Source organism: Hippoglossus stenolepis, chromosome 15 (genome assembly GCF_022539355.2).
Source record: "Hippoglossus stenolepis isolate QCI-W04-F060 chromosome 15, HSTE1.2, whole genome shotgun sequence".
Taxonomy (NCBI): Eukaryota; Metazoa; Chordata; class Actinopteri; order Pleuronectiformes; family Pleuronectidae; genus Hippoglossus; species Hippoglossus stenolepis.
The window spans coordinates 2203875-2329242 of record NC_061497.1 but is presented as its reverse complement, the minus strand read 5'-3'; the positions used below and the strand labels follow the sequence as shown (position 1 = coordinate 2329242).

At 40.7% G+C, this 125368-nt stretch overlaps 2 protein-coding genes across 9 annotated transcripts; one reads left to right on the top strand and one right to left on the bottom strand.

The window, feature by feature from the left end:
* Window positions 1-3827: 3827 nt before the first annotated feature.
* On the bottom strand, window positions 3828-11835 carry tmem218 (transmembrane protein 218). The gene is made up of 3 exons (XM_035177705.2): window positions 11148-11835; window positions 10144-10246; window positions 3828-4511 (listed from the first exon to the last, which is right to left on the bottom strand). The coding sequence occupies exons 1-3, from the start codon at window positions 11255-11257 to the stop codon at window positions 4377-4379; spliced, it is 348 nt and encodes a 115-aa protein (XP_035033596.1). The 5' UTR covers window positions 11258-11835; the 3' UTR covers window positions 3828-4376.
* pknox2 (pbx/knotted 1 homeobox 2) lies at window positions 11139-108058 on the top strand. 8 transcript variants are annotated; one of them, XM_035177699.2, is made up of 19 exons: window positions 11139-11246; window positions 14437-14623; window positions 36014-36095; window positions 64294-64400; window positions 68176-68312; window positions 69103-69114; window positions 85269-85440; window positions 87930-88115; window positions 88292-88427; window positions 90372-90469; window positions 95225-95344; window positions 95460-95536; window positions 96120-96298; window positions 97066-97333; window positions 100023-100056; window positions 102085-102277; window positions 105068-105210; window positions 105539-105753; window positions 106298-108000. In XM_035177699.2, exons 4-19 carry the CDS (start codon window positions 64314-64316, stop codon window positions 107136-107138), a joined length of 2898 nt encoding a protein of 965 aa, XP_035033590.2. In that variant the 5' UTR covers window positions 11139-11246; window positions 14437-14623; window positions 36014-36095; window positions 64294-64313; the 3' UTR covers window positions 107139-108000. The 8 variants fall into 8 exon arrangements, with proteins under 8 accessions (XP_035033590.2, XP_035033594.1, XP_035033591.1 ...); XM_035177703.1 differs by lacking the exons at window positions 100023-100056; window positions 102085-102277; window positions 105068-105210; window positions 105539-105753; window positions 106298-108000 and having other exon boundaries at window positions 11148-11246; window positions 64294-64544; window positions 97066-98967; XM_035177700.2 differs by lacking the exons at window positions 69103-69114; window positions 100023-100056; window positions 102085-102277; ... (1 more) ...; window positions 105539-105753; window positions 106298-108000 and having other exon boundaries at window positions 11150-11246; window positions 97066-98967.
* Window positions 108059-125368: the final 17310 nt, after the last annotated feature.

Sequence of the window (125368 nt, the reverse complement as noted above, 5' to 3'; positions counted from 1 at the left end):
AAAGGTCTATTAGTGAGCAACCTGACCTCTAATCTGGGTCTTCATCGTCCCCCCGAGAGCCTGAGCTTTAGGCTAATTCCTCCCTGAGAGAGAGAGGTAAAAGGCCAATACAACACCGGCAACTCAGTTTGAGGATTTTGCCCCCCTAGGGTGTGTTGCCATGATAGCATCCCCTGGCATTATGCAAAAGTGCATAATAGAGAACAGCCAGACAGGGCTGAGAAAAAAAAAAACTTTTTGGCCCCAAAACTGCATAGTTTGTTACTCGACTGACAAGGCCCCCCATTTCATTACCACATTGTATCACCATCTCTTTCACAGCTTAGCGAAAAATACCCAGTAAACCAAACATCCGCTTGCTGCCTAATAAACCCTCAAAACTCAAGGCTGTGTAGGGATTTTAAATTACCTTGTTCATTTTAGGTTTGCCCAACAGAGCACTCATCAAGTTTTATTTACCAAACTTTTTGAAAGGATAGCAAACATTGCCATCTGCTTGATTTAACACGAACTGAATCACATTCTTTCGGGATAAGTGCACCAACCTTTCCCTGAAATCTTTAGTGGATTTTCAGTGATGTGGGAGCCGTGTGGGGCGGTGACGGTATCCATATCACAAACAGAGGGCGAGGTGGCTGAGGATGTGAATGGAAGGCCAGAAGTTCTGCTTGAGTGCATCTGAATACAGGATCTACCAGAGAGGAGCACACCCCGTCCCCTCCGCAGTTTCAAAACCGAGCACCCTGAGCTTTCCGCTCACACCTCTTTGCCCTCACATTGCTCTCTCTTTCTCTATCTCACCCGCCCCCATCTCTTTATATGTCCAGCTGGCTGTGCTACAAAGACTCCAGCTCTCGGTTCCAAATGATCCTCAAACCCCCACATGCTTTGTTCTGCTCATTTTCCCACTCCCCAGAGACGGAGTTAAGGAGCGAAAGATAAAATGAGGAAAGGATAGAGGGAGTGAGAAAGATGGGGGAGAGAGAGATTACAAAGGTGAGGTAGTGTGAGAGTGTGTGTGAGAACGAGGGAGTGAGCCAGGGAATACTGTCAGATCTTCTGGACCCAGACTTCAGGGACTGCAAAGACCTTGAGTTTGCTGACTTAAAGACAGCAAGGAGACAGAGAACCTGAAATATAAACATTGGCGGATTTTTTTTTACGTCAAAGTAAAAGAACTCGTAAGAAAATATCTTGGCCAGGGTAACCTTCAGTCTCAGGGCCCTTACAGCCACTTGGTTCTCAGTGCCACTTTCAGCGGGGGCTAAGATCATGTTTTGCGGTAATCATTCGGTCAATTACAGGCAACAAGTCGCTCCAGGTTGAAAGGTTTCAGATCCCCTGTCCCACTCTGTTGAAATCCCCCAGTTCCCCTGCTTGTGTGAAATCATGCGGTGGATTGTGGTGCAGAAAAGGGCCACAGTATGGAGATGTGGGCCGGAACTAATAGGATTGGTTTTGATTCATTAGATTCTCTTTCATCATCCTGGTTGGAATTCCACTCCACGTCTCCTCGGGCTTCACACTTTTAAAATGGGAGTGGGAGGGGGGGCAAGTGTTTATAATTGGGCCTCTAGACTGCAAAAGCTCATTACTCTCTATGGAATCATCTGCTTAGTTATACCCCGTGGAATCGGCATCAGAACATGTGAATGCAGCACTGTGTTTGTCAGAAATAATGAAAACACAGTGCAGAGTATGACTCAAAAGTGGAAGTGCAAAATGTGGGAGCAAAATATAGAATAAAGATGCAAAATCAAAACACAATGATGCAAATACCTTTTCTCTGAGATCCCCACAAGTGTTGGTTATGTATATAACGTCTGTTCTATGAAGGACATGGAGACAGATGCTGTACCTTAGGCCGAGCATACACCGGTGCTGAGCTGGTCCGAAAGAGCCGACTCAACGTACAGTGTGAGCACTTAAATTGTTGTCTTTTGGATTTCCGACGATTTAATCGTAAAGTGTGAGGTAGAATTGAAAAACACACAGTGTATGCTCAGCTTTAAAAGACGTTACTTGTTTGCATTTTCTCAAATTTCATGTACAATTCTCACCGACACTTCTGATTCCACACATACGAACCATATATCTTCCTTCCTGCAGTCGGCTAACTTACCATAAAGACCGTTGACGGTGGAAACAGCAGCTCTAACACTCAAATAACCCCTTGAGAATAATGCAAATTGTCAAAGTTTTACATTTAATCTTTGTATGGATTTAACAAAGAAGCTGTAGCTGTAGAGGTACAAATATGCTTACAAGTACCTCTATACTCTTTACTACTGAGGGTCAGTTAGGTTTGAGGATGCTGAAAGTCTATATGATGCTCTCATATAAAATACAGTGCAACATATGTGATTTTTTTAATTTAATTTGAATGGCCAACAAGATTTCATACTAGTTTTACAATTTTTTCTCAACATTAGACATTAGGTTGGTTTTTGGACTATTAAGGAATCAGAGATGCATATCAAACCCCATATTACCACTAAAATCTGTGATCCTTTCAGTTCTCTCTTTGTCACCTTCTATATTTGTGCATTGGACACACAAAAGACACTGAACATTCTAAAAATGAAATCAAATATCAGGAAAACATGTTATAAAATCTGGATGTTAAGCTTTCTACTAATATGGTCTCTAAATGTTAGAATTGAAAATGAAAATAAAATCAAAGTTGTTATTTGATCAGTTAGCTTGTTTGCCTTGCTTTGAAAGCCTCTCACCAGTAGGGATGCTGCAGCCCCCTCAGCACCTGTGTTTCTAGCATCCAGCTGGACAGAGCCTGGCCCATCCTTTTCTCCTGTTTATGCTAAGCTATGGTAGCTTCATGGTTTACTGACACTGAGTGCACAGATCTTAATAGATGTAGGTTTACCTAAGAAGTGGTTTTCCTCTGGCAGTGGTTTCAGATACTTAATGGCACTATCAGACACCATGATCAACCTGCTTCATGAGAAAAACAAAACCGCATAGTGTGAAAAGACTGAATAATACAAACTCTTCAGCAGCAATCTGCTTTAATATCCAGAGGCAGCAAAATGATGAATGGGACAAACTCTCCTCACCAAGGGAATGGTAATGAACCAAACTAATCTTAATGGTAGCACAATATACTTTTATATTACAGTCATTATTAGAAATCAGCTAATAATTGATCAGAATAAAAAGACCAATCAAAATACTAATATTCACATAACGTGCTGGTCGTTTAAACTAACTGCAAAGCTTGAGCCCCGACATGTCATCACAAATAAATCCAATAAAAAGTGTTCTTCCTCTCACCCAGAATGTTATTTATCCAAATAAATGATTTGTTATACAACTTGTTTTATAGCAGCTGGAGGCAGAAGCTTCCCAGAGTTCAATTAGTAGTTTATTTTTGTTTAGTGGAGCCTTGCACTTGTCCATTAGACATTTAATGACTTCATGATATCAAATGAATGTGTCTGGCCAACCCATTCAACATGTGTGCAACATAAAAGTCATGTTGCACAAGGCTAGAGGTTAGAAGACACAAGATCAAAGTGAGGAGTGATTAAAGTGCCTCTGAAGTGTCTGTTGACACCCAGCACAAATCAGTCTGTTTTAGCACTTCAGCACAATGTGGAGAACCGTAAAAATAAAATGGGAAGCACAACCTCCCATTCATAACCGGTTTGGTATATTGATTTATTAATGCATTAATATGGATATTAATAAAAAACTGTATTATAGCTGTTCTAATGTGTCTGAATATAGTATGTCATGTTTTTCTACAAGAGATGATGCTAAACAATAATAAGTGAAATTATAAAGTTACACGAGTCATTCACAATAGCCAAAGTTTAAAAAAATGTCTTTATTAAACACTGTTTATCAGTCTGTCTAGTTGAAGAAAACACGTATGCAATCTGCAGGCTTCAGACAGGTGTAAATGGGACATCACATTCAGAGTTTTAATGTTTTATCACTTAGTGCAATGGGTCATTTTGTGTTAAATGTGTCACATGTACTGTCACTCACACAGGATTAAAGGAACCAACATAAATAATATATGTAAATATTTAACATCTTTCTAAAATGATGGGGTATTTCAGTGTTGGTTGACACAAAATTACTTTAGTGCAAAAATGATGTATAAAATGATGTATAAAATGATGCAAAATATCAAACACCGTTACTGTTGGTTGTGCATAAACAGCCAGCAACCAGCCAACACTGGGCCCTGTAGAAGACACTGGCTCTCCTGGTGTTTCTGTTTGGGATGCATTCTATGGTCCGTCTCCACATGAAGGGGTGGGGGGTGGGGGCTCTCACCAGGCCCTGTTTGTCTTAAGTTGTATACAATCAGTGATGTGATCCCGCTGCCAACTCTGACCCTGACGGCTCTAATGTGTTCTCAAGGCCTTGGCATAGACCGGCTCCAGGAAATGAAAGGGGAGCAGCATGAAGAGCATCACCAGAAAGACTACGCTCACCACTGCCAGCAGCACGTAGCGGCCGATGAACAAAGTGTCCACTATCTGTAGAGTGAAGAAAGACAGGATCACTTCAGTATTTTCAGTTCATCATAACATGAGAGCATATCTAGTAAACAGTATCTATTGCACTGGAAACACGTCTGTTAATAAATTCAGCATTTCCTCTATGAGCCACAAGATGTCATAAGAGAGCTTTCATAAAGCCATTGTGTAGAAACAGAGATTTTGTGGGATTATGTGAAGGAATGAACCAGCACTCAATACAAAGACAGACAGACAGACAGATACACACACAAAAAAACTAAACAATTACTTGTTGCCTTGAAAAGCTAATCTACTTTAATTGTGTTTCGCTTCCTGCTGCTTCAGTTGGATGTTTGAGCTTCACTTTGCAGAATGATGTCATGTGAGAGTTTCAGCATAAAACGCTGAGTTCACATTAACAACAAAACTAATCACATGCATCTGCTGAAAGGGAAAGCTTCTCCACGCTCACATTAACACAGATTTGGATTTAACACAACTGCGTCAACTGTGTTTGTTTCATTTGCACTTTTCAGTGAAGTAGAGGACCACTCGTGTCTATGTGTCGATTATGGGTTTTTCTATAAGGGAGAGTAGATGTCGTTTCCAGATTTTTAAAAACTGATTGAGTTTATATGTGGAAAAAACATATTAGTTTTAACCCATTAGTGAAGAAAATCTGATTTAAAACAATTACAAATTGAATTAATACCTAATTTTCTGCTGTCTACATTTGACCTAGGCATAATATCTGTTCCTCACCACCAGGTGAGCTAAATATAAAAGAGTACACACTAGCAGCATAAAGGGATCATCATATGCTCTGTTCAATAGCAAGCAGCAGCCTTGAATGTATGCGTGTGACCAGCCTATCTGCAGCCCCAGTGGTTGGGACATACAGCACCACTGATGGACAACTTTGCTTAAGGTTCCGCTTTAGCTGGCGTCTTTCTAAGAGAAGAGCTTGTGCACATGTAGGCACAGCTAGATTTCATTTGAGATCACCTGGAAATAATAAATCCCCAACTGCTGTGCTGCTTTCATCCGACCTGCAGTTTAGAACATTTCATTTGCTCTGAAAGTGACAGAAACCCTAACCTTCCATGATCATTGTGTTATATTATGGGTTCTACCAGGCAGAAAAATGTGCATATCCACAGTAACCTCATCAGTAAGTACCCTCACTCAATATTTGTATCTAACATTAGAGTTTAATATTTACTACTAGTTTACCATTTGAGCGAAACTAATGTTTACACTCTGTCAGAGTAGATCAGGATCTTGAGCCAAAAATGACATTTTTAACAGATTGCCTATCAACCAAATCCATATTAAATACTGTTTTTAATCTGTTGCTAATGTTATAACCATTGACTTTGTAATTCGATTCCCAAAAGTCTATTAATGAAGTTGGAGTATGAACACCACCACTTCAAGTTAAGAGGTAATGGTGAAGAGCCTCTTGTTATCTTACGCAGAAAAATGAACCCAGCTAACTTCCAGAGAGAGAAAAATGAGCACTGGTATTTGCTACTTTGTGCCGACCAATAATCTGAGTTTAATTATTAATCATTAATAATAAGTTATTGGAAGCAGTATGATGAGAGAAGTGTGGAGTTGGTGCATCCTTAAAGGGGTAGTTCACCCAAAAATGAAAATTCATTCATTATCTACTCACCACTATGCCGATGGAGGGGTGGATGAAGTGTTTGAGTTCAGGGGTAAACAGCGTTGCAGCTGAATCCAATACAATTCAAGTAAATGTTGACCGATTCTTCACACGTAAAAAATCAACATAAAAAAACTAAAAAGTGTCTGTAAGCCCAGGCATTCAAAGTGTCATTTACATCATATTTTTAGCCTAAATGTCCACTGTGATCCACACGTGAACGCAGCTCCAGAGGAGGATATCAGAGGATTCTGTTTTTTCTGTTGTTTTTACTTCAATTGTATTGGATTTGGCTGCAACACTGTTTACCCCTGAAACTAAAGTGTTTTGTGGACACTTCACCCACCCCTCCATCGGCATAGTGGTGAGCAGATAATGAGTGAATTTCCATTTTTGGGTGAACTATCCTTTTAAGTCAGTACTGCCATTCAATCATGGCTAAAAGCTACAACATGAAGCCAAGTGGTGCTTATTAATTCGTGTTGGAATATTTTCAGTGAACAACTTAATGTACAACAATGTATTTAAAGATATGGCAAGTTTGTTATTTCACTGTTCTCTCATTAGTGCAGAAAGAAAATTCGGATTTCCGGCTTCTCTTTATTTTCGGATGCTGCAGTTTTTTATCTAGAAGCCTGATCAGTGTGGGCACTGCACTGCAGCTCACCTGAGTATTACATAAATTAACAGATCTAAAGGAAACGAGGCACGGGACTTTGAAAGAAAACAGCTCCTCTACGTTGGCACTGTCGTCCCTTAGGTTAGCAGAGATGTGGGGTTTATGGTGTTTCCACTGATAGGTTTCAGCAACACTTCACTGATAGCTCTCGGTCTGTGTTAATATTTAGATCATGAGCCACCCATGAATTTGCGAATACAAACTGCGAAAACGCCCTTAAGCCAGATAACACCAGAAGAGCAGCAGCCCAACTGCCGACTAAAGAGAGATTTCACAGGGACTGTTGTGGAATGAGAGGTGTGTGTGTGTGTGTGTGTGTGTGTGTGTGTGTGTGTGTGTGTGTGTGTGTGTGTGTGTGTGTATATAAATCCACTGGTGTGAGGTGGGGATGATGTATGCCGTCTCTTATGGATGCATTTAACAGATCTCACTTTTTAATTTGCCAATTACGCAGTATGCAGGAACCCAAAGTGAGGGCCATGTTTTATTAATGTGCCATTGAGCACACGGGTGGGAGCAGGCAGGCAGGCGGGGGGGCGGAGGAATGGAAGAAGGGGTGGGGGGTGGGTGGTCTGGTACAAACCACCCCCACTCCGAGTCTGGGACTGGTTTAATTGGCTCTATGATATTTTACTTTTGTTAAACAGCAAGAGGTTAGACATTGCTTCAGTTTGCACACACACACACACACACACACACACACACACACACACACACACACACACACACACACCACTTGCAAGCAGGTTTTCTGTTTGCTCACTAATAAAATGAGTCCACACCAAAACATGCTATGAATACAAAATGTCATTGACTGTCTTCAGTGAAGCAGCTTTTCCGACTTCACATGCACCTTTGTTTAAAAGAATAGTTCACCCAAAAATGATAATTCACTCATTATCTACTCACCCCTTTGCCGATGGAGGGGTAAAACACGGTGGAAATGACCTTGTTTCAAGTCAAATATGAATGTCGGGACTTGCAGATACTTGGATGACACCATACAAGCCTAAAAATCCACCAGAAGTGGCTAAACTGGTGGACTTTTGCATTTCTGACGGTCCCTGAATGCACCTCGTAAGAAGATATCAGCAGACATTTAGGCTTTAAAACTTGGTGTACATGACCTCGTTTCGAGTCGAATATGAATGCTGGGGTTTGTGGACACTTGGATGACACCACAGGAGCAGCATGGAGGCATGTTGTGTTTTTTTTCTGTTGTTTTTTCACATCTGAAGATAAGTCCCTAATATCTCTAGTTGTATTGGTTTCTGTTTGCTACCTGGCTGCTACACTGTTTACCCCTGAAACTCCAGCAGTGTTTTGTGGACTCAAACACTTCACCCACCCCTCCATCGGCATAGGGGTGAGTAGATAATGAGGGAATTATCACTTCTGGGTGAACTATTCCTTTAAATACTGTTTATGACCACACAGATGAAGATTTATAGGGTATTTTCAGTTTTTCTAGCCCTGCATGAAAACATCTATTGTAACTGATTTATTTCAGTGTAACATATCAAAGATGAGTCACATGGGAGGCCTCACATCATCTGGTTTACAGATTCAAGAAGCTCCGGGCCTCTGGCTGCCTCTGGCTGGTCATTTATCCTACAGTCAACTGACTTGCTCAGTTTCCTCTGACTGTATTTTACCACGTGGACGATTCATAATGTCAGCATTGTTGTTAAGCTGTGTGTGTTAATAGTTTTTGTCGTTTAACTGAATTCCTGGATCAGCCAAAGACTGTTCTTCACATTTGTGGACAGTCAAAGTTAAATTCTATTCAGCAATTACCTGTTTAAATAATCTTTGTTAAATGCATGTATACATCTTTAACCACTGTGCAAAGGGATCTTATAATTATTACAATCTACCAACATATGGGCCACTCCCTAAATTTAGAAAACAGTAGTCCTGTTGACATTTAATAAAGGTGGAAAACTCTATATAAAGCAAATCAATGGGTGAAAAATCTTTTTTTTCTTGCATCATGAGGTGTTGCTACTTTAAGGAATTTTATATGTAACCTCTGTCAAACTTTAGAATCAATCTCTGGAGTAGGAAAAGGTTCATTTTACTTGTAAGCCTTGTACAGAAATCCAAGAAGTCACATTTCGCCGCCTCTCTCTGTTGCTGGTCTGGTATCTGCCTTTGCACAAAGGCTATAAAACATGAGCTGGCCAGGACGGGGCTCTGCTCTGCTATTTCTATGGGGTGGCAGCTTGCTTGGCAGATCTGGCTGGCTTATTGGCACGACCCCGAGGCAACATGGGGGAGTGTTTGTTCTGTGTTGCTGTTGGACTAAGATAAAGCAGAGCAGGCCTTTACGACAGGCACATACACAAGTGCACACACAATGATACGTGCGATGTATAAGCATACAGTACGGTTAATGCTGGTTTAATATCAGAGTTAAGGTTGTATTAAGGAAAGGTTGTTTATGTGCACTTAACTTAAACTTAAAACAGAACTTAGACTCTAAATAACTCTGCTCCCACACACACACACACACACACACACACACACACACACACACACACACACACACACACACACACACACACACACACGTGTTACCCTTTTTGAACTATACATAAGTGATAAAGATAAATGTTTGTTTTACTGTAATCATTGATAAGCATGAAATATGAAACTAATTGTATTGCTATTCTTTAATTTGTCATATATTGTATATGTGATTAAATATAGTTTTGGAACACAGAAAATGAGCAACAGATATCCATTCAGCTACATTTAGCTGTCTGTTCATGTGCTCTGAAACCTTGTTTTTCACTCAGTGGCCTCTGCACCCAAAACATTTGGTGGTAATCAGAGTCAAATGTCCTCAAAACAAGACTAAAAACATCCCAGGCCTGCTTTTATTTCCAACTGAAGCACATTATGAACTCACCATGCACTGGCCACAATAGCAGATACAAAAAACCACAAGCCATGTGTGTTTTTAATGCTGTGAATGGTGTGATATAATCATGATGGAATATTTCATTATCGCAGCCCTGGCAGCGGTTTACATTTAAATAGATGCTTCATGTAGTAAAATGTCAGTTCATTGTGTTAACACCTTTTGAACCAAGTTGTTTTCATTTCCAAAACTGTCTACTACAACTATTTGCATTTTAATATAGTACAACATACTCATTCATACAGTAGGCAGGAAAAGAGACACACATTTAATGTGCTGACAATGTCAACTCAGAGCAGATCAACATGAATAAACCCACACATGAGTTGGCAGTATTTGAATTTGTGAGAGTGTGAGATTAGTGAGCAGAGTTCACCTGGACTTCTTTGAAAGGGGGAGTTGTCTCTGGGCTGCGAGGGAAAAACACCAGAGCCAGAGTGATGGTGAGAGCCAGGAGAAAAACAGGGATCACTCCTAACCTGGCGAGACAAAACACACACACACACACACACACACACACACACACACACACACACACACACACACACACACACACACACACACACACACACACACACACACACACACACACACACACACACACACACACACACACACACACACACACACAAATAAGTAACTTACTGACCAAGCACCAAGTTTCCACCCATTTAAACTTTACTGTAACTGCATCTAACAGAGGTGCACAGTGTTCGCCGTCACTGCAATCCACACAAACAACATTGACTTTTGTAGTATGAAGCGTTTATGTGAAATTTTTATTTTTTATTGTATTATAATTTTATTTTCGTATTAATACACAGGGACTTGGTATATGGTTCCAGCAATCAATTTCTATATTTATTATTATTATTATTATTAATAATAATAATAATAAATATAATAATAATAATAATTTAAGAATCAGTCAAATACATTATGTTGCTGGTCTCTCTTGGGTAGACATAATGTTTAGGTGCCAAGAAATGATATGACAGTTGCAATCTTTCTGTGAGAGATTTTCTCTCTTGTATTCAAACAATGGTTTACACAATGTTTAACGAATTTGCCTCCAGTCTTATTCCATAGTTTCTTGACATTCATGCACATGTTCCTCCCTCAAATACTGTATGTGAGCCAGTTTATGTTCTTTATTGTAATAAAATGCTACTTTTTGAACCTGAACACACCGAATTTACCAGAAAACCTTAATGCAGTTGAAGTGTCTCATGTTCCAGAAGCTGTGTATTAAGGATGACAAGCAAACCAACATTCATTTGAAGGAAATGTTGTTTGTGCCTACGTGTGTTTGTGGCGTGTGTGTGGCTGTGTGTGCCTGTGTGTGCCACGGTGTGTGTGTGTGTGTGTCCTCTCACTCACTTGGCTGATCCGGATGCTCTCAGCAGCATCATCCCAAACACAAGAGCCGCAATCCAAATCAACGCGACGACGAAAACTCCCGTCCCGACCTCCAGCACGGTACTCGACATTTTGTTTTATCAGCAGGTTGAGTCACAGGCTGGTTTATCTGTTTGTAAAAGATCACATTACGACTGATGTGCGAGCCAAAGTAGAGCCGCGCTGTAGTACAGCTGCAGCCTCGGAGGCTAACGGTGAGAGTAACTTGGTTGTTCCTTCCAGGAAGACGCTCGGTTAAAATGTCTTATTGTTTAAGGTTCGCAGTTTTCTAAGCTGTCCATTTTATCAAAGGGACTTCAGTTGGTAAATCAAGCTTCTCCCAGCGCGTCTTCTGCTTCCTGGTAACAGCAAACAGGAGCGTGATTGGATGAAGGAACTCGGGAATAGCCAATCAAACGCGTCGTTGCTAAAAACCGTAGGGCGCGGGGGAGTAGGTAGCCAATACTGGGCTCGGATCTTTTTTTTTGACCATCATCGTGTTTCCCCTCTGTTGTAGTTTTAAAACCACCGCGGTGTGTTTCTGACAAAGTGTCCCGAGGAGCGGGTGTTATTTTCCGTAAATCTCTGCAACACCCCCGGTCCTCCGGTCGGTTCTGTCCAGGGCCGTGCTCAGCTCCGGGGCGGACTGAGGGGCTGAACTCTGGGTGGACTGTCCGCCTGCAACAAGGCAGCGAGACACACACAGGCTTCTCTTAAACAGTAGAGGGACGTACTCAACAAGACTTACACTATATTGGGCCACTGCTTGCAGTGCAATTTTAAATAGGCCTATTAAACTTAATTCTTAACCTGTCTAGTATCCCACACTATGGTGGCAGAGAGTGCTCAACACAGTGCAAATTAAGAAAACACGTGCAAATAGAAAAACATGTGCAAATTAAGAAAACTTCATCAATTTGACGACACATGCGCTGCAAAAAGTCACAACAAATGCAAATACAGAAACGCACTGCAAATTGCAAGAACGACAACATAAATGTTTCCAGGGGACCCGAAAAAGTGATGAACCTGGCTGTAGTTCAATGCTTTGTGAATTTCCATCACCACTGACGAGTAGCAGACTTCCATAACGTCACAAAGCATTGAACTACAGCCAGGTTCCTCACTTCTTTGGGTCTCCTGGAAACACTTTCGATACTGGCGGTGCGTTTCTGTATTTGCATGTGTTGTAACATTTTGCAGCTCGTTGCTGTATTTGCATGTGTTGTGACTTTTTGCAGCGCATGTGTCGTCAAATTGATGAGGTTGTTTTCTTGATTTGCTCGTGTTTTTTTTATTTGCATGTGTTTTCTTTCATTTGCAGTGCGTTGAACTCTCTCGGTCCCCGTTCACTTCTCAGTGGGAATTGTAACTACTTTTTACTCACTACATTTTTTTCTGTTACTTGGTTAGGTTCTGTAATACCCTCTAGAGTGCTTTGAACAAAATAAGCTAATAAAGTTCATCATGTTTTTTTGGGAGTCCTTTTTCAGATTTAGTTGTTTGTAACTTCACTTAAACACGGTTTCCCCTCTAACCCTCTCACATGGCTTCATTTGAATAATCATTCTCGGCCCAAATTATTTTATGGATGTCCCAATATAGACATTTCCTTTTATAAAAGAACATAATGTATCAGAATTATTACTTTGTTTTTAGTTCTTTCTGGTCTGGAGTGCAAACAGTAAACGGCTACTTACACATTGATCCATTTTTAGATATCAGTCTATTATAATGCACCGACTCATGCTCACATGAGATTTTTCCATATATTTAAATTTCTTTTACTTTCAATATATCTTGCTGAGGATGGATCTTACTATCCAAAGCTTACTTTTATTTAGGCTGCGCATAAGAAACTTCTACTTTTCCCAACTCTGTGGCTGAAACTCACTCGGACCAAATCTCCCTCCATCCATGCTCCTTATGCGTATATGTGAACAAGTGGGTTTTGTTGTAGGCTCCTGCAAAGTTCTGCTCTATTGATAGGCTATATAGTCACTTCATGTTTCAGTTTTTCCAATCTGGAAATATCAGGTTGAAGTGGGGCTTTTCCAGCCTCATCAGAGTCTCTTTGGCATCTACTCACTGCATCATCCCAGTCGTCTTTTTGAGTCATGCGATTACTAATGCGCACCGACAGGGGGCTGGCCAGATCCGCGTGTGTGCGCCGCGGTTCTACTGGAAGTGGGGGGGTCTCAGTGAGTTTACTGGAAGAAGACATGTTGCCTTTAAGTGATCCTCGTAAGATTCATGAATCCAGCGGTTATGGTTGATTTGGATATAGTGTAAATTGCAGCTTTGCTTAATTAAAAAGCCAGATGGTCCTATTTAGAGGGGTGAATGCTGAGAGTGAAGAGAAACACAGGACACATTCACAGCCAACTGTGCAGAGTGGTGCTGTCACTGTCTCAAAATTGTCAACCAGATTAAAGGGAGTAACAGAGATTGTTAGTATATGAAGCGATAAAAGGCGTTTGAGTGGCAACCTGTCCAGACCTGACCTCACTGAAGCTGTTTAGCAGCAAATGACTGACGGAAGTGCAGCAATTAGATTAAATAATCAATCAAATGTTACTTGTATAGCCGATATTCACAAATTACACTTTGCCTCACAAGTCTCTGTGACATCCTCTGCTCTTAAGTGAAAAATAAACCCAATTTAACAGGTGAATTATTTACCATATAGGCTACCATACTCGTGTGTCCTGCAGCATTTTTTTGCTCAGGTGATTGCACTGAATTCAGTGATGTAAAATATAGTCCAGAATGACTAAGGCTATTTGCCTGCATGGTTGGAAAATTACGAAATCAACAAGGTCTTCATTGTTGTTCTGGCATCAAGCAAGACAAAACCTGAAAGTGTCATTGAAGGTTGTGCACATCTTATATATATATATTTATCATATTCTGCTCTTTTCTCATCAGAGCTGTTGTTGCTTCACTGTCATAAAAATAGACGAAAATCGATTCATCAAACAACACAACGAGGTGTTTTCTTTGTTGTTGACATCTTTTGTTCATCTGTCTTCGAGCCGAATTAGAAAACATTACTTGTGCATTTGTGGTCGACATTGACACTTTTGCTTCTCAATCCTTACAAATCTTCGTCCCTCAAAGGAACACGCAGACACATTTGTTCCTTGTTATTTTCTATCACCTCCAAGTCGCTGCAGTGAACCAACACGATTCGCCATCGACCCTGAACACGACACATGTGAATTCTCCTCTTTGCCCGTGGTTGATGTGCTCCCCTCTCGCATTTACGCAGGCCCACGCGTGATTGCCGTATTTCCCACGGACACTGGAAGGCATCAGCGGGCCGGCGCTGGGAAAACGGGGGGTGAGAGCGGAGATGGAGGTGGGAGGGGCCTGGCGCGGGTGACGTCAGCGGCTGTGTGGAGGAGTATAGGCTGTGCTGTCAGCCCAGTGTCAGTCTGATGAAGATTGGCATGCAGGTAAGCTGTCATTCATTTTCAATGTCAGTGCATGGGAGCAGGGCTTTTCCACTTCAGCCTCCCCCCCTTTTCCCCCTTTTCTCCCCCCTCTCCCTCCCCCTCTCCCTCCCTCCCTCACTTCATTACAAAAAGCAGGACATTATTCATACAGTCAGACAGCCGGGCCAGTGAGGGAGAGAGAGAGAGAGAGAGAGAGAGAGAGAGAGAGAGGGAGAGAGGGAGAGAGAGAGAGAGAGAAAGAGAGAGAGAGTGAGTGAGGGAGGGAGGGAAGGGGAAGTATAGAGGAGGGGGAGAAAAAAGAGAGAGGGAAAAGCGAGGAGATGCATTTTTGTGCTGGACTGAAAGACCAGTGGATTTTTTTTTTTTGTTACGTTTTAATTCTTGATGCGGGCGTTTTTTGGGATTTCCACAATAACGTGTCGGTGATGTTTGTGATGCGCGTGTCTGCGGGATGTGTTGTGTTCGGCGGCGGATGCTTTTGCGCAGAAGCTCGTAATTGTGGCGATAACAATAATAGAGAGGGATTGGGCAGAAGGAGCGCGTGGCTGCAGGAAGCACCTTTATTCCTGCGGCTGTGACACTTAGCGGCGGAATAACACATGATTTATACATGAACGATGAGTGCGTGATGTGCGAGTCTCTCCCGCGTTGTGTTGTGTCTTCACGGCCACTGCGTGTTTCTTCATGTTCAACTTAACCTGCTGTGTTTTATCCGAAAGGCTTTTATCGCTGAGTGTTGGTTGGCCTACATTAAAAAAAAAATATTGTTTCAGTAATAAATTACTTACACTCAAGTTCATTCAGCATTTTTATGTTTTCCCTAATTTTTTCGATTTATTCTAGATTGTAGCGTCCGTTTGTGTGTGTGTCGGTGTGTGTCGGTGTCGGTGTGTGTGTGCTGTAAGTGTGTGTGTGTTTGTGACTAAATAAAAAAACCCCAGCATATAAATGTCAAACTGAAAAGGAAAAAAAATAGCACATTGGGTGAAGGTAGTTTTTAAAATGTTATTTCAAATTCTGCATTTGCACTTAATGACCAGCAGTTTTTTTTCCAAAGTAAAACAACATCTTACAAAACTAACGTCTGGCATTTATTCCAGAGTGATGTAAAGCAAAAGATCAAAGCGTTTTAAAGGTCAAAAAGGGAGTTTCATGCTGTCTGCATCTCGGTATGAGTCCCTCTCGTCTTTAATTTGGAGTGTGTCTCAGTAAAACTACCTGCATCTCACCGGGGTCTGATGTTTACTCTCAGCCGTCCCTGCCCTGCAAAAGCCTCTCCACACCGAACACTGGCCTTCTTTGTGTGCCGCCTGCCGCTGTCTTTTTCAGCTGACCGGTTTATTCCACAATCGCCCAAATGACTTAAACTCAGAGGAGACTTTTCAGTGACACGTCAGGTAGCTTGTCTCAGGTAGCTAGTTAGAAAAGCACAGGTTTGCAGGTCTTTTGCTGTATTTTGGTATGTGTTGTATGATATATTTACACATGTAGATCAAATATCAAATCACCGTGCGAACACATGCCCATATCCAGCAAACACAGCAAAAAAGTTGACGTTCAGGAAAATCACTGTTATTTTTCTATCACAGATTCGTTGTCATCTGACAATAGTGAAATGTTACAACTATGTACTACAAAGTCAGGGCCCCTGACTGCAAGGACTGAGCACTGGGAGTACATTAGCCTAATTAAATATGCCTGAACCATTTGTTTACTAATCATCTGCTTCCCTGAGAAATCACAATGGCGATTTAGACCACTTTAGCTCCTTCAGTCACACGCACCAGGCAGGTGCAGAGTGCTGAGCATGAAATCCCACGAGGAGCCAAACTCGCACCCCCTGTGAAAGTAAATGCTTTGAAAGACACTCTCGTTGTTGCAGCGAGTCGCTGTTGGAGGACCTCAAAGAAGCACTGCTACCTTTTACACCATTTAAATCACTGGGTACCTTTGTCATTGTCTCAAAGTGGAGGATTCTGATGGGAATACATTTTTGAGACACGCACACACACACACACACACACATACATGCAAACACGTGAGCTGAAACGCACCACCACCAGTCACCCTCAGTGATGTTTGTTCTTTGTTGTCATGTACCCCACATGGCTCTCCATATTGTCTGATAGGGATAATGCCAATTTAGTTTATCCGCAAACCCTGCTGAGATCTTAATTGATGATTTGTGTCATTGGACAAGCAGCCCAGGGGCATATTTGGTGCTGCAAAATACTCTGACACTATTTGCATATTCCCATTCCTACTACATGGGTAAATTACACGAAGAGGTGTGATGCTGTGCATTCCTGCAGCTTTTGAGGGGATAATCACTAATAAAGTGTTTCAGTCACACTAAATGAAGGAAGTAAACAGAGCGAGGAGAGCATATGTTACAAACCAATTTAAGCATTTATGTATGACCATAAAGCAATTCAGGAAATTAAACCACACGCAAATGTCTTGTCATTTCCTTCTCCTTTGCCTCTATTTCCACTCTGCATGGTGTCGCAGAGAGCCGTACATCATTTTTGAGAAGATCTAAGGGTTTTTTAGTCTTGAAAGACCAGGTCTTACTTTGCGTTATTTCTTTCCGTGGCGATCAGATTTTGAGGTGTCTCATTGTTTTTGAGGGCCTCATTTTCTTAAACCAGGCTGAGAAAAGGCAGGGGATGTTGAGAATTATTCATAAGGCTTAAATCTTTTGGGAATCCTTGGGCCTGTGAGCAAAGTGACGCCGGCCACTTTTCTCCTGTTCAATAGTGCAGCAATCCTAAGACAATTGTGTTGTGTTGCATGTTTTGGGCCTGTCTGGGTCCTCACAGGTCATGCCCACTAAGCCCGCTTGATCCCTATTGCTCTCAAGACGAGGCATAGGCCTGTTTATACCGTCAGACAGCGCAGCTTAAGCGCAGCCCTTGCATGCTTACCCTTGCTCATTCCACAGCCAGTGCTGCATTGGCACAGCTCTAAGTAAGCCACCAGGGAGCTGGGTCAGAGAGAGATGGATTGGCTTGATTTATGCTCCAAGAGGAGCAGCAGGCAAATTTAATGATCCTCTATACTGTCAACATCACGGAGCTTTGTTTCTAGAAGGACATAGAGATGTCATGAAAATGCATGCGGCATAGGGCTGTGGTATGGTTAAGTTTGAAAACTGCAGTCAGTCAGTGTTGTTGCTCAAACATTAATTGGAGACTTTAGAATATATTTCCTTTTTTTTTTAAATTGAAACAAAACTTAAAAAGAGCATTTTGGGAATATAAATCTAACAGTTATATGGTTTCATCCTCAAATTCTTAAGAAAATAAGTGTTGTATTGCCTCAGCCCAGAGATCCCTCTGATGTTAACACATTCACAGTTTACAGAGGAAATGTATGCAGGTGAGGTTATTGATATGCTCAACAATGCAAGTTCTTAATGAGCATGTGTTATGTTCAAAATACTTGTATTTTGGTTCAAATCACATTTTGTGCTGCTTTACTGTGTGATTGCAGGCCCTTATCCCAATATGTCTGCTTACAGAACATCCTAGTCTGTGCAAAACGTCCATATTATTCCTCTGAAGGAGTCTGAGTGATTGATTGGACTCAGCACGTCTGAGGCCGTGTGCAGACCTGCCCTGCACACAGCCCTCAAACAAACTTTTAGAATCGCTCCTCTCCGCACAATTATACGAGATGTGCGGCTGAACAATGAATGTCGCAGCATGGTGGAAGTCATACAAAGGCTTTAGTCATTAGGTAATGATTTTAGCATCAGTACTCTGATTGCCTTCCTTTTTTCAGACAGAGGAAATGAAAACCCAGCAGGGACACATTCCATAAACGAAGTCGAAGTCATGGCACAGAATAGGGGAGTCAAATAAGGCTTCCGTGTTTCAGCCGCAGGACGCACACACAGATACAGTGTTTGCTGTGGCTGAAATTTGTCTCAAAGATGTGTACGAACTGGGCTTCTTCCATTCTCTTATGTCTTCAGTATTCATGCCGTTAGTATAAATTGCTTTTGATTTTATTATTCTTGCACTAAAAGCAATTAAAACACATTATTTTTAGACATCAGTGGTTGTTATTCAAGGATCAAGCACAAAATCAAATTAGCAGCTGCTTATTATATATTCTGCATTTACAGACCTTTAACAAGACTCCAAACCTCATTGTGCCTTTGGTTCTTATCTCTGGTGGAATGTAGATAATCCTAATAAATGAGTAGAGCTTCACACAGAGAAATATGAAGCCTGCCAGTAAATCCTGAATTTATTATATTTGAGAGTCCTGGTAACAGCTGAGCTGGGTGAGGTTCAAAATATTTGATTTGAATTCAGCAGCAGATCATAGTAGAGAAAATCCCACCAAGCACTGTGTGCAAGCATATTTGTGCGTCCTTTGAAAATGAATAAATGCATGGGCCAAACTGGTGTCACTACTATTGAACATCTCCAACAGTGTAATACTCTTTAAAACTCATGTCATCACTGCTGCTTCTCCATGTTAATAGCCCCGACTCTATGCCATGCATTAATCTGTTGACCATAAAGGTGACAGGGGCTTTCTCTTCCCACATACAAATGTTTGTTTGCAGCTTACAGCTTGACGCCTTTAGCAGAACTGCTGTTGTACTATTAGAGTGTTTTTCTTCTGCATAAACTTCAGTCTTTCCGTACTGCAGGTACAATACCAGCTGTTTTTCAGCACTGCAGTGCCGTTGCCAGCAGGAAAGCTGTTGTTCCTCCTCTGTGAGTCAGAGTAACTCTTATTACAAAGTTGAAGACAAACACACAGAGTTTTGCAGCCAAGTGCACATCAACAGAAGCTATTTTTGTCAACACTAAGCTAACTCATATCAGCACTGTGAAGTGCTGTTGCATCCCCGATGACCTCCCGATGTTGTTGTTTTCACTCGGGTACATTTACAGCTGTATTAATACGGTGGTTCTCAAAGTCGGGGTCAGGACCCACAGGAGGGGTTGCGAGATGATTCCCAGAAATTAAATAAAATTTAGAAATGATAAGTAATACTGTGATCTAGCCACAGTTCTCAGAAAATGATTTTAAAAAATTGTTACATTTAAAAAAAAAACTAAAAATATGTCTTCAGATTTTCTTTGTTTTTCACATGACCTCTGAAGTGATTATTACAGATTAGTGACAGTAACACTTGCAACGGTAAATTTACAGCACCACAGGAAACACTGCAACATGTGCACATAGGTGTCCTTTTGGGAAATAGCTCAGATCAGTATCCCCGTATACTGCAACTACCTGCAATGATGGCGGGGGTCTCTTGCACTTTTATTTGGGGAGTTGAGGTGGCTGCAAAGTTTGAAAACCTTGCTGCAACACAGAGGAGCTTCAGCAAGAGACCAGTTGGGTGCCTAAGACAAAAGGCAACACAGGAAAAGTGTGCCATAGCGATGAAAATGATCCACTTCGAAGCCTTTTCAAATCAACCCACTTTGATTATTGGCAGAGTTGCCTATTGAAGTCTCCTGCACTTTAAGTAGAAATGCAACAGCGCTGAAGTTGTGACCTCCAAAGGCTATTTATTGGAGCACAGTTCCATTGTTCAGAATCCTCTCCAAAGATATTATTTAAGTGTTCTGCCACTCACATCTCATCTGAATGTTTCAGCCTATTGCTCTCCAGGACACCATTGATCTGAAGGACAATATTTTCACTCAGGCTGTAGCTGCTCCTTTATTCTGACATTAGACTTTCCCCAAAAGTGGCTTTCTCTTCAAATCCATTTGTATACCTCGTTGTTAATCTCCAAGTGGCCTTTCCAGGCGGCTGATGAAACACTTGTTAGTGAATAAGTTCTTAGGTGAAACAGCAGCTTATCAACAGACTTTAGTAAAAGCACTGCACAGTGGCAAGGACAGAATAATTTGCCCTAATGCATTTTAGTGATCGCTCTTATTAGCTGCAAATGACTTCCTTTATGTAGTCCTGTCCCCTGCTATAAAAGTGCCATGATTTTATGACAGCGCAGGCTTCAGTCGAAGTGCGTTTCATTTTCCAGAGGAAGGCTACATCTTTTATGGTGTTTCACAGGACTTGTCGCTCTTAAAATATTAAAGGACGACTCTGCTGCTTTATTCCGGTATAATATTTCATTAAGGCTTTTGGCATCCTGGATGTCTCAGCGCTGGAATTAGTAATAGTTCACATCAGCGCCCTAAGGATCTAAATGCCTCTGATACTGTAACACAACTGTGGAGCTTAACTGTTTAGAGAGAAGCTTTTAAATTTTAAATGCTTCTAATGCGACATAATGTGGTCTAATAAAAAAAAAAACAAGAGACGTATTTTAACAACAACTTATGAAAACAAATATAACTGCCAACTTCCACAACTTTATAATTAAATAGCAAAACATTGCTTAACAGCTTGTTGTAATAATAACAATAATAATAATGATAATTATTATATTATTATTATTATTTGTTTATTATTATTTGTTTATTTGTTTGTATAGCAATCCTGAAAAAAGCAACTAAGTGTTTCACAAATAAAAAACAAATGTAAAAATCGATACAAATATAAAAATGTAAGAAATAAAAGAATAAATAAAATATTAAATTGCTAAATATATGACAGAAATGTTGCACTACTTTTCTATTGTTTCCACTTTTGCAAATACAACATAATTTTCGACATTGACACAGAACCCAATTTAAGTTAGAGAAAGACGGTTATACATTGAAACATTTTACCCAAACCACAACCCTTCCCCAATTTGATCTACTTTAGCTTGTGATTTTTAAACCTAACTGCACACAGGAGTCAGCGTGAACCAGAGTGTGGGTTAGAGACACATTACACATGTATACATGTATAATAGCATTGGATATCATCTATTAAGAGTTCCAGTACTCTATATATATATACATATATATGCTTGTGTGCCGGTATATTTTTGTTCAGTATTTGACACCTCTTCAGCAAAGTGCAAGTCTATAACTAGTTTTATAGACAACCATTAAGTTGTTTGGAAAACAAGAACATTTCAGTTGCACTCACTTTCTTGCTTTAATCATATCTAAGGATTAATGGTAAAGTCCAGTTTATTTGTGCTGTTGTCTAACTTTAAAGCAAATCTCCTTTGTCCCCAAACCTACCCCATTGTTCTACAACTTACACAGTTTCACAAGAGAAGTTAATTAGCTTGGAACATGTGCTTCTTCTTTTTTTCTTTTGTCAATGATGTGAGGGACATTTCTTAATATCCGAATAAACACGTCGGTGAAAAAGTCATTTCTTCAGAATCATACAGTAGCCTGATTATTCCGAACATCGGCTGTCCAGGCGAACCTCGTGAAATGCGGCGCTCGCCTTCTCGGCTGCATTCATCGTCCTTCCTTTCTCCTCTCCTCACTTCATTACATTCAGAACATTATGACTTTGCTGAGAGAGTAAGGAAACACGAGTGCCGCTGACATTAACCTCACGTTTACAGCTACAGAGCACATGAAGAGACAATTGTGATTTTTTTTTAAAAACTTGCATCCATATTCTTATTTTTTGTTTTTCCTGTTTTGCAATGACTGCTGGATCAACACATCTCTAACGAGCCAATGTCCCCCGTTGTGCTGATGTTTGGTGTGAATTTGACAATGTGACAGTTAACAGTGACTCATGTGTTCGAGCTTTTCTTCTTTGTTGACTGGTCTCAGAGTATATCGTGTTTGGCCTGAAGCTTAGAGTCTGTAAGTAATCATGAGTCAACTACAGCAGTCCAAGGGAGACATAGGCTGGTTAATGGGTGACAGAGGTTTCCGGTTGAGTGTGAACATGACGTGTGTACCCCTGAGTCACATAAATGTGGTTTGAGTTAGAGGTCAGTAAGACAATCCTCCTTCAGATAATGTGTATTTATATTGTACAATTTCTGCATTATAATTTGTTTATACTGTATATGCTCAGATAACCTTCCTTTGCTGTGTTTCTTAATAATGTTAAATTTTCTGCACGACTCAGTTTGCATCCCTCCCAAGTTTCCAAGAGCAGCCGTGAAGCATTTTTTTCCTTCCTCACATTAAACTCTGTTTTCGGGCTGCCAAACTCCATCACAAGTTTGATTTACTACAAAAATTCAAACCAAAACAGTCACAGAAAAATTTAATTACTGTGGGGTCTCTGTTTTCAGCGATTTGCAGTGGCAGACACGTAATTTGTCAAAAGAAAGCTGTGCTGTGTTAAGTGTGTTTGTACAGTGGTGCGGGCTAACCGCACATGCCAACTCTGATTTTAGAAGTGGTAATATTTAATGACTCTGCAACACGCGTCTGATTTGCAAGCGCCACTCCTTCTCTTTAGTGTCCTCTCTGATTTGCTGCTGCTGACGAGACCCGAGGCATCGAGTCGTGTTGCCTTTCAAGTCGTAATGTAAACATGTCAGCTTTCTGGAGTGTGTGAAGAGGCTCGGGGAGCGGGCGTGCACAATTATCATAACAGACACATTGCTGTAAATGAATCTTTGCAGAATGCACTTTATTTCAGCAGCGGTTTTATAAACGTGAGCAGGTCCTATACTGTTATTGATTTATTTTTTCCAGTTAATCACTCAGTGAAAGGTTTTTTACATCCAACGCTTAAAATAACAAGGCACGGTGTCTGTGTTCCTGTACGGCTAATCAAGAAAATATTCCTTAAACATTATCAGCGAGTGCAGGCATGATTCCACATGGTAATTGCACCACTGTGAACTGAAGAGGGAAAAAAAACACAGACTGAACCCTCTTTTCCAAACCAAGACTTCTTTCCACTACAAAGAATAATTACTTTTCCCAACTCCTGCGCCATAATTGGTTACCACTCTTTTATCTTATCTATGTGCGCATAATTATCACAGTCATCATATTAGATTATTTCATGCATAATAAATGAACTCAAACTGTGTGTGGGGTAATTAGCATGTTAGGATATGTGCCACGATAAGAGGTTTGCTCTCTCAGAGATTGTATTGTTCAAGACATTCCTGAAAAGTGAGAAACGCAGGCAAAAGAAGGAGCATTTAATATCACTGCAGTGTCTCAACAAATATTCCTCTTTAATTGTGTTTTGTGGTGTGTGTGTGTGTGTGTGTGTGCGTGTGTGTGTGTGTGTGTGTATGTATGTTTACATAAATGCTGGTGGAAATTCCTTGTGTAAAGAAATACACTAATGTATATTTTAGTTTTGATTTAGAGCAGACAGTGCAGGAGACATAAGGGCATAATGGAGACTATTGTACAAGACAGAGCCGTATACGACTTGACTTTGGCAGCTGTCTGCTGCAGAGATCTTATCCAATCCAAATGACAGATGTGCATCAGTTCAGTGGTGCTTTTGGTGGTTTGTTGTTGATAGAAACGTCCCCTTCTATCTTCGTTGGAACTTTTAGACACATTTTGTGTATGATAATTATTTACAGGTTCAATTGTGTTAGATTTTTTCATGTAAAACATAAAGCCCTGTAACTCCAGATAAGAGGCATTCTTTTTTATTTAAAAACACTGTAAATGAGGTTCAGTCAGAGGTTGAGCTGAACTGCTCAAACTGTACTTAAAGCGGAGCAGTCCTAATATGGCTATTATCGACCGACAGCAGCGGCTCTTCCAATTCACACGAGGCAAACCTGCTGCTGGATTTGTGTCTGGCTTAGTTCTGTGCTGCTTGGAAACATTTCAGTTGCCCTTTAATGAGGGGAGCCAATCAGGATCAAGTCCAGTTGCAATATCTTGCCTTGGAATTAGTGTGAACTGCCTACAAAGACATAGGGAATAAAAAAAATGCAATGACTTAAAGTTTTTACGATCCGATCAAAAACCAGGGATGTACCGTATATAAATAGATTCAATGTGAAAGGTAAACCTGTCATTCTTTGCTCTGGTGAGAAATCATTACTGATTTAGATTTAATCATGTGCATGTCCACAGTTATTTTTAAAAAGATTTCAAAAGTTTCATATTGAGCTTGATTTAAAATGGCTTGTAAATCAAACTGATTTGTAACTTGTGTATAAATCATCCACACAGATTACATTCATATAGCAGATTTATCATCCAACAGAGACAGAGTCAAAAGCTGCCAGCAGCATCTCAGATGCCTGCTTTTCCCCCTCCCCCCTCCACTAAATAACAAGAACAACTTCTTTGACACCAAATGTTTCCGTCACAGTTTTTTGGTCCTGCAGCATTTTTGGCAGTGACACCTTTCACTAACCTGCGCCAAAAGCCTGTGAAACACAACACATAATGAGCTATTTTCAGCACTGACATGTTTTTTTAAAATTTATTCAGTAAGTTGTTAAGGGACAGAGAGGAAATTAAAGCTCATATTCACAGTGTGATGGCAGCCATAGTTTAGAAAAGGACAGTTGTCAGGGTTTATATCATTAAGTTCAGCGTGACTCCTGCTAAATGTAATTAAGTTACTAAAGTGAGGCAGAGATGTTTTATTAAATTTTTTGTGTTGACTGAAAGGTACACTGTTTTAAGAAAGATCCACAGTGCAAATATTTCCTTTACATCTCTGTGCCGAGCAGACACAGCATGGCAATGTAAGGGCACATTATTCCCACTGAGTCTCCACAGATACATTAGTTATTCCTGTAACCCACGCTATTTCTAAATATCAAATGCCAGTAGAATCTGAAAATGATCAAAACCACATTTAGATTCCTCCAAACGTTTGCAGTCAAAAGTGTGACAAAGCATCTCCAAGGAATTCCTAACAAAGTTTAGAGGATTTTAATTATAACAGACTAAAGAAATATTGTATAAAAGAATGAAAAAAGAAGAAAAAAACGACATATAGCCATGCACCCACACACACCTCCCACTCCTGTGCAACTTCATAAAGGTTTATCTCCATAGAGTGATGATGGGTCTGTGCTAAAAGTGAGTTCTTAACAGCTGCCGAGCCGGCGTGCGGATAAATGCGGCAGCTTGGAGGCGGTGCAGTGTCATGTCTGCCATTATGTGGCAAGGCTCTCGCTGAGAGAGTGGAGACAGCTCTCCAGCCGCCCCTCCCGTCACACGCTTTCCTCCGGTCAAGGTCTCTGTACCCCTGATGGTATGCCTGTGCCCGTCTCCCTGCTGGCAGCGCTCTGGCATTGCTACAGTGTCAGTGGGGTGCAAATGAGGGTTTGAAATGTGATAGTGCTTATTGAGGGTCAGATTTGTTTGTCAAGCTTTGAAGGAGGGAGGACTGGTCGGTCAACCTATCTTCTAAGTGAAATCATCGCCACGTCCTAAGTGGATCGCTCAAAGATGGCACTGCATGCTGACACGTGAAGATTGTGAGGTGACAGCAGTTTAGCGCACACTTCAGTTATACAGCTCTCCAAATGTGACCTGAACACAAATGCTTTTTTAAAAAATAGATAGATAAATAAAAAACAATGAAAGGAGATACAGCCAACTAAGTCAGGGCCACGCTCATTGTTTATACATTAATCAAGTAGTTTCCAGTGAAGATAAACATCAGACATACACATATTTTCAGACACACACACACAGGAACGTCACAAATTTACTGGAAAAAACACATTGACAAGCTACATGAGCAGACTAGAAAGAAAACCTATGTATTCTCAGAGTCAGTGTAGGCTTTGTGAAATATGCCTACAGTGAGAGCAGAAAGGCCTTGATCAACCGTTTTACATACCGTTAATAAGTTCACAACAGCTGGAGATCTGTGGGATCTGAACAGCTGCCTGTGGAGATTACACTTCACTTTGTGTGCCAGAGGAAAATGAAATTGACTCAGAGCTTTAAAGAGCATGGGGTGTCCCGTCGTGGTGTGTGTCTTGGACTCTGAGCAGATTGTTTCGATTTGATAAAAAAAAAAAGGGCATATCTGTTTCATGAGACTAACAAGTAATGTACACGCTAACATCATTTTTATGTTTATTTTTTTGCCACTTTAAAGTAAAAAATGGGCAAATCTCACAACAACAACAACAAAAAGTGGTTAACTGATAAGGTCAAGACTCAGGAGTGGTGGAGCTTCTCAGGGAGACGTTGAACTCTGAAGGTGAGAAGTACCATGGCAAGAGACGAGGGATCACTTGCACCTGCCTTCTTGACACCCTCTTCAAAACACATCTACTTAAATCTATAATTGGTTTCGGACATGCATTGAACTCTAGTTAATCTCTGGACGTTTTACGGAAGAGTTGCATAGAGGCTCTGGACTTTCTCTGGAGTTTCTCCAGCTAGACCCCCTTGTAAAAACGGAATGTCCGAATGAGCCAATGTGAGAAAACAGAAGATCCTCTGGCGGATTTCTCACGAGCAAGGGGGAAACATTGGCAAAAATGAAAAAAAAAAAAGAATCCAAATATCTCAGGATGAAAAGCAGTGCAATACACATACAAGACACCGATGAAGATGTCTAGAGAGCTTCTAGTGATAAGGGCCTACACCGGTTTCCATGTGATGTAAACAAAAATGTGATGTCCACAGTGGAATATACAGTATATGTTACGTCCTGCCTGTGCCTGCTCCGCCTCACCTCACCCGAACGCTCTGTAGATTTCTGTGTTGTTGAGGAAGTCCAAACCCAATTGTGCGGAAATCCATGTTCATGTCTGAAAATGGCTTCTGTGTGTGAGAGTGTCTGTGCAAGTGAGGATGGAGAAATTGATTGAGAATATACTGTCTGAATTTGTCCTTCTGTTTTTTTCACCCTCTGTGTTTATGTGAATCTCTCTGTCCCCCTCCATTTCAGTGAAAAGGCTGCACGCTGCTGTCTCCTTCCCCCCGCGGTCAGTAGTTTATATAAACAGCCAGACATTTAATACAGATGGCAGAGCACCTTAAATTTAAAGACACTATATTCTCTGTCCTGGGAAATGGACAGAAAGTATTTAACTACCCAGATATAGAGCTGGGGGGCCTTGTGAAATACGTGGTGCATTTCCAACTATTGGAAATTCATAGCTGAAACTACAGAGAGAATGACACGGCCATCAGTAAATTCTGCCGGCTCAGTCCATCGGGATGTGATGCTTTATTATGAGGATCTGAACACAGTGAGCAAACAGACATCCAGCAGGACAGTGAAAGAGTTAACTTTCTTCCTTTGTGCTCTCACCAGGAGGGAAGAGTCAAGAAAAAAAGGCAAGGTTAGCTTTTCAGACACTGATGGGGAATTCCTCACTGTCTGTTCTGCCTCGGCCGACTCTGCCAACTCCATTGTGTTTCTGTCTTCCCAGCCTACCCTGTCTGTTTCATGCCCAGACAATGAAAGAGAGAGGAAAAAAAACTGATACCTGTATATAAACACCATAATGGAAATGATTGGAAGACTGTAGCGGTTCGAATTCATGTCACAAAGAGGATCACGCTGCTTCAACTGAAGCTTTTCTTTGTGTTTCCCGAAAAAGATGCTTTTTTTGGGATCACGTTGGAAGCGATTTATTTCCACACAAAAAAAAAAGACAGAGGGAAAACCTAGGCTGTGTCCAAAACCAACCCCTTGTTCACTGACAATAAGTAGTTTACTCTATAGGGAGCAGTTCACTTTGATTTCAGACACTTTTGTTTGAATCATGGTTATTATGTGTCATTATTGTGATGTAGTCGCACCATATTTTTCCCCCCATACATAAAATGCATGCAGTGGATCTGTCAGCAGAAAGAAGTGTACCCGCTATAGACACAACATGTTTCGTTCCACTGTGAGAATTTTTCAAAGCACCATAGTGGCTACATTTCTCCGTCTCGCACTCCTATAAAATGGTAGAGTGTTGTATTGTGCACTAAATAGTGACCACACTTTAGTTTTAGACACAGCTACTCTTACTCGTTTACAGAACAGCTCCCTGTTTTGTGCCATAAAGCAACACAGCATGTTTTTCTGTTATATCTGATCACAAAATTTTAAATTTAGAGGCGTCCAGTCCCTTTTCTGATGCATTTATATGTTTTGATGTTTACACAATATCTCACAATATATGAAATATTGATTATAATTGTTTTCTTCATCTCTAATTCTATATGTAGGTTGATCATTACACTATTGCAGTCTTGAATAGACAAGGAAGCAAAATAAACATGTTTATACTAAATCCTCATACAGCCTTCTATCATGCTCTATACCTTCATTTCTCTCTCTTGCAAATCACATTTTCATAATTTCCAATGTACTTGATAATGGAGGTGAAAATCTCCTCATTCACGGATACTTCACTTTCAGAGTTTGTGTGTGTATCACATAACATGAGCCCAGGTGATGTCTTTTAACTGGCATTTCTAGATTTGAGATAAAATCATATATTGCAGGCATTTTAAAAGGCCACCCCCACATTGGGGCCCTGTGTACTTTGTTCAACACTAGTACGGCCCTGCACACAAGTGGCCTGGAATAGACCAGTTCTCATATTTTAATGTCAGTGTTATCAACTGTTTCAGAGCAGAACTACAACCAATCAGGGCAACATGTGTGACAAAAAGAGCAACAAAATGTGGGATGTAGTGCAGAGCGCCAGAAAAATGTAAATCGACTACAGTTTTCTGCAGTCGTTTGTTCTTCTTTTAGATCAAATTCACCATCCAGTTATAGTTATACTCTCTTGACAGCAGATCCAATCCCATCAGACCCATACGCAAGACTGAATAAATATGAGCTCTCCGATTTTTATTTGGACATTTGTGAAGATCCTGGGACGCTGACATGTAACAGACAAGTGTCCATGTCAACTCCTTTTGCAAGGGAAGCTTTTACAGACATATTCAATTTACATATTTAAGTTAACCATGTAACATGAAACCCAAGCCTTTTAATTCTGCACTGCCTTTTTATACTTTTAATGTCTGTTCCACTATGTTTATCAAGGGTTGAGAAGTTTGAGGCAGCATTTATTGTTAATGAGAGAGAGGAATGCAGGATTCAGTGTGTCTCTGTCTGTTATACCTCTTTTACACCAATTTTTTTTATTATGTGTGTAAACCCACAAAAAAGGCGATTGACGCCTGTCCCATTGCCAGTAGAGGAGTTTGCCTCTCCATTTTTTTCCCCGGTGCATCATGATCTACATCATGAAAATTGAGGCGCCCTCTCACCTCACCGTCTTGCCAAATTAGCGCGTTCACCCACGCGTTTTCATCACTGTATCGGGAGCTGATGAAAACTACCGCAGAGTCACTTCACCCAGGAGTGAATTCCGATTGTATCCATTCCCATTTCCCACAAAAGCCAAATGTTAGTGGATGTTATTGGTTTTTTTGACCAGGGGAAAAGGGACTTTAGTGTTAATTACTCAGCTGATTATCATAGAAGTGGTTGGTTATTTGGCTCTGCTCTATAGGCTGTAGTCTGTAAAAAGCCAAAATCAAATGCCCCCGCTTGAATGTTTTTTTCTTCTTTATAGTTAAAGTGTATTATTTTAAATTTAAATGATTTGAGATGAGATGAGTAATGATGCACTGTAAGTAGCAATAAGCAATGGCATGCTTTAACTGAAGTGCTCAGAAACGTTGGACAGAGATCCTGCTGAGGCCCACCTGAAAAAGATCCTTGTAGTTGCCTTTGTGTAAGTGAAAGAGCATATGAGTGCAAGGGCCTCACCAGAGCCTAAAGGGGTTTGAGTTCAGATGATAGACACCGATGTGCAGTAGCTCACTATATATATATTTCCTCCACTGGATTGTTAGAAACGAGTAATATTGGGATCAATGCTGAGTTTTACTGCCGTTAAAGGGTTGACACATGGAGAGGAGGATGTTAGTGTGAGCTGTCAGGCCTCAGTTGACATATCAATGATGAACTCCATGTAAGGAGGATTTAGTCTACTGTAATACAGTGTCACTGAACACCTCCAAACATCTCAGCACGGCACACTTTTATGTTCTTGCACCTTTATTCTCTTTAAATCTGTGATTTGACTTTTTCACATCATTAACCTCCAATTGGATAATCTCGTTTTATCCCACTTGGCTACGCGTTCATTTTTTCCTCCTCTAGATGCAGCTTGATTCATTAAATACAGGAATCCACTGGTGGCACTGAGGATTGGACCTTCTTTTCCAAAAATCTGGAGGAGATTAGGCTGGTCTCTTTTTGTTTGCTCAATCCATCCTGACTCATCACGACAGTGGTATTTTTAGCAGTGGATTCCTGTTTTCTTCCCCGCCATTATTCACAAGGGGCTATCATATTCTGTGAGACAAGGAGGAAGAATCAATGTCAAGTTTCAGCCAGGAGTCGATTAGTGGCATAGACACGAAGTTAGAGAACCTTGTGTCATGGTCGAAGTTATAGATGGAGTGTGTGTGTGTGTGTGTGTGTGTAGCAGCTGGACAAATTGCTCATGTTGAAGTGTGTGTGGACGGAGAGTGTATGTGTTTGTGCAGTGTTTTGTCTGGCACAGCTGCCTGTGTCAGCTGCGTGCTCGTTAAATGTTGGGCTTAAACCCACGGTGACGCCACGCCTGCTCCGGTTACTCCCGTGGGAATACCTGCCATTGTCATCGTGAGCCGCTCATAATTCGCAGGAATTAGCCCCAAATGGTTGAAGTTTGGCTGCCTGGATTACAGCGGTGGGAACTGATATTTTACTAACTGTTGAATGCTTGAGAGCGAACAGCGACTTTACTTTTGCATTTCCTTTACCTCAACCGCTGCTTGTGATACTCGGCCTGAGACTCTATTGTCCCACACACATAAACATAGCCTGCATGTACAGCCGAGGTGGGTTCTGGTACAATAGTGTAGATCCCCCCCATAGTGTTTGATTCCTTACTGTTAAAGTAGCCAAGTGACCGGATATCCTGTTTGTCAGGAGCACAGAAATATTTCTGATTGTTGCACATCCTGCCGGTCAGTGATCTGTGGCACATACAGCTGCCGGGCATGAGGATTTATTTAGCCTCTATTGTATGAAGTGGAAAACAGTCACACTGTGTGAGTGAGTTAATCTTCATTTCCAGGGAAATGAATTTGAAGTGTGAGGTTGCCGGGTTGGTTGTCAGCATGCGTAGGAGATTCTTGCTAGTTTTGGGCACACGAGCCACTCACATTATCATGCAAAATTAATTATTTGCCTCCTTTTTTTATGTCCTCCTGAATCTTAGTGTCGTAAAAGAAAAAACCTGCCTGTGTTTTATTGAAATGAAATTATGGCATAATGTCACTTTCGCTATTAGCAATGAGAGTCTGTGCATGCCAATTGATCCTCCTGTTGTCATAGCAACATGAACCACTAAACCTCTGCGCAGCTGTTGTTATGGAAGCCCTTGAACAGCTGGGGGGCTATAGCTGTGGAGGGATTGTGGGAAACGGGTCTTTTGGTCCTCCCTTCACACCTTGACCCCAAAAGTACTGCTAGCGAAAAAGAGGAGGATTTGGGAATCTTAAAGATGTCCATCTGGAGTTTTCTCTGTGCCGTGCAGAGCCTCCATATGATCAGAGAGAAAGTTGAGGCAGGAAGTTGTGAATATTCAATCATGTCTGTGCCTTATCCAAACCTGCTTTGCCACAAATGCGAGCAGTGAAATCAAATGAGCCAAATGAGTCTAGATTCTCTCCGAGGGGCCTGATGCATTGGAGCATATCCCATTATTGATATGAGCAAATGTTGTACACGGTGCAACAATAAAACAATCATTTCACAAGAAGCACAACTGAGTCCAATTCCTACAACAATATTAAAGCTGAAATGTAACCCAAGAGCAGGGTCTCACCCTCCCACTGTTTGATCTAATGCCGATTGCACTGATAATGTTCTTGTTGAATCCTGTCTGGTCTGTAAAATGTCAGAAATTAGTCGCAAATGCCAGAATATTATTTTATAATGATGGAAAACAGAGGAACAAAGTTCCATCCTCACAAATGACAAAAAGTCTGGCACAGTAAAGATCTCATCTCATCTAAAAATGCCTGAATCTGTAAAATGACTATTAATTACAGGTCAGATACATGTAGTCAAGTAAAAGGTACAGTATTTGCCTCATTAATGCAGCAAAGTAATAGATGTATAAAGTAGCAGTAAATAAATATAAGTAGAGTAACTGAATAACTTTCCTCCACTGTGTGTACCAGTGTGCACAGTGTGAGTGATGGTGGGCAGATTGAGGAATGCTAATGTTTCCTCTGTGGCTTTTGTGAGGAACACGGTGATTAGACCTCCAGCCCCCTGGGTGGAGCCCCTCGCTGCACGGGCTCCCGCTCTGATTTACTTTGACATCAACAGGAAGGTCAGACAGGTCCCATAGGGGTCATGGAGAGACGGTGAACGGCGTGTGTGCCGGGCTTCAGCATACGGAGACGCTCCTCCAGGATCCCAGACGGGGCCGGAGGGATGGCCGAGGGAGGAAGGCCCCTTGGAGCTTAGGGAGGACTTCGGGAAGGATTACTGAGAGGCTAAAATGTTTTCTTTGTGGCTGAAAGAAACCTAAGAAATGCTCTCAACCAAATCCCCTGTGTTCTAAGGGGGCTGTTAGGCAGGGAGACTCAAGCTACATCCTAAAGACGTCTTCATTTTCTTGGGCTTCAAGCTTGTCTTTACTATCAATATATCCTACTTTCACATTATTGAGAGCAATCTCAATTGTTGCAAGATTAAACCCAGGTTCAGCCTAGACTATATCTGGATTACACTCTTCCCCACAGTTAAAGAGTATTTATTTGGATTTTGATGGGAAGAATTGAATGGACAATATGAGAATGGAAAGACTTTTTGTTGATAAAGAAACGGAGATATTGTATAATAAATTCAATAAATCACAATGTCAGTGATTTCAAGACCCCATGACATCAAATACAACAAATATGTCTTCATATGCTGTAGCTCATGTATATTATACGTATATATTACAAGTATTAATGTATTAATATAGTATAATATATTATAGGTATTTTAAAATGATTGTATTAGAACATCATCTTCCTTTTTGCTGTCAATTGAAAGGATGAAAAGTGGTGGACACCAAAGACTAATAAAAACCTGTAAAGTAACTAATGAAAAACAAAATGGCTCAACAGTTCACTCACAGAGATCTATATTCAATCGACTGCATTACTTGCTACAGCTCACATAACTTGACATTACATTTTTCTCAAAATGTATTGGTTTTTGACTTGCACTAACAAAGGACAAAGGTTTAGGCTTCAAGTTTCCACAATGTTTCATTCTTATCCCCCATCCACACGAGGCCTCTGGTAGTACCGACCTACCACACACACAGTAGTCCCCACTGGGCTGTGCAGCACTGGATAAATACCATCCCTTCAGAGGCTCTGTTAGCAGATTGCTGTAGGTAGGCGGCCTGCTGTGAGGCCCAGCCACACTCCCACTGTTCTGGTGGAGCTTTAAGTGAAAGATCAGGTGTCCGGCCCTGAATGCTTGATTGAACTTAAATCTTTTGCATGTGCGCCGCGGCTCTGCAGCGGTTTGCTCTGTGGGGCTCAGTCATGGCCAGCCAGTCAACTGCTCTGAGGAATTTGAGTCATGGCTGCACTCTAATCTCCCTGTTTTCACCTATGACACTGGAAATTATAATCAGTAGCGTTTTGCTCACAGGGATGGAGAGTTACATAAAAGTGGAGAATTGACTGCAAATCAAAGGGATTTAAAAAAGGGGAAAAAAGCATGTTTGTATTTAAGAATTTCTTAAAATGCAAATCTATTATTATTCACTTATTTTATTCAATTGCCAATTAATATTAAATAATTATTTCTAATTTACAAATAATAGAAGTGCATGCAATAGAAGTTTTACAGTGCAGTTGCCATTTAGTCTTTGTCCAGCTTTACTTCAAGAAAGTTGTGAGTGAATGTCTTAACCTTGGACGCAGTTATACCTTTAATTCAGTTTCAGAAATTTGCTCTCTAACTTTTTTCTAGTTCCTCCTGTGACAAAGACTGCAAGCAGCTTTTGAAAGATTTATTTCGTCAAAATAGATTTTTGTGGCCTTGGTCTCAGAAGCATATGTTATCATACTCTCCTGTTTGAGTCCAGCAGGGGCCCCACTAACCTAACTGCTTACCGTCAAACAAGCAGAACACCTACAAGTAGTTTAATAGTGAAAATAGTCTCCAGAAAATGCATTCATTCCAGTTTGAATATAACTTTTGCTGAAAGTTAGTGGCCAATTGTAGTTCTAACAAATTACTTTTAAAAATACAATATATATTTGAAGTACATATACTAGCATAAAAGATTGGTCGGAAGACGTGGGCTTGTAGCTGAGAGGTCAAAGACAGCGAAGGGAAGTCACAAAGGATTGAGAGGGTGACTATAACCGGTTTGGACATTGTGGACATTGTCCATAGTTGCTCTTCATGTAACACACAACCAAAGATTGTCTGTGTGAGACGGGTTCTCAGCTAATGGCAATAGTTTTGTTTAGGGCACTGGGGGAAGAGCGTGGAGAGAGGATATAAACATCATCAATCGGTCAAGTTTCCAGACAGTGACCTGCTGCATTCAAATTGACTCTGTCATTACATTACATTGACTTTGTATTACAGGAGCTGACAGAGTAAAGTCTATTTAATGTCTGGTTCAGCTAATTCAGGCATTTGTATTCACACATACTGCTCCTCTAGAGCTGTTTTCAGTCTTTCTCAGGCGTTTGTACTGCCAGCCCCATAGTAGAAACTCCAGAGAATGTTCGAGTGAGCCCATGATAGAAAACAGCAGGATAATGTCCGTAGAATTCACAGTGAGAGAGTTTCTAACACATTATAGTTGGAAAACTGAAACAAACAAAAAGAATACAAATATCTTAGGATGAAAAAGAGGAGCAACACATGTAGTAGACTGACAAAGATGTCAACTTGGAAAGACAACTAGATTTGAGAGCTTTTGGTGTTAAGGACCGATACCAGCGTCACTGGATTTCAACAGTGGAATTTATACAGTGTGTCCTACCTCCTGCTTGCCCTGACTAGGCGCCGCCCCTCATCTGGGCACAGATTTTCCTGTTGTTGTGAACACGTCTGACCCAGAAAATCTCCTGCTGATTTGTTCCACGTGAAAGGCATGTATGTGCGGGGGCTATAGTCCAGATATTATCTGGAAATCGTGTCTGAAAACAAATTAATATTTCTGTGAAAGCGCCTTAACATTGTTTTCATCTTTTCATGGAGTTTGTTGACAGCAACAGAAAATGTAGAATAATGTAATTTTATCCTTTAAATGAGTCAGTTGGGGAATGAAAAGCAGACTGATTCATTAACCTCCACCCATTATGTGCACCAGTGCTTCAGGCTAGCAGTGTCACATCAGGTGATAATAACTGTTCTGTCCTTTCAGTCAAACAAAAGTGGAGTGACCATATTTTATATTCTTGTGACGTTTTATTAAATATCTTTTGCATGCCATGCAGGTCTTTTTCTTTACTAATAATGATGACTTTATTAGATTGCATTAATTTTGACCTTGTCATCTGTCGACAGGTTTTGTGTGGAGAGTTGGATACCGGCCAACGGCACAGACAACAACACTGAGGGCTGCTGCGCTGCTGTGGGCAAACTAACTGTAAGTTGTCAGTTGTCATCCTATAAGCCATACAGTATGACATAGTTTGATTGTATAGGCACAACTTTCATTCTTCATGTCATTAACAGAGCTGTGTGCAGTTTTAAGTATGTGTTCAATGAACAGAATCTTCATTTTGTCTGGATAGACTTTCAGGAGCAACATATCTGGCAGAGTTAATCTGTTTCTTCAGGGGCCAGCACCACTCTTTGATTTAATTTAAGAGCACAAAATCAAATGCAATTCATGCTATACACACGTTGGCATGCCAGGGTACACAGTTAATGATTACCCTGCTGCAGTTCACTCAAGTTGGTTGAGACTAAACAATCATTTCAATCACTTGAGCATATTTTCTCTTCAACCCTTAAATGAGAATTTGAATTTCTGTGCTCAGTTCTTGCTGGAGCTGTGTTCTGTTCGTTTTAATGAGTTGTTGATTCAGTCTCAACAAACACACTATTTGCATCTTGGACCAGGAAGAAAATAAGCTTGAACGAGCTGATTTCTCTTCCTCAGATGTTCTTTTCGGTAACTAAAACGACTATTCTTGTCTAATGACACCTAAGAGTAAGTAAACTATAATAGTGCAGGTCTGCCTTCATAAATTGAAGTTTGCTTGTTATGCTGTATTCAGGTCACTATACGTACAATGACAGGTAGCAAACAATTGTAATTTTCATTGAGTGACACAAACTACCTTCATGTGTCAAACAAGATGAAAATACTGCAACAGAAACAATGTTCCAGCTGTAATATTATCATACTTTTGTCTTTTTTAATCGAGTGTTTATGCTGCTGGAAACATGACCACTACTGTGACGACTTTCGCTAACACAGCAACCAACAATGCTGTCAAACCACATCTATGTAGAACAGTTTACATTTACACAAAAGGTGGTTGGAAGGGTTTGATCACGCACCACTTATTGTTTGCTAGAGTTGTCTAATTGTCTGATGTTTTTGCTCATATCCATCTCCACCTGAGTTGTACCAGACAAGATGATATTAGTGGAGATTGCTGTCTTGGAGCATTTGGATATTACTGCGTATCCTCATGGTTCAGACTGAAATCATTGAAAGGACTTGTATTTCTTCTTCTCCCTTATGTTTGGAACTTATTGCTAATTGATTTGAACAACTAGCAAACTTCTGTTCTTGTTCCTGCTGAAATTAAAATGATTCCAGATTTTTTTTACTCCCTGAGGCAAAACGTCTTTCTCAGTTTCTCTGTTCTTGGTTTATCTATTAGGTAAAACACAGAGCTGTTACTGGTGTTTGTCTTAGCTCACATTCTGCACAACACTAGAGGTCAGGTTGGTTTATAGTAAGTGAGAATAAGCCTGGAACCTGAGCCAGGCCAGGTCTAGTTTATATTCTGTCTAATCAGGTCTGGGTATCATCCTACTAGACACTGGGTCTCGTTGGACATGTTTTTTTTAATGGCTGATATTTATGTTGATATGATTTTGTTGTGTTGCATCTGATAAAATAAGACAATTTAATAACAAATAAGACTCAACATTGCAAAATTCATTTGTAGATCTGCAATCTGCACTTAAATATAAACAACTTTTAATTTAAAATGTTTCGTTTATTGTTTCCGGTACCGATAACTTTATCTATCAATACTGCTGGCTCCATACATAGTAGAAACAACGTGGAGGAGCATCGAAGCTCAGTATCTGTTTTTGTGGGTCTGATAAGTTTGGCCGTATTGGAGGGTTTCTAACTGTCCTTGGGTCAGGTCTGACTGAGTTCAGATCAATTTTGGATTTCATCTCTTAATGAAAAAAAATAAATGCTTGGATAGTTTGTCACGGTTCTGTTTTGGATGGGCTCCAAAACTTTGGAACCATTAAAAACTCCTATCACTGGCGTTTGGCAGCTGCCCACTTACACAGTGCTAGTTGATTTACACAGAATCATTAAAAAAAAAAATTCTCAAGGGCATCCTGAAATTCACATTGTGGAGGGATGGCTGTTACCCATTCACTTTCATCTCAGTATTTATATTGGTTGATTATCCACTTTATGAACCAATGCCAACGCTCAGTGCCAAGTAGTGTGTGCACTTTATGTAGTGAAGTTTAGAGGTCAGTGTGTTGGATGTGTGTGCTGTGCTTCTGACTGTCGTGCTGGAGAACGGAGCTGGCATCCTGTCACAGACCTGCGGCTAACATAGTTGTTTATTAGGCGTAAACAAACCATGTCTTAGTTACCTAACCCTAAGCAAAATGAATTTGCCATAATGACAGTCTTCCCCTAGTCAGAGCTAACGTGTGCATGTTTTATAAAAAGTGTATTAAAGAAAAAGAGAGAAAAACAAATGTTTGACATCTGATATAAAAAAGAAATCAGATTTAAATTATATTTTATGTAGTTGTGCACGGACATTCTTGTTTAAAAACAGGATTGTTCTTATCTCTTATTACATCAACCCCTTTGTTTTATTCTTGTTGTTTTTTGCCAAATTTATGCTGTTGAAAATAGGCTTTTAAATCCTATTTCTGTCTGGTCTGTGTAGTTAAATTCTGTAAACGGCCTGACTGTACCTTGGAAAGGAGCCACAGACAAAATAAGAGCGAGGACAGTTGGGGATCAGACACATGCCAGTGTCTCGATGATTGCCAGAGGAGGGCTGGTTATACTAAGACGTTTGTCTCTTCCTGCGCACAGACAGGACTAATCGCACAGCCAGTCTCCATGTCCCCTCCTCAGCCCCTATAAGTGTGCCCCCCTCCTGCCCTCCCTCCCCCCACCCAAAAAAACCCGTCCACAACGATTCCCCCACCAAGGATTGTTTTACGCCTAATTTTGTTAGACTTAATGAGATTTCACTAATTAAATCTCCTCCTGGTTGGAGACCCAGCTCGCACTGCCCCCCCCTCGCACTTCCACTTACAATCACTCCAGCCCATGGAGTGATTGCTCGTCGACCAATTTTAGACAAATAAACTTCTTTTTCATGAAGATCAGGGAGTGTGGGTTGCACAAGGTCAGCCCCGTGTTGTTCTGCGGATTTCCAATTTCGCGCCAAGATGCTCCACTGCACCTGTGATAGCCAATAGGTTCTCAAATCTGATTTGGCGTTTAAGGGCAGGAAGTAGTTCTCGACTACATCTTGATTTGTCTGCAACATAAAGATGAGGTGCTACGGAGTGTGTCAAAAGTTTTCTGTAAGATGTCATGTGAAATATTTAATGGTCCTTTTACGTAAAGAATATTCTGTTACAGTTTGGGCTTCTCTTCAAAACAATAATAATCTATTACAAATCTTTCCCTAAAACCACCTCCTATAGCATGTGACTGCTGATAATATACTGCAGCACAGTAGCTAATGCTCAAAGCAAATCCACATGACAATTCTTCAGTGACAAAATGCACACATGTTCCACATACATGTCCCTAATAATAATCCCTGCATTAGCTGTGTGTCAGCGCTAAAAGGGAAGTGATGAAGGGTGGGGCCGTCTCATTTCAAACAGTGAGGCCTTGGAGGTCATTGTTGACAGTAGCCGCTTGCCCTGCCATTGTGAACGACCCTCTGGGACTCTCGTGCTGGCTATTGTGGGAGCCAGCCTCCCGTTTCCCGTTTGAGCCCTGGACACCCGCTGCCAACTCCACTGCTCGGTTGTTCAGCCAAAAAGTCCATTATACCCCTAACACCAGGCCTCCATCACCCCCCCATACCCATGTCCACTGCTGCCCAGCTCCCCCATCCCTGGCTCATTTATGCACACACACACAGCTAGACACACACACTCTGTACAGCCTCAGAAGCCCGTGTGCTGTGGCTCTCGGGTGGGCGAGCGGGCAGTGTGCCCGTTTCAGAAGAGAGTGCTTCCTTGATGAAGGCCCATGCTGATCGGGTTTCTGCCACCTGTCATTCAGCTTAGGAGGCAGGAAAGGGGGCAAGAGTGGTTGTGAGTGGTGGGATTGAGGGGGCGAGGTGAAGTTTGGGGGTGGGGGTTGAACAGGAGAGATGCCATGGCAATCTGGCACCGGGCCTGCAGCCTGCTGATATTTCAGTACAGACTCCCAGACTTCTCAAGTTGTCCATTTAGTTCATGCAGTGGTCCATTCCCCATTTAATCTAATAACAAAGTAACATCATTATGCACAGTGTCATTTGTTGTTCTTTTTACTTTGAATTACTAAACAAAACTCACATATGTCACATAAAATGTCAGTCATGAGAAGACTAAACATTCAGAGGAGTTTACTAAACTTTCCTTACAAACGTAAATACATGTAACTAATTGTCTGCACTGGTCATTTCTGTCTGTTACACTGTGTTTACAGTAAATTAAGACAGTCTGTATTTATGTTGCACTTTAGATGACCACTCACAGCACTTTACAATGCAGTTTTTGCCATCCACCCATACACACACACATTAATTCAATGCATCTATGTGCAACACTTTCTCTATCACACAACAATCACACACTGCTGCCACAGCTGGCAGGGGCAATTTTAGGGTTCTTTCCACTTTGGCAACTCTTACAATCTACACACATTCTATGTTATTTTTGTTATTTACTCCTTATACTGCATATCCACAGAAAAAAGTATAAGAGGACAGTTTTAGCTTTGTTCAAAGGTTCACGAGACCTCTGATGCCGGCTCTCTGATTTTAATGTTCCTGTGCATCACGGCATGTGTATGTTTGTCATACAGTTTATGTCCACATCAGTAGCCGATTATGAGTAAATAACAAAAATAACATGGAAGATATAAACTTGCCTTACAGTTCAGTTCAGTGGTCATCGGCAAAAAGCTCAAACCCCAAACTGCCCATAGAAGATCTAACCACAGCAAAATCCAGCAACATCCTCCTCAGCAAGGCTTAACTTTCTACTTTAGAGTTATAACGCACCAACAAACACACTGGACTAAAAACACAACCTCCCCGACGGTGGTAACAAAAGAATATAACCTGCTGTAATTCATACCAGCAATTCATCTCAGAAACACAGCATGTAATTACAAATCAGATGCTGTTGGAAAGCTGGTGGTAAAGTGTTCAGGGCCTCATTTAGCATCACTCACGGAGAGAAATTCATTTGCCTTTCCTCCTGAGTTAGAGTAGCAGGTTTTCACAGTTGTGATCTTAGCCCTGCCAGGCTTATGTGCTCATTCTGTGAGATATCAGTCAAAGCAAGACATCTGGAAGTGCATATTTATCATAAATACTTTGGAACTTTGAGAGCTGAGCTGTTGCTTATATGCATATTGATCTGCTGTATCTGCTGTAGCAGTGCCACGCTTATTTGTCTTATGTTCTGAGTAGTCTCGTAGGTTGCCATTTTAAATTCCACAAAGGGCAGCAGCAGAACCTATTGCAGAACTCCTTTAGCATCTGCTGCCTAGGTGAATATCACAGAGACTTTGTCAGATTCTAAAGCCTGCGATCCAGTCTTGGGTTAGGGGGGATTATCCAAGCTAATGAAATGATCTTAGTGTCTATTTTGGCAACAGAATGGGAAATCTGCCTTTAATCAAAGAAGGTTAAAAGGCAAACTGTCATGCACCAACACGTCTCTCTGACCTCTGCTTTACATGATTTTGGAGTCGCACTTATGCTCTTCATTATCGGCTTCGCTGTGTGATCCCACATTTCCCTCCATCACACTCGCTACCTCTACGCTTAACCATCATCCTCCAATCCATCCATATCCATGTCTCCCTCACCCGGGCTCTTTACCCCACCAACCCTAATTGTAATTATGTTGATTTAACCTAGACACATGCGGCTCGCTCCCCGCCATCTGAATGGAAGCTTATTAGTCAGAATATTTTTTTTATATTTATTTATTCCCATTTCTCAGGGTCCCTGTCGGCATTTCCAATTACTCTTGTCGTGCGGCTGTAATTGCCTCCATGCTAATGGCCGCCAGACAATCGTGCTAAATGAGGTGAGGCCGAGAGGCTAGGAGCCCGACTTCATTAAGAGCTAATGGGATTTTATAAGGGGGACTGAAGACCCAGCTCATCAAAAAGAGGGAGATGGAAAGGAAAACAAAACAGATGGAGGGGGAGAGCCAAATCACCACTATTCTAAGTTAGCCCGCTCTTTTTCCTGGCACTCTGATGTAAAAAGAACAGGTTACTCTTCCTCTAGAAGACTACTACCTAATTATAGAGAAAGACAATGTGGCTGAAAGTCTCTACAGTGATAGAGGAAGAATACACACAGTGATAAATGGATAAGTTTGCATAATTCCTCTGGCTGTCCAGTTGAACATGAAAAGCAGTTATTTTTAACTGTCTCTGGCTCTTGGTAGTCATCTCAGACTCATTATTTGGCAAAGTAACAGGAATGGAATTGTATAAATTATATATTTAAGAAATGAGCGGACAGTCCAGTCCAAGTCCTCCCACACTTTTCACACTTCATTTAGACAGAGAGAGACTTAGGCTCACGCAAACATAGATGAATGCGTGTGAATACATGGCTTGAACACAATGAGACCATGGTTATAATACATACTGTAAATCTGCGTACAAGTTGACGGCCAACAAATGCCACCAGATACCCTCTAGAAATAATTCAGAGCAGTTCAATCTGTTAGGGTTGTTGCCTGATGACAATGTTGCTTCAATTACAATAATAATATATGTGGTCCTTCTGACTGAGAATAAATAAAAGTAGATATAGATACAGTATATTATACAATTCCAGCCAAAAATGAACAGAAATCAGTCAGTGCAGCCACATTAACAAAGTTCTCCATTCAGACCAACCCTTCACAGAAGTAATGATCCTATACTGATCTGTCTGCCCTTGAAATGCATTGAAAGGCGGCCATCCATCTTGGTGTAATCGCTCTGCTCCCCAACGGAATATAGTTACATTGCGTGCACTGCAGTTGCAGGATCAGTTGCCCTATACTTTAATTTGCCGCGCCATCTTAAAGCTGACACGGTTTGTGTGCCGTTGGTTTCAGCTCAGTGGCCTCTTTGGCTCCTGTAGATGAGGGGGCCTGCCAAATTCTATTACACGCTGAATAAACCAACGTGTTCACCTATGAGCAAAAAGTATTATGGAGTCGGTGAGGTAATGGATACTGTAAAGTGAGGGTATCACTACCACAACCCTGACTCGAGTTCATGCTCTGGCTGTTAAGTATCTGCGGGTTTGTTTATGGGAGCGTGGGAGAGAATCAGGCTGTTGCAGTTCCACGTGTGTCAGCTATTGGTCATCGAGCTAGAATACAACTGAGATGCATCTCTTGACTTTTTGCACCACTGGCAAAGACGACATTCATTAAACTGGTGTTTGTGTACATCACCAGCCCTATCTCCTACAAATGATCTTTGCAACACAAAATACATTTCGCAGGAACCATAATGAATTACATTTTCTATTCACATAATGAGGAAATGTAAATTTACATATTTGGCAAATCACAAAAATGATACCAAAGTATCTGATCTTGCAGCACAATATCTTCTTGTAGTGACTCCAGCTTTAAAATGTTCATGTTTAGACTCTGAGGCTGTTGGTTCGGGAAGATTGTGGTATGGCTTATGAAAAACTTCATGGTGTCAGTGTTTATTTATATTTAACCCAAACCATGATATTTCCTGAACCCTTAACCAAAGGGCTTTTGCCTAAAAGTAACCACAGTCATGGACGTGAACCCTGGTCTCTAGAGTCATAGTTGTGGGCTTTGTAAGTCTGCCATCCACCCCAACCACATCCTGGAGACGCCACTGCCATGAATAAATGTACCGCTTTATTCATTCATTGAAAAGAGAATGAATATAATCCAGCTGGCGATTAAGTTCAACAGCATACATACAGTTCTGCAAACCAAATGTCACATATACAACATTAAAATGGCTGACTTTTATTTTGATTAGTCAGTACAAAAGTTTTGGACTTTGCAGTGAAGCCAAAGGGGAGATAATTATGTCTATTGGGGACAACATGCAAATAGGAATCACAGAGTCTGTATCAAGGGAAATTCGGAGATATAAACAACTAGGAAGAGCTGTGCAGCCTGTCTGGACTCACAGTGGAAATTAGGCCAATTACCGAACTCTGTTCTGAGCAGAGGTAAAACTATTGTTATTTGATGAAAAGAAAGAACTGTCTGGCATTAAGATTAGCTGAGTTACACCAGAAACCTGCATAGGACTTTGAATAACCTCACAAGTACAACAGATCAACTCATGCAGAACTAGAATCTATGACATGATATGATGTGAAACTGTCTAAATGTCATCAAAAGCCCATATAATGAAAATATGAATATGCGTTCACTGATGAGTCATGACAACACCACACAAACCAAATTAAATATTTGTACCTATATTCCTCCAAACCAACAATTAGGGTTTTCTACTATCTACTACTATTACTAAATAATCCACAAACAAACAAGTGCATACAAGAGTCATTCTACAATAATAAAAAAAAGTTTGACAAATAAAGGTTGTCATCATAGGACCTATTAAAAATTTGTGAACTGTATATAAGAGTGAGTGAGTGTGAGACAGATCGATCTATTAACACATTTTTATTTAAAAGAACATGTTTTAAATTATGTTTTTTTATTATTGTTATTATTATTATTATTATTATTAGTAGTAGTAGTAGTAGTAGAATAATAATAATATAAGCTTATATTATACCTTACTCAATTGTGAGCACATTATCAGGATTGTAAGGTAGAAAATAAAATTGTTAAAATGCTACTAATATTATACTATTAACCATTAAAATAGTCAAGTCTGACTTCAACAGTCAAGTGTCGAAAAATAAAATTCAGGCCACATGTGTCCATAAATAAGAAACAAAATATAGAACTGATATTTAATTAGAAGAATATTTTTTAAATATATTAAAAATCTTCAACATCTGTGTTGCTCCCTTAATGCCACAGTCTTAAAGATCCAGCTGAGCTATAATGTAACTAAATGTTATGTACGGGAACTTTTGAGTCACTACATCTGAGAGAATAAACATATCTGTCTGATTGTGTCATATAGCAGAAGAAAATGAAGGCAGCTCATGAGCTATTAGTGAGCTGAAATCACACTGAGACATCCAGTCAGGTCTTTATTGCACTGCACAGAATCTGCCTCCTGTTCTTTTTTCCACAGACATTTCCTGAAGAATCTACTAAGTAAGGCACATGTGTCTAATCATTTGGGCTGCAGGGTGTTTTTGTCCCCTAAAACGCTGCTCAGGCTGCTCTGATGGTGGGATGATGGCTGTGGTCTATAAGGCCCGGGCCCTGGTAGGAACAGCTGTCCTACAGCTGCCATCTCTCCTGCTTTTGGGGGGAGGATGGGGGGGGTTGAAAAACAGTCCCAAACCTCCTGGGTCAAAGCCCTGGTATGGCGGTCTCCCTGGCAACTGGCGCTGAGACAGTGTGTGTGTGTGTGTGTGTGTGTGTGTGTGTGTGTGTGTGTGTGTGTGTGTGTGTGTGTGTGTGTGTGTGTGTGTGTGTGTGTGTGTGTGTGTGTGTGTGTGTGTGTGTGTGGCAGTGGGGAGAACAGTCTGGCCAGTGAGAAGCACAGTACTGGGGGTTAAGTTATTGAGTAGATCCTCACTTTATCTGTATTTCTTTCAAATCATTCACTGTTGGCCTTGACTCTGGTTTCCCACAGACAATATGGGACACAGCCAAAGTGTCATTTTTTTGGTCAAACCAACAAACAACCACATTCGAACCACACTGAAATGATTAATTCTCTGTCTCTCCCTCTTTTTTCTGAAACTACTCTCCAAGCTCAACTCTAGGGAATGTGAAGCTTTCTGTGCAGGGCAAGATGTTGAGAAAAAGGGGGGTGGGTGGCGGAGAGAGAGAGAGAGAGAGAGAGAGAGAGAGAGAGAGAGAGAGAGAGAGAGAGAGAGAGAGAGAGAGAGAGAGAGAGAGAGAGAGAGAGAGGGGTGAAAAGAGGAAAACGGGAGTTAAGGAAGAAAGAAGAGAGAGAAATGACGAGAGTGAGAAAGGAGACTGGTGGATGGAAAGGAGAGGAGAGGGAGGGCTCAGGAGATGGAAAAGCAGGGCGCACAAGGGATGAATAGAAGAGGGAAAGTGGATATGAGGAGATACTTGGCTTCGGCCCCATCAAAATAAGGGTTGTCATGCTAACTCAACCCTCCGTCTTCTCTCTGTGTCTCACACACACACACACACACACACACACACACACACACACACACACACACACACACACACACACACACAGAACCCAAACCTCTCAAACATACACATATTAAAAAAACTGGTTGTTCCAACATTAAATAAAAAAGTGTTGTTATGAACAACACTTTGTTTTGAAGAAGTCCATATCATTTCTTGCTCTACTTACTTAACTACTCACACATGCAACAACAGGTCGTTTGAAAGTTTTTTCTCACTTTGATTTACACCCAAGCCGCCTTTGCATAGTCTTTGCAGCCAATGTATATGGATACAGTGGTTTCTCAATCCTGGTAATTATCATATACAGTGTACTGTATTCTCACACTTAAACTTCAAATTATTGCGCCCACCAACCGTCTGTGCAAACACATTTGATGAAACAGCCCGAGTTTTTGTTGTGCTTAGTGAGAAGTATTGTACAGTGTATTACAATAAGCTCGCAAGACAAAAGCACAGTAACAGGTGTTAGCTATGACACATGAGCAGTCAGTGTGTATTGGCTGCACAAGGTGTGAGGAAGGACTGTGCGTGTGTGTGTGTGTGTGTGTGTGTGTGTGTGTGTGTGTGTGTGTGTGTGTGTGTGTGTGTGTGTGTGTGTGTGTGTGTGTGTGTGTGTGTGTGTGTGTGTGTGTGTGTGTGTGTGTGTGTGTGTGTGTGTGTTTACAGAGAAGAGTGTTTTTATTGATGTCAGCTGCCTATACTTTGGTACAAACTGGATGTAAATTCTCTCCAGTGTTTTGTTGTGAGTAGTGAGTTATAAAACTATTTGGAAAGCAACACACTTAAGATCGCCCTGACAGTTTGTTTGTTGTTGGTTTGTTTGTCTCAAGCAAGATTAGACAACAACTACTGGACGATTTACCACAAGACTTGGTGGAGGGATGCTGTATGGGTCATTTCGAGAATAATGCATGGATCCTGATGAGAAAATGGGACTGGCATTATTGAGTGTGTGCAATTTGATGCAGATTGTGTACATGCGATGTGAACATTTGCTATAGTTTTCTTCGTCGTCGGTCAACTTGAAATTGAATATGTTTGAGTTTTGGAACTACTTATACACATTATAGGTTTGTGAGAAATTGACATAGGTGCTTTTCGTCTATTTATCATTTTGATATTCTATCGGCCGAGGGTGGGGAAACCTTGCAATGGCCACTTCTTCAAGTTTTTAACACATATATGACACTAACCTCTCTAATGGGATGACTGGAACTGCTTTTCTTTGGTGAGGCATCTGATGTGAAATGCTAGTGATGATGATGATGATGATGATGATGATGATGATGATGATGATGATGATGTCTGTGGTTCCATCATAGACCAGAGAGACAAAGCAGTTTCGTGTAGTGTGCTTCAGTGTAATATCCGTAATCTGCTCTGTTACACTTTTGGAACATTTTTACTTTGTCTGCTTCTAACAGCTCCACAGCAACAATAAAGCGTCTTCACAAATTCTTCTTCTGAATGAGGGTTCAGCTTCTCATCCATCAGCTCACTCGTCACAAAACGTGTCTGTGTAACATTGTCTCTGTCAGAATGTGGTTTTGTGAAAGCTGCTTGTTGGGCAGCACCATAGAGGATAGACATTATTCAAGCATTTACCCTTGCAGCTCATCCAGTTTCGCTGTTTTCAAATGTAATGACAGTGGACTTTTTTATCACTCTGACCACAAACTTTTGTTCTAGCAAAAAAATAATACTAACGAGTAGCCTACATCTCTTGGAAAATTGCAATATGCCACATCTACTTTACTTTTCTTGACAGTCGCCATGATGCTTGTCAGTGATGACGCGTGACATCTATGTGTTGCGTTTACCTTGACTGTGACCTGACAGGAATACAGCCAAGGACCACCCTGAAATATGTGATAGTTTACTGTTTTCTTATCGCATAGAATTCTTTTGTATTTCTGAGTCGATATTTGGGCAGTATACAAAGCACAGGCTGGACATTCCTCACCCCTGTTACAGGCAAAACTAATAGACAAAATTGACCCTAATCCGAGGGGAAAATGAGCAGATTAATTCATGATGATGTCACAATACCAGATCAAACTTAAGTGATACTGCTCCGTTGCGACTTTGCTCTAAAATGATAATGTTATGTACAGTATAACATACTTTATATATGCATCATCACATCGCTTGTCTCATTTGACTTTGTAATGCTTTGAGTCGTCAAAAACAAAAATCACATCATCAAAACAAAGTTAAATATAATTTACAGTTATAGACTTCATATGTTTACACTAGCAGATGCTCCCTGCTCCCCTTCTTAGTAGAAACCTGAGACACACACAGACAGATATTTAAACGTGATGTATTCTTCCTCTCAGTTACAAGTGGGCCAGTTTTGTCTGCCCGATGACAGGAAAACACCAAACGTAGAGGGGCTGGACGGTGTTTCCATAGTAACAGACCTCATGCGAAAAGGTCACTGTCAGAGGTTTTTCTCAGAAAAAGGCAGGAAGATTATAGGAGGGGGGAGTCATACAAGAACAAACAAAACACAAAAAGCTGTTTTATTATCCACTTTCTTATACTGTACATTCCTACCCCCACCCCCGATGAATATTCTCACAATGCTAAAAAATGTAGGATTTAAATAGCACAATTACATGGCTGCAAATGGTGAGAGCCCCCCTCTCTCTTTTTATTATTATTTCTTTATTCTCTTTTGAAGTCGGGAAATGAAAAGGGAGAGTGGTCGACAGCCTGCGTGATGCCTGAGCTTTGTGTTTCTGTGCAGATACGTCGCCTGCCTGCCCCCTCAATCACTGGCAGCTCCTTTCTCTCTCCCCTCCCTCTCAAGTCATTTTAATTAAGTCAGTCTCACTGGCATGGTAGGCAAAGATAATTGGAGAGGGTTTTTGGATGCCATTTACTCTAAGTGATGCCTGTTTCTTCCCATTTTCTCGCCTTTTCTCCACTCCCACAGCTTCTCCCACCACCCCTCCCCTCCTCGCTCATCTCCTGGCAAAGAGTTACCTATCTTCCCTTCCCCTTGCCTTTTTTCTCCTCTTCCATCTTATATTCAAACGTGAAATATGGATTAACCTCTTGTGTGTGGCGGAGGGGATGACTTCCTGTGAATTGCAAATTTTGGCCAACACTGCAATTTATTTGAAATGGCAAATCCGGCAAAGCAATTTGCAGGATACGAGGAGGTTCTTTGAACTTTCCTCATTTGAAAAAAGTTTGTGTTTTCTCATCGCACGGGGATCATCTGCTGAAAAAAGAAAGCTTATACAAATGTCTATGCCTCACTTTAATGAAAAAGGACAGTTTTGAGATACAAGATGGGCTTTGATTGGTGTCTTATTTCTGTGAATGAGGTGTCAGGGAATGCTTTGAATATTTTTAGGCATTGGGGAAACTGCACATTGTCAATGAAGTACAGAGTTGTATTAGTGTTCCCATATTATCACCACATGTTAGAAGTTAGTTCGGAGTATTTCTAAAAAAAAGTCACTTCATTGATTACAGATTTGTATTATCATGCAATTCAGCTCACTCTCTTAATCTGTAACATATGGGGGGACATTGTAGAAATGTACAGCACATTAAGTGTTTCAAGCACTGTGCATGATTGATAGGCCAAACTGCGCACAGAGAAAGGTGGAAGTACATGTGTCCGTACTAATCCATGTTAGCAGCACCACCAGTGTTTCAGTGGTCTACAGTGTATGTCGACCGTGTAGGATTTGTCAATGTGTGTGAGTGTTAAGTGTGTGTGTGGTGCTCCCTCTATCAATCAGGCAGGGCTGGGCCCTGCTGCTGAAAGGGGGCCACAGTGGGCCACCCATCCAGTCAGGCGCTCTGGGGAGATCCAATGTCCTTAGTGCTTTAATGCGCTCCAGATGTCCCTTCAGCTGAGACACAGGGAGAGAGAGGTGGGGGGAGAATGTGAGGCTGGAGCACCTTAAAGCAGACGAGTCTGGCTCACAGAGTGAGGCTCTGCTTTGTCAGTTGTTCTCCTCAGGGGGGTTGTTGTTGATGCACCTGCAGTTTTGTGTTTTTTGATAGATTTATCTTCCCCATTTAAATCATGACAAATAGTCTGAGTGCTGTTTTCTTACAGTCTGGTGTGGCTTTGTCTTTGTTGCCTCTTCCTTCTCCTTAGGGAGCCAACGTCGCCCCCCCCAAAAAAATTTGAGCAGTAAACTTCTATTTATTACTTGTATCACAGAGAATAAAACAATAGTTGTTATATTTGCAACAGTTAAGCACTATACATGTACATGTTTGTCGATGTATTTACCTCCGAAAAATCAGGCCCAGTGCACCACCTAAAGGATGAAACAAGTAGAGTCCATTCATTTTAAAAAGCAGGAACGAGTGACGTGTCCTCATACCCTCAGTACTGACCGTTACTCACTTTACTTACTTACTGACACACCCAGGTCCATTTCCGGTTCTGTTCCTATTGCTTGCTATAATAAACTGATTGATCTTTACTAGTTCATAAACTACGTATTTTTTATTAAAGCTGGGAACACATGTCTGCATTATCTCCACTAGTTGTCTTGCTGCAGTACATTAGTGTCATGTTTCTATAGTGAATGACTATATATACAAACCTGGACAGATATTTATTAAAATCAAAGAATACAATACAACACATCCCCACATTTAATACAGGCAGGAATTTATAAGGCAAATGAAAGTTGAGGACATTTTTGTTGGTGACAACAAGAGGACGGAGCATGGGTGTGGAAGCTCTGATCTCGAACGCTGTCTGAATACAATAGACAATGTGTAGATTCATCCTTTGCATATTTGGATAATATTGTAAGAAGCTAAGGGCACATTAAACATGGAAAAAAATGTTTTTGCGGCTTGGTTCGAATGTTTATTTTATTTCCCTCTGATTGCCAAGGCTTGGGAGAACAATTTTCAAAAGCCAGTTTTCAGAGTCTTTAGCTCTGTAACTTTGTCGGAGTTGTGGGAACAGAACGGAGCTTTCACGGACATGAGCAAGAGATTGATTTTTCTTCGGTGGCAGTAAACACAATGATGCGCTCAAGGATGACTGTGCTTTATTCAGCTTCAATGGATATTTGGACTTTGGACGAAAGGTAATGTTAGTCATTGTAACAGCAGGGCTATGACTACATACTGGCACTTCCTAATAAACACAGGTAGTGTTTAACAGAGTCCACTCTTTCAAACACTGCAACACCTTGAAGCTACAGCTCACACCAGTGTTGCATTTTAAATTAACTGAAAGGGAAGGACCTTGCTGAATGTGAGGCCAGACTTTAATCTTTAAACTTATGTTCTCATGTTGATCTGTCCTTCTAGTGCTGCCTCCCTTCACTTCTTTTCTCTTTTGACAGCATTCTCTTTACCCCACATCTCTATACCTCTTCTGTCCACCTCTCTGTCCATCCTCCCCTGCCATGCATGCTTCTCGCCTCTCCCCATGGCATTTCAGGGGAAATTTAATATGGGTTTGTTTGGTGTTTCCAAGAATTCCATTCGGCTGCCGGCTCTCTTTGCCCCCCGACACTAAGATAAACAGCGGCTGTGCAGCCAAGAGCAGCAAACACCACTGATCTTGGCCTCACTATTTGGTCTTCGCATTTCAGACGACTCCAGCTCCACTTCATTTTTTGTTTGTGTCCGTCTGCTTGAGTTCTTTTCCAGATAGCTTCACTTGTGGATCCACTGCACCTGCATGTCTGATGTGAAAACTTCTGTCTGTAAAAGCTTTCTGATGGCAGCCAGTTTATAGATTGTACCTAAAGAGCATATGGTTACATTTAAGGAACATTTTGCAGCTTCTTATGTCGCCTGCTGAGTATGTGAACAAATATGGATACATTCTTTGTATAATGAGCTCAGAACCAGTATCATAAACAATCCAGATTTAGCTGTGATGTCTTACTCTGCAAGAGGCTCGGCACATTATTCATGCACTTTTTATTCGCCGGCATATAATTTGAGAGGGTGGTGATCAATGTGTCCATCTTTCCATCTGAAATCATTTTGTTACCGGAGCTGAAATTCACAAAACTTTGCAATTACGTTACGTTAATCGGTTTGTAGATGTAGACTTTTTACTTTTTCTGTAGTTCCATGGTTCCCTGCTTCTGGAATAAAACTCAAAAACTAATCATTTGTTTTGTCAAGAAACAAACTACAGTAATGTTAATCAGGGGATGTGGTGCTTTTTACATGTTTTGGGTTTTAGATTTTTTCTGTACTTTCAGGGCAACAAGATTGACTGGACCAAATAGAGTTGGCTCTCGGTGCAAATGGCTTGTTGGAATAGACCTGAATTAAATTGACTTGTTTTGATTACACTCAGCTGCTCTTTACCACTGAAGGAATTATCACAACATCTGATGACCCTCATTCTCAAAAGCATATGTTGTACATGGTTCTGCATATATTCTGCATTAGTGTGTCAATAGCAAATAGCACAGATAGTTACTAAACAATTGACAGTTGAATCTGAAATCCTACATCATGAAATGACAGCCCCGCTATTAGCTACACGGTAGAGGTCTGTATATGTGAGTGAAACTGCATGCTCAGCTTTTGTGATTAACAACATCAGATATGTTTAGGAGTATGTACACAGCATGGCCTCAGCTGTTTGCAAATGGTTGGACAGCTTTGCTGCCAGTAACATAGCCAAACTTTGATCAAAGCAAGTTGCCAGATATCACTCCCTGCCCTGCATGCTCAAAGAGTCTGACCTGTCATTATCGGGCCGGGCTCCTCGCTTGTTGTACATGCCAGTCTGCTCACTCATCTTCTGGTTCGGTCTGACCTGCAGCAGCTCTTTTTAAACAGACTCCTGCCCGCCTGTCTGCCTTGTCCCGCCAAGACATAGTCCCCCAAACCCCCTCCCCAACCAGAGCTCTGCTAACGCTCAAGTGGCTAACACTACAGACACACAGACATGCACAAGTGCACACACGCATAGAGAGAGAGCCACCCACCTGCTAATCCCCCTCTCATTAATCCCCCACCACTCTCCTCAAATATTCCCTTCTGCTGATCTCATTGTGAGAGTGTGTGTGTGTGTGTGTGTGTGCGTGCGTACTTGTGCTTGTGGTGGGTCACTTTGTGTATTGTAGACCATCTCTAATTTTCAACATACAATATTCACCCCTTCACGGGGGTTTAGGAGATTCCCAGCTGTCGGGGCTGGACGAGCTATTACACTGGTCACCAGCTTTCACTGGACTATAGATAAAATGCACACATGTTCAACTAGCGAATGAAAACCTTTGAAGACCCACAAAATTCATTTGTCATTCACTTGACAGTCACGTTGCCCCACCAGTAGCTTAAGTTGTTCCAGAGTGACATGGATGGCACTCACTCACTGTGACAAGGTATCCATTTAAAAAAAGAGATCTTGCAGATGCAGCGACAGATAAACTGCACAATGTAAGTGCCAGCAAACATGACAGTGGAGGCAAAGAGCAAAGTGTCTGGGACGGATTCGGAGGGGAAACTCTTGTAGATTACATTTCCTCTCCATGAGCTTGGCCGTTCCAATTTCAACTGAATTTTTCTACCTTCAGTGTTCTGATGGATATCAGCTTAGCAGAGGAAATGCTCCCCCTGTATGTGTATGTGTGTGTGTGTGTGTGTGTGTGTGTGTGTGTGTGTGTGATTGTGTGTCGATTGCAGGATGCAGACACTCGGCCATGCACCTCCTTTCAACACTGCCTTAGCTGCTATTCTTGGAGATGGCTGAACTGAATGGATCACAGAGGACAGGCAGAAGAACATGTGTATATGTAACGCACACTTTTCATACTAAAACCTCCATGAATGTCTTTGGTAGCAAAAAGAGGATGACTTGAATAATACATCAGGTCACTCTTCTTCAATGTTCCCAGTAGACTAGTGATGCTGACATAATTGATGAAGCTAAACATCCTAAATGTGTTGATGATATCAGATGAGGATGTGAAGGTGAGCTGCAGTCACCTCATATACCATTCACTCCAGTCTTAAAGGATAATGCTGAAAATATTCGTACCTTTTTTTCTTCGGGTCAATAAATATTATGAAAGCACCAACACAATGTTGTGTTATTTGTCTCTATCTGACTTCTGTACCCGGTCTGTGGCACTCAGCCTGAATGGTAAATGGTCTGTATTTATACAGCGCTTTTATAGTCTTGCTTACCAGTCAAAGTGCTTTACAGTAAAGCCCATTGAGACTCACAGAAAAGTCAGTTTTAGCTCTTTTGGTTGGTCCATGGCCTTGGTCTTGCACAGACATAACACAAGGCAGCTTTGGTTCCCAGAGAATGAGTCCTACTGACTTTGGTGATTATCAGAATTCTTTTTTGCACCACGATGACCTTAACAATTTTGGTTTGGAGAGAAATGTCACGTTTGATTCTTGTCAGATTTGGTTCATGTTCCCCTCGGAATGAGCTTTAATAACGTTAGTGGTCCTCTAATTTTTAATTTACGATGTCATCAGATCAAAACTGTCCAAAACTTTGTCCAAATGCCTTCAAAACTTCTTGACATGTCCATCAGCCCTGGTGTGTTTATTGCAAATTAATAAATATTAATTAGCAAAGAAGGTGACATGGTATTTAGAGCGTCAAAGCCAGGATGAGGTTTAGATGGATGGATGAGTTCAGTCAGGACTTTCATACATACATTGTTTCCTTGATACTTCTTGAAAGGCTTAATCCTCCCTTCCAGCAGCCACATTAAATTAATGTGCGTTGGTCTTAAAGTGAGTTTGTCAGGTGCATCTGCTCATTGCTAACACGAGGCCCAACAAAAGCCTCGTCTTAAGTCAGTGGTGCAGTATTTCACTGTTACTTTAAGGATGTATTGACAAGACAGTAATATACACCTGCATAGGCAGTTGTGCAGCGTGCTACACTCTGCTTTTTGCACACACAGATCTTGTTGCACCCTCTGCAGAGAAGCACTGTATAATACCCCCTGAAAAGCCTACAATTAATATCACAAAGGTTACTTGGACAAGAGAAAATACTGCATTTGTAGCCACAGATTTGGTTTGGTTGGAGTATTTAGAGCAACAGATTGACTACTACTACAGCTCATTGTAATAATTAAACATGTCACTCAGACACATGGATACGTTGATTATATATTTTTAAAAGTTTCTAGACAACAGCAGAGCTGTATGGCACAGGCAAATACATTCAGTAGTAGTAAAAGGATTGATTCATTGTTTTTCTTCATGTTTTCATTGGATTTAATGTCAAGATAGAGATAGAATATCAACAGACCTGTCGTTTCATGAAAAAGGCTTCTTATTCTACCTAACATCCATCTCATCCATGGTTTTCTGAGCCTTGCATCGTTCAGACGCTGTTGCAGTGCTATTTCTGTTGGTGAAAGGGAGTGCACTGTTGGCACTCTCCACCCACCCCACCCACCCACTTCCCAGGAGTGTCTGTTCATGTGCCTGTATTTGTGTGTCTGTGTGTTTGTTTTAGGAAATGATGCAGTGCCAGTTTGTGTGTAAATTTATCCACGACAGAGCTAAAACAAAACTAAGTTCACTGAAGCAGGTCCACAAAACCATTGGGTCGCTGCTCGCCATGTTTGCCATGTGTGTGCCGCATGTGCAGCGGCGCGTGTCCGTGTTCTTATTTTTATTTTTTTATGTGGGAGGATTGAGGAGTGTGCTGCAGCCTACTGGGAGCAAACAAACCTCCACTCTGGCATATTTGAGCTGTAGCCAATGGGAAGCTAGTTCCACATTAATGACTGATCTCTCTGAAGTCAAGAAAGTAAATTTTTGATTATGTTGATAATAATCTGGTGCAGTAATCAATCAGAAACCTCAGTTGAAATTAAGAGCATAGCATCACGTGTGCATGCGCACAGACAAACACACATAAAATCTGTGTTATGAATTGTTAAATATTCTTGATTGCAGTAGCACAATTGAAAATTAACCACATTTGGTTATAAAATACTTGCTTTAACATGTCAGTCAATATTGACATGAATATAAAAATGAAAACAAAGTGAAACCTAACCGATCGGAATATGAAAATAAATCGAGACCTGAAAATAAAATCCCGCTCTTTGCTTTATGTCTCACTTTTTTATTTAAGTAAAAGAAAATAGGTTAAAAACCTGATAACTCTGGATACAGATGATTAGAGATGCTACAGTCATTTACCTGCAGCTGCAATGTTGTTTTCATCTTCACATTATATGTTTAGCCTCTGCAGAAAAAAAAAAATTACCTCATTTTAATAAGGGCTTTTAGCTATGCTAATGTTATTTCCTCCTGTCCTCTGAGAATTACAAAAAAATGTCTCTGTCCTGTAATTTGACCACTTTCCATTTTTACTTGAGACTTTAATCTAATTTTTAAAAGCAGAAAGGAAGACAATCAGACCGGAATCTGTAATATCCAAACAAACATTTGCATAAATACAAAGAAAACAAGAATTGCAGTCAGATTGGAGCACTGACACCATTGTCAGCAGTTAGAAAGGAAAAGATGAATCTTGCAAATTGTCTCACCCAGGGGAAATCCTTGTGTCTTCATTATGGCTGTGGAGCCTATTTGAATATGTGAAGGACGTTCATTAAGAAGTTCAGTATGAAAGAATAAACGGGAAAGGTTATAAATTTAAATTCAAGCATAAAATGTCATTGGGAATTGATAAGGACGAGTCAGTGGAATCTTTGGAGTGAAATCCGCCCAATGAATGAGAAGAGGAATACGTAGAAGAACTCAATGTTTCAAACTTAGTGATACAGCCCATTGGTTTTATTTACAAATTTAAATTTTAAAGTAAAAATTCTTAAAGATTTTGTAATAATCTTTCCAAGCTGCTGCACATTGAAGTTGTGATGGTTCAACCTTGTTAGACCAAATGCTGAGCATTACAATTTCTGACACTAGCTTGTGATCATGTTGTGAGTCCTTGTTCACCAGCTAACTCATTAGTAGAGACTTAACAGCAGGTAACACACAAGTTGCTTTGTGTGACTGAACGTACTGAGCCAAGCGGTGACCAGACACGCTCACTTTTTCTGTGTGAATCTTATTTCAGCAGCAGAACATCTTGCTCTGCACGCCAAGCAACACTGAGCAACTTCCAGATCGCTTTCAAGATATGAAATCACTCCTCTCCCCTTAAACCCTTGAGATGCAATCTTTCAAACAACAGCCTACATTAATCCACCGTGCCTCGCCACTTTTCCCGTGATCTTGCTGAACCTGCAGTTAACAATGTTCACAACAATGTTGAAACGTCCTTCACCAAGCTTCAAATCCATGCCTCCCATATCTTGTGGAGGAGGATGAATCCAATCAACAGGAGCAGATGAATAAATGATACTGGTGTGAATTGTAAGTGTGGGTTGGCGAGGAGCAGGGTGTTGCAAGGCTGGGCGGAGGGAGGGCTGCCAGCTCAGGTTAATGAGGTGGTCTGGGAGTGTGGACTGGGTCCTGACTGCAGTATGTGTGGAGCTCTCTTTAGCCCGGGGGTTATTTGTAGCCCTAAGACCACTGGTGAGACTATCTTTGCCTCTGGCTGTGAATGCACTCCTGCCTTGGAGAGAGAGAGAGAGAGAGAGAGAGAGAGAGAGAGAGAGAGAGAGAGAGAGAGAGAGAGAGAGAGAGAGAGAGAGAGAGAGAGAGAGAGAGAGAGTGTGTGTGTGTTGTGTTGTGTGGCTGTCTGGTGTGCTTGTGTGTAAGGGTAAGACACAGTGTGTGTGTGTGTGTGATATTGCCCTCAGGATGACACTGGTTGAAGCTTTGCTATCTTTGTGTTTAGTGCTAGTATTAAAATACAGTACATGCCTGTGTTTGCATGCATACCCATTCCTGAGTGTGTGTGTGTGTGTGTGTGTGTGTGTGTGTGTGTGTGTGTGTGTGTGTGTGTGGTGATGGGGGGGATATTTGCACTCTGATCTGTGTGTTTTCCGATTTCTGTGTTGAGTCCGACCACAAATGTGTAAACAGGGCCCCCCTCCCCTGTCCCAATCTCATTACCATTCTGCCCTTCCCTCCACCAGTTTACTCAACGCCATCAAGGCCTGGCCTCCTGGTGTTTGCATTGTAAATCAGGCCTGACAATAAGGCGATGATTAGATCCCACTCATATTCAAAAATACCTCATTTATTTATTCATCTTCCTCTCTTGCATGGCATCGAGATGCATAATATCTGACCAAGGTGACACGCTCACTTCCAAATGGTATTCATTGCGTCTGCAGGTCAGCCTCTTCACCAGCAAACTCAAACAGTACAGATCAAATGAGATTTCGATGGGGGCATGTGCAAATTACGGCTCATCCAGAAATCTGCTTTTTCTACTTTGCGCTTGTACCGCACATGTGATATCTAACCAGGTGTCAGCATGGGTGCTGCAGTCTGTCATGGCTTCACTGTTTGGAGTTTGAATTTGAATCCAACTTTGAATGAAAAACTGAAACACTGTCTCAGGTTAATGGATATGTTGAAGATACAGTATTATTCATGGAACACTTCACGATTCTGAGAAGCAGATCCAATCGATTACTAGTCAGACAAGCCTTTGCACTGTTGTTGTGGTTTTCAAGCAATTGGCATCAGGGATTGGGCTAATTTGTCTCAGAATTGCAGACGACTGCCCTTGTAAAATTATTTGATTATTTTTTTTCTAGGCAATTCTGTGGGTAATGAAAGCAAATAGACTGCCTCGCATGTGGTTTTAAGAGGCTTTTTACTACTTTGTTGAAACCAGCACAGAGAAATTTTGAATTCCCTAAGAAGAGCTTGGTTGGTAATCAATACTGAGTGAAGTAAACAAATGCATACATAAATATCAACATGATTTATTTTAAGGTGCAGTTTTTGGATCAGTGCTTTAATGAGAGTCAAGTTGAAATGAGAATCCACAGGGTTTAAATAAGATATCAGTTAGCTGTCCATGCATTCATTCCTGCAGCCATTTATCAAAACAGAACTTTCCAAGAAGCTACCCAGAAGCTATGTAGTTGGATCGGACATTAGGTGGAATTTAGCTCCCCAGTTATAAGTCCATCTTAGGTCCAATTGAGCCTGTGTGTGTCTTTGTTTGGAGAATTCACAGTGAACAAGAGGGCGTATTGATGATATTACTCATAGTCGAGCTATGTGCCGTAAGCAAAACAAGCTGCAGCCTATTTGTATAGTGCAGATCATAACATGCCTTATTTCAAGGCACTTTACATATTAAGGTCGAGACCTTAAAGGTTATACAGACACCCAACAGTTCCCACAATGAGCAAGTACTTATCATCATTTGCAGCTCAGTCATTTGTTCCAAAAGCCAAACCACACCTCACCCTGAACATATCAGGAAGTGAATCTTCCTCCATATTAGCCCCTCAAGTTCATGCTGCAGCTTCATCAAAACAGGTGGAGGCCGGACGTCCTCCACCACGCTCTAACCAGGTGCCACTCCCACCTACACCAGTTGTAGTATTTATAGTAGGTTAGAATGCATTTGACATGGACAATATTCTTTTGTGTGTGACATGTGTAAAATTGTTTTCTCATATACCTTTTTTACACCAAAATGAGCGTGTATAAACCTGATAAAAAAAAGGCAACTGACACCTTTCCCATTGCCATTAGAGGGGTTTGCCTATCTGTTTGAATTCCGTGCGTCATTTGACCAGGTAGTGAATGCCGATTGTATCCATTCACATTGCAGACATAAGCCTGTTGTTAGTGTGTGATTTTTGACCTGTGGAAAGGGGCCAAACAAACTCATGTCCAGAGTCCATATGACAAAATGGCTACAGTCTGTAGTTTGGTTCTGTTTGTTCGGTCAGTTGAGACACCATACGGAAAAATCTTAACAACTATTGGATTGATTGCCATGAAGTTCGTACAGATATCTATGGCGCCCAGTTTAAAACTTTGATAATTCTGTTGATCCTCTGACTTTATCACTAATACGACCACAAGGTTGATATTTGTGGCTCTGAGTAAAATATCTGGAGAACTACAGATTTCAATAGAATTTGGTTCAGATATTCAAGTTCCCTCTCAGGATGAATTGTAATCTCTTTGACATCCTATAAAGGTGCACACAGTCCATACTAAGCATTGCACTCCTGTAACATTTCCAGACTTTCAATGGCTTTTTCATTGCAGGATAGAATGTATCAGTCGACCCAACAACATGCTTATTTTCAGTTTAACCTGTGAGGAATGAATCCTGTGCTAAAAAACGTGTGTGACTGTCAGCTCTGGCACCTCGGTTCACCACTTCTTTACGTTGATTTTGCAGTCAGTAAAGTGTTGATAATCCCACATGAGAGAGGATCACATCTTTATCTAACACAAGTCCTCTTTTAATGATCCCGTGCCAAACCCCTGCTAGGTCACGATCTGGAGTCCAAGATATGTGCCCCACAATGCTGCTGCTGTGGGTTTAAATCACGAGGAGGATCCGTTTCCTTTTTATCACCTTGGCTCAAAGCAGGAAGCATTCCCATTTCACATTTAATAGTTCTACACAGTGCATTGAATTCACCTTCAAACCAAAGCAGACAAGGTTGAAGTGTGGAGGCCAGAGGCGGTGATTATATCATATGTAACCAGATATGGATTTTCATTTCAATGCAGGTGGTAAACGGAGTGAAACTGCAGCTTTGCCATTGACCAACTTCACATCAATACAGCAGAGACCCATTCTATGCTTGAGAATTGCTGGAAAATTGAATGCTGAATAGAAGCGTTTCTTACTGCACAAGGATCCGATGAAAAAGTAGGAGTGCCTCCAATCCAAATTCATAAAAGCCTTTGATGTTTGTTGGAATAATTTTATGCCTACTTCTCATTTTCCATTTTATGCTTGCTTTGAATTTTGATTGTGACTTCAGGCACTTTTCAATTGATATGCATGATGAACACTGTAATAATTTAAAGGCCATTGTTGAGAAACAAACATTTCACTTGCCCTCAAAATGAATTCTATGACTTATTGTGTAACCATACACCTTTGGTGAGTTCAGAGAGAGTGGTTGTGGGATGGTTATTGTATCTTTTTGTTCAATGTGTTTCTGACAAAGAAATGTGTGCTTTTAGTGTCACTTGGTAAGTTCTGTTTCTGTTGTGTTTAATTTCACTTTTGAAATCAAATGTCTTGTTTGTTGGTGTTGTTGCAGTGATCTTGTCTACATTCATGCTTCAGCAGCCGTTAGGGCATGTGTTTGTGCATTTTTACGTGTCTCTGTGTTTATTTATGGATGCACGATTGCCTGCTCAAATTTGGCGTTTGGTGGCTCATTCCTTCGAGGGATGGCGAAACTTGAGAGGCCGCCTAAAATACTGTGCAGTAATTGGAATTGCTTTATCTTCAGTCTCATCAATTAATGTGCAATTTTCCATTTAATCACTAACACGCTCGCTGCATTTGCAATTAAAATGAGGACTGATAACAGAGAAGATGCCTTTCAGCTGATACCAGTTGGAATGAGAACAGAAACCAGAACGCAATCAGTACACACTCACAAGGACTCATACAGACGTGCACATGGAACACTAACAAATGTAAACACATGCAACGCAAACACTCGTATAACCGCACTGAATGAACACACACAGATGCATGCACAAACGCACAGTGTTAAAACACACAGATGTGCAGCTAAAACCCCAAATTAGAAGTCATCAATGAAACTAAACCAGCATTCAACATCAGGATGTTGGCAGCGATGGTGGGTTCAGATGCCACTCACTTTGAGTTGGCTCTCAGCCTTGTTGTCTTGTCACTGACTTTTACAGACTGGGACATTGCCACAGTCTGGGTCTCAGTGTGAGATGAGCTCACTGTCTGGGAACATCTGCCATTTATCGTCCTGACTCTGAAGCATCACTTCCTGTCTGGAAGCAGGAACCTGAACACCACACAAGGATTGTCTTTTTATTCGAGGAGCGTGGGGCACAGACATTTACAGGAGGAGCATTAAAAAGGGATTTTATAGCTGTGTAACACTTAAATGTATGAACCACAATCACGTACTGATATTCCTCAAATATTTCTCATGTGTCTGTGGTATTAAAGGAAGATGTATTTGTGCGTCTCCTCTCAGTTTTCCTTCCGTCAGTCAGGCTGAAGAGGGGGTTAAAAGTTGTCACACAGCCAGGCCAACCACAGGTGATGGATTGTAGCCTACAACTGTAGCGTGACGAATTTCACCAGTAAATGCAAATACCAATGGTCAGTCTTTGCTGAAATGAAGATTGGTTGGCTAAACACATGAGCCTTGGGCTCAGGTGGCGTCAGGGTGACTGTCTATGCTGTGGCTTTGTGCAGATCCACTGCCTGAGGTCACTTACCTTGGCTCTCCAGGCCACACATTGGCAGTGTGCATCGAGACCAGCCAGGGGAACGTAAGTGGCCACAGAGTCCGAGACCATTGAGGAAGGCAAGGAAGATATTGATCAGGCAGCCAGAGCAAGAGTGGAATATGGCAAGTGGATTACCACTAGAAGGGGAAGGAACAGTCTACCTTGCTGTTGTTGCCAGGTGACATTGGGACTGTAGATGAGTGACTGGCAACAAGAAACCAAATTGTGCATGGTCATGGCTGAAGGCGAAGGCTGTTACATATGTCCTGACAGCTCATTTTAAGGCACAGTTTCTGAATTGTCTCCTTTTATATTCTGGGCATAGTTTTGTATAAAATCCTTACATGCAATTCTGGTAAAAATCATTATATGATTTTTGTAGTTCCTTTTCAGTAGGCCATGACCTCACAAGTTAGAATCAGTAACTGCAAATTCTCGGCTTTAGTGGTCAGGCGCATTTACAGTTTTTTTTTTTTACTTCCTGAGGCAGTTGTTGCACAGATGTTACAACTAGTACAGAGATTTTGCTCAAATGTTCCAGTTACATTTCAATAGGTTATAATCAAGCGTTTTCCCCGAGGTCTATACCATACTGCACCATTCCATTATAATTGTTGCCTGCCTGCAATGACCACACAATGGTTTATGTGGTATTATGAGGCATTTTTGCAATAAGCCCAGTAGCTCAAGGTATCCATGTGAACATGTGGACTTATATTCTTATATTCTTTTCATTTGATGATCCACATCAGTGGTTAAAGCACCAGATTGAACTCTGTAATGTCTGTATCAATCAACTGGTGAGATCAGGGCACACTCCTTTTTTAAACAATGATTTAAAACAGTAGAATTTCTTGATAATAAAGTCTAACCTCACATTTATTACTCCCCCAGGTCAAATAGTTAATTTACAAGACATTTTCATGCGGTGCCTACTCATAGGTTATATGTAGCTTCAGGATGGAGAACCTGCTGTGCTTGCCTATGGTAAGTTGGGGCAATGGCGGGGGTCTACGTGTTTGTGTGCATTTGTGTGTGTGAACACAATTAGCTCCAACTGTGGGGGTGGGGGGTGATGGTTACAGCGGCATTCCACAGGGTACAGCCCTCAGCCCTGTGGGGTTCCGGCCAATAGCAATTAGCCCACCAACAAGAGCCTTAATTAGCCCTCTTGATTGGCTTGGTAACAGCGCAACAACAACAGCAGCAGCCAACACATAGAGACGAAGACCAAGGTGACTCCACCACGATGGGTTGCTTTAAAGCCAGCTGTAATTAGTAAACAAGCATAGCTGTCTGTAATTGGTAAACAAGTAGTCGGGTTTGTTTGCGGTGTCATTATGAACCTGCTGCTATGTAAAGTGTTTCTGTAAAGGGCTCAATGATTGAGTTTGTGTTGCTCTGTTGTGTTTCTGCTTGGAAGCATTGTAGATCACTCAGTATGAATACATCATCCTATGCAATACAAGCATAGGGAGACTGACAGGAGAAATAATACAAATAATAAAAATGTCAATAAATTAAACAGAGAAAGGGAAAATAAGTGGGCGGAGAGGGACGAGAGTGAGATGCTGCGTGAGAATCTCATCTCGTATTATTCAATCATAGCAGCACCTGGTGGCTGCTGACATTAAAGAATGTACAATCACTGCTTGCACTGGATTAATTTATCTTTTTATTTCTTTTTTTTTCTGTTTCTTTACCAGTCTCAATGTGAAGCTATCCCATGATGCAACATGCGTCCCCAGCACCTGCAGTGACAATGATGGCCACCCAGAGTGTTCCTCCACCATCGTACCAGGAGAGCCAACAGGTCAGAGGTCGAATCACAGTTTATCACATTGCCTGACATACAACTCATCTGCTAGAAGAACAATGTTGATGAACGTCAAAGACCCTGAAAATCTGGGTCTCTGCATCTCCCACAACAGCACAAGTTTGGATCGTTTCATGACAAGTACTACATGACTTTCAAAGTCCTCGGATTGCTGTGCAGTAATCACTTCATGATTTGTTGTCTCGTGTTCGGGTGAGTTGCAGTCGTTGTGAGTTCATACAACTGACTGACAACTGGGGGGTCATGCACTGCGTGATCTTTTACCACCAGGAGAAACCCCAGACTGGTATGTCTGGTCTCCAAACTACATTTGATCATTAAAAACACACGTGAGACACGTGTCATCCTGTCCACAGAATGATAAATCAAGCAGGAGGAGGTGAAACAGTTCTTTGGACGACACATCACAGTTGTATAGAACTAGTAAATCATTGTTATTATCCTCAACTTTGTCCTTGACTATGTAATAACTTTTTTATTACTCAGGAATAGTAACTTAGTATTTGATAATTACACGCTTTCTTTGTGTATTATTAATTAAACTTAGTCTACTACTTAATTAAAGTATTTTCATGGGCATCTCACCACTACTACCTGCTTCATACCTCCTTCACCCCGTCCTGTATTCTGATTGGCTGTAGTTCTCACTGAATTATATAGATATTTAGGCTGCTTGAAAATTTGTTGGAGGAAGCGACATGTGTGCGAGCCTCTTGAATTGTATTTCAGATGACACAGCAATTGGCGACTTCCGATCGAAAACAGATTTCGCTCCTATCTGGGGCTTTTGTCAACGAATTGCAGAATTTGTCAGCAAATGGCTAATTGGGTGAAAAATCCTGCAGTGTGAACTATACACAATGTTTAGATTTTTGTTTGCAGGCTTCAGCTGGAGGAGGTGCTTCAGTGCTCTGCACCAGTCTGACTTTAGCGACAGCAAAGTATCGTCATAATGTGATTAATTAGATGAGGCAGATCTCCTCTGCGTGGTAAAATCTTAATAAGTAATGAATCATGATATTTATGCCCCCATGTTTTAATTTTGATTGCTACTTGTTAAATTGAGATTAATTAATGCTATAGGTAAGTGCTTGAAATCTGAAATGAAGTTTTCAAACCTTTGGTTTGTAGTGAACTCAATTAGTATCGATTGTGCTAGAAACCATTAAGTAATTGACCGTAGCTATTTTTAACTAGTAATCTCAGATTAGCAGTTAGATAAGATTATAAATATAATATAAAATAGGAATGTGTTACTAAATGTAATATGAAATCAACCAAAGTTAGAATGGTCTTGATGACCACTCAAAGCACTTTACAGTACAGTTTTGCCATCCACCCAATCAACACACATTCAGACAGTGCATCTATGTTTTCATCTTTCTCTATCATACATCAATCATACACTGCTGGCACACGTCAGAGGCAATAAGGGAATCATTAGCTTGCCAAAGGACACTTCGGCACGTGTAATGGGGGAGATGGGGATCACGCAGCCGGCCTGGTTAGTGGACGACTCACTGTACCTCTACTAATGTGTAAAAAAATATTCAAGTCTGGGCCACAGGTTTGCACATTAGATGAAGGTGACAAAATACATAAATGGCCATAAAGTACTTTTATTACATTAAATCAGTAAGTATTTCATGATTTTTGTTCCATGTCCTGTGCAAGTTTTCCACTGACCAAAATATACAGCATGTCTGTTACTGATGTTTTGGGTCAACTGACCGCACAGGGGTCACACATCCTGTTTGACTGCTTGACTTGTTTGATTAGAATCACAGAGTACATCCATTGTATTCACTGGGCTTCTGTAGCTATAGGGTCCCTGAGACAAAAATAATGTGTCCTCTTCTGTAGTGGATTTCAGTGTCATCCGTTTGTCAGCAGCTCTCATGAAACTGGGAGAAAGGTGAGTTTGTGTGATTTTGTAGTAAACAAAACTTTAGTACATTAGTAATTATATTTATACAATATAATTGTATATGTGAAGATGGAAAACATTCTATTCACTTAAATTTTATTTGAATTGCCCCAAATCCTATCATACATTACTCTAAGGCACTGTATATAATTAGGCCGAGACCTTACAATATAGGAGAGGAACCCAACAAATCCCATAACGAGCAAACACTTAGAGAATCGAGCGGGAAAAAACTATTTTTAACGTTTCTGATGGAAGTATAGGAATATTATTGGAATCTAATAATATAGTGAACGTATGTAACATGTATAGCAGTATTACAAGAATGTTATAGTGATACCTGCACCACAAATGTAACATAAGTGTCTATACGATTATGAAAATAATTTTTCATGTTGTTGATTTGCATGTTATAATTAAGACAGTGTCAGAGTGCAGGCGTGAAACGTGAAAAGGTCAAGCCCCAGTCTGCCGTGTTCAACACAACACGTGATGCCACCAACAGGTCAGAGTAATTAATGTAGCCCAACTGTGGCTGGACCCATGCGATGTCCAACACTGTGGATCATCTCGCGGAGGTGAAGTTGAGCAGGTCCATGTAACCCTCCTCCCTCGTCCACACCACCTCTGTCTGCTTTTTCGCCCAGAGGATTAGTGCCAGGGGAGAGCTCCCGAGCTGCAGTCTGCGCACTCGGCAAATGCAAATGAGAGCTAGTTAAGTGTGAAGAAGCTAATTTATTTTCCATTTGGGGCTGGGATTAAGACTTGAAGCTTCCTCCCTCCCCACCCTGGAAAAAAAATGGGGGGTTGTTCGACTCATTTCCTCAGAGAGAGCGAATGAGAGAGAGGAAAGTGGGGTAAAGGATAAGGAAGACAATGGGCTGTGTTTGTAAGCATGTTACTCTTCTGCCCAGCCCACAGCACAAATAACAGCTTGAGAAGTGAACAGATTCTCTCATGATTCACGTTGAAACACCAGTAGTCTCATACGTACAGTATGGTATGATATTCTAAGTACACGTTGATGAGCTGTGAACACACTTACTGAAGTGTCACTGTGCTGTTGCTAACTAAAAATTCAATATTTATCATTTAACAGGAATCTATATGTGACCTGAGCATGCGTTGTTCAATTACCTAATCTGTCCTGTCTCATGCTTTCTGCTTAATAGCTTCATTACAAGGCTACTGACCTGTCAAGCAACAATTATTCATTCCAGCTTCTTGCTCATTTGTAGTCTGTCAGTGTCAAATGCGCGTTGCATTTGAAAAGTGATTAAAAAATTACTTAGACCTTACAAGCAGCTGCACGCTCATGCTCATGGGATAACGCTGTGATCATGTGATCGTGTGAAGCTCATGCTGAGGCTAATTACACGCAAATCATGTTTTTTTTTCAGATTTTGGTCCAGTCAGTTCAAATGCAAATGTATTTTTAAAAGATGCATTCATTTCTCAAATAATTTTTAACGCCTACATTTTTTTGGGGACAGCTAAATCCATGCTCGTGACACATGGCTGTAGGAACAGTTGCGGTTGAGATCGATTACTATGAGATTTGGTGCAGATATTCAAATTTTAATCAAAGCTGCACTAGCATGCTGCACAACATTATACCTGCTAAACTTGAACATGCTAGCATTTTAATTGTAATAAAACTAACATCCTTATTTTAGCATTTTGCTCAAAGCACAACTCTACCACCTCCAAGGGCACTGTTTTCTTCAACTGGACAATACTGTGAAACTTCTCAAAGGATATTACAACTACTTTTGTTTTTAAAACATTAATTACATTTTGGATCTTTTTATTTTGTGTCCCCAGATGACGGGCACCACTCAGCAGAACGCCAAGACCCCACAGGTCCATATCCCAGCAGCCACTGCAGCAGGAAATACCTCCGTCAGTGCGACCCTTGACCCACAGGCCCAGCTTGAGTCGGACAAGAGGGCTGTTTACAGGTTGGTTCAATCTCCTATAAAAACATGTATTAACGTTATTGTAGGGCCCATACCTATATATCCTGTGTGAAGGATGCACAAATCTGAATTCCAAAATAATTGCCAGATCATCCCAGTCAACATAGAGCACTTGACATGGTCAACTGGAAGCAAAACACCATTATGTTAATCAATTTGCCTCTTGGTGAAATGTCAGTATTTGGCCCAATATTTGTCATTAAGCATTATTCTACCCTTGACTTGTTCCTCTTTTGGAATGATTACTGCATTTTCTCCCTAGCTTCGTGCTGGCTTTAAGAAATTGTAAATTGACTTGATGTGCCAATGAATGCCACAAGCACTGGTGCTGTTTTTAATGTGTTCTCTTAAACCAGCCATGACATAAAAGCTTTTGAAACTGCACTTGAAGGGTGCATCCTTCAATTTTCACTCAGTGTCGTTCTTAAACCAAAGAGCACCTTCAGCAAATGCTTTCACTTATCAAAGGCGAGCAGAGGCTCCATTTACTCTTTGAATTTTATAAATTGACTTTTAAATAAACATTTGACATAGCAGCAGATATAACAGCTCCTATGTCTCATTATTAGGCAAAAGCAATTAACATGAATAACTGAAACTCTTAAAATTACATCCTTCGCAATGTTCTTTTGGACAATAACATGTAAAAAAAAAACATACTTAAACCAGAGAATACTGTCAAAATGATACCAGAAATTTTAATGTGTAAGGTTTCAGCATGGTTCCAGACTTTAATTTTAAAACATAATTTATTTCTCTTTCACGCCAACAGTCATTTTCAAAGGTAAGCATCACTCTTCAAATCATAGAGACCTCATTCAGGAGTTTAGGTCAATTCACTAGTCCCTCCCCATTTATCGAAGGCCATGTGTAAATTTTGAAATGGTCCTTTATCATTCCTAAAAATATTAGTGCACTTTCTTTACATAGACTCTTAAATCACTTTGCACTAAGCATTGTGAAATGTTGTGTGACAATTTCCACACTGATCTGTAGAGAAGCTCCTTCCTTTTAATTTCCTTCATATTAGGTTGTTTACAGATTTGTTTCAAATGTTACGCTTTTATTTACCATGTAGAAGCCCTTCAAGGCATCACCTTCTTAGGTGTAGAAAATAAGAAAAGAAAAAAAAAATCACTGCTGGGTGAAATCCAAAACAGCAGTGAAAAAAAAACACCTCACTCCACTCTCAGCTTAGAACTAGAATATTGATGCACCCTTATAATGAGCTTGTATTATCTATTTATGAAGTAAATTATTCAAAATACAGACATTTTTAATCGTGCTGGGTGATCTCCTGGTGAAGGCAGCGCACCAACAACTGACTAGATTTGTTGAGCCAAATGAGGCACAAGCTGCTGTGCAGTCTGGTGCAGCCCGTCAAGTCGAGATGACACTGCAGACTGTGTTGGGCCGCCTGTCCCGGCTCCTCGGGTCCCACCCGCGGGTATCCGCCACTGCTGTCTGAGGAGGTGCGAGCCCCCGCGCTCAGGCCTGAGGCGAGCGTCTGTAAAGTCCTTAGCAGCTCCTCTGAGATACACGGCTGCCTTTGATGTGAGCAGCCATGTTTGAAGCAGCTTGGTTTGGTGGTTGGGGGTGGGGTGGAGGAGTGGTCCACATCAGTAAATCAGCCCCTCTTCCACTTCCACATTCTTTTTTTCTTGCCTCAGCTTTTCTCCTCTTCCCCCCTCAACCACATATAGAGGGGAGAAGAGAAGAAGCTCCCAGGAGCAACAAAACACAACAAGAATAATTGTAACAAAGACATATAGAGCTTATTATTTATATGGGTATTTCAATGGGGTCTCAGCTACCCAGCTCTCTTGAAGTCCTCTGTTGAGAATATATTAATGTTAATAATGCTAATGTACTATTAGTTGCTTGGTTGGAGTACATCTATAAGAGCTAAGATCTGTCTGTCCCTTCTCCATTGTGTTAATTAATGTAAAACAGTTTTTAACATGCCTGGTAGGTTAGAAAAAAAACTGCTCTGTATGAAAGAAAAAGCCATATCTGTAAAATTCATGGCAGTATAGGTAAATATATATACGCAGACACACACACACACACACACACACACATATTAATTTATATAATTAAATTTAAATGAAACTGCCCCTTGAACTCCAACACTTTCAATTCCATGACCTTGCCTATTTGACTACAACAGATTTCTGTCTCACAAACCCAAACAGTTGTAATCTAAAAAAAAAAAAGTGATAATAGTATTGTTTTTTCCAAAGGCAACAATTACAACAGCTTCAACAATAAAAGCTGCTGTTTGTTTTGTTTGGACAGTCTCGATTAAAACTCTAATCATGAGTCTTTTCCTGATGAGTTATAGAAATTGAGGCAGCACATATTGCACATGTTAATGGTAACATTGACATCCGCACTCTAAATTCTAAGATCATTTTCCCAAACCTACCTCAGTCTGAAATAAAGGAAAATGACACACAAGCAGAACTACAGTTGTGCATCTCCACCATGTTTATAGAGCTGTATTGGCCCTAACTGAACAATGCTGGAAAGAAATGGTTCATTTGTGGACTTATTAGCCAACACATGAGTCACCTCTAGTTTGTAAAACAGACTTTCTGTATAGTTGTCCTGCTACATGATGTCACATTGTCAGTCGTTGAATTGGTGGAGTGCCACTTTAAATACAGATTTGCTGTCATTAAGTGGATGAAGGTTTTAGTTCTTAAATATATGTCTAGACAAGCCTTTGAAGAGCATAAGGGTCTGTATCCTTTTCTCTTGCAGGTAAATGCAGTTGTAATATTATCAGTGTGTTGTGACACAACAGGGACACAGGGTAGAGTTATAAGATGGCAACTCGAGTTACTTCCCACTTAAATGGTACTATGGAGGATATAGAGTCAGCTGAGTCTGTAAATGTGTGTGATAGCCAATTAAAATGTTGTGATCAACGGTGTCAGCGGCAGCACCGAGCTCAGGGAGCGACTGGAGTTGAGGCTTCACCAGTATGTGCTGTTAAATATGATTATTTGTAGCTCCTAAGTGAAACCCTGGCTGCTCCGTATTTAGACGAAGCAGAGCAGATCAGAATTTTAGAATTTTTTTGTCCTTGCAAGGAGCTAATGACTTAACACACCTTGTTACCTTGTTATAAACACAATTAAATTTGACTTCACAAGTCACAGTCTCCCACAGTGAGTCAAATTATGTAAAAAGACACAAATAGCACTCTTATTTTAATCGCCGTCTGATCTGCCAGTTCGAGCCTCTACACAGTGCTCATATGGGGGCTGTAGACTTTGAAAAGAGAAAAGCACAGAGAATCAGTATCTCTGCCATTTTTCTTTAATTATTTTCCTCAGGAAGTGTGTGTGGGCTTTAATGTTTCTTTTCACTAATTGCTAGAATGCCAACTTTATGAGGAGATGTGTGGTTTCCTCTTTCGCTCGCTCTGTCTCTCTGCCTACTTTGTTATTAGCAGCGGAGTAAATGTGTGATAGGGTAATTAGCCTAATGAGTTGTGGCATTTACTATAAAGATCCCTCTGGATTCTCTGCATCTTATTAAAAAGCTGGTAAGGGTTTTGTTTTTCAGCTTGCGGATGTAGTGTTCACAGCTGATGGAGGCGGATTCGGCTCCGAGATGGAAACATGCACTTAATTGAAAGAGACATCATAATAGTCCTTTTGTTGTTTCTTTTTTAATAACATGCATGTCCTTGTAAATCTTAGAGACATCTCAGGTAGATGCGCTGTTTTGACCAGGACATGCTGCTTTAAGTAGTGGTTATAATTTGTTGGCCGATGAAAGATGATCTGATAACCCAATACACACCGTGTCAGATTCAGTGAAAATCTCCTCAGCTGTCCCACTTTGTGTGTGTGCTGAAATAAAATCAGTTCCCTACACAGCCCTCTGTCTATAAATGGCAAAGAAATAATGTGGCTCAGAGTAACACAACACTACTCCAGTCAATGAGCGTTGATGCCCGTGCACTGGGTGAAGGTGAGGATTAGCCACATCCTAACGACTAGAGCCAGTTTAAGGATTAACAGGGGAAAGAGTAGTCTACTCTAGTAGTCTACTGAATAACATTTTTTTTAAAAAAGATAATAATCTTCTGTCCCGATCAGCTAGCAGGCAAACTCTTATCATTTCTCGGCCCCCTGGTAATCAATATTAAAACCACAGCTAAAAATCTAGGTGTCACATTCGATTCTCATCTGCATTTTAAAATACTCATTAATGAAATCATTAAATCCTGCTATGATCCATCTACGAAATATTTCCAAAACTAAATCAGTTATCTCTCCCTTACTTAGAAAAGCTATTACTTACCTTTGTCTTTCCCGCCTGGACTATTGCAACACACTGTAGACATGCCTTAGTCAAACCAGTAACTCGTTTGCAGCTTGTTCAAAATGCTGCTGCTCGTATTTTAATTAAAACAAACCACAGGTCTCATATCACGACAATCCTTGCTTCCCTTCACTGGTTGCCAGTTAAATCAAGGATTGATTTTTAATAACTTTCAAAGCTCAACATGGGCTGGCCCCCTCTTACATTTTGCAGCTCTTGACTCCCTACAATCCCACTTGCAACCTGAGACCGACCAGCATGTCCTTGTTAGCTGTCCCTAGGTCCAGGCTGGCTACTCAGGGTTAGTAAGTAAATCACTGCTCAAAACGTTTTTTTTAATAGGAAAGCGTTTTTAACATGCGATTTGTAATTCTGGTAGTACCGTATTGTTTTAACTCCTTTATTCCTTTTATCTTACTTTTATTGCAACCACATTTTTTGTAGTTTCTTAAATAGGAAAGCTTCTGACTCTGCTGCCTATGAGAGTAGGTATTTAGTGTGGTTTAAAAAGGCATAGAGGTAATGACGTCTGATCAACTGAGCGGGCCACATGACTTTCATAGTACTGCCGTACAAGCCAGTAGCCAGTCGGATTTACCTTTTGCCTCAGCCGACCCTCAGGTTCGGCTTTTAACATTATTACGATTAAAAGGCTGAAACACCTGATGACGCCAAAATTACTGAAGATTATTATTTTCATTACAACAACCAGTCTTACAGAGTTCAAATGTGATTGAACAACTGTTCCTTGGCCCTTAAAGCTGAACTGAATTGAATACCTTTTATTATTTTTTATTTTTCTTTTTGCCATGGATCTTTTTTGTGAAGCATTTTGTAACCTTGTTTAGATAAGTGCTATACAAATAAAGTTATTATTGTTATCATTACTGATCGGGGCTGCAGGTGAGAGACATGTGGAAGCGTTAAAGAAATGTCATGGAATGTCAACCACTGGTAGCATGACGGTGGTGTATCTCCACGACATAATCACGTTGTCAAAGAGGTGAAATGGATGAGGAACAACCCAAGAGGAGAAGGTCAGATGAAGTAAAATTAAAAAAGAAGTGCTATGATTAAAGGTGAAAAGATCAGTCAGGGTTTCCAATGTTAGAAACTGCTTGGTTTGACTGGGAAAGAAATTCCTCTGATTTATATCCACTGGGACCTGCCTGTAATCTTCCGTTTATGGATGTTTTGATGGTCTACCAACCATGATGGCCAGTCCAACTATTGTGGACAGACCTCGCAGAGCTAAAAAAAAAGTGGCTGTGTTTCTACTTGCTTGGTTGGTAACATTAGTTTTCGTTAAAGTTGTTGTTGAGTGTTTTTTTTTCCTGTTTGCCAACATTTGTGAAAGCTAATCCTAATTAGCAGGTACCAGAGCAAATGTCTCTGTCCATTGCGGGCCCACGGACATTCGGGTGAGGCATGTTTTGTCATCAATTCACACGCTGATGACGCAGCATCAGGGGCAGTTATGGGTTCAGTGTCATGCTCAAAGACACTGCAATTTACTTACCCAGAACCAAGGCAGTAGTTGCTGGCTCATTATTTTCTGTTTGTTTGTTTATCATACATTTGGTTGAACAATGTGCAGAGGGTTTAAAACCATGAAAACCTAAATAGACAAGTTTTCAAGCACAGTGGATTTATTTGCATAATTAAAAAAAATTCTATGCTATAGTTAATAGTCTTTGATAGCTTTGATACAAACTGACTTCTCACTCATCTGTCACCGTGGCTTTGTAAAAACCACTAACTCCCACCAGTTGTTACTCCATTGTGTTTTGGATGCTGTTTTGTATTCCTATTTTTATTTTGAAGACATTATCAGGTTTGTTTTCTTCTTCTCACTCGACCTTTTATATATATATATATAATTTTTTCTTGAAAATTTTTATTTTTTGTGGACATTTTAATTTAACAGAGATAATGTTGTTTTCAAAATCTTTCGTTTTGTAATTGCATTTTTGTATTTTATCAGATGCAAAAATAACATTATATCTGCATCATGTGTTAGCCATTGGCTGCTCCTTAAAGGGGACATAGCATGCCCATTTTACCACAAGTTGATATGGTTCCTTGGGGTCTTAATGAAATGTCTGTAACATACTTTGGTCAAAATACCACAAGGATCATATAAAACAGCACCCTTTTTACCCTGTATAAAACAGCCCTCCACCGAGTGACCTGTTTTGAGTGCCTGTTCCTTTAAATGCTAATGAGCCAGCTCCCCCCTCCCCCCTCTCCCCCCATGATTTTAAACGATATAAATTACATATTTTATATGATATAAATTATCAAATATGCATCCCATACTTTGTATTCCCCTTGTTGTCCTGGAGTTTTAATTTTCCCAATCACATAATTAAATGTCCCCTCTGCCCATCCACTACAAGCACACAAGCAGACAGACAGAGAGAGAAAGAGAGGGGGCTATGAAGACCATCATTTACCCCGAACCCCGACATTCAACGGGTACAACAACAAGCGGAGAAAGCAGAATCGCGGGCTGACCTTATATATATACAGTCTATGGGGCTGACCAGCACGGAGAAATGCACGTCCGTGTGAACAGCCAGGCGGCTGCGTTGCTTGAGAACGGCGCTGCGCTGCCTCGCAGAGGCGCTTCCGCGTTAATGTTGTGCCTATACTGGCGTACAGTAGTGCTGAACACTGCGGAAGTGTTACAGTAGTGCTGAACACTGCGGAAGTGTTACAGTAGTGCGGAACACTGCGGAAGTCTTCCACACTGCTGGCTGTGTGGCGCTGACACAAATTCCAGCTCACGCCGGGAGGGCGCGGTCGCGCCCGAGCAACTGCTGCAGCCTCCCAGTCCCAGCGATCCAGACAAATGCCACATGTGAGTGAATCGCGGGCTGACCAGCGGAGAAATGCTCGTCCCGTGTGAACAGCCGGCTGCGTGCTTGGGAACGGCGCTGCGCTGCCTCGCAGCCTCGCTGCCTCCGGTGTAAAACCGGTGTGATGGGGTGGGGGGTGAGGTGGGGGTGGGCCAAGACCATGTAGGTAGACTTCCAGTACCTTGTTACGACACAAAACCCAGGAAGCTCAATCAAGTCGCTCAAGCATGACGTTTCTGACTTAGAGGAACTATAACAAAACGCGCGAGTGTTTTTGGGTTGGTAGACATGCCAGATACCCACATTAACCTGTAGAAGCACTAACAAAGTGGAATTTGCATGCTATGTCCCCTTTAAATAAGGGTATCAGCTTTAGCCATTGATGCACACTAGTCAACCACTAGTTTTAAAGGTTCAGTGTGTAGAATTTAGTGACATCTAGTGGTGAAGTTGCATGTGGCAGCTGAATACCCCTCACCTCATCCTCCCCTTCTAAACATGAAAGATAACCTGTGGTAGCCTTCAGTTGTCTTAAAAACTCAAAAGGTGTTTAGTTGGTCCAGTCTGGGCTACTGTAAACAACATGGCGGCCTCGGTAAAGAGGACCCACTCCCGATGTAAATATATAGTATTTAACTGTAGTATTTAATATAAAGGGCCAATTCTTGGGTCAAGAAAACAACAGTTTGTACAATTTAGATGAATCACACTAGTAAGAAATATCATTAGGATTATTTTATATTACATTTTTGCCAATAGATCCTTTTCACCTAAATCTTACACACTGGACCTTTCGGGTCTCCCCTTTCACTTGAGTTAACTGCTTGACTAGTGTGTTTTTCAGATATCCTCACAGGCTGTATTACACATCTGCTGTATACTGTTAAAGCCATTTTCATGGAGCTATTCCAGAAATGAAGGTTTTACCTAGATACCTCTTTTCTTACAAGAACGTATTCGTCAAATTAGCTTAAGAAAGAGTACTTTATGATATGAAACACATTTATTTGCATCAGAAAGTGGGAGTAAACAGGAAGAAAATTGGATTCATTCTGTGTTTTGACACTGGTGGGATCTTTTTACAAAGATGCCAGTGTTGCAGTGCCGCTCCCTGTATGGTGCATATTATCATTCACTTCTCTCCATAGTGGGTCTTTGCTGAAAGCCTCTCTCATGCTGGTCAGCCCGGGTATTTTGCATTGGGACTGGATTTAAGGGTTTGTGTGTATCTGTGGGAAGGTTAACATGCTGTCATGCTAACAGTCAGCACTCTGCAATAGATATAAGAATTTATTCAGCCTCGGGAGAGTTTATGCTTGTATATGCACTTGTTGTAAATGGCATAAAAGAAGTAAAAATTTGAATACCTCTCGTGTCATACACAGCAGGAGGGAGGACTTTCAATTTGACACATCCATGGACAGCATTAGCCACATTTGTGCTTGCCTGTGTGTTTGTCTGCCTCCGTAATGCACCATAAAGTCTGTTTATCCTCACTGCCACAATGCGGCAATGCATCCTCGACCACTGTGCTGCTCTTCCAGCAGCAGAAAACCTCTCACCGTCTGACAGGCTTAAAACAGGCCATTCCTCCTGCATTTAGTAGGTTATTGTGTATTGCTGCACTGTCACTTCTTAATGCGGTAAAGTGTGTGAAAGCTCAAGTGGTTTTATTGCCTACTTCTTTCAGAAGCTCTTGACTTTTGATGAGAAAGAAAGTATACATTTTTTTTTTAGGGCAACTTAGTTATCAGTGGTATCCTTTTTTTTGTACAAGATTGGCCCTCAGAAAAATATAGAGGGGAACAGAACACCATTTTAACTTCACAGCTGTCCAACAAAGGTTAGTCTATACTTCTGTGCAGAACTAACGCAGAGCCTATGAGCTCTATACACAAGTGGCCTATGGTAGCATGAGCATTTTTAATAGTGCACTGGTGCGTCTATGTTGTCTATACTGCCATAATGCTTGGCGGTGGAGTTTCTGTGCTAATGTGTTGACCATGTTCTTACAAACAATGATGACTGAAACTGAGCTAATCATGTCAGAGATGGAGCTTATAACAGTTACTTTCACCGAAAAGAAGAAGAAGAAGAAGATGATGATGATGATGATGATGATGATGAGTGTGACCATTGAACCAACTCAGGCAGATGGGAGGCGAATTTTCTGTGCTGGTTCAGCCACTAGGAGACATGGTAGGAGGAAATGCGATGCTACCAGGTGGACCAATCACAGTTGTTGTGGTCTGTGCCGCAGTGGTGTGTTTCTACATACGTTATGGTTCATAGTCATTTCTCATCTGTATACACCTGCTGGGAATATGCGGCTGTAAGGTTGTATAAAGACTGGACGGAGCCTTCAGGTTCAGGAGGCCTCAGAGAATCTAATTTCCAAAAAGAGTTTAGGAGCAGACATGAGAATGTAAAACCAGGTTTGAAAATAGAGACGAGGAAACAGGGTCTATTCGGATTGTGTCAGCGGTTCTTTGTGTGTGCATATGTGTACAGTATGCGTGTGTGTGTGCATACCCAACCCTACACAGGGTGCGCTTCAGACTTGTAGCCCGAGGAAACAGGGGCCTTGTTGGCAGCAAACGCAGCAGGACTCCACCACAAACTGGCTTCTAATATATATGGGTACAGCAGGCCTGATTAGCTGGCAAACAGTGGGGAGCAGAGAGAGTGAGGCAGAGAACTCTCTCTCTCTCTCTCTCTCTCTCTCTCTCTCTCTCTCTCTCTCTCTCTCTCTCATAAATACATACCTTCAAACCCTACCCCCACCTCTTTCTGTACCCCCTTGGTGGCCTGCCAGAATATTGTGAAAACAGGCAAACACGTCTTGTTCCTTGGATGGCTGCGCTGCCTTGATTTGAGCCTATTTTCATGCACAGTTCTGCGTCTGCTGTTTTAACAGGGAAAAGATGAAAAGACCAAATTCAGTGGTATAACTCAAATTCAAAGGGTTGACTCCAGGTGGGATTTAGAGTTGAATGTTGATCTCAGTTAGCAAAAACATCCCACTGCAACGTCCATTGAGTCGCTGTTCATGAGATTTTAATTGTATCAATCTTCCTCAGCAGATGTAGTAGCACATGTGATAAGATTGTAAATTGTTATGTTATGTATTTTTTTACTTCAAGTAGCTGTAATCGCTATATTCATAACAGTTGTATGAAATTATCATGTGCAATGTGAAAGGTGTCACTGGCAATTAACTTATAGCGAATCATCACCTGAATCTGCAGCTCCCCTCTGCTTTATGGAGCTCAGTTTATTGTTTATCTGTCCAGCTCAGACTTTTTGTTCAACAAAAAAGCTGTAAAAAGCTACAGTACACTACGTGCTCAGCAGCAAACAGCAGACAGGCACAGTAGCTAGTGAACATAGTGGAGCATTAAAGTGCTAAAAAGTCAGATCTCCCACAGGATTTGGTAGTGACCAAAAACAAAGCTAAAGCGAATGAACTTGCATTTAACAATTGGACACAAAAATAATTCTCGAAGAATGACAATGTTGCTCTGTAACTTCTGAGTGTGTAAATAAGCTAACAAGTTCACCATATCCACTAAATGTAGCAAAAGTAATCCTAAATAAATATCTTTTAATAATTGAAGTGTACATGTGTGGTCATCTGATATGCTTTTTTCAGGTGGGTTAGTACAGTGATACAGCGCTAAAATCAGAACAGAGATTTCATTCTAAGACTCTTTTAAATGTATCAGTGTAGAAGTATCATGAAACTACATTTTTGATGTTGGAATCTATTTGACAGAAAAAGCTCATTCCAGCTCAAGAACAGCTACTGAATCTTAACAACTATGACTTCACAGTGTGTTCTTAGGTGTTACAATAGTTATCAACCTCCAAGGCATGTCCTGTTTTACCTTTTTTGAAGTTTACTTCCCTCTAATCAAACATCAAAAATCAAGTGGCACATTATTTCCCCCCTCGGCCTCTGATTCACTGACCATAAAGCAGATGCCACTAAAGCTGCCACGTCCCTCACCTTCATGTTTAAGTCATCACGATCCCCGCTGGCCTCTGATTCTCCGTTTTGGGCTTTTCGTCGGGGACCGTGCTGACTCCACTCACTGGCCGTCCTGTAAATCGCTCTTTTATGGCCCTTGTAATGATCCCCCAGCCGGCCATCTCCACTCCGTCGCACTGCAGATAGAACCTGCCGCTTCTGGCAGCCAACATGGGGGAGCTCAGCATGGTTGGTGAAGGCACTAGAAAATACACGCACACACACACACGCACACACACACACAGGCAGACACATCCGGCTATGTTCTCGTTCATAAAAATGCATGCCTTTTCACACCCCATCTACCTTAATCCCAACTTCCTGTGTAAAGGTCACAGAAAGTGCCCGAAGGCTGGTGTTTTTACCTCACTGCAAGTTGTCGAGGTCCAACTGTGCACAATGGCATGTCGTCAAGGATAGATGTTTCCTCACGCAGACCCTGATTGCCTTGATACCATTAGCCTTTACGTCATTTATTCCTGAGCCGGATGAGAAACCACGACTAGGTGGAGCTCACAATTCTCATAGAACACAAGCACTAAAGCTAATCTCAAACACCCATGTCCACCTATTGTCAACGTTTCTCAGCTAAGCACGAAATAAGCGAACATGACAAGTTATGCCTCTGTGTATTCAGTCACAACAGCTCCAGTGAGGCTAAATAAGTACGGTTTTCCCCTTTTAGTAAAACAGCAAAACATTTGTTGTCTTATGTTGTTTTGGTGTAATGAGATTATTCTGTGAATGAGTAGGAAAGTATGATGTTTCATCATCAACAAAATATAGTGACATGATGTGACATGAAGATACATTTCTTATTGAATGAAGATAAATTGCTACCGGCATCAAAAAAATATATTTCTATAAAAAGGACATTTTTGTCATGATGTCAATGAGACATACAGCTGCGGCTCATATTTTATTTTGAAATCATACAAACATGACTTGTCTGTGTTTCATGAATCCGAGTCTGATTCTCTTTCAGGGTTTTGTGAGGCGACACCTTGACGCACACTGAACCAACATCAGTTGTTTTCTTCAACACATCAGACATTCTGCTGTCGTATGGATTGTCACCTTTAATTGCTAAGTTGGCTTGTTTATATATTTGTTATTTGTGTTTGTTTTGTAATGCACACATGAATATTGTATTAAACTGCCATAGTGTTACACAGTCTGTAGTGCTACCCACAATGCCCCTGTGTCCTCAGGCTCTGTGGTGCCGCATCTTCTTGACAGCAGATGTCTCTGAGTAGACAGGTTAATTAGTCTTTTAGTTTTTATGTCTTTGTGATGTTTATGAAGCACATCAACTTCTTTGAGTGTCACTTTTGTTGACTCTAGTCTGCCGACATGTTGTTTTCTTCCTTGTTTATAGATGTTAACACTCACAGGAGAAAAAAAAATACTGTACAATTAGATGATCTCTCCTCATTTTCAGAATTAAATCACTCTGTGTAATAAAAATAAAACCGAATGTGAGAGTAAATAACTTGTGAAGACACCATCTGCAGTGGTGAGTGACCCTGTTTGCTCTCAGTTATAGTCCCTCTTTCCTCCCCCCACATTCTTTTCCACCCCACCACAAGCAGACATTAAATAGACAAGGCAGAAGCTCTCCACTCTGCACGTGACCACCCCCTGTTTAGTATTCCTGCCACGTCTGGCTGAGGGAGCGGCATTAAATTGGGATCAGGCAGATTAGAGTATAATATAGACGACTATTAAAGGCTGCAATTGAGAGCCATGGGTTAGAGCCTGAGCAGGGGCCCAGTCTGCCTCCATGCCAGTGCAATATACACTCACCGAGACAATGACACTGTGTGAAATGAAAATGCAAGAAAAAAAATATGACCTCCACTCGATGATCATCATTAACCAAACAACTACCAGTAGGCTAAGTGCAAAAATCATTATCACTCCTTTAACTTCAAATGATTTCTCTATTTTTAACCTTTATTTAAACGACCACACTTCTGAATCTGTTGGTCTGTCTTATTGTATCACCTGCTACTAACACTGAAACAAATGTTAAACAGAGTGAACGTTTAGGCAAGTGCTTTTCTAATGGGGGTCCATGCACACAGCCAGGTGGGTCTGTAAAAAGTCTTTGGATTCACTAATTTCATGTAATTAAGTCAAAATGTAACAAAATAGGTTATGGCAAATTATTCCAAGGGACATACATGAAGGGGGGTTATCTTGTATGGGGTGATTGGCTGAGAAAGAAGATGAAGAAGCTCTGGTTTAGGCTGTTTTAACACTATTACTACCAATCACAGGATTTTAGTGATGTTGATGTTGATATTAGGTTGTGACTTGTGTATGTGACCACATGAATCAAAAAGGCGGGTTTGAGTACTTTAAGTAGCTCTCTGCACTACAACTCATGGCCAGTTATTCTTCAAAACATCTTTGGAACACCAAAGAGCATAAATATGCATCTATGGTAGTTAAACATATGACACGCCTGACTCATTGTCAACTACCAAAGAGGATGTCCATGATTTCCAACCAAAATACAGGTGTGAAAGTGACCTATAAGGCCACTGAGCTTTTCCTCACTCAGGCTGCAGAACATCAAGTTATTACTGCATCTTCTAATTGGTGAAAAAGTTCAGTCTACAAAACATCCTTAAAACCTTTAGTGTAGAATTAGAACATGTATGACACTGGCACAAAAAGAAGCTTCCCCCACTGATCCCACTGGGGGGCTTCCTGTCATTAATTAAAAATACAAAAACTTGTGCAATCAATGGAATGGAATGGAATTAGCCCAGATTCAGATTAGAAGATGCTTGAAATCCTTGAAAACACCTCTTCAGCCAAAACTACTGGACCTGGACCTGAGAATAATGATGCATCCATTGCACTTCACGTGGAATCTATTGCACTTCTTTCCGTCCTTGGAGAGGGATCCCTCACATGTGGCTCTCTCTGAGGTTTCTACATTTGTTTCCCATGTTGAAGGTTAAGGGCAGAGGATGATGCACATCCTTAAGCCCTTAATTGATTTAAATATTACACGATAAACCTGCTTACATTATATAACTTAACCGAGTGTAGATAAATAGTCTGGATGGAATAGAAAGGCTGAGAACAGAGATCACTGTGGTGAGGTCCAGCTCTTTGGGGCACAAATATTCATGTCATGCCAAACCTTTGATTCTCAGTCGACCCTCTGTCCAACTTCTCCTCAGATTTCATGGCGGCGTTCAGTCACCCTGGCCATTAGGGCAGCAGTTTTCCTCCAAGTGGAAGTGTTCGATAATTTTGCCATGTACTACACACAGCAGTGCAGTATGGGCCATTGCACAGTGTATCTGGGGGACCTTATATGAGTGACATTCCCTATAAAAGGCAGATGTTAACAATGTAGGTGACACTGTGAAGCCTAGCGCTGCCACTGGACCATATCCCATCCACTTAAAGATCTTTTTTGATCTCTTGCACAACCATGTGCGTATGTTCAGCATGTCCTTTAGGGAAAGTCATGGAGCTGCCTCACTATTAACAGCACAGTGAGGAAAGGAGGTTTGGAAAAGGAAGAAGAAAGGTTGCAACTTTTTCACTATAGAAAGGCAAGCACATAAGAGACTCTCATAAATAACAAGACCAAAGTTGCCATTTGTAATAGCAGTAGTAGTACTTATTTTAAAATGAATGGTGATGATAAGTATGAATTATAATGATCTGGAGTCAGAGATATCTGCAGAATTTGGGTTATAATTTCAATAGCACTCGTCAGTTAATCCCAAAGCTATATGATATTTCATCTCCTATACCTAATAAACCTAATAATTATTGCCCAAACTTTTTTGGTTTCTTGGTGGTGAGTATAAAGTGTACAATGTCTTGTGTGGGCTGCGACTTCACACTTAGTTCTAAACCTTAAAAAAGATAAAGAAAAGAGAGAGAGAGAGAGAGATATCTTGTTGTAACTAACAGAGTGAATATCCCTCTAAAATGTGACAAGCTGATACACTCCAGAAATTGATGATCAGACCTGACAAGAAAGAGCACAAGCGAGAGCTACTGGACTGTTAAACTTACATGCAAGATTGTGTCTGCCCCTCACTGTCAAAGAGACTGTTACTTTTTCCTCAAATGTGAAGGGATAAAAAGAAGAGCCACAGAGAAGCATCAACGTGGCGTCACTCATGGTCACTGAATATGAACTTGAACAATTGTTCTTGACTTCTCATCACAGCAGGCCAGAGAAAAGCATGTGATTTGCCAGGAGTATTTGCCACTGCTGCTCTGTGCTGTGTTCAGCTATTTTCATTTCTGCTTTTTTTTTTCATAGTTTCATATTAGATTTCGAAGGAATTGTTTGAAGTTGAGGGTAATGTTCAGTTCAGTTGTTGAGGGTTAAGGTCAGAGGATGTCACACCTTGTTAAAGCCCTATGAGACAAATTGTGATTTGTGAATATGGGCTATACAAATATTTGATTGATTGATTAAAGTCTCAAGGAAATGAGTGTAATTCAATGCAATGTCATCAGAAGCCACGAGGATACCTCTTCTCTTGTAAAGTCCATCATATCATTTTTTTATATTATATTTGTCACATTCTTTTAATTTCCTGAACAAACACAAGAGCTGTCACATTATGTCAAAATAATGCAGTGACGTTTTGTAGCAGAAACAATTTCAGCTTTGTATAAAAGATCTGCAGCAGATATTTTGGGTGTTGTTGATTACAACTTTTCCTTTGGGTGGTAGAGAGGTATTCTGGGAAATGTAGGAAATCCCCATCTGAGGTAAACATAGAGGAGACAAGTTAGTGGCTGCACCACAAGAAGGAACTGTAGAAATGCAGTAAAACAATGATTTAATTCCCTCTTGATGCCTGAAGTGGGTATACTCTTAATTTATGCCACAGATTATTATTTTTTTAAGATAAATATTGCATGTTATTGAAATGTGTAATACTACTCTTGAATATTTTGTTCACCTAGAAATTGGCCAATAGTATTTATACATTGTCCTTTAATTTCTGATGTAGATTTTGCATCAATACAGGCCCACAGACTTTAGGATGAGACAGGATCAAGCATTTTGAGTCGACTACTTCTCATTCCATCCACACATGGAAATTAGAAAATTATTCTCTCATCTTGCAAGTTATCTAATATTTCTGGACAAATATTGCAGTTTTCATTTATTTATATGATTTTATAAACAACTCCACTACATGTTATTATCATAATTTACAAGGTTTTTGCCATTAAAAAGTGCTCCCCATGGTTGACGTCTTCACTAGAGGCAGAATCTGTCACCATCAGCATCCTCTCTGACAGGGGTGGGTGCAGGCGCTGAACTACCATCACTACCTGAGCTGGTGGCTAGCAGCATCAAGGTAGCAGCATGAGGACGTTTCTGTTGAAATTTTTGTTTGGGTAGTTTGCGTCATGTTTGAATTTCATTAAAAGCTGTATTTTGTTGCGTTTTTTAACGGGATGGGCGATACTCCTCATACCTAAACCAACCAACCCAACTAACAAAGGCAACTAGTACTAACCTATCAGAGGCAGAGTAAGGTAGGTGATGCTTTCACTGCCGTAGGATAAAATTGGGTTGCAGGACACTATTGAATGATGCACACCAGAGGCAATTTAGAAGTAGATATGCTATGCTGAATATAAAATAAATATAATATAACATTTAAGATTGTCTCTCTCTCTCTCTTTCTGTTTCCTCAGACATCCACTGTTCCCCCTGCTGGCGTTGTTGTTTGAGAAATGTGAGCAGGCCACACAGGGATCTGAATGCATCACGTCTGCCAGCTTTGATGTGGACATAGAAAACTTTGTGCACCAGCAGGAGCGAGAACACAAGCCCTTTTTCAGCGAAGATCCAGAGCTCGACAACTTGGTGAGGCAACTCGTGACTCGTGACAAAGACTGCATGGAAATTATGAACAGCTTTCATTTGAAAAAGCTTCCTGTCTAAATGGTCAAATAAAAGAAGAAAGTGACAGAGCTGTAGATATTTCTGTTGGCAGTGCGTCCCGTCATCACCCCCTCCTCTTTCATGTAATCCTACACTTCCCCTTGTACTTCACCTAGCCGTAATTAAGAGAAGGAGGAGCTACCACCAGACAGAGACAAAGATGGAGATGAGGGGAAAAAAGAAAAGAGTGCACTTTTGCTATTACAGTATTGGGATGGCAGGCTGACAAGTGCTGAACAGTCAATTAACCCTGCATCTGTGTGTTTTATGAGGCACTGGGTGTGGGCATCCCTCCCAGAGGGCACTAACTCTTCCACAGGGCAGTAATGTTACACTGGGCTTGACTGGCTGCGAAGGGTGCAAGAGTTACTGGTCCCTTGATTAGGCGAGAGCAGTTTAATTAGCTGATTTATCTCCTCCTTGGCCGAGCACTTTCCTGTCCACTCTGTTGACCTTGAGTGGTGACTTTGAGGGAGTGCACCACAGAGTGCCTCGCAGAGTGGAGAAAAGCCAGGCTATAGATGGTCAGATAACTGCAGAAGAGAAAATACAAAATTATATGGATGTACATCATTCCTAATATAACGGACAATCTGGATGACAATCTGAAAATCTGAAAATCAAAATTATGTCATAGTGTTTTTCAAAATTCAGAATGCATTATATTGTTTTTATTATATTTAATACATGTCAGAGATAAACCTGGTCCCAAGCTGTTTCCTAGCAACACCACTCCAATGAAATGGTCTGTTAAATATCAGACATTTGACCATCAGTGTCATCTAACTCTAATATTATAGAAGGTCCTCTCTGACCCCTGCTACTGCATTCACTCGTCTTATTTGAAAATGTCGGAGCAGAGCAATAATTCCATTGTGGCAGTGGAGTTTCCTCAACACCTTCAGAGCCATCCCTCTGAAAAACTTTTAGGCCATGTGTTCTTAAATCCTGATGCCCGACTGCGGTCTGAATCCCCTCTTGGAACACTGTTTTGAATAAAATACTGAATCCCTGCAATCAGGAGAAATTGTTTGTCAGGAAGACAGTCAAATCAAAACGAATTATTAATCACAGAATGTTATTTGTATTTATCCTGCCCTGAAGTTTTGTACAGGCTAAACTTTCCTTGTTAATTATCATGAGTTTCTCTCTCTTTAACTTTACTTTGCAGGTTAAGTGTATTAAGGGACTCACTATTAAACAAATAGTTGGTTTTATCGTGCTGATTTCAAAATGGAAAGTCTTGTTCCCTGCTGTGCTAGTAATGCTTAATGTACAGTAAAGCCTTAAGTGAACATGATGGCAGTGATGAGGCTTAGCGAATAGCTATGTAAGTAGCTTTTACTTGAGTTTACAAAAAGATCACCCCTGAATGTTGGGAACAAAATGTGAAACAAAACAATATTTTACAAGAAAACTGCATCTCACAATCATCATTTTCAGAGGAAGTCTGTGGGAAATAGCTGACAGCTCAGAAAAGTTTTCAGACCCAGAAAAACAGATGACATACTGAGTTAAAAGAAAGGGGAGGATTGGAATATTTAAAATGTCTTGACTGTCTTTGGCTTTGTGGATCACTCCTGTAGTACATTTGAATATGAATGATAGCAAATTAAAAGAAACTCATTGAACAGACAAAACCTTAAACTCTACATGGCATTTCACCAACCTCATTATCATGTTGCCGTGGGAAATATTTTATTTGTTTAATCACTGAAGCCAGAAGAACCATTATTACTGACAGACAGGGGAGAAGCACCAAGTTTGACCTCTCAGCATTACATAGTAGATGCTTGTACTGATTTCTGGCTTTTGGAGTATGAAGGATGAAAGGATTACATCCCACCCCTCTGATAATTTTGCAATCTATATGCATCTGTGGAATAAACATTAAAATTGAATGTCTCTCCCCACTCATCAATAAAAGACATCACTTCCTCTCGTCACATCTCACTCTTTAAAACTGACTGTAAACACCTCAGATTACTTTTCCAGTCGGCTTTTCCTGACACTCTGGTTTTGGATTTAGTTTTACTCAATGTTAACATTGTTTCAGAATTGACTCAATAGCATTATAGCTATCCCTCAATTTTCTCCTCAATGAAAAAAATTGCTTTTGTAATGCCATGATATTTGTTAAAAGTAGAAAATCCATAAGTTTTCCCTTTTCTCTTTTAAAAATTGTATCGCCAACCAATTGATTGAAATATTTATACCCTTGTATTTTGGGGAAAATCCATTAAAATCCCTTGATTTTTTATTTATTCACAATGCCCTTACAATTCCATTAAAGACATCTTAATAAAGTCAAATTAAATGGGCAAATTGAAATTATTTATAACATTTTAAGGATGCAGTTTTGTATTATGTTGTGAATGTGATGAGTTTCATGATTTGTCTGTTTCCTTCAGATGGTAAAGGCCATTCAGGTGTTGAGGATCCACCTCTTGGAACTAGAGAAGGTCAATGAGCTCTGTAAGGATTTCTGCAACCGTTACATCACCTGCCTGAAGACCAAGATGCACAGCGACAACCTCCTCCGTAATGACTTGGGTGGACCCTATTCTCCGACACACACCAGTCTCAGCATGCAGCAGGTCAGTCAGACTGTGTGGACGGTACTGTTCCTTCATGGTATCCCTGTCTGAGTAGCACTTCCCAAGAGCCCAATCTTGTCATTTATCACTTGGTGGATTTTGCTGTTGGGAGTTTTTCCAGTCACAAACAGTAGTGCTACATGTTTGCTCACTAGTGTCTCTCTGTGATCCCCCAGGAACTAATTCAGACCTCCTCTCCATCCATGACCTCTGTCTCCAGCTCTGTTAACCCTTCAGGGATTGTGGTGCCCGCCGGGGGTCTGCAACAAGGCAATGTCGCCATGACTACCATAAACTCTCAACTGGTTTCCGGTAAGCATGAAATCACACACACATTAAAACACCATGACCTGACACTTACACCTACAAGATTCAAATTTTCGTAATATTCAATTTAATTCTATTTTATTTGTATTGTGCCGAATCAAAATACACTTTATCTCAAGGCAAAATCAGTGATTTTTCTGACTACTCTTTGAAAACTTTGACCTTCATGGTAGTTGCATTGGTACAGTTAGTTTCATTTCACACAGACTGTGGAGCTTCCTCATTGTTTTTCAAGTTTCCATTATCACACTTGCTTAACAATGCCCATATTTTTGCACCTCTCCAGTATTATAAGCACATATTAGGTGTTAAATCTCTTAACCCTCCCTTTCAATAAACAATATTTAATACTTGCTTTTCCACGCTCAAAACTGTAGTAATTAAAAGAGAAAACAAAGATTCATATTGTTTCTGACAGGGGGATACGTAGAATATCGAAATTAAACAGAGTTATGTAGTTATTTTGTTACTAGAGTATAAATGATCACTACCAGTTAGTATTGTGCATATATTGTACTCTGTTGAAGTTTCCATTCACTGATATCGAAGTGGTTTTGTTTTATATTATGTCCTTAATAGAGGGGCTTCTTTTACACCTGCCTCCTGGAATGTGAGGTCCCCCAAGGATCTATTTTGGGACGACCTTTGTTTTCTTTATGTATGCTCCTAACAGGTCTCATTTCCCAGAGATTTGACAGTAAATTTGGCTTGTTTGACTGTAACACATTGGTGATGCAAATATGTTTCAGGTCTTGTTCCGGCGTGTCACAATAAGTTTTACAATTTAACTAAGCTATCTATCAATTTTAAAGAGATTATTCAATTTTGCCCTTCTTTCACCCTTCTTTTCCAATCACACTTCATCTATCATTCATAATTCAAAATGCTGATGCTCAACTCTTGCCAAATGATATATAATTTTAACATAATTTATTATAAATCAACCATACAATATTTAACTTTTTAATAATTTTGATTATTTGATTATTAATATTCTTCTTCTCTTTGATATTAAATGATTATTTTAGCAAATTTGATCACTTTTCTCTGTTTTCTTCTTTTACCTTTATATCTTTTATATATATATAAAAACAAATACTATTATGATGGATGGATGGATATATATCAAAATTCTCACCTCATTTCAAGACCAACACATCCATGCGGCCTGATATGGGTGCAAGTGCATTTGCCATTTAGATAATGTGGGTGCTGGTGGGGAGAATGTCGACTGCAAAAGGGCTTTGCACTGATCATGCCAGACAAACTGACACATGAGGCAAGAAACATTTAAAGCAATGTTTCAGTTTAAAAGTAACACCAATTACTATCTTGATTTTTCATGAATAATCCATAATGTGAAATAAAGTATATGTTAAACAATAATGAGCTTGGTTAGCATCTTGGTTCACTCCAGCCAAGTAAACAGCTTTCAGACATGATGTGTAAGGTTTAACTGCTATTACATAAAATGTTAATCTTCTGCTATAGTGGCAGATTTTTTGTGTTCTTGTGTATCAGAGAGCCATGGTATGTTTCTGTCAGTGAGTGCTTGGCTGGTAGGTTCTTATGATGTCAAGCCTCCACAGTGGAATGTTAATCCTGTCCTCCGGAAATCCCTTTTAACCCAAAATAAATCAATGTCTCTGCCTTTGATCACTACACATTGAAGAGCTCAAACAGACTGTGATAAGAGTGTCTTGATCAAGGCTAATTAACCCAGGAGCAAAAACACCCTCGCCTCTTCTTCTTTTTCCTGGGTTAAGGGGAACTAATGCACCTTGAATTTAATCATTTGGTCTCTTGTTTGCCTTGTTTTTGTTTGCGGGGCTGACAGGAAGTTAATAAGGCTCTGGTGGTAGAGCGGGATGTGGCTGCCAGTAGCTGCCGAAGCCACTTGATACTCATGATGGCAAATTATCCCCTCAGGTGGGACCCTGTACCAGCCGGTTGCCATGGTGACATCACAAGGGCAACTGTTAACGCAGGCACTGCCACCAGGAACCATCCAGATCCAGAACTCACAGGTAACGCTGCTGGGCTGCTGATGCTCAGGCCGACACACTCCCTCCCCGTGCCCTCATCACCCACTGTCTCAATTTGTTCTTATTAAACGGGGCCTCTCTACATCTCACAGAATGCCCCTGGGCGCCTTTTCATTCGCTCTGTCTGAACATGACCCCCTGCTGAGACACAAAATGGAAATTGTTTATTCCCATGTTGTGCAGGGCGCTGACATGATCCTGTCAGGTACAGCGGCAGTTGACAAATGTCATTATCTTACTACTAACTTTGTTTATAGATCAAATATTTTTAAAGATGTGATTTTCCGTGATGCAAGAAATAAAAATGAAAGTTGCCACAGAACAATCTGAATCCTAGATGTTGCATCTTATTGGTACTACTCCTCTTAAGGAGAGTAAAGTATTATGGCCGGGAAATATTATGCCTGCTAACGTTTTATCTCCTTTCTGTGAGGGTTTAGAACAGTCAACCCCACATGAATGCCTGGAATTGGATTTTTTATGACACAAGGACACATTTGTAGTTTGAATATTTCCTTTCTTTCGTGTTAGGTTTTTAACACTCGCTGGGTCTTAACCTCTTTATGAGCAAGAGGTTGTGGAGATGAATGAGCCTCAAACCTGTTTCAACTAATCAAATTAATTATTTAGCTGAGAGCTACTGTACATCATTCAAATGAAGAGACTGTAACAGAGTTAGTCTCAAAATGCAAACAGGGGTTCACATTGCCCCTAATAAATGAAAAAATGGAAATTGGCCTCAATACCGGACATTTGAAATCAGCTCAGCCATGTGTCTATTTGTCACTGAACTTTGTTCCTGTGAAGTGACCAGATTATCATTACCATCCATCCATCCATCCATCCATCCATCCATCCATCCATCCATCCATCCATCCATCCACCTATCCAAGTAGACTTAGCTACTGTAACAAAAACATCTATGTATTTTTTAGCTTTACATCCTGATTGTGGATCATGATAGTGGATGATGATCGTGGATGATGATAGTGGATGATGATCGTGGTGGCAACTGATCATGGACTATGATTACATCAAGATTGCTTAGATATATAATACGTCTACTCACATTCTACCATTCCTGACAATTACTCCTCCATTTCACTTGTCATTGCTGCTCCCTTCATCTCTATCAGACATTTTCTTATTTATAAATACTTTAAATATTGACACACCTTTCCATTTTGTTAAAAAACTATTTTCTTCTAATAAATATTGTTATTTTGTTGATGTGTTCAGTTACACACGGCATTGCACTTCTGTCCGTCCTGGGAGAGGGATCCCTCACATGTATCTCTCTGAGGTTTCTATTTTTTTTTTTACTTGTTAATAGGGTTTTGGTAGTTTCTTCTTACTCTTGTTGAGGGTTAAGAATAGAGGATGTCACATCTTGTTAAGCCCTATGAGACAAATTGTGATTTGTGAATATGGCCGATACAATATTCTTACATCCCAATATAATTAATTTACTGGGCTTTATCTCTGTGTGATGAGTTAATCTGATGTATGTGTCCCATAGTGAATCCTCCCAGCTAAAGAACTTGTTAAAAACATTCGGTTTAACCATTCTGTAACTTCACTGTACCGTCTGCTTCTAAGGTGGTCGGTGGTCAGCTTTTTTTTAATATCAAGGTAGGAGAGGAGTGTTCGTACACAGACCCTCCCCTGTCAGGAGAGAGCGCATCAAGAGCAGAAACCTTCATCTAAAAGTAGAGAACCTCAGGCACTTGAGACCTTGTTTAGTTTGCTCACAGGATCTTTTCGGAGTCAGAATGTCTTTGTTTTGCTGTGTACAACGGAAGCACAGGGATTCTGACCTGGATAATTGGTGCTGGCTCATTAAAAGACAGTCACAACACAGGATGGAGACAACACAACAAAAGCTGAAGACAGAAACTTTTAGAGCAGACAAAATATTTTGTGTGAAAGCTGGTTAAACCTACAAAACACAAGAATTCTGTTTTTAAGTAAAATGTCTTGGATTGGTTATAGTAGCCCTGGCAAATTATCTCTGATGGAAAATTAGAGAAATAAATAGGAACAACTATTTTATTTATATATATATTACTGCAAACATTAAGGACCACTACGTTATTAAGACGTAAAATATGTTCTGATTAACATGAGCGTCTACATACTCCTTAGCAGGGTGTGTGGCGTTATTGAATATAAGAGACCAGGTTTTTATTGAGCCACACAACGGACTGGCAATGCACTATTAAAATATGCAACAGAGGATAATGAATTAAATTCAAAGGGAAAACCAATTTACCTTTTAAATTGAATTCTGCTCTTCAGAGTTGGAGCCTGTGCAATACGAGGCAGACAATTAAGTTGTAACTAGTTTTTGAACCACAAAAGAAATAACAAAATTAGAATTCAGAATTACAGATTAAATTTAGTTTGAATTTAAATACATTTTTAGGATGCCATTTTACAACCACTGCCTTTGTTCATTTTCTAGATATTTCAGACTTTGTGTATCCATCAGGGAAGCACCAGGGTACATAGATTAACCTGTGAGGCCAGTATTTGTCTGCCTTGGTACTTGCTTATAGATATGAATAAAAAAGTGTGCCCGGAGAGAGTCTCAGTTTCAGGCAGGTAATTCTGTGCTTGACAGTTAGAGGGGGCCTTGGTGAATAACTGCGACCCAGTCGAGGCCGAATATTACATGCAGGCTGGGAATTGAACACCGCCCCGTCACTACTTTGCCGACAAGCCCGGAGTAATCACACTCCCGAGCTTGGGGCCGCCAATTAATTCAACCTTGCTTTTCCCCCGGAACACCCATGATCCCATGGCTGAGAAGGGGGGGACGAGAGGAGGGTGGTCCACATGACACCCAGCTGCAGAGTAATGAGTCTTGTTCTGTGTAGGGAGGATGATGGTGGATCTGAGTGGGTGTGAATGTGCATTTATGGGCATTGTATCAGTGTCCGTTATTTATTTATTCAGGCATGCTTTTGTCCGGCATGATTATGCATATGAAATTTTCATAGGCGTTTAGCCACATTCAGAAAAAAGCACTGTTACTGCCTGGTGCAATGACAATGACAGATTAAAATGACTGGCTCATATTATACATCCATATTATATATAAAATATTTATGAATATGCAGGCATTAAAAGATAGAGTGTGTGTGTGTGAGTGTGAGTGTGAGTGTGTGTGTGTGTGTGTGTGTGTGTGTGTGTGTTATATGTGTTTTGATGTATAGTTCTTTGCACATAGTGTCACACAGGGTTTGCTAATGGTTGCTATTGAGGGCTCATTGTGTTTCATATTATCCGCCTCAGAGCCCACATACACTTTATCTCTACAGTGAATTGAACACACACATATCGTAGCATGGTGCACACACACACACACACACGTGTCTTTTTCTTTCATTTAGTTCATTAACCTACAGTCTTTCTCTGGGGACTTCACTATCCCTTAACCCTAAGTAATTCATGCTTCACCCTAACTCTTGTCTTAACCTTAATTTACCTTCAAATGAACAAAAACAATTCACATTTCAGTGTCTTATATCACACAGAAGGATTCATTCCTTATCATACCAGGGTAGCTGTATGTCTTAAAACATCTGGGGAATATCTTTCACTTCTGACAACTGCTGAGAGGATGTTGATAATCTATGTTGTATATTCTATATTTTTGTCAAATTGTAACGATTACTAAAAATATAAAGTCCAACATGTCTGTCACTCAGCCAGAGCCCAGACGAATATATACTTTCACTTTAAAAAAGCTAAATACTTTCTTCAAATCACATTACAACCACCACTGTGGTTTTTAACAAATGTTCCTCAAGCACAAGAAACAGTTTATGTGCTGGATTCTACTTTTAGTGCAGGATTAAGCCACATTTGATGCCTAATAGGATGGTGTATGTGGAGCTGAGTCAAAACAGTGTAATGAAGGAAGATGTCAAACAGTGAAACAGTGTGGCTCACTGATGTGAGCAGTGGCAGGTCTCTGGCACAGGGGAGCATCAGGACTTTGATCTGTACACCTGTTATTTGGATAAATATATTGTTGGTTTGGGTCTTTGTATGGGATTTGCTGATAAATAGAAAAATGTGCAATATCACAAAATACCATTTACTAATTATTTTCAATGTCGTCTTATCTTTACCCATTTAGTATCCTAGAACATCAAAGTTATTACACACACACACACACACACACACACACACACACACACACACACACACACACACACACACACACACACACACACACACACACACACACACACACACACACACCTCCACCTCCAAATGTACACTGCTGTCTGTCAAAGACAGCCAATAATGATTTCCCACTGACCACAAAGATTATCTTACATCAATCAAAAAAATAATAAGCCAAACACAATCACACTTTTTAGCAGCTCCTCGCTAATTCAGCTCCAAGCTCTGAAATCCAAACTTTTGACCTTGGGGCTTCCCTGAACCTCCAGCCTTTTCAACCTGGTGTAGCACCAAAGAGACCACTAACCCTGTTGTGTTTCCATGTAGTCAAGGGTGCTGCTTTTTCATATTTTAAGTATAATTACTCAAACTCAGTTACCATGGTGACACTTGAGGAGGTGTTTCTGCCCTTGCCACAGAAAAGACGATAGGTAATTGGTAGTCTCCCTTTGTTTCTGTGGCAACAATAACTAAGCCGCGGCATCCGCTCCTTTCTGCTTTTCTTTTCTTCCCGTCTCCCCCCTTCCTTGTGTTGTAAAGTTAAACGTGGACCTATCGTCCCTGTTGGACAGCGAAGACAAGAAGTCCAAGAATAAGAGGGGGGTCCTGCCCAAACACGCCACCAATATCATGAGGTCCTGGCTCTTTCAGCATCTCATGGTGAGGCAGAGTCTGTGTGTGTGTGTGTGTGTGTGTGTGTGTGTGTGTGTGTGTGTGTGTGTGTGTGTTTGCATTATTCTGAAAAGACTGAGACGCTGTTTCTCCTTCCTTCCAGCACCCATACCCGACAGAAGATGAGAAAAGGCAGATTGCTGCACAAACAAATCTAACCCTTCTGCAAGTGAACAACTGGTAAGGCTCTGAACGTTAGCGTCATCACAGCCATGACAAAACGACACCAATTTATGCCACTGCAGTGGAAATATGAGTGGTTGCTTTGCTTAAATTGAACCTTTGATATAATGGAGCACCTCAGCACATTGCTGGCTCTGTGGCGCCATCTTCTGGTCATATATCTCTAGTACACCAAATTTGTTTTCGAAATACAAAAATAGTTTGAATTGTACCTTTGGATAACAGTCAAATAAGCAGAGTTTGCTACTTTATACTAAAAACCTTCTGTATTTAGTGGGAGTAAATATTAAATTATACAAAACAAATTGTATTTTATGTATAGGGATTGTATATAAAGAAACCAGGCCCAACCTCAGACGCCAGCCTGATGAAGACAAGATATCCACAGATTTAATGAATGATTTTGGATGGACTTGCATTAAAGCTCCCACTGGTCTGAAAACTGCTGTGTGTGCATTCTTTAAGATAGAACAATATTTGCATTCGGTCTTTCCTCAAGTGTTCTATGCTGTTCCAACATGCTTTTACCTTTTACTCAACTAATAATCTATATTAATCCATGTCTTTATCTATGATCTAGGTTTATCAACGCTCGCCGTCGCATCCTCCAGCCCATGCTGGACGCCAGTAACCCAGACCCTTCTCCTAAAGCGAAGAAGATGAAGTCCCAGCACCGTCCCACTCAGCGCTTCTGGCCTGACTCCATTGTGGCTGGAGTTCTGCAGACGCACAGATCTCAATCAGGAAACAACTCAGACAGTATGCCAACATTTTTTTTACTTGTCATTTATACACATGGATAAATGATTGAGGATTTTATCTTGTATGTCTACATCTGAACCACTAGGTGCCACTGTTGTCACTTCCCTGTTATGTGAGAAGGCAAAAGTCAAGAACAAAGAGAATCACACTATTAAAAAAAACAAGCATTTGTCCTACATGAATCCTGAGCCATGTCTGAGCCTGTGTTGAAAACTGTGTGGATTCCAACTCTGTTGAGTTAGAAAAAAGCAATAGCGGTAAATAGCATCACCCATGGCAACAGACTCTCGTTTTTCATGTCAAGGCCCAGAGAAGAATATAGATTTTAGTTGCTGGGTGTAATTTATTATCTGCTGTCTGTGCTGTAGCTGTTTCAGTAATGTGGAGAAGCAAAGCTTTCTCCAAACCAAATTACTTCACTGTCATAAATTTAACTGAACCAATTTATGAGCATATTTGTGGTAAACTTTAAATGAAAGCTCTGCTTCTAGGTAATAATAAACCGCATATCATTTATAGTCAAGTTGTTTATTCAGTGTAAGAAATTTAAAATACAAATTTTCCAGTCACGTACGCTCATATGATAAAATACCTCCGGTGAAACTTATAGTAAAATTAAATATGTCTCCATTTTACTGTCACAAGTCTTTATTTAGTAATCAGAATGGGGCCATATTAAGTCATATGGCAACACATAGAATGGATTTATGTTTATCACCCCGTCCTAACCCCCCCACCTCCTCTCTTCTCCTGCCTCCCCTCAGACCCGCTGAGTCTGGACAGCCTCCAGTCCCTGTCCTCAGACTCAGCCACCCTGGCCATGCAGCAAGCCATGCTTGGAGCTGACGACTCCATGGACGGCACCGAAGAGGATGAAGAGGAGGAGGAGGAAGAGGAGGAGGAGGAGGAGGAAGGAATGGAGGAGGAAGAAGAGGAGGAGGATGGGGAGGAAGAAAACGATAGGGGGAGGCCAATGTCCGGCGGAGGACGGGCGAGGAGAGATCTGAGCATGGAGCACAGAGAGGAACTGGAGTAGAGGATCAGGGACAGAGACAACGTGAATTTTGGCCACAGTTGTCTACTTAACACAGTCTCATTCAAACTCAGACTAGGAAGACTCTAATGCTTATTGACACACGAGAGGATTTAAGGGCGTAACATGTTTTCTCCTCTTTCGTCAGAGACTCTTGCGCAGAGCCTAATCAGACACAATGACCATGATCATGATTATAGAGAATGAATATTAGTTCAATGATTAATATGTGTTGTTTCATTTTAGGACCATATGTTCTTATGCAGAAGGTTTGGATTGTTGCACATTTTTTACTCGACAGCTTCAGTTATTTATGGAAGGAAATGACAGAGAGACTGTCAGTTTGAAATTGAAGATATTTTTACCCGTTTTACTGTCCCGGTTAAAAAGTTTGATGCGTTGAGTGAAACGTGACATTTAGCAACAAAAATGCATCAACAGAAAAATCTTCATTGACTGTGTGTTTAAACTATTACTTAACTGAATGGGAAAATAGTCCACAACTGAACTTTGCAGTTCATGTGTCATTTCACTTCCTAAAATAAAAGTGAGGCAGAAGAGGAACATTTGAAAAAAAGAAGATGTATTACAGGAGTGCAAATATCCACAGAAATGACTGTGTATGGGACATCATTAGATCATTCACGCCTTTTAAGTGACTCATAGGTTCTCAGGTTGAACAACACTCATCCGACATATTTCTTCCTCCCTCATGAGGAAACACTTGACTCATCGCCCCAGCAAATCTTTTTCGGGCAGGACTTTTGAAACAATCTTTATTTTTGTCTTCTAACAAGTGCAAAAAAAAAAGAAACCTGTAGTAAACCAGTGTATTCTGACTGCACATGTAGTATGTATATTGGATTTTTCATATGTTTGCATTCTGCTGTTGAAGGTTTGCATATTTATTCTGTTTTTTTCCTGCGTGGCCTCAGACGGAAGCTAAAGGAACAACATGACAACGACAGTTTCTTCAGCGCACACTGTAGGTTTTTGCAAACTTAAAAAAAAAATCTTAGTGGCCGTGCACATACTCGACTTCAACCATTAACTGTCAGAATTGCTTGTGTACGTTCTGTGACCCCGGGCGATTCCGTCACAAAATAAGAGCATGACAAGCCCAGCCAGTCACCACAAGACTGTCTCTGCCGCATCTCATCAGCAAGAGGAATCACGCTAAGATCGCCAATGACTTTTGATCCCTGACAGACAGCGCCAGCGTCGTTTACTGACTTTTTAACAGAAGAAGACGAGAAAGAGAAATTAAAAAGAAAAAAAACAACAACTGAGTTGTAACATCTCTTTCAATTTTATGTGAAGGATTTTGAAGAAACTGTGAAACAATTTCAGCTCTTTGTTTTGTACTAAAACACAAAAATGGAGTCACTCGTTTCTAATGTGAAGATGTCTAGAGAAACAAAATCATGTTATATTGAATGTTCTGATTGTTCATTGTGAAGTATGTTGCTCATTGATGTTCCTTTCTCGGTTGCTTTTTTAAAAATGGATCTTCCAGAACAAGTGACAGACAATAGGAAATATTTCTATTTCATTTGTAAACTTTGTTGTCATAATCTATTGTGTTTCAATAGACCAATTTTAATAATTAAACATGTAAAGGTACTGATTTTGACTTCTGAACATTCTACATATGTTACGTCTCACAAACAGCAAATACGCAGTTTGATTCACGAGAGTAGAGAAGAATGCAGCAAAACAATAAAAGCCCAAACTTTTCTCTGCTACACATACCTTAGTGTGTATGTGTGTGACACTTCTGAACCCTCTCATGTCCTAATTTATTCTAACACATTTCCAGATTACAGAGTTCCCTCTCTAAATATTGGTTTAACATCCCACATTTTCCTGTCACATGGCTCCTCTCCCACCCACTGGTTATCACTCTATCCTGTGATTTAACTCGGTGGAAGACGCCCACCCAAACGCTCTTCCACCTTTTCAGTCGACTGCCACAAAAGAACCCAGCAGAGCTCCTGACCGCGGGGGTTTCCTCTTTTGAAATGTGGATTCTTGCTCCCGCAGAATAAATGTTAATCACTGCTGTGGGTGTTTGCTGCACATGCCACATTGTATTGTTTCTGCGCAGCTTGTACGCTTGTATGTAATTGCAGCCTTGCGTTGCTTTCTGCCCTGCCCTGCCATCCCCACCCCCACCCCTTCGCTGAAAAGGTCAAACTTTAATTTGCGTATAAAATATCTGCTCCTTTGCTCTCCCTCCAGCCACAATTTCTGGTCGGAGGAGGAATTTGAAGCGCAGTGGCCATGCACATCCTCAAATTAGGTATTAGGTGTATGTAGGCAACATGTGATTAGACGGTTAGAGACTTGTTAACACCATGAAGAGGCACTGCTCAAAGCTCCTAAGTTTTCCTACATGGGAGGAGATTCAGCCATATTTAGAGAAGTGAGATTATGGGCAAGACAACTTCTTCTGTAATTATTACTGGACTTAATGTGGAACAGGTCAGATGTGCAGAGCAGCCAGTGGCCCCAGCTGACCAGTACAACACCATGTTGGAGAGGCAGTGGTATAAATGTAAATATGATAATCTATTCCATACAGTAGCTAAGGTGGGTGTTAATTTATCATGGGATGGCATTAGCTACAGCAGGAGTGCTGCTCATGAATCATTTACCATTGTATTTTTTTTTATTATTAATACAGAGTCAGGTTGTTGCTGTATACCATGGTTCGCTTCAAGCCAGCAGGGGTCAAAGTTCATGAATATAACACGTCAGAATGCAGAGATAGACAGCTGCATTAAATCTTTCAAAATATGACATAGTGTAATATAAGCAAAGCATGGAGCGTGGTGTCCATGGTCAGGGCATCACAGAAGAAGCACCTTCACCCTCCACAATGCTGCTAGGACAATGTGAACGAATGAAAACTAAGGATTAACACACACTAAGCTGTAAAAAGGCCACTGTAAACCAGCCTGAAAACAGCTTTGGTTCAACTGAGGCAGATACAAAATTGGTAAAGGTTGGTAGCGACTGCAGTCATGGTAAAAGAGGTTTTGTGGCGTCTACCTACTGAGTCGACAAATGTCTGTCCATATGTCTCTCTGTCAGTCTCTCTGTATGTGGAACACACATCTTGCAAATCGAATTTGGTACAATTAGTACACATGGCACATTCAATATTAATAAGAATTTAATTAACAGGCGACCAGCGCTCTGTTAGCAGTCAGTGGGTACAGTCAGTCTTTGGACTGAGTTAAACATGTCTTCTTCTACGTCTTTGGATAAACATCAGGAGTCTGCAACTGGGTCAAACCGTGGGTCAGAAGCACCACCAGATCATTTTATTTTTTGATTATTTTAATGTCATCATATCATCGGCTGACACAGACATTCACAGCTGTCACGGGTGCTGATCTCTGCCATGGCTAAAAGCAATTTGTCTGCAAAGCAAAAGAACAGTGTTTGAAAATTTAAGATTATGTCAGTAAGTAAATGATTCAAAGTTATATATGAGCCACACACGTAATAAAACAAATTCATTTTCATTTCTATCAAAAACATTGACTATAACATCGGAGCAAGAAACTAAATTAGGTTGATCATGGACACACAACGGCTTTAATGCAGATAAACCAGGTTGGATCAACACAAACTGACTCTGCACAATAGACTGTTTATAAATAGCTCTGCACACAACGTTCAGCACACAAACAATAAGAAAGTGACAGTATATTGTTGAACTGTTTGAGGAGGACTCACTAATGACAAGTAATAATTCTATAGCTCCAGCGCTTTACCACAGGCCAAGCAGACCGCCCATTCCAAACAAGCAGGTTTAAAACGGGCACTGCACTAGTCTCCTTAATTTATAACATTAAATATAATTTCATGGGATGCCTTGCATTTGTCTGATAGTATAGAATAGAATCTGAGAGAGTTCTTCCTATTCCGTCCTGTTTGTCAGGTTTTTCTCTCGAACACATTCAACTGCAGGGGTCAGACACATGTTGTACAGCACAGTGTTTAGCAGCAGCTCTGGGGCTGAAGTGAAGTATAAATAGCTGCAGAATGACAGAGGCTGAAAAAGCCACTGGCGATGGTTTGCTTGTTTGAAGTGGGCCACTGCCATCGTGCTTCACAACATGGATACACCAAAGAAACACACACATGCATACACACACCCACAACTGCACGGCCTAGTGTTGAGTACTGGAGGTCTGCTGCAGTCAGTGCCATCTGGGCGCCTACATGGTCCCAGATGTCTTCTCTGTAATTATAGCCAGGCTCGGCTCGGCCTGGTCCAGCCCAGATCCAACCTCTCATTTACTGCAGCCCTCCCTGAATACTTAAGAAGCTTTCCAACACTGTGCAGGCCTTTACCGGAATTCTGTGGATCTGAAACTCATTTTCTATTAGAGAAAGCTGGAATACTTCAGGTAAGGTGCTTATCATAAGCTGCAAATATTTATTCAATAATGTTATTTATATTACTGATCAAACTTCTTCTTAATTGGAACAGCAGGTCACTGCATTAAAGGGTTGTTTTTAGTTTTTTTTACTGTGTATTTATAGGCATTTATGCTTTATTTTATATCACATAGAGTGAGGTCTGACAGGGGAGATTAGAAAGAGAAAGGTAAAGCATCGACATGTGACAAAAGTCATGAGTCTGATTGTATTTACAGCGCTGAGAGCACACGATTTCTTCTGTTTCTACTGGACTGTGTCAGAAAAATAAACCTTTTTTCTTTTCACGGGCCAGGTTTTCAAAATGTCCATCGCCCAGGCGGCGGCCAAGGCCATGCTATCTGATGCCCTGCTCCAGCACGGCTCTGAGATAAACCGGATCAGCCACCTGGAGCTGGAGCTTCCTCTGGACAAGGTCATTAAATTTGTGTCTGTCGGCCTTCCACTGATGCTGGTGTGCATGGCGTTCGCCCGCGAGATCTCCCTGGGTGAGCAACTCCCTGTCTCCATCCTGTTTTTTAGACTGTGTTCGGACCTTTGTTTTGTTTTTTGCCCCTAATTATCCCCTATATTCATGAGAGCTTATTTTTTATTCCGCACTTGTGCTTTGTGGTCGTTCTGCATTGTCCTATGTATAGTAATCGTGTCCTGCTTGTCCTTGAATCACTTAGTATTTATTTTTCTAAACTGTACTGAGTTCAGCTTGTGATGAGGAGGGATATCACACATGCTAATATACCCATACCACCACCGTGCTGCGGGGTATCTTATTCAAAGTGAACTGAAAGGTCCAGAAAAACATCAGGAACCAAAGAAGGAAAACTCAGATTTAATGTGTTTGATTTCAGATCAGAGTCAAAAGTCCTGGCTCGTGTTCATGTCTGTGCTCTAAAACAGCAGGTTTGCTATTTTTATCTTTGCACGCAGACACATCTCATCCTTTAAAAGTCCAACCTTAAGACAATTAAATATTAAGAGCAACAACAATGAGAAGCAAAGACCTTCACAACACAACAGAGTGGCAATTATGATGCAGTATGGCAACATGGAAAATACTGAAAACACAAAATCTCAATTGGCTTGAGACTCCATTCAGCCGTTTATTTATTGTTTTGCTGCCTGAACAGATTTAAAGCCTAGAGGAAAAAAACTTTTTTGAATGGGATTCTGTGTTTCTACATGAAACAACCCTTGCAGGCCGTCTGCCCATGGTCATTCAAATAACACAAAAAGCTCAACTGAAAGCCAAAAGGAGTCTGTTACAAAGGAGGAGGCTGACTCCTTTGACTTTACAACAAATGTCATTTCTCCAAGGCTGGTCTGCAATCAGCCCTGATGCTCCTGATGCTAATTGCCATGCGGGATGATTGAGAGCAGCGTTCACTAACGCTGGCACGCTGTAATTACAAGGAGAAGTTCTTCCGTGGCGGCTCCCCTCTATTTCAGTCAAATAAGAGGATATGTTGATTAACCGTGGTGGGTGGGGGTAGAACATGTCATGGTGCTGAGGTACGCGGCTCCACTGATGGAACTTGGCTGCCTATCTGTCGGCTTGTCAGTTGCACAACGGTGCTTGATTGCGCTGCTGTCTGGAGTCGGGTTTACTTGCACCTGGACTCTCAGCCAATAATTCTTGTACGAAGCACAAATGAGGGGATGATCTTCCAGTGTTGACTGGGGAGTGTGAGCAGGAGATAGGAGCAGTGGCAGAAATATTACGCCCCGCTCGCTTTGCCAAATGGTTCACTGGGGCTGGGAGCGGAGGGGGAGAATATTTCACACGATTTAATGAAAAGGTGTGTGCTGTCGTTTCTTTCTTTTTTATATATATAATTTGGGATGACTTGTAAACACGTGCGCCCACACGTGCTCTCACAAGCAATCTGGAAAAATACATTTCCATAGTTAGCTGCATGAGAACATACAGTGGCGTCAGTTTTTATTACAGCTCTCACCATCAGTTATTTCTCAGCAAGTGTAGCTCCTGTTATTGTGGTGTACAACAAAATGAAAGACTAAACTCTTGGGAGGAACTAAAAACACAAGACAATTCAGTAACGTGATTTTCTCTTGGCTCATTCTCTAGGCACACACAAATAGTTTATAGCTTCTGTAAATTTGTTTTGAAATGTTTTCAGTATTCTGTTAAGTATTAACATTTCATTTTGACAATTGAAAGCAAACGATATGAATCGCTCCACCGTGGTGCCTTATGGTTTGTAAGGCCTCGTAGCTTTCAGGACATTTGTAATACTGCGACATTATTTCATTAAGTGGCTGCGAGTAATCGATAATGATAAACCACCTCTGTTTTGACCATTTGTTTAGCATCTGTCCTCTGCCTTGTCCTCACCATGTTAGCCTATAATACAATCTGGTTCTATCAGAGGGTCAGTACATGTGATTGATGACCTCAAATGTGTTTGTAGAGTCCATTTTGAATGTCTGGCACACAGAATAATGTTCAATAATCAAATCAAATGCATCCAACACACACGAAGGCCAATTTCCATGTATTGATTCTTACAGTTCTTTTTTTCATAACATGTTTCTTACCATGTTCATAATGATGACACAAAATTAAGTATTAAATGTTACTTCAGCTTACATAACTAGATGTTAGGTGATACTATCAATATATAAAAATGTGGCTGAATAATTAAACTCACATACATGGACATGGACATGGACCATGTAACGGCTGCCTATATTGAGGTAGACTGGCACAAGTAATTCCTCACTAACCGTAAATTAGTGGCAGTATGTTTGTACTTCGAGGGAGCAGGGCAGATGTGGAAGGCACTCGTAAAAAATAGAAACTCCATGTTTCTCTGGTGAGGCTGTGCAGAAGGAGGGGCACACCCTTCCGAGCTCTATGTTTAAGGGTGGAGAACCATTGGGAAATGACAGATGGGTGCGGCACACAGATTCAAGTGGTCAGACTATATGTGGTAATGTCAAGGTGAACTAAATATAAGGTGGAGGAGCCCACTTTTGGAGTCGCCCCGGGTATTTGAAATGCCAGGCTGCCATTTGCAAACATAGGATTTCTCCAGCGCAAGTCTGATGCAACAAAAGGAAAAGGGCACATGTACATGTCTGACCGTGGACCTCCAAGTACTGAGCACTTTGTGTGCATGTGTGAATGTGTGTGAGCTATCAAGAGCTTAGACATTGTTTATAGGCACATTGATAAAGCAGGATCAAAGCAGGCTGCAGAAACTGATTCACCCGTATGAGCAGATTATGTTACAGATCAACATATGTTTATTCTGCAGGGCCCCAGATCAGCTGTTTCCCTCCCAGCAATTTCACCATCAAGCAGGCCAGCTACGTCGACACGTACTGCTGGGACTCTCTCATGCATCATGAGTTTGACAGTGAAGGGAACTTCGAGGAGCGCTCTCTCTGGGTTCACAAAGTAAGTTAGGAGATTTCGATCCTCCTTCTCTCGACTTGATATTCTCAACTACAACTACTTTGTCAGATTGACAAATACAGAAATATTATTATGCTGTTGAAAATGTGAGGGGCCTTTAATTAGAAGCTGAGGATCACACACACACACACACACACACACACACACACACACATTATAACTCTGAATCAGGACTTTTGTTAATTCATTTGTAATGGTGGCTTGTGGAGCCACTGTTTGTGTGACTCAGCTTATTCTCCTCCACTTTGTCTTTTCTTTCTCTCCATCTGCATCTACTCTCCATCACCCTTTTCTCTCTTTGTCCGACCAGATGTTCCCTTACTCCCTTATGGCCATGGCGGTGCTGATGTACCTGCCAGCCCTGATCTGGCGCCAGCTCGTCATGCCCACACTGAGCTCAGACCTGCTCTTCATAATTGACGAACTAGACAAGTCATACAACCGTTCGATCCGACTGGCCCAGAGCATTCTAGATATGCGGCAGAACACCAAGAACCCCCTCACATTTCAGGCTGAGCTGAAGAGGTAAGAGGCTGCTGACTCTTGGCTTCTAGCATGAATATTCATTGCGCTAGACTTTATATCTGTTCCAAATTAAATGCTACACATTTACCCATTTTTATGTTTATGTTTTCAAAAGCCTAATCCTACGAGTGCTGATTCGCCCCCAAACAAGAATATGCCTCGTTTAATGATTCCCATAGTGAAACTGGGTCATTGCAGTAGTAAATAACTATGATCTGTTAGTAAGAAATGTTGCCCAAAGATCACAGATGAGAATTTATGCTGTCGGTTTAAATCTGCTGATAAACTGGGATATGTGGTCTGGGAAAGTGACGGGTATTGTTTTCCTCTCCCTTTGCAACTCCCTTTGATATATTCTTCTCAGGGTTTTTAAAATCAAAGTGTGTCAGTGAAGGATTGTTGTGGGTGCTGTGGTGTGCAGCTCGTAGCAGCCACAAGTAGAACGCTGCTGTGGGGTTGGGAGGCCCCCAGTTGGAAATGTGTGAAGTTGTATGAACATGAAAGAGAACATGGTGCTGAGTTTCCTCTCCTTGTCCGATTGCAGGGCCAAGAAGAAGCGATACTTTGAGTACCCTCTACTGGAGAGATACATGCAGTGCAAGCAAAACTCCTACTTCCTCGTTAGCATGCTCTTCTTGCGGGGCTTCCTCCTCCTGACCTTCATGACTGCTGCCTGTCTCTACTTGGCCTACTTCCACCTCTCCGCCTTCCTGCAGGACGAGTTCAGCTGCTTTGTCCGCACAGGCATGCTGCGTGACCAGAACTGGGTTCCGGAGCTGGTTCAGTGTAAAATGATTGGCCAGCTGGTCTTTCAGGTGATAAGTGTGGCCAATGGCGCAATTTACGTCCTGTTGGCTCCCATTGTTCTTTTCAGCTTGATCCGGCTCTTTGTTTGGGACACCACCTTCATGTCCGTCTATGAGGTGCTCCCAGCTCTGGATCTCAACCGCCGCCGGCTTGGCTGCCCACTGAATGACCTCAATGTCCTTATGCTGTTCCTGCGTGCCAACGTAACACACTTGAAGTCATACGGAAAAGTGAGGGCATTGTGTTCACTGGCGCCGCCACAGGTGGGCAACACCACCGCAGGGCAAGGCTTAAATGCGATGTTAACCCAAGAAGAGATAGAGGAGCGTGAAGAGGCTGCGATGGAGCTGGCAGAGGAGGTAGAGGAGGCCAAGGAGGAGGGGAAACTCAACTTAGTGGATATCATGACTATTCTGGGAGCAGCACAAGGACGAGTGGTAAACTGCAGCGAGAAGAGGCCTCTCGTGGAGGAGAATATGAGTCTGGGTACCGTAACATTCATCTACACACTCAAACGCATTCTGCTAGTGGCTATTTTTGTCTTCATCATCTGGGATGTACAGAAAATTATTAAGTGACCTCCAGAATACAGATACAGGCTTAGAAAGTGAATAAAAAGTGCTTTGAATATAACTGAATGCAGAATAATTTCATATCCATGTGGATCTGTGGAAACAGTTGGAAATGTAGGCAGTGAATCAAAATACAACTGCTTGGTTAAATTGTTTATCCATATTGTTTATAACTGTTTTGCTTTTGTTCTTTCTTTTTCAAATTAAACTGAATCACCTATATTTCTAAAAGAGTCTTTTAAAACCACTGGCTGACATAGAAGAGATAGATCTGTGGTACTTCCGAGCCCTAACTGCCCTCTCTGTCTCTTCACAGAGCCAAACCACCAGGGGTACCATGAGTTGAAGGAGACAGCACCATTTAGTCATTACTAGGCCTCCTTTGGACTGAATCAATGTGATAACAGTGAGGGGGGGTTGGCAGACAGTAGATTTTCCAGAGTACTGTACACAAAGACTGCTGACACCATTCATGGGTTTTTGCCGTCTGGAGACAAAAAAAAGCCTCTTTTAGAATTACAGGGCAAATAGTTCTGGCTGGAAATGTCAGTGGATTTGTCATTTTTAAGCAGCTGCAGATCTGTAGCTGCCACAGACATTTCCTTCTGTCTGGATTTTAAGAAGCCAAGGAAGCATGCAAGTGAAAGTGACTATTATCATCATAGTGCAAGAAGACAGGCTGGGCAACCTCAACTAAGACTGACCACACAGTAACTAACTATATTTCACCATGACTTGCGTATCATGTGCATCTGTAAGTAATGGTGTGCTCTGAAAATATACATATACAGAATTTTTTTCTATCAGCTGTAACATCCTGCAACTTTTATTTAATGAACTCAAGGTAAAATTAATGAATATTGTAATTAACATACTCACTTTTTGCTTCCTTGTATTTTTATTTACTTTTATATAAGATGAAAAGAATCTTTATATATTATTTGTACTTCTGAATAAATAAAGGTGTAATTACTGTTGTGTCCTTGGTCGTTACGTCGAAGTTTTCTCCAAAATGTGTGAATTACATTTTCAAAGTAAAATTGTTGTCAAACAAGTTTCCAGTGCAGTACATCAGAAAGTCAAACTGAACGAACCATTTAAATACAGCCGAGAGCCACTTGTCTTTTTAGTGCCTTTATTTTTAGTACTTGGTACATAATTTCAGAGTTGGGTGGACGGAGCAGTGTCTGAGTGTAGACGTGTCACATACAAAAGGTAAAACCACGTAGACATTCTCTCATCAAGGCCATAATCAATGACTCTGAGTTTTGAGTTGTTGGTAAAACTGTTTTCAGAAGTAATTGTTGGCATCACAGTCATAAATGCACAAATGAAATGCACAGTGTGTGAACATATGTTAGTATTTTGACACAGTTATTACATGACTGTCAGTTGTTTTCATTGAAAGTGTTTGCAATTCAGATCTAACATTAATTATCCGTTCTAAACCTGCCTGTTTTCTTGGCCAAGTGTGAAGCTAATAAAATTGGAAATGGCCGCACACACACAGAGAGACAGAGATTTCTGGAATTAGTATCAAATCAAGTTTACTTCTAAAGCACATATAAAAAAGGGGGACCAAAGTGCTGTACAATTAAATAACAATAGAATAGGAGAAGAACCTCAACAAACTCAAAGAATGTTATATAGTAGATAGATTAACCAGGGAATATTACAACCATCCAATAGGTAGTAAGCATGTGTGAGTACTTCAGAGCAACCGGAAGCCCTCTGAGATGGACACAAATTGGAGACACACTGCCTCCTTTACATGAACCGACCATGGCAGAAAATATATTTAACAAATGGTTGAGTCACCATGTCTGACTCTTCTACTGAATAACAAGAATTACTGCTGTGCAACGATACTGTACAGCATGCAATTATTTTGATGTAGTCAGAGACACAAAGGCAGGCTGCTTTCCTGGCGGTTAAGAGGAGCCACTGGTGTACAACAAAAAGCAATGTGGATCTGAGACTTCTAATGAACCCTTTGGAAGTCCAGTTACAAAGGATGTGTGAGAGTTTTGCAGAATTTCATGTCACTCCAAAAACTTAATGAAGTGTGTTTTATCATGGAAACAGGACGTCACGGGCAAATTACCACTTTATAGTGAAGCCATTTCAGCCTTTAGGATATTCTCTATGCCAAAATAATGGTGAGGCTTTTCATGCTGCTGTAAAACTTTACAGAATATCTGATGATTTTTCTTGTCAACAACAGTCATGCATGCATGATCCCATCCTCTCTCATCCATCTGGCACAGAGTGAGAAAACAGTAGACAGATGGTGATCATGAATGTTTTTAACTGCATATTCTCAATGGAAGAGAGTTTAACACAAAGACAAACACAGGAGTATCTGCTGCCTGTGACAATGCAGTCGTTGTCTTGGCTGCAGCTGACCAGCTCAGGCCACTTGAGGGCATCATTGAGTCGTGATGAAACCATACTGCCTGCCGTGTTTTGATAGCAATGTATTAATTTAGGGCTGCATCACAAGTGGGGTCACTGTTGGTATTTATAATTCCTGTAATCAAAACAAAAGAGAATGCAGTCTCATTGAAATCAGCCTTATCAGGTCTTCACCAGGTCCAGACTCCTCTGCCAGAGTCTGTTAAAGCGTCTGTGCAGCAGCCAATTTCCCAGAGTCAGTATGTGTATGGAGGCTGCTGCCGCTGCTACTGCTGCTGTGATTGGAGCACTGCCTTTTGGAATCAAGGAGCTGCTGGCGATCTTCATTGAGTTGGGCCATGTCAGCAGGCTGGACACCAACACCGTCTGCACTCTGTGTACCCCCCACCTTCCCACACAAAAAAAAAACGTGGGCTTGATGCCTCTGTATGAAAGCATGGTTTTAATTGAGTGAAATGAGAGATTCAGCCTGCTCCTGTTCGCCTGGTGTATGAAGATGACTGTTACATCCAGTAATCAGGTGGTATCATCTCAGTTCTCACATAACTTTCATGCAGCTGAAACAAAGCAGGATCCAACTTTGTGTTGTTTTGTTTTGTTCTGTCTGACAACTCTCACTCAACTACATTGGAAATCTAGAGATGTGAACTATTTGTTTTCCGCAGTATATATATGGCAGAGTGTGTTAGAGGCATAGGTTAGAGGCTGGTGTGAGAGCAGGGATTTGTTTGCAATAAAACTGACCACACTTTCATATCATTGTGATTGGTGAAGACATTTTTATATTTTTGTGAAGTAAATAGCTTCCAGAAATAAAGCCAGCCTTTTCGAGGTTCTTGTTTTACAAATGCACAGGTTTGCCAATCGCTGCCTGTAAAAGGAGTCAAGGTCACAAGCCGATAGAGTTTCACGTAGTTACAGCATGCAAAACGCTGATATGCTGATAGGAAACCTTTAAGCACAGTTGAGGTAACCTTCAGTTCACGACACAATTGATCCACTGCGGATCGGCTCCTCGTTCAGATGGCCATTTAATAAAAGACAGAACCTTACATTAAAAGTGATAGCCACATGGAGCATAAAACACGCACGCCGTTTTGTGCTGGTATAGCTAATTAAGAGAAACTTGTCCAAGAAAAGAAAAAGAGCCAAATCTGCAGCAGTCCTCATCGACCCCTCTCAGCGTGGAGAGCTCTTCATCTGCAGAGGGCGGTGTAAATGCTCACTTTACGTTTGAAAGCCATTTTTCCTGAGGTTTCCGATTCATCAAGTCTGAACTGATTGAACCTTTTTTTTTTTGTTCAGCCGTGTAAGATAGATAACATTACTGAAATCCTTCCTCTTCAAACAAAGCACTGCCACTGCTGAAGGAAATGTACACGAGTTGCAGCATGAAAACATCTACCTAGCACCTGTATATGTGCAACTGTAAGGTGGGATTCATTGGGCTCGTTCCTCAAAATCTCTGGCATTGGTGAAAGAGCAAGCAATGACTTGTATTTAAAAAAACTCAAGGTTTATTTGTGAAGGTAAAACTGCTCAATAAGGAGCAGAAGTGCAATCCAGAGGTTTATTATTAGTAAACTGTGTGTCCACAAGGCTCTAGCGAGGCACTCTTTCTGTGAAGGGTTTTTGTTGGGCTATAGTTTAGTTAGTTTATTTCATTGTGCACCTCACCCAGACTCTGTATGTTAGTTCACTAGGCCTTATGTGTGGCGGCCTGGATGTATTTTTATTATTTGCAGGAAAGTTTAGTTTAGCTTAGCCATACAGGTTTTTATTTTGTTCTTTTGTTTGGGACCATCAGTCAGGGGGCTAGGGACTGGGTATAGGAAGAGGTTTTGCTTTTTGTTTATTTTATCATTTTGCGTCACCCGATGCCCCAACCCATTGTCCCTCACCCTGTTCAATGCTCGTTAATACTTTCTTATGTTAATCTTATTTGGCACTACTACAATAAAAGGCTTCTTTGCCAGATAACATCAGCACTGTGTTGCTTCCCATGCTCCAGGACCCATACTAGGTTGTAACACCTTACTTTTCATGTTCGAGTTGTATTTTCTTACAAAAATCTTTGCATAGAGATTCGTCTGACTTTCCAGCAACAGGAGTTCTCATGAGTAAAGAGAGGAGTTCATCCGAGGTGCCTGTTGTTATCATATGTGTGGTTCATAGCTGCATTTAGACATGCAATGAAATCTCCTGATATTCTCCAGAGGGTTTTTATGTATATTTAGAATTGCCCTCTGGGGACAAAGAAAGTTGTTTTGAATTTGAAGTATGTGAGAATGGAAATGTCAGTAAGAGACTACGGCCTTTCTCCGTAGCTTCTTTGGTCGGCCCCCTTATAAAAACTCTCAGCCAGTGTCAGCGCAGAAGATCCTCTGCAGAATTCAACACAAGCGTGTGGGCGTGTTGATGCTGTTTCTAACATGCGACAGACCCGAATGTGAAAATCTGAAAACTGAAAAAGAATCTCGTGCTGCATATTCAAGTGGAGAAAGGGTCCAACCCAAATGTGAGTTCACTACAATTTAAGTAATCTAGGTTAATAAGCATTATGGTTATAATTTGTATTGTTTTACACATACTCACTGAATGGCGGAGCTGCTATCATCAAATCCAGCAGGAAGCACACCCCTCCTCCAAACCTTTTGTGTAATTCAAACTGCATTTACAGAGCATCAGGGCAGGTCTGACCTCCAGTGCACCCTGACTCATAGCACCGACAGGCTTCTTACCTCAGGTGTCAGTGTCAAGTACAGCTGTCAGCAGGTACAGATGTGGGATGACATGCAGGGAAAAGAAGGAGAAGGGGCTGACATTGTGTTTCAGTCAGTGCTGTCATCTCCTGACACTGATAATGTCCCGAAAGGTGAAAATGTATCTCCTCTCTCCGCCTCTGCAGAGCACTGAGCAACAACTGGTGTATCAGTTCAGCTCAGTTATTTATTTAGTCATTTACACTGCACGTACCAAAATAATAGGCTGGTTGTTTGAGAGGAGAGCTGGCATCACATTTCAACTGCAGGTGAGACAAGATGCACACTCACACAAAAGCAGCTGTGGTGCTGATGTTGTTTGCTGTCTGCATGTTACTGCTGCTTTTTAATACCTTTACTTCTGGTGGAGGGATGATTGCTCTACAGCCTAATTCATTTTTATTTAAATGCAGTTTAAGCTAAATAAAGAAAACATCAAATCTTTCTCAATCCTACTTCTATTAGTTCGATATTTATGGCTAGAAAACAGTCACCCTTATCAATCTGTCCCCTGGAAATCTGTTTTGAGCTTCTTGATATTTCCTGCCAACACACAGGTCAATGAGCTTCCTGGCAAGAGGAATACAGTTTATTTCTATTAGTAATTCACATTTGAACTATTTTTCCATGCACCACACACACTGCTCAGTCTCTTGTTTCAGTGTGTAATATTGCAATTAAGAAACAAGTATGCCGCCTTACCACCATAACTACTTACTATTAATGACATCATGCGTCGTCTCTCCTCAGGCTATGCACAACGTCAAAAGATCAGAAAACAGCATGAAATACCTTCATACATCTCAAATATTCAGTTTGGTGTGAGTTGATGGACCTTGACTCAGATTTGTAGGTCAAAGTCTAGTATATTACATTACATTACATATATTCATCATTTAGCCGACGCTTTTATCCAAAGCGACTTCCAATTAGTGCATTCAACATCTATGAGGGGTTTAGCCCAAGGGCACCTCAGCATGGGGTGGGATTTGAGCTGCCGACCTTCTGGCTGGAGGACGACCACTCTACCCCCCTCTGCCACCTAACCCTATAGAATAAGAGGAGATAAAAACTAAATGAAAGAATAGTAAAAGCCACCTAATAAGCTCAAGATGAGTTCACAAATCAAATCCATTTACATAGAAATAGACTAAAGAAGCTTAACACAAATAAGTAAATAAGAACTTAGTCAAGAGCAGTCAAAAGCCTGAGAGAGGAGGTGGGTTCTCAGTCTAGCCTTAAAGGTCAGAGTGGACAGAGTGGATCTCCAGTTCTCTCCCAAGACATGCCTGTTGGGGGCCCCCTCTGACAATATTCACAGATGAAAACAAAGAATGATAGCTCTTGTATATCTTGCAACCAATTTTTGATGAAATGGAAGATTAGAAGGCCCTCGTGCTTCTCTAGAAATAGATGGCTGGAGGACTTCCTACATCTCTTGAGCATGGAAAAGGCCACCACCATTCTTAGGGACTCAGACCAGGACATAAGTGAGCTCAGGTACACAGATCCTTCCTAGATTCACAAGAACACACCTATTTCTACCCTGTGTAATGAGTGCTCATTAAATGCTCTTCCACTCCGCCAACCTGAGATCTCCCTACTTACATCTATTTGGTCTAGGTATCCATCTAGCTATCCCGACTTATAATCATCTGTACGGGTGCTGACATGCGAGGTGTGCACCCCAGTTAAATAAGATACACTGTGCCCCCTTCCCCTTCCTTTATTTTGTGATTATTGTTTTGTTAATGTTATTGTTGTTGTTATGACATGGAGATTTTTGGCCTGGGCATGGAGGTGGGGGTGCTGTATACATATATGAACACATGTCAAATAAGTTTAATATATCACACATACAGAACAACACTGTGTAGTAGGCTTTAAAGCCTCCGTTAGAGACACACAACAGATAACTTTTCCAATCAGTGCCTTTAAGTGTTTACACATCGGAGGTGCTTAATCAGGTACATCATTACCCAGGGCCCTGTACTAGGAAGCCGGATTTGCACTTATCGGGATAACTTCAGGGTAAATTCTGGGTTTCTGGTCCTAAGAAGCTTGTTCACTTCTTATCGGGGTAAATCACCATGCTAACTTATGCTGAACAGCTAACTGCTCTAGAGCAGGTTAAGTTGGAGATAAGAGATCAACCTGTATAAAAGCTCCACCCACTCACCAATTAATTCCTTTGAAACATGACATCACCGTTCTTAGAGGATCCTGTGGAGCTGGTGTGGAGGACAAGGGTCTTCAGAGACCCACAAAATCCTCTTACCTACTGTGAAGAGAATCTTAATGAAAGATATAGATTCTCTTCAGAGGGAATGATAAACCTTTGTCAGCTGCTGGAGCCGAACATAACCTGACACGAAGTAGCAACGTGCTCACAGTAACACAGACTTCCAGCATTGATCTACGTTTCTTTACTTAAATTACTGATATTGATGTACTAGGTGTGTTAGTGGCGGTATAACTAGAAAGTTAAAATAGTTCCATATGTGTCTAGTGACATGTAATTGCAAACATTTCCATCACAGTGTCCTCAGAGTCAGTGCGGAAAGTGTGTCAAACTAAAGCTCATTATAGAGGCTACATCATGTGATTAAATGAAATGTTTCATCTCTCATCAAGAGGCTTCTTCACTTCAGTTCCACAGGTCTTGTTAGTAAAGAACAGTTTCATATCTTGTGGCAACAAGTTATTTACCTTGTTCCAAAACGTTATTTTATCGTGTCCCAATGTCACCAGGGGGCTCTGTAACTTTCACATTCACACAATCACAGATTTTTTTACTGCACCCAGCAGCTCTAACTGACTTTATTTTACTCTGGATAATGTGTTTGTTCTCCTCATATTATCTAATATAACAGTTTGATCCTCGTTGTGAAATATGATGCTCTGCTGTCAGTACACTTGTCCATGTCTGTGATTGGTCATATGCAGCAGTAAACACGCCCCTTTCATGTGCACGTGCTCAGATCTTAATGAGGAAACCCTGGGTTGACTCAACGAGCTGATAACCAGCTTCGTGTGACCGCTTACCCTGACTGTGATTGTTTGCTTACGTTAAGCTGGATCTCGGAAAGAGTTCCAGGGGTATGTTGAGTGTGATGGCAAGTGAGTGTCAGAGGCCTACACTCATTTGCATGAGTGTTACAGTTGGAAACAGTTTGGCCTCTGCATTGTAGCTGCAGGTGTAATTCGCCATGGTGTCCAGTAGCAGTGTAGGAGTGAGCATAATGAATGTATGAGATTTATCACTGAGAACACAGGGATGTGTCTTTGCTTCTTTTGATCAGCCAGTAGGAAGCTGTGGAGACTTCACATTTCAAGGTCTTTGTCGTGGTGAAGACCGTCTGTTCCACAAGCTCTCATCTGTGGTGCAAAGACTGTAATTAATCCCTGTTCCAACAAAGTGTTTCCAATTTCAGACCAGTACTACTGGGAATGTGGAAAATAAGTTGTGTAAACCCTTTTGAGTCTCCAGAGGGAGCAGTTTGAGATCAGATGAGCTGCCTTGAGTGATGCCACTTAAATCAGCAATGACAGAGTCTGAAAATGTAATGACATATATATTTGCTGTGGAGTTAGAAAGACGCGAGTTTAGCAGACCTCTGTAGTCTGCTCCTCATCTCTGCTTGAGGCTAAAGGCTCCAGGCTACATTTGCTGCAATTAGGATAACACACCCAAAACTCAGACTGAACTGTCAGTGGTTGAGTTGCACTGTGGGTGGCAGGTTCTGACAAGGAAGTAGAATATGTGCAATAAAAAAGAAGATCTTGATATATATATATATATATATATATATATACAGTATATACTGGGAATCTGATAATAACAAAGGAGAGCAATTAATCATGATTTGCACGTGCTTGGAATGCTTTCCGGTAATGTGGCGTTAGCCCCATATTTATACGACTTTTGCGTCTTCTGCTTCGCTATGACAGGTGGGAACATTTAACACACTTTTGCTTTCTGATGCCACTGGACAAGATGTTGTATCACGTGCTGTAGTTCATCCCAACATAACCAGGCCTTTAGTCATCCTGGGTTCCATTTCCTTGCACTTGATATTACAAAAGACCATAAGTCACACGAGTGGTAACCAATGGCAGGAATACAAAATTTTATATGCTTGATCTTCACACATGCTATTGAGTGGGAAATCGTGAAACAGCTATTGGTCTGACTTTCGGTACCAGACTGTGATGACGTCTTTTCAGTGACTGAAGTACATAATCAGCAGTGTCCTCAACAATGTTTGAAATAATCTGTATTTATTTCACACGCTGTGATTTTAAATACAGAAGATAATAATGAAGAAACAAAACTACAATGGAATATTTGAAAAAGTTTGATAGTATCCAGTAATGCTGCTTCTCACAACAATGCATGATGGGTAGCAATTTGAGCCTGCATCAGTGTTCCCCTGCTCTGTTGGCACGTTGAGCTTTGGTGTCAAAGACAGTGCACAGATTCCTTCAAAGGGAAGTGACAAAAGGCTTGTTAAACCACGACAGATTCCTTCAAAGGGAAGTGACAAAAGGCTTGTTAAACCACGACTGAAACACCACAAACAATCACCAGAGTAAAGGTGCAGTCATAGCGACCCTATCCTATGAAAGTATCTATTCCTTGCACTTCCAAACCCAATGAAGCAATGACCAACTCCACTGGAATACTCTGTACATAAAAGAAGCTCAGTTCGTGCCTTATAGAAGTTTTTTTTTTTCCTTTTTTACAAGAAGGGGTAATTTACCAGTTTTGATTTTCACATTGTACAGTTTATTTTTCATCACTCACCATGAGGAAGGCTTAAATGAGAAGCTCTCAGACAGGTTCAGCTACAGTGGGAGCAGGTGATGTGGTGGGGGTTTTATTGACACACTGGGTTCTGCTGGTGAGGTTGAAATTGAATGGGCTTCAGAAATCAGTTTGGCTCCAGTGCTGACTGGGAGGGGGCAGATGTAGTGCTGGTGTGTGTATTGGCTCCATACAATAAATATCGGGGCTGTCTATGTGATGCTGCAGAGTGAAATCTCCATGTTGACTGATGACTTGTTTAAGAGAGAGAGAAATGGAAGGAGGGAGCGAGGGTAAGACTGATATAAATGTGCCAAGTGTTGGCCCATCTGCATCTATCTCATCTGTCAACAGTCCTGATGCATCACGCCCTTGAGATGTGTGTGTATGTGTGTGTGCTTATGTAGGTGTGTGTATGTGTATATTTGAAAAGGGTAGACAGACCGCTAGTCTGAGGTATATATTCATGTGCCCTGATTGATGTCCTAATATTCAAAGCACATTCCTCTGTGCATCAATGGGATAAATGGTCATTAAAGGCTTCAGCGATGCTGCAGGTATAGAGCCTGCATTAGAACGTACAGTAAGAATTCAAAGGTGAAAGTGATGGTATAATTTAAAGAGTGAATGTAGTTGCTTCTTACCAGAGACATAAAAGGTGTCACTATATTTAAGTGAACTTGCAGTTTACATCCCCAAAAAACTATGAGCCCCCAGTTCTCACACTTTAACAGATTTACTGACACTATTCAAAGCCTGAGGGATGCAGTCAGTTCGAGCCAACATGAGAAGCAGACCACCAAAAAAAGTGTAGAATCCTTGTGTTTGGACTGAAGCCCACATTTTCATTGTGCGACAAGTCTTCCATATCAGGCAGCTGTTAGCTTTGTGGATTAAGCTCTACCTTCAGACACTGGCAACGCTTATTGCCTCTGTCACGTGTTCCTCTGTCAGTAACATGCCCTCTGCCTCCAGTCAATCCAACTACTTATCAAGGGACTCTGGACAGAAAAAGAGGAGCCCTGCTGAAAACAGGTTTGGTGTTTGTCTTGACACCATGTGCACTTTGTCCTAACACCACTTCCACCCTTCCCCCCAGTCTTCTAAAACATACAATGCCTCTAAAAAGTATTCACCTCCCTTGGATGTTTCACCCTTTTGTTGCTTTTATACATGAAATCATGGTCAATATAATTTGGCTTTTTTGACAAGAATTTGCAAAAAAACCTTCTTTCATGTCAAAGTGAAAACTGATTTTTATAAACTAATGTCAATTAATTAAAAATATATAGTGTAAAATAAGTGTTTGCATAAATATTCACCCCCTTTAAAGTGACTGACCTAATTCAACAGAGGTCCAGCTAGTTGATGCCAGCAGTGTCACAATGAGTGAAATGGAGATCACCTGAGTGCAGTTGATGTGTGTCAAGTGACTGGAGTATAAAAACACCTGTGTCTGGGAGGTCCAGTCTCTGGTTCATCAGGATTCCTGCTACAATTGCAACATGAAGACAAAAGAACACTCCAAGCAACTCAGAGAAAAGATCATTGAAAAGTATAAGTCAGGAGATGGCTACAAAAAGATTTCCAACTCACTGGACATCCCACAGAGTTCAGTTAAATCCATCATTAGGAAATGGAAGGAGTATGGCACTTGTTTAAATCTGCCTAGAGCTGGCCGCAAACCACACCATCACCACAAACACACCATCTCCACCATGAAGCATGGTGGTGGCAGCATCATGCTCTGGGAATGCTTCTCAGCAGCAGGCCCTGGAAGGCATCCATATTTCCAACACTTACCAAATCATTTAAAATTCTGACACCATGAATGCAACATGGTGTCGATAAAAAAAAATCTTCCTCAAGGTTGGGGCGGTAAATGGTCGTATTTATATAGCACTTTTCTAGACTTGATGACCACTTAAAGCACTTTACAGTACAGGTTTTTTTGCCATTCACCAATTCAGACCCGCAGTCATATTTATCTATAGGCAGCATTATTTCTCTAAAAGGGGCAATTTGGGGTTCAGCATCTTGCCCAAGGACACTTCGGCATGCAGATGGTTAAGACTGGGAGGGAACCGCCAACCTTCTGGTTACAGAACAACCGCTCTACCCCCTTACCCACAGCCGCCATGGAATGTTATAACCAATGAATGGATTGTTCATTTCTTTTGCATTGATACTGAGAATAAATATATTAAACTAGCACTGGCAAAATATTAACTAACAAATATTCTCTCAGACTTTTCTCATTTCACTTTGTACTGAAAATGCACTAAATGTTGTTAAACACAGCCTCACACTGATCAAAGCTCCTGTTCTCCTGCGTGGTCAGCTTTAATGTTACCAAATCAATTAATCACATTTTTTGTATAGCCCATATTCACAAATCACAATTTGTTTCATGGAGCTTAACAAGGTGCAAAATCTTCAGCCCCTTAACCCTCATCAAGCAGGCTGTTCTCATCAACATTTCGTAGGAAATGCTAATAAAAAAGTTTTGTCTGTTTTCCCTCAGATACCTACATCTTCCTTTGCACACCGAGAAGGTAATGTTATTCTGACAATCGTGACAAACACTCATGACCAATTGGTCACTAATAGGAGGACACTATAGTTATTGAAAGACTAATTTATTATAAGATAATATGGCCTCTGATGGATGAACTGTAATATTTTTGTCTCTTTTCCCTTTCAGTTGAAATGCCAGGCTCAACGATTAAAACCTGCATATCTTGCATGCAACATATATGTGTTGCATGCAAGATATGCAAACTTTGTGGAGGCCAACAACAAATGAAAAAAACGGTAAAAAAAATTAAAGGAAAAGGCCCACAAGGAATGGGGGGAAAAGTTAAAAAAAGGAGGTAATACCTCCAAGTTAATCGATGCTGCCCGGATCCTGGTAAGCTCTTCACTACCTGTAGCCTGCTGACTCTTCACACTAGCTACATATCCCGGTCGAATGAATGTATAATAGTAATAATTATAATAATTATTATAATACATTTTATTTGTATAGCACTTTTAAAAGGTACTCAATGGCACTTTGCATGGTAAAAACACTGACAGTAAAAACAATAACAACAAGGTAACATTATAGCAGTTAAAAGACACTTATTACATAAATAAATCGCAGATTAAAAGCAGAATAAAAAAGGTATGGAGATTAACTTTAGATGCCTTGGTGAAGTGCTATAATTCTTGTACGAAAACACTGTAAATACAAAGAAGTAAGAAATTCAGGTGACATATATGTCAAACATTCATGCTCAAATCGTACAATCGTACAATACAACGTATAAAATTGTTAGTCATTGTTTTTTCTACTCTCCCAAGGTCATAGCCCCATTTCTTACTAAATTTACTGCCCAGAAAATTTCAAATATCTCACTTTGATAGTTCAAAGGCCACACTGTATGACCACTAGACCAGAATTTTGGAAAAATAGTAAACAGGGAGTAATACATTTGTTATGTCTCTCTCTGATTTCCATCAAACTAAACTTTGTACTATAATAGCAAGGATGTCTGTAAAGTTTAAAGTCATTTTGCTTTGCTAATCTGACAAAATTTGGATACCTCCAAAACTTGTTTTTCCTACTCCTTCTAAGCAAACTTGACTCTCAATGAACTTTGTTTGGCATCTTTTGACGACTATAGGGTGGACAGGTTATAGGCCATACTGTTTGACCAGATCAGGGCCATGGTCAATTGGCACAATAAGGATATGGAGCTACTGACAATATAATGCTTTTTGTTTTTAATAGTTAATCCATTTTGATTATGTTCCCGATTTGTTTTCAGGTTCACAAATTCAAGATGGCAGGGTTGCACCCTGTTCTTCCTTTTGGAACAAAGAAGAAGAACTGTGTGTCCTGTGACTGCCTCAGTGGCCTGGAGGTAGTCACAGACACGGAAAATGCGTCGGTGAAAGCAGTACGCACACTTTATGAAAGATTCTTGTCAGGTTAGTCCACAAAATGTTTTGTTTGTGCTAGTGTAGTCTTTATTAAATATTTTTGGTTACAATTCATGATCTCACGACACTCTGGGTGGATATAGTCTACAGTGAGCTTTGAACCCTCATTGAATCATTATACATTTCATGATCAGAAACCATATTAGAAGAAAACCACAACCCCTTCGACCAGATATATAGAATTACAGAGTTATCATCCAAATATGTTTATTTCTTTTAAATCTTTCTCTCTTTGAATTTACAAAGTCATCCTTGGTGTATGGACAGTATCAACAAGCATACAATACTGGCAGCAACTCCAGCATTGAACAGGAAAATCAAATTGTAAATATTCTTTTGCATTATTTGTATTCTGCCTTCGTTTTATCAACAATGTTGTTCATGACTTCATGCTGCCTTATCCATCTGCTGCACTTTCTCCACAAATTGTCCAAGCCATTCAAATTCCAGGGTTCAATTTGCACAACCATTTTTGTAGCTTTATTTGTACATATGCAGTCCATAAACATGTGATTAGGAACCTTTACGATTATAAAGGTGTTTCTCCCTTAACAACTGACTCATTATATTTTTTAATAAGCACAAATTAGATCCTAATAGCATTTATTCTTGACCTAGCTCCTGTGCTGCTGACTATGTCTTTCATAGGCTTTACTACACTTAGATGGCCATTGTGTAACAGGAGATGTTTAATAATGTGAGATGAAGTACAACTTTGAAATTTATAAGTGTGGAATTAAAAAGTAGGATAGTCACAATAATCAGAACTAAAAGTTGACAGTTTTATGATGTCACCAGACTTCCATCTCAGTAGAGTGGAATTTTACTAAATCAAACAACCACATTATTTAAATTGAGAACTACCTTAAGATAACATTTGGGCTATATCAGCAAGGCCAACCCAGCCACAGAAGCCACAGTAGTTCTACCAAATGTAGCTGAGTATGGTTTTATGAGGGGCAGGCATTTTTTAGGTCTGTATGTGTTTGTCTGTCTGTTTATTGTGCGTATCTTTGTGTTCACTCCCATGTGTGCAAATGTTTATATCATGGAAAATAACCTTTTTTTGAGGCATCACTGGCAGCTATGTAATGTCTGTCTAGGCTTTTATAATGAATGTCTAATAATGCCAGAAATGTTGTGAAATGAGACAGTATCAGTAATTGCCCTTGTGTAATGTACAGGATCAAGATAGATTAACACTCACAAATATGTTCTAGTGTAGATACTTACCTTTACTCACACTTTGTCAATACTTGTCATCATGACCTAAGATAACTCTTTTTCAAACAGTGACAGTTAAAAGAGAGAAGGCCAACACATCAACTCCGGTGGACCCAGAGGGACCGAGGGAACTGGCTGAATCCCCTCTTCATCCAGAAGCCATGGAGGAGGAGGAAGAAGAAGAAGAAGAGGAAGAGACGTTCAGCCTCTTGTTGACTCCTTGTGTAAGAAGGGCCACATGATAATTTATTTACCATAAGATGAGAAGATGTTTGTCAACAACCTTTGATGTCTGTGCTTACCTCTGAACCTATGAGGGACACAAGAAATATGTATATAGCTCATCGCCTTGCTTGTGCCCATTGTTTGCCAGATTTGTTTCTTGGGAAGGGTTTGGGTGGTTGTGTTTTCAATGGATATGTCTCTGTCATCCTCTTAAAAAAACATTTAAGAGTCGATCAAACCAGCAAAGTTGTCAGATGGATGGCTGCATCAAAATAACAGTAATTCTGTTGTCAATTTTTGTGTATGTGTTGCCTATGCTGGAAATAAGTTTTATGTGCACCACATAATCAGTCTACAAAAACGGAGGAACTTGCCAAGATAAGTTCAGTGTTTCTTCAACTGCTTGAATCATTCTTTGGTTTACACTGTGCAAAATGAGTTTGGCCAGGTGACGGTACCATTGCTTAATTTGGAGATTTACGAAACTCTGCAATTGACCTGTGTAGCTTTTCTCTGGATGAGTCAACAACAGCTAGCTTTAACGTCAATCAGAATTTTGAAGTATCAACAGTATTTACTTTATTTTTTGACTGAATCATTAAAAACACTATAATGTTTGAACATCTATGAAGGTCACTGATAACAAATAGTAAATATTAATTATTTAATATATGTATTCCACAAGGAATACAAAAACAAATACAAAACAAACTCTGTGGATAATGTTAATGAGGCCTATTATTTTCTCAGGATCCTATATTATCCTAAATGAGTACAACTACTTTGAGACACACCTTCCACAACCCCACACATCCACACACACATACAGCTGATATTGAGCCACTTCATACCAACGATAAGCCAGAGGTCTGAATGAGGAGTCTTATAATTTTGGTGTGCACTTATCCCAAATCTGAATATTTTCATTTAATATGTGGACTTTCACCACAGTTCAAACAAGGTTCATCAAATTTTGAGTTCATCATAAAGATCATCATGATAAATCTGACTCCAGTTTTAGAGAAAACTTAGGCCATGACACCACAAGACACTTGGACACAATGTGTAACACTGTCCTTTTTCATATAGACTGTTCTTACTAGCATATAATGGTAATTTGTCACCCTTAAATATCATATTAAAATGTCTTTACCTTAGATAACTTTTTTCTCTTTTGCCAACTGTACATTAGACCCTGCACCTACAGCTCCCGCCACAGCCCCATCCACCTCCCATTCACCTCCTGGACCAAGTTCCCCATCCTCATCTCCCCCACTCTCCAACTCCAAAGAGAGCTGTCCACCATTATATCCAGGTAAGACCCTGCAAATAAACCGTGTTAGGGACCAGAAACAATGGCTACATTTTCAGTTTTCAACAGCAGATCCCATTTGTTTTGATTAGAATAAGTTGTTATTAAACTTAAAGGAGCATAGACTTTGAAAGTATGATATTTCACGTGCCTAGTGGATACAGAATGTACTGCCCCATTTATGTATTTCTGTGCCTGGCAGATCAATTTAGGTATTAATAAGTGAAACTTCGAAAAGATTTTCAGTAACATTCTTTTATATGTTGGATCTCAAACGTTTTCTTCCCCCAACTCCCTAGGTGGCCGCAAAGGAGGGAAAAAAGTCAACCCAACAAGTAAGATTTAATCACTATTCCATTTTGCATTTTCATTTCACATTTTTAACAGAGTTAAGCAAATACTATATCAAGTTAGATCTAAATATGACATTTGGAGTTGTGGCTAACTACTAATATTTCTATTCCTCTGACTAGGCAATGAATTGTCTCTTTTAATTTTTCAGATTGCAATTACCACAACTCAATGGGAAGCTACCCATATTCAAAAATCACAGCTGAAAGAATTCGAAATGTAAGTTGAATATTGCACATTTGCACTCAATTAAAATATTTTATGGTACACTATTATGTATATTTTACAATTAATGTTTTACAATTATGTTTCCAGGGAAATTTGTAAATTGACAACATAATGTGTAAATTAATGTGTGCATTCCTGGATCAGACATGATCTGTGTTTGTCAATCTGGTTAGAAAACATCTTATGCAGTAGGATGCTGATTAAACAAGATGGTTTGATTTGCATTTTCAACACTATACATGCAGATAAGAACTGCCCTGTGTGCAATTATCCAAGTGAATTCTTACTCACCATTAGTTTTGTGAAATACATAAAATATTCTGTTTACACAGTTTAATAATGTGGTACTTTACATATGACATCTGACTGACCTTTGCAGGAAGATCCTGTCAGGGCTTCTACTGTCAATTCTCATATTTTAGAGGAATATGCACATTAACTGCTTCATATACACATGATTTTTTAATTGTTAATGTTTTTCATTTTTATTCTTTTTGGCCACTGATTGTTTTCAGGGGGAAAAGGAGGTGAAGGTGAGGGGGCTGCCATGCCCCAAATGGTATGTATGTGTGATAGATTGATTTTATTAGGAAGCTGACTATTGATATGAATTCAATAGGCAATAAAAGCAGCCATAGGGACATAAAAACAAATGGAATTCATTTATAGTCTTACAAAGGGTTCAAATGTTTAAGCTATGAGAACAAAGTCCTGTGAAAAAGGTTAAAGTTTTAAACAAAAAGGGTTAACAGAGTTAAAAACCTTTTTGTTAAAAGAATAAGGATTTCTACCTGCCAGATGAGCTAATCTGTAATTTACTGGTATAGTTTGTTTGATAGGTGACATTTGGTGATTGATTAGTCATACCTGCAGAGGCCGGATAGGGAGCTCTTGGCCATGGTGCCATTCTCAATGAAGCTGCCAG

Bases quoted from the DNA above. Each gene is read 5' to 3' on its own strand.
- tmem218 (XM_035177705.2), bottom strand. From the start codon at position 11,257: ATGTCGAGTACCGTGCTGGAGGTCGGGACGGGAGTTTTCGTCGTCGCG. The intron at 10,247-11,147 runs GTGAGTGAGAGG...TTGTCTCGCCAG, and splicing joins AGAGCATCCGGATCAGCCAA to GTTAGGAGTGATCCCTGTTT. The intron at 4,512-10,143 runs GTGAACTCTGCT...TTCACTCTACAG, and splicing joins CCCCTTTCAAAGAAGTCCAG to ATAGTGGACACTTTGTTCAT.
- pknox2 (XM_035177699.2), top strand. From the start codon at position 64,314: ATGATGCAACATGCGTCCCCAGCACCTGCAGTGACAATGATGGCCACC. The intron at 95,345-95,459 runs GTGAGGCAGAGT...CCTTCCTTCCAG, and splicing joins GGCTCTTTCAGCATCTCATG to CACCCATACCCGACAGAAGA. The intron at 105,754-106,297 runs GTAAGAGGCTGC...GTCCGATTGCAG, and splicing joins TTTCAGGCTGAGCTGAAGAG to GGCCAAGAAGAAGCGATACT.